Source organism: Macrosteles quadrilineatus, unplaced genomic scaffold, assembly GCF_028750875.1.
Source record: "Macrosteles quadrilineatus isolate MER2022 unplaced genomic scaffold, UCM_ALF_1.0 Scaffold_4__1_contigs__length_99947679, whole genome shotgun sequence".
Classification (NCBI taxonomy): Eukaryota; Metazoa; Arthropoda; class Insecta; order Hemiptera; family Cicadellidae; genus Macrosteles; species Macrosteles quadrilineatus.
Genome location: NW_026542597.1, coordinates 47,198,553 through 47,342,731, shown reverse-complemented (window position 1 = coordinate 47,342,731; position 144,179 = coordinate 47,198,553). Strand labels below are relative to the sequence as shown.

The window sequence follows — 144,179 nt, the reverse complement described above, 5'->3', positions numbered from 1 at the left end:
TTAACAATTTGAAACAAAAAGGTTCTCGCAGGGAAACCCCTTTTGAACATGATAGTATGTCTACAGTATAGGTTTTTTCCATCGTTTTAATGGTCAGACATAGTCAGAGAATAAATATTTTGTTTTCACGTCACGAGAACGTTGAAAACTAAAATACCTGAGATGTTGTACTGAAGCTTGGTAAACCATTTTGGGAACATCGGTTTTTTCCAGCATGATAAGCAACATAAGTGAGGGAAGAATATCAGGAACTGTAATGGTAAGCTCAAAAATTGTATTTTTAATCTCTATAAATTAATTAAATTCAGAATGCTATAATTTAGACAAATGGCCTATTGGATCTGATAATAATTGGCATGTTTAATCTACATCAATAAACAATAATAATGCAATAAAAAATAATAATGCTATAATCAATAATAATGCACTAAACAATAATAATGCAATAAACAATATTAATTTGTTGTAGATAAATACAAGTCCTCGTTGTTGAAGTGAAAAGACGGAAAAATTTAACTAATAATTATTTAGGCATTACATTCTTTTCCTTTTACTTTTTTTATTTTATTTTAAAATCACTAAAATCGCTTGATAAACATCCCAAACTCAACCAAGCAAATTAAAATACCTTTAACACCTTTGTCACTCTACTTTAGGTCGTTTCGACGAGATAATTAGAAAAGTAATTAATCTCTTTGAACCTTCTTTCACAAACAAATTAATAAGGAAAACACATTTTTAAGACTTATCCAATTATTATGGAATAATATTAAGATATATTACTACTTAGATATAATAAATACCAAGTACTGAACATTGTATTTTGCTTAGGGAGTGGGAGAGTTTAGCAGAAAGTTAACCAGTTCAATTATAATTTGAAAGAAATTACTTAAGCCTAGGTAGGTATAAGTTGGATAAGTTTTGGAATGTACTCCACTTATAATAATCTGCAGCGTGTTCATCAGGTAGCCTTTGTGCTCTTTATTTACAAATCGCTGGGTTTGGATTTTATGCAATATGAGAAGTTGTGAATGTTTTTTATTTCGTCGCCAAGTGCGCCAATTCAGATATTTTGATTTGGTTTGTATAAGATATCCTGGAATAATTTCACATCCTTGTGGAACGAAACTGACTTTGTTTGGATGGCGTGGCAGGTGGGGAAATTTTCAGGAGTTTAATTAATAGTTGTTTTTCACTGTTAAAACGTGCAGAGCACTTCATTGTTACAAACGTATTTTAAAGATCAATAAGAGGAAAATATAAATATACAATTTGAAATAATGGCAATTTGCAAAGTAGGAAGAAGATATTTTTTATGTTTTGTCTAGTAACTATTACATTTTTGCTAACCCAGCTAATTGTCTTTTAGTTTGGTGGTGTCTTTATTCGTTTTGGAGTCAACCAAATATTAAATTTAGGCTACAAGTATGAGTTTCCAATCTGTTACCATTATATGATATGATACAGAGTGGCTGGTCATCAGTTTTACTTTTTTTCTTGTGAAATAAACCTCGAAAGTGTAGCATATGGTTGAAAGGATTAATAAATGGCGCAGTTTTATACATATTTTGCTTCCTTCTTGTATACAGGGCGTAGAAAAGTGCAATAGACCAATGATATTTTTTAATTTTTTTTCTTTACTTTAATCTAAATTAAAATCTTTAATTTAAATTCATCTCTAATTTAATCTTTGGAACGATTTACAATGGAGTTTTTATTATTGATCCTCCAAAATCTTCAATGATTCTTATTCAAAATCCAACGTAAAACACGAAAATGACATCATCTACTCAAATCCGTTTTCAGGTAAATGAGAAATCGCTGTATTGTGTTTAAAAACATGGTTGTTCAAGAAAAAATCTATTAATTCTTTAGAAAGCCAATTTTTGGACATGGAACCCCTTAAATGCATTCTTAAACTACTGCCTATATCAAATCCAAGAAAGGCAATAAAAAATTAGCAATTACGATTTATCGTAGATATTAAATTTGAAAATAATAAGAATCATACTATACAATAACTAACAAGCTGCACTTTTGGAGTGTTTTAGAGGCCTATTAAAAAATGATTAATTCATGATTTTGTTGGACTTTCATGATTTTTTTTTGTTTTACGTGTGTATGTGTATTTTAGCTTTAAACTTGGCATAGTTATACGTAATAACAGGGGGAAATAAACTAAATAAAAGAAAAAAGTAATTAGTAATCCACGTAATGGAATAAAATGTTGTATCGGGACAACTTAAAACCAGCTTAGAGAGTTTTTAAAACCAACATCTTAAAACCCACGAAAGACTTTTATGGTTTAATAATTATTTACACTTGGTTTTTATCATCGATTAAGAATTTTTTGTGCAATTTAAAAAGCATAGACACAAAATTGTACTTTACTTAGTGAAAGTAAAACATATAGTTACGATTTCCGTTTCATATTATCGTTTTAATACATTTATTCACTTCACTCCATGACTTACTGTGGATTATTAAAATTGGTCAAGTTACTTGTATTGAAGTGATAAAAATACCAACACAATACAGTAACTGTTTTAAAAGAGTTATCCTTGTAGGCTCTTTTAAAATTTTACTTTTTTCCTCATATAACTTATAATCCTACACCAAATATTTTACATTATTTAGTAAATAATTTTAGTTTTAAAAGTGCCTGAATCCAAAAAACACAAAAAGGTAAAACTCTTGTTTAAATATTTAAGCTTCTGGTAAGTTACTTTGAAACGGTAAAATTTAACTTTGGTGATATAGTAAAAAAACCTGTACCAAAATATTTCTTTATATATAAATCGGGTTGTCTTTTATTACGGTAATCTTTTAATTTTATTAATTCTCTGATGATGCCTATAAGCAGATAACTGTTAGTTTATTTTAATATACCAAATCCGTGCAAACACTTATTTATTCATTGTTTGAGATGTTTAAGTACAATTACAAGAATAGTAATCTTTTCCTTACACCTAGTGTTCTTTATGTTATTTATGTGAATTTAGGGTAGCTGTCATGTGATCAATAAAATGTAGGGTTTTGAAAACTTTTCAGTAATCCCTCAACTACCTAACGTTTAAGTCTAAGCTTAAATGCGTCTCCTTTGACAAATTGTTTGCTTGAGTCTTCCGGTTTATGTAAGATTGTTAGACAGTAAATTAAATTCCAAATACATTATTGTGTCTAAATATTCACTATAAAATATTTAGTTTATTATTTTTTACAAGCTTTCAATAGCCAACCACAACTATCGGTATTATATTATATTTAAATTAATTAATATATAGAAAAAGGTTCACGAAATGTATTACATCAGACATGTGACAAATTAACTCTCCAGACGCTTTGTCGGTCTGAAGGGACAATTTCTTTTAAGTAATAATTAGTACAGTAATAAATCCTTCTTTGCCATCTTCATCTTCTTACGGAGAAAGTTAAGTTGTTTGTTGTAATGCTTATTTTTTTGTAAAATAGAGTAAATTTAGGGCTGGGGTTAAGACTTTTTATGGTCCTATATATTATTATTACAGGGTTTCCAGCAGTATATAAAATAATAATAAATCCGGTAGCGGATTTGCATATGATAAAATGGTAGGTTATATGATACAAACTTTTCTGATAAATGTTTATTTATTTGATTTGCTAAGAATTCAACTAACTAAGAAGAAACTAACCAATTAATAGAAAAAAGGATGTTTAAAATGTAAACATTGAGTTACTTTGGTTAAGAAGGACCAATCAACATTTAATTGTACAAGATATACTTCAAACATTTAAGATCTTAGCCTAACCTCTGATTATAATATAAGTAGCTAATCAGCTATAAAATATAGTAATCCTGCTCTATAGATTATCCCTAACCAGCAAACATGAAAGTTATGTATGCAACTTATCAATGCAACTTATCATGTAGTGGTATATATTACCATTTATAATTTATACTTTTGTGTATTTCTTAAACGGAAACGGTTAAAGAAAATTTTTTTTAGTCTAAACATACATAAACTAGGCATGTGGTCTAGAAATTGAAACTGCAGGGATTGGGTCCTGGAAGTTAAGGCTCTATTACAGGTAATCCTTAGTGACCTATGGCTTTTATTAATTATCTTTTTGGTCCAGAACCCATCTTTATCTGTAGGTTCATATCTAGAAAAAGGTATCGCAGGCGAAGCCAATATAGAACATTTTCGTTGCATTGGAGAATGTCCTATACCAAAAGTGATTTAAAACTAAAAATCTACATTTGAAAATGTAGAAGTATAAGCTAGAAATACCCTCAGGCTCTCATATACCTCGGTGGCGACAGAATCTGGTCACGCGAAAAGCTATATTTAGGACCAGAAATCAACTGATAAGCTGATAAGCCGCGTACAACCGTGTTACGTCGTTCATTTTGTCCGGTTTAATATTCACTGATTATAGCCTAGTTCGCGACGCGATAAGACATTGTTTCCGCATTCAGCTACAACTAAAAACAACTAGCATTGTAGTATTTGTATAATTTTTTTGTTTTTTGTGTGTAGTTTTGTATATTTAAAATGGTAAATAGATTTTAAACGATATACAAAGAATAGTGAGCTTATTTATTGTGTTTGCAAAGGAAAATAGAGGTAAAAACAAATTTGAAATATCATTCTATTTTAGGAACCATGTCTGTAATCTCAGTTTTTAGTGCACACTATATAGCAAATGTATCTATGCATTGTAGACGTTGGTTTGAGTGCCATATTAAGGTAAACTGCTAGTCTTATTGTACAATTAACCTATTTACCATTCAAGATTTTTGTTTTGTTTACACTAATAAATAAAAAGTAATTTTTTCCCTGCAATTGTATTTAGACTGGCAATAACTTTAGGAAGAATGATAAACTACACCAAATAAAAATTACCTCTTCCAGATTGTTTCCAAATTTCTGATGAATATTGTAGGTTCCACAATTGTTGCCACTTATATCAGACCATTTTAGTACGATTTGCTACTGCGAAATCCCTCCTTAGTGCGTCTAAACGTGGCATTTACTTTCACTAATTAGAATTTGTTTTCTAAGGTTTTCAAAGTAATGAAAGACTAAAGTTTTATGGTCGAGGAAAAAACCAAAAATATCTTATATATATATATAGCTTTTTTTAAAGAAGTATTTTTTTCATTTAGTTTAACTACATTTAATTAGGGTAGCCTACAAATGATTTTTTATCAAAAAATACATCATTTTAAATGTATAAATCGATCGTGGTTGTCAAGTCATTTATTCACCATGGCTTAACAAAACTGCGCTGTCCAATATTTAGGTTTGCAACATGTAGTCTTGATATTGAACGACCGAAGGGGCTCTAGTGAATAATGCAAGGACTGGCGGTTCCTTAACTGCAATCTTGTTTGGACATCCTCATTTGTATCTATGTACTTAGCTAAAAGGATAGGTTTACTTGCTGGAGTGTGCTTCCAAGTACAAAAATATCAGGTTTACTCTTTTACCTATAACCTCAATGTACTAAGTTTAGCAGCATGTTAACCAAACTTCACCTGCATAACAGGAACTACTTTAATAGGCCTAATAACTCTATAAAAGCTCCATAGTTAAATAGTATTCCTATACGTGAGAAAATTTGATAGTACATTAGAAGCTAAAACTGTTAAATAAAGTGGTTTATATACCTGTAATGTTGACAATCCAAGTGGTTGTGTAACAACTAGTTTCGGCTCATAATGGAGCCTCCTTCAGATTTTCCCAAGGACATTGTCACGTCTTCCGAAGGTCGTCAAAGTTCATAAATATTTACACAACATAAAAAAACAGTTCAAACACATAACACGCATGACTAGGCCTAGCTTTAGCGACGTCACTGGCGGGAGTTTACGTCTAGACTGCCCTCTAGACCGCAGTTAGTTCTAGGCCTAGTCATGCGTGTAATTTTTTTTTTAATGTTTTTTTATGTTGTGTAAATATTTATGAACTTTGACGACCTTCGGAAGATGTGACAATTTCCTTGGGAAAAATCTGAAGGGGGCTCCATTGTGAGCCAAAACCAGTTGTTACACAACCACTTGTATTGTCAACATTACAGGTATTTAAACCACTTTAATTGTATCTTGACAATCCGGAGGATACCCATTCGAAAAAAATGTTACCTTTGTAACGAAATGTGGAAACTTATTCTATTGATGTTGCGTTACGAATTATCTTCGTAAGGTCTCTCCATGGTAAAATCCCAACCCAAATTTCGTACTGATTCTAGCCGCTCGTCAAGTTTCATGATTATAAACTATTGCCTTTCGGTACAGCATTATATAAAATCTAAGCCCTTATTATAAAACTACGAACCAAGAAAAATATTTAGAATCCTGAAATTTTCATACAAATAAATCTTCTTAGTAACCATATTCATATCAACTGTTCTGTTGTTCAAACAGTTTAAACTTCATTCAAACAATAACACTTTTTCACCAAATCAATTTTGGTACTGCATTTTTTACTTTCCTCATTGGATCAGTACCAGGAATCAGGGAATTTAATTTATGGCAAGGAGACCTTGGGCCAAGGTCATATGACAGGCCGGAGAAAATCCACAATACACAGGTAAAACTTTCCAAATTCTGTGATCTATAGTCAAAGAATGATCAATGTATTATAATACCCCCGCTGCAGCAAACCTGCTGTCAAAGCGAATTTCCATTTACCTGGCTGAATTTCTACTAAAATATTCCCTTAAATTATCAGATTTATTTCCTATTTAAATAACATAAATTTTCATAAGTACTTAGGTTTGCTGCTACAGGGAAGGTATTGAGTTTGTTAGTGTTTGTTATTGAAATGTTGATACCATAGTTTTAAATAAAATTAACTATTATTGGTAAAGTAGTCTAAAGTTACTGTTGTCATCGGATGTTACCAGTGTTATTGTTTTCATAGTTTAGTTCTTGTTCATTGCTGCATTGTTTCTTGAGTTATGTTTAAATTTAGTTTTTCCTATCACTGATGTTGCTTTTGAAATGTTGAATCGTTTTAGATTTAGATTTTCTGATACCATGCATCTTGTTGCCACATGGTCATTATGTATCCACATTGTAAATTGGTGATCTTGCCATTGGAATAAATAAATACAATAAATTAATTTATAAAGGAGGCGTCTTCATAAAAATCACTTGAAACTATTTCTAATCGTCACAATTTCAGCAAAGTAGATCCAAATACATTTTCTAACTCAGATTTAGGTCTTATTTCATGAGAAAATTTGAAAAAAAAAATTCATCTTCGCGAACCTTCTTTCACAAACAGAGAGTATGGAAATTCGCTAAGTCTGCTGGTTCACTGCGGTGGGGGTATTTAAGAACTATCCTGGCCTTTATCAAACCACTGTTTGTTAAAATATTTAATATAGTAAGGTGTGTTAATAGTATCTGATATAATTCTATCAGAAGAAAGTATAGACTATAATTTGGCACTTTTGTAGTAGTGCCATGTTAGCTTGAAACTATTTTATAATAACTACTAAACCAGCATCAGTTAAAATAAAAAGCTAATCTGACAAATCTCCCCTTATAATAGGATTTAAAAATATAGGGTGGAATGGTATTGTCAAATGAATCATGTAAATGCTTCCAAAGGTTGCCTCGATTTGGTGCAAACGCTGTCAACATCACTACGGGGAGCCTCTTCAAAGAATTGTTTTCCTGTGTTCTCTCTCTTGTAAACATTTAAGTATCTGGTACTTTCAAAAGGTAAGAAAAACTTCGGCTATCTGGTAAAACATAAAAGAGCTCAAGTGGTAATGAAATATAAATTTCCTTACTAAAAAAATTGCCTTTTTATTACAATCCATCTGTTAATTGATCGATTAATTTCTTACTTGACACCAAAAACGAGCAATAAGTAATCAATCGTTAATTTGATTTTCATGTACTTAACACGTAAACATACGTTCTGTTTACAAACATTATAAATCCTTTTATATGTTTATCCTGTTTATATATTGTTTTAGATGAGGAAGTGCGTTTACTTGAAGTGTAAGCATCTCGTTTGTGTTTATTTAGAGGTATTGCCATGTAATCTATATAAAGTTACGTTTTTGAACTTGTTATGTAATAACTCAAGTATCATTCAAATTGGCTGCGACTGTGGTATTTTACTTCTAGATAAATAAATATGTCTTAAATAAAAATTAAGTTCTACGCTTTCGCAAACAAATACATTAGCAGGAGTAGCATCGTAATTGGACAATTAAGTAGCATATATGCTTCTATTTCAGTCGCTAGATTTGTAACGATATTGTGTTAATAAATTACTTTTCAAACTATTGATTAAAAAAAGTGTTGATAGGGTAACTACGGGTTTCGGTACTATATGTGTTATTAAATAATAGAGAAAATGAGGTTTTAAATGTATCATGAGACGTGTGACAAATTAACTCCCTTGACAAGCGTCGGGTCTGAAGATACCGTTTCTTTTCAATAATTAGGAAAGCAATAAATCCTACTTTTGGGAGTTCATTGGATTTTATTTTAAGGGCGATGTTAATAGATTTGTGTGCAACTGTTTCATGTAATATTTTATCGTTAGGTGGCATTTATAACTTTGGTTTAGAACTATTTAGAACAGTCTATTATTTTGAGTTTTTTTTTTTAATCATTGGCAAAACAAAGAAATCTCAATCTGATAAAAGGATAAGACAAGGTCCAATTTTAACTCGTTTATCAAGTTACTTAAGACCATATATGTAAAAAAGACTTATGCTTTCTATCATTGACTATATAACACTAGTAGGTTATTTATATTAAAGAGTAAAGAATTCCGTTTTGTTTGAGCAGAACTCGTCCAAACGCAATAATAAACAAAAATAAATACACTAGCAAAAATAGTTGACAGAAAATGTGGACCTTCGGTTCTTTAGTTTAGTTAACAAGAACCAATCAACAACTTACTTTCAACAGGCCGCCTCGAATGTTAAAGACCATGGGCTATATCATGGCTATGAACTGCTGATCAGCTACTATACAAGGGTGTCCAGCTTTAACAAGGATAAATTCCAATAAATGGTTTTATGGATCGAAATGAAGAGAAAATCATGAATGAAAAATTTCCCAAAATCGCCTCGTTAACCAGATATCAGCCATTTTATGTTTTTTACATAACCATTTTAATCTTTATATTGTTTCAACCTATCGTCATGAAACTTAATATGTATTTTAAAGTAGAAAGTTCCCATGCTAGAAAAAATAATTATCTTGGTAGAATTTATAATATCAAAATGGCAGCCATTTTATATATGTTTTAAATTAAGTTACTAACAGATGACTGGTATTATGAAAAATTGTCAAAGACACCTTTATTTAGCATTTATAATGTCCTACCCAACTAAACCAAGTTCAAAAAATCTAGAAAAAATCTGAGATACTGTGTTACAATTTTATGTTGTAAACTAGATAGAAGCCTAGCCAGTCAGATTGCACCTCATTTTCAACTTAAAGCAGTCATAATTCAGCTATTTTTTATTTGATTTTTTGAGCTTGATGCATACTTGCCAAATAAAATTACTCATGTAATCTTTTTCATGATTTATTAATTTAATTAAAAAAAAAAATGAATGGCCGCCGTTTTGAGATTACAAATTGTACTAAGATAATTATTTTTGTGGGTCTCTTCTACTTTAACATAGCATACATAACAAGTTTCATAACGATCGGTTGTAACAATACAAAGATAAGAATGTTTATGTAAAAAACATAAAAGTGCTGATATCTTGTTGCGGAAGCGATTCTGGAAACAGGTTTCATAAAATGTAGTTCGTCTTGTAATAGGGTCGATTGATTTTTTATATTACTTGCATGGAAACAGTTAAACAAGATTTAGTCTGAACATATATAGGATGGCTTCGCTTGGTGTCTAGAGAGTGAATTTTGACTTGTGTCCTGGAAGTTAAGGTTCTTTTCCTGTTAATCCCCAATTGCCTTAATCTCATTGGTTTGGAACCAATATTAATGTTTGAAGCTTATCTGGAAAAGTTCATAGTTATGGCAGGTGAGTATGATCATGCACTAAAAGCCATACTATTTCTTTATATTACTTGAAAATGTTACTAGAGATGTATAAGTATAAGCTAGAAATACCCTCAGGCTCTCATATACCTCAGTGGCGACAGAATCTGGTCACGCGAAAAGCTATATTTAGGACCAGAAATCAACTGATAAGCTGATAAGCCGCGTACAACCGTGTTACGTCGTTCATTTTGTCCGGTTTAATATTCACTGATTATAGCCTAGTTCGCGACGCGATAAGACATTGTTTCCGCATTCAGCTACATCTATTAGAAATCGGCATCGTGCCATTCTTTGTTGTTTAATTGAACAATTTTGTCTACTCAAAATGATTGGGTTTCAAACGCTATACTAAGAATATTTTAAAAGTCTATATCATACAGTGGAAAAATAAGACGAACTATTTAAAAATTGGTTCATCTTAGGGAATCATTTTTCCGCAATCCATAAAAATGTAATATTAGTAGTCCTGACATAAGGTAGAAATGTAAAACAATTGTAAGAAAGGTTATCTTTATTTATTATTTATAAATAACATAGTTGTTAACTTTTTCAACTCCTTTAAGCTTTAGAGAATAGATGCATTGATGAGCTTATCGCAAAAAAAAAAATACAGATTAGGCAAATTTGTGTACATCAAAATTATATTGGCCATGTGTCTGTGCTCCTACGTAAAATGAACAGTAACTCATTACAGGAATGTAAGTTTTCAAAACAACTCAGCAGCTGTAGTAATATAATAAATTGAAAAATATCGTTGGTTGTTTTGACCATAATGTTATCTCAGGTTATGTCAATATGATGTAGATTTCAATGTAAATAAAATTTTGAAATAGGCCACATTTTGTACAATGAAGCTTTATAAAAATGAATACGACAAAATATTTTTTTTTCTGATTTAGATTTTTTTAATACGATAAATGAGTACGATACGGGTAAGTAAATCGGATCATTACCTACGTCACCTGTATATAACTACAGAGTGGAACACCACTTATTGTTGTTTATGAGATCATCAGCACTTATCAGTGACTTATCAGCCCCGTTTATTATTTGATCAGACAATGTTTGCGTGAATCGCAACAAGTGAACCTCACTTGGCAGATTTACTGTCTCGCCTTTATCCAACAGGAACTACTCTAATGGATAGCATAAACGCTTCTTAGTAATGAAGGGTGTAGATAATTAAAGAAGAGTGATTAGGCATTTGAAAATACTGTTTGTGTAGCTTTTTGTTAAATTACAAGTCTTAATCAAATCCCCAATTAAATAGAAACATTACTATACATAGAAAATGTACGATTTTAAAATTGTAGCTTAACTGAAAGAATCTGTAAATGTGGTTGTTTTTTTTTCAATCCCGAACCAGTTTTTAATTTATTTTCATTTTTATCATAGTAAAACTTTAGCTTCAGTAACAAAACGCTTAAGTTTTGAGAGTTATGGTGTTTTGTGAAAAAGATGAAAAATCATAAGATAAAATTAAACACATTGGGTGGAAATAGCGGTTTAAAGATATTATAGACATAAACTATTTCCCTCTTTCGTTAAGCTACTTACAAAAATAAAGAACTCGTTTCTTATACAGTATAGCTTAATGATGATGGTTGATTTAATTATTGGTATGTAGCTATTAACTTAGATGTAGTTTAAAATACCACTTGAGGACCGATTATTTTCAATTTTCAAATACAAATATTAGTTTCCACAGTTGCCATCGTTTGTAAAACTAATAAAAAGTTCAACTGGTTGACAACTATTCGAAAATTGAACCGTTGTCTGTTAGTAATCCTACAAGTTATCTTACTAATATTATAAATGTGAAAGTTTGTGTGTTTGTTTGTTTGTTTGTTTGTGTGTTTGAAGTTCAATCACGCTTTAATTACTGGATGGATTGGACTCAAATTTGGCATGATGATAGCTCACATTCCCGATTAACATATAGGCATATTTTTATCTCAAAAATCCTTTCGGGCTCCGCCCCAGTGGCTCTAGAGTTTCCCATGTTAACCTTATGAGTACTCATATTTAAATGGAATTAAAGAATTTAGTCAGCTGTTTCAACTAAAAAGGATGGTTCTATGATATGCAAAGGCATTAAAAGTTATAAGATTTACCAACAGGATGCAGCACTATTTTTTTTCATTTATGAAAACAGCTTATTTGAACTAAGCAGCAAAAATAAACTGTGATACACAATGATAACTGTCTGTTGTCTGTTTACAGTTATGTTTATGTTTTTAATTTCACGAATAATTTGTGAATCTTTAATAATTTTTTGTTTCTATTGTTTGGGTGAAGTGGTAGAACATTATGGCTATGGTAGATGTGTAATACTATAGTATACCGTAAATTTAAAGAAGCAAATTTTATCATACTTTGTCCTCCCTCATTGCAAACGCTAAGCTTGAGTATAACTGTACTAAGCATTTTATGCTTATATGCCACTTCCGTACGAAGGACGGGTACTCTGCTAGTAAACGAATATATCCTTGGTACTTTTAAGCTTCACAACGCAAGAGATCTGATTTATAAAACTAATCTAGGATAATAATATTTAACGTAAAATAAACACTCCTGTTTCTTAATAATTGGACTTAATTACTTAAGACTGAACCAGAAAACATTCAGAATTAAATGTGCACTATAACTACACCCAGTGAAAGAATTGATATGTTGATCTTTTCAAGCCCTGTAGTTGACTATCATTTTGCTAGGGCTAGTGGTTTGTTTTCCTAATTCTGAGATGATGTGTGGAGTAAAGATACCAATTTAGATATCAAAAACCTATAGTTAGTTTTATACTAAGACAGGTTTAATATTTATAATTGACTAGCTGCTGTACCCGTGCTTCGCAACGGCCAGAAAAATCTGTTTTATAATCATTGGAATAGAGAATATATATCATAAAGTTTTAGATGAAATAATCCTACCACAAATTTGTGTAGAATATATTTAATCTCTTTGGATCAGCTTTCCAAAATTGTGAAATGAGCATTTAGCAGTTCTGATTGCTTACATTGAAATGTCAAAGCAATGGTAAACAAAGATTGTGAATTTTCTCATGCTCCCATGGGGACCAATTAATATTTACTTTTGAAAACCTCACCTCAAAACTTTGGACAAACAAGGGGTGTAGCCCGAGAGGAACTAAGGGAAGTGAATAGGCCTATGCCATTCCTAGATTTTATGTTGACCTTCTTTGTGGTTAATTTTGGCTGTATCGGTTTAGTATTTTAGTCGTGAAACCTGCCCAGACAGACAGACAGATATACAGACACTACCTCAATAAAAAAAACTTTATAGATAGTATAGATAGATTTAAATCGGTGATCTGGAATGGTAACCGTAGGCGAGAAATGCAAATTACTCACAAAATCAATATAAATCTTCCAAACATATTATTTATAGATATAGTATAATTTGTCATCCTTCTTAATTTTGATAAACGTATTCAGTTAAATAGGATAATTTTATAAATTAAACCTTTATTTTCCGAACGTATGTCAATTATATTAGTTTCTAGCTTCTAAAGGTTTTTGGAAACAAACCCACCCTAACATCTGGTTGGTGAATAATGTATAGGCCGGAAAGTACCTCTTACTCTGGCACTTCGGGTGTATAAAACCCTTGTTATAATATACATTGTCCTGTACCAACTAACCGAGCTAGATAAAATGTTTTAAAATGGATAAACATCGTACGTCGAAATATAAAATTAAAAGAAGTGTTTAATTTGTAAAAGGTACAAATATAGAAATATTTCCCCTTAAATTGTAAAACGTAAGTGAATATTTAAGGATCAAAATTTTCACAAAATGCGATAAATTATTATTTTTTATTTAATTCAATCATGAACACCCAGGTAGTTTTGACTTTAAAGTGACTGAATCTAAGTTGACGAGTACAGAGAAACTGCAGATACATTATGATGACCAGACAGATTTAATATTCGAGTAGACGTTTAAATCCAATACCTCACATGTCTTGCCTTTCAGGAGAAGCAAACATAATTTCCTGTCATAGCTGACACAACGTTCGGTTAGCTTTACTTCTTTTTCATCACACATAAATTGTTTCACAACTAACTAATTTGTGATCTGTTTATTTAGTAAAAAATAACTAAATCGCCGAAATCTTCCTTGAAGCGTCTCAACTCCCACCAATGGTCACATAAAGCTCTCTCGTAGTCCTAATTAAATAGATGTTTTATTTCAGCTTTTATAGACATTTTGTTAAAATCAAAAAATAATACACATTAATTATCGTACATCTCTACATCCAATATGTTTCTGTTGTGAACGGTGTTTTGGCTTAATAGAAACGAGTAACCTCCCTCACCACGATGAACAATGTGTTATTGATAAAATTTCTATTGAAATGAAATCTATAAGGTAGGAAGAATCAAGATGCAATGAACACATACAGCTATAATAATAAGCATAATAAGTATGTAAGAGATTATCTGCAACCATTTAGATACTGCATACTGCAACATATTAAGATAGTCCTACGTACCTAGCTATTAGCTTCAATTGTAATACTTACAATGATAATTTTGAGATGTGTCATGTATATTTCAACCAATTATATACTTTGTACGATAGATTTGAGTGTGATGGTGATATATGTTTAATTAAACATAAAGGAGTACTTTTGAACCAATGAATGTGGCGTAGTATCGTCCACAAGTTCAAAGCCAGTGTCGGTTTGCCAATGTGTGTTTGTTGTTGAGCTACACATTGACAGAAGGTATTTGCATGGTAAATGGTAATCAACCAGTCTTTGACTGCTAGTATCAGAGCCTTACTCAAACACTATGACTTAGACAACATAAAATCTTTCTAAAATTCTGTTAAACACTATTAAACAGTTTTACTATTTATAAGAGGGCATTAAATATCATGTTTCATCATAAAATGGTTTATTTATAACTTTTTCGGTTGTGTTTTATCAGCGATTGTAACTCAATATGTCCTGATAGATTTAAATTTGAAATCATTGAATGTTAACAACATTTTACTAGGGAAGCAATAATTTTGTTTTGACTAACAAAATACTTATTAATCTTAGCTTTGATTTACAGTCGATAAAAAAGATACCTCTTTCGTTTTATTGTAATTGAAATTTCTAGAATAAGTCCGTACTACCTGCTCATTGTTATAGATAGAGTATATTTGGTTGGTTTCAGAATGTAAAGTTACTGCAAAAAAATATAAACTAAGAGTTATTTCTTTTATAAATAACTTTTAACGGATAATTATTCTATTCAAATTGAAATTCTAGATTCATTCAAATGTTAAATCATTATAACATCATATCATATTCATCCATTTTAAATGTCTACAAAGTTTAGCTAACACTTTCCAATGATACTATATTATTTAGAATGTTCAATCTAATTTATTACAAAAGTACGAGATTGTACTACTATTTTTTAATTTAAAGTTTTGTATTAATAATCCTTAAGAAACTAGTATTTCAAACGTCTTGCTATTCGTTTTATGTTGCTATTATAAATTGATTTAACTTTTTTTAAATGGACACCGAAACTTAAATCCGTACATTAATTCTGTTAGATATTATTCTGGCAGATTTCTATAACACAAAACTTAAATTCAATGTAAATTTACATTATGGAAGAATTATGAAAATATAACTCCAACTCATCGGAATTTGTTTTCTAAATCCAAAACTTTATAAGCTTACATGAAATTGTGGTCGGATGGATGTAATAGTCTACAATAGCAATAAATACGAGGACTCGTACACAGATTCGCTGTTACATTAGTTCTTATGGTCGAATTAGAACATATATATTTCAGTTACTTAATGCTATGTTGGTTTACTTAGAAAATAGTTTTTTTTTAATTAAATCTATTTAATGGTGTTAATGCAGCCTCACCTGTTGCTGAGCAGCGTGAATTTCCTCAAAGCTAACTACTTCACTGATAACAGCTGCTGATAACGCCTGCGACGCTCTGCTTTTCAGATATGGCAAACTCCATCTCATCTAGGCCTAGGAATTTATTCCTTTTCTAATAGGATTAATTAAAGTAATAGTTTTTTATCGGTAATATATTTTATTTTAAATGTACCAAAATTCGTGGGTTTTCTGTATTGATTTTCAAAATTCACTTACACTTACAGCACTCAGAGTAAATTGGCATCCATATGGGTTAGCTGAAGCAAATTTTCAATTAAAATAGAAACAAGCTTATATACCCGTGATTTGCAACTGGAATAGGATACGAACCAGAACGAAATTTTTACTAATTCATATTATAAATAAAACTTAATTTTACATCTTAGCGTAGTAAAATTCCATTCTTTAAGTTCATACAAGGAGTTTCAATTGCCTAAGGTACCACGCATATCGTACTAGTGCATGTTAACAAATTTTGAAAAACTAAGATTTAATTTATCAAGCTAAGCTAGGACGGGTGGCGTCGTCCTGTAATCCAGCTACTAGGAGGGTACGAACTGTGGATATTTATAGGCTTGCACTGTGAATGCGATACTCCCTGGTGTGGATGTCCACACTAGTGAGTACTACGACTATCCACAGTACTATCCTGAAAATTAGACCAATTTGTATATACCAAGGCAAAAATGTGTTTCAGATTCCACTATAAACTGTAGGTCCCTTAGTTGACATTACCTGTATAGGCTATTAATTAACAGCTGTGTCTGTGTCTAGGAATAAGACGGCCTTAAGTCACTAACAAGACTACAAGATCGCGCCACTCGTCCTACACTCATCTCCATTCATACTTTGCTTAAAACACCTACTTTGTATGGTTGCCATTTCATTGAAAAGTATTAAAAAGTAAAGTAATTAAGTATTGAAGCTTATTGAAAATTTAAGACCTACTCACTTTTAAAATGCTACTATTTGTATTCAATAGATCCTATTTAATCCAACAACTTACCGTATTAAAATTGATCACTTGGTGTTAATGCTTCATAAAAAAGTTGTTTTATCCTCATTTTTCAAGTTTTGTCAACAATCTCTACCTAGCTTATTATATAAATTATAAAGAAAACTATGAGCAGGATTCTAACAACTTTTAGACCTACTGACTTCCTGTAACCAAACATAAACTTCTTACTAAATAACTCACAAATTTCCACAATATAAATAAAGCAACAGAAAAGCCTTTAAAAAAATTCATGTACATAATCAGCTAGTAATAATTGCATTAACCAGCTGTTTTTTTTAACCAATCAAATTTTGTAAACTATAGAAGCATTTAAGGGCAGAGCCCTTGGGAAATTGGCTTGTGGGGCGGAGCCCTTAAGGAATTCGTTCACGCCAACAGTTTTCTGCAAATCGACACACTCTATGCTTCATGTATATATACCATATGTCTATAGTTAAACAAATTAGACTGTATCAATTTAGTAATGGAATATAATAGACTATCTGTTTGCCCGTTCTACGTACGGGAATCTTGTAGTAATGAGCCGACCCCTCGCACCGCCCCCAGACGAACAACTATTGGAAGCATGCCACCCATAGTGACAGTGCGAGTGGCCGCCCCACATCCCTAACAAAAGTGAAAGGCCGTGGGTGAATATTAAAAACAAACAAACAGTTGTCAACAAAGCCTATAATTAATCAAAATCAACAAAAAACAACAATCAACAATGTCAGCCATCCAAAGAATTCTTTTAAAAATCTTTCAAAAAATTTACCCTTCTGAATTACAAAAACTGGTACCAGTAACAATTAGGCCTAACAATGAAATAATTAAAGATGGTAACTGTAAATATACTTTAAACTTTGAAAAAATTAACAATTAAATAAATAACAATACTATAAAAATAAATAACGAAGAATCAATCATATTGCGGGGCCCCTTTCAAATATAAAGTCTTTTAAAATGTTCGTAATTTCAAAGTAGGCTATAACTTGCGTATTGCGTGGCACAACATGTTCCTTGCTGGTGGCAGGCGGTGGTGGTGGATGACGGTGCGTAGCTTAATGATCCCCGGAGAAGCTGGGCCATTGGCAGACCCAGGAGGTGGAAGATGGAGTGTCCCCCCAGGCGACACTCTCCGAGGACAGCAGCAAAACGAAACCTCCCATCCGGGACCTCATCTGACGACTGGCAATCCGTTTAATTACATGTTACAAGAAATTGGTTAGTATGAAGCACAGTAAAAACGTGACTAGATGTTAACTGATATAAAAATAACATTACAAACACAAAACTTGACATGAAACGATGACAGTCGCTGTCCTTCTGCCGAAAATGTGCTCGGAAAAATTGCCCCGGGGTCTGCAGGACTGCTGCCAGACCCAAACCGATTGAGTTCCGGCGCAAAGCCAGTACTCGCACTATACAAAAACACTGAGGCGTGACATTGGTGGGACGCTTGGTGGGCATGTCACGGCTCAACCTCCCCCCCCCAAAGGAGGACTTCCTCTCCAAAAAAAAAGAAAACAACCTCTCCCAATTCTAGAAGATCTCAACACCACAGATCAACTCAAGTGTCTGAAGTGGGGAACGCCAAAAGTCTTTCAACTGGAGGGACTACTCACCCCCAGGGTTTGCACTGGCCAGTGCTGGAAAATTTACTAGGGAAAAATCTTCAGCAGCGCACAAGGGACAGAAGAGGTGATCAAGCTCTCTGGCCCAGTGCACTTCCCACTCAGACACAAGAGTAATGAAAGATGACCTACGGAATTGTTCCCCGGAAAGGCTTCAGATGAGAAATGTGAGCCCTCCGGAAAACTTCTCCAGTCTGCGGATTTCCAAGCCGCACGGAGACAGGAGTCAAAAACTTCAAGATGCGGTGGGGACCTGACCACCGATGAGACAACTTAGCGGCTCTCTTGTCCACGGCCGAACTGACCGGATGAGCCTTACAGAAAACCAAATCCCCCACCAGGAAAGGATTGTCCAACCGACCTCGATTGTGCTTCCTCCGTACCAATTCCCTAGCTCGGATCAAGTTCCTCCTAGCCGCCTGCCAAGTTGCCTTGACATTGGCTGCACCAGGGGGTGGCAGAAGGTCGCCAATTTTCCACACATTTGCCAAAGGATTATTGGGTGGATAGCCCAACAACAGCTCAAAAGGGACCGCCTTGTGACTCTCATGGTGTGCAGTATTGAAAGCAAATTGAATCCAAGGAAGTTCCTGATCCCAGGTGGTCTGCTTGTCAGCATGAAAAGCTATGAGAGCGGATCGAAGATTTCTGTTGAACCTCTCAGCATGTGAAGGCTGTGGATAGTAAGGGGAAGTGGTCACATGGCGGATACCGTGCCCAAAGCACATTCTTTTGAAAAGGTGAGAAACAAACTGAGTTCCGTTGTCGGAAACAATGGTGGCGGGTATCCCAAAGTGTTGGAACAAATGGGTACGAAGTGCCTGCACGGTGAGCTGTGCAGTGGCGTTCCTCAAAGGAAAAAGCCAACAAAACTTGGAGAAGGCATCCACACAAACAAGTAAGAATTTGTTTCCTGACTTGCTACGTGGGAGAGGCCCTACATAGTCTATGAAAACCTTCTCCAAAGGTCTCTCCGCCACCTCAGATGACAACAACCCATACTTGGTATTCTGAGCAGGCTTGCTTAGCGAGCATGTTTGACAAGAACGCACTCGTGCCGCAATGTCCCTGTCCATACCCTTCCAGATAAACATGTCCCTAACCTTCGCAATGGTCTTGTGAATCCCTAAGTGCCCACCCACAGGGGAAGAGTGAAAGTACGCAAAGACCATGGGTACAAGAAGACTAGGCAGCACAACCTTGGGTTTACCCTGCTGTCGGTCTCGACAACAAAGGGCACCCTGGGACAGAAAATACGGGGGGTGGGCTCCCCCATTTTGAAGCTCACCAATGATCTTAGCCAGCTCGGGATCTTTTAGCTGATGTGGGATGAACTCAGAGAAGGCAAGGGGAAACTCCAGGAGCACGGCACACCCAGTGTGCTCCTCCTGATCAGAAGGTTGGTCGTCAGGTGAGTGATACATCCTTGATAAAGTGTCAGCAATCACATTCTGCGTGCCTCGAACATGTTGCACTTGGAATTTAAGGGAAGATATCTGGACCACCCAACGACCAATTTTCCCAAGCTGGCGAGGATGTGCAAGGAGCCACGAGAGCGCTTGGTTGTCGGTTTCCAGCAAAAACTCTTTGTGTTCCAAAAAACGTCTGAACTTATTCACTCCAAACACGACAGCCAAACACTCTAACTCATACACAGAAGAGCTTTTCTTTTCGCAAGGGTTCAAAGTGCGTGAGGCATACGCAATTGGCTGCCTAACACCATCTACCTCTTGAGACAACACAGCCGCAATGGCAACGGAGGAAGCATCGGTTTGCAAAACAAACTTTTGACTGAAATCTGGCATCGCCAAAACTGGAGGTTGCATGATAGCTTCTTTCAGAAGATCAAAAGACATCTGTTGTGCTTCACCCCAAACAAACTTGGCGCCCTTCTTCCGAAGCTCATTGAGAGGAGCCGCCAACTCAGCCACATTGGGGATGAAACGCCGGTAGAAACCCACCATGCCAATGAAACGGGCAATGCCTTTGACATCTCTGGGAGGAGGAAACTCCCTGATAGCCTGGGTTCTAGCCGGATCGATACAGACACCTCGAGAAGATACTAGATGACCTAGGAAAGAAATCTCAGCCTGAGCAAAACTAACTTTCTCGGGATTTACGGTAAGGCCAGCCCTAAGCAACCTATTCATGACTTCCTCAAGATGAACCAGATGGTCTTCAAAGCTCTCACTGTACACCAAAAGATCGTCAAGATAGTTGAACACAAATTTGAACTTGACGTCATGGAAGATGGAGTCAAGAAGTCTAGTGAGGGTCTGGGCCCCCACAGCTAGGCCCATGGGAACACGTGTGAACTGGTACAAGTTCCACGGAACGCAGAAGGCAGTGAGAGGTCGAGATTCAGGTTTCAAAGGAATCTGATGGTAAGCCTGGTTCAAATCAAAGACGGAAAAATACTTGGCCTTACCGAACCAATCAAACGCCGAGTGCAAATCAGGGAGAGGGACAGAGTCAATTTCAATCTGAGCATTCAACTTGCGATAATCTAGAACCATTCGAGACTTGCCATTTGGCTTTGGAACTAGAAAAGCTGGACTTGCGTAACTTGAGCGAGAAGGCTCAATTACCCCATTTTCAAGAAGCTCATTGATGATTCCACGGAGTGTTTCCATTTTGGGTGGAGCAAGCTTGTAAGGATGGGAACGAACTGGACGGGTGTCAGTCAAACGGATTTCGTACTCCAAAAGATTGGTGACTCCAAGCTTTGGCGTTAGCACCTCAGGAAAACGAGAACACAATGTTCTGATTGCTTCAGCCTCGCCAGGAGTCAGATGCCCTAATGGATCAACCTTTGGTTTGCTGGGTGTCTCAGGCTCTACCACAGCTGCACCATCCACAATTTCATCTGCGAAAGGAATGAGCACCCGTCTTGCGAAACGAAAGAAGCACTGGCCTCTGCCTAAATCCAAAATCAGGCCACAATGCTTGATGAAATCCGCTCCCAAAATGACAGGAATGCAAAGGTCCTTGGCTACCCAAAAACTCCACACCCAAGAAAAATGTTCAATCTTGAATTTCAAACGGGCTTCATAGATGATTGGAAGTGGGGATTTCGAGGCAGTCCAGCAGATGTGGGTACTTCGCTCAACTTGCTTGATTAGCCCAGAAGATTTTAGATTTTCAAACAGGGAAAGGGAAATGAGACAACGGGCTGACCCAGAATCCACAAGGGCCTTCTGCACCGTTTTACCTAAGAAGATGTTGAGTCGGGGGCAAGTTGAGCGCGCCGCTTTCACTCCCATGCATGCAAGCTCCCTCATTCCCCGCGACAGAGGCTCCCCAAAACCAGCACTCCCAGAAGGGGCAGTACTCACAGAAACCAAATTCTTACTGACTTTCTCCAAAACAGCTTTCTCACAGGGCGGTTTAGGCAAACTTTCCCCTTGTGAGCTACTCAGGTTTTTGGACAAAGTCGCAAGATTAACCTTCTGACGACACTCTCGTCTCATGTGACCTGTTTGACCACAGCCAAAGCAAACGATAGGATGCCTCTGTCTCTGCGGTGTTTCAGGACCTCGACACACGGATGCTACAGCGGGATGGGGACCAGTCCGGGGAAGATGCCCCGCAACGTGCTCCCTTTGACAATCAGCGTCTTGAACGCTCCGTGAAAGGATGACCAACCTATCCAGGTCTGCAAAAGAAGAAGGCTTTGGAGCAAAAATCAGTCTGGACCGCTCCTCAGGCTTCAACCCCTGCAAGACAATGTCCACCAGTTGGTTTTCAGGGATGCCCAGCCGTAGGACACGCCACACGCCACAAATGTCACCCACATACTGTCTGAGAGTTTCATCAAACTTTTGAGGTCGAAACACTCTCTCAACCTTCAATCTCTCCATGACCCTGAAGGGGACAAAGAGCTCAAGCACTTCACTGTGAAAATTGTCAAAATTTACTCCCCGTTTCAAACAGTCTAACAATTTGTCACCAAGAGGTCTCAGGCAGAGTGGAACCAGCAGTTCCAACACTACTGAGTCCTCCATGCCTGGGAACTCCTTCAGGTGCAACACCTTTCCCAAAAACTCTAACAAAGGTTCCACCTCTAAACCATCAACCGGGCGAATGTCGCTCAAAACCCCAGCAATGGGATTGGGCAGTGGAGCAAACAAACCCATTTTGCTCTCAGTCAGTCGACCTACCTACAAAACACACACAAAAAATTTTTTTTACAACGAACAATTCACAAACTTAACTAACTAAAGGCTCTGGACTGAAATGCCTACAGTCAGATGAGGTCCCAAACAGAAGAAACTGCCCATACACACCGCCTTAGCCACCAAAACAAAAACACGGACTTACACTCACGACATACACACATACATACATACACTAAACAACAACACCTATCATTTGTGTGATGAGGTAAACACACACACACACACACACAGTTTCAATTTTGGGTTTGGCCATGCTTTAGACACTCTTGCTCCCAAAGGATGCAAGTCATTAACCAGATTCCACCCGGTGACTCGGCCAAGGGCGAGCTCCTAATAAAAAACTACAACAACAGTGTGCTTACCCCAACACGACAACCTTTCTTCAAAAAATTCCTAAGACTGCCAGACCAGCATCACCCAAAAATCAAATCCAACCACGGCCCTTCGTGGATAGAGCACAAAAAACCACGCTCTGCTACCATCTGAGCCGACCCCTCGCACCGCCCCCAGACGAACAACTATTGGAAGCATGCCACCCATAGTGACAGTGCGAGTGGCCGCCCCACATCCCTAACAAAAGTGAAAGGCCGTGGGTGAATATTAAAAACAAACAAACAGTTGTCAACAAAGCCTATAATTAATCAAAATCAACAAAAAACAACAATCAACAATGTCAGCCATCCAAAGAATTCTTTTAAAAATCTTTCAAAAAATTTACCCTTCTGAATTACAAAAACTGGTACCAGTAACAATTAGGCCTAACAATGAAATAATTAAAGATGGTAACTGTAAATATACTTTAAACTTTGAAAAAATTAACAATTAAATAAATAACAATACTATAAAAATAAATAACGAAGAATCAATCATATTGCGGGGCCCCTTTCAAATATAAAGTCTTTTAAAATGTTCGTAATTTCAAAGTAGGCTATAACTTGCGTATTGCGTGGCACAACATGTTCCTTGCTGGTGGCAGGCGGTGGTGGTGGATGACGGTGCGTAGCTTAATGATCCCCGGAGAAGCTGGGCCATTGGCAGACCCAGGAGGTGGAAGATGGAGTGTCCCCCCAGGCGACACTCTCCGAGGACAGCAGCAAAACGAAACCTCCCATCCGGGACCTCATCTGACGACTGGCAATCCGTTTAATTACATGTTACAAGAAATTGGTTAGTATGAAGCACAGTAAAAACGTGACTAGATGTTAACTGATATAAAAATAACATTACAAACACAAAACTTGACATGAAACGATGACAGTCGCTGTCCTTCTGCCGAAAATGTGCTCGGAAAAATTGCCCCGGGGTCTGCAGGACTGCTGCCAGACCCAAACCGATTGAGTTCCGGCGCAAAGCCAGTACTCGCACTATACAAAAACACTGAGGCGTGACATTGGTGGGACGCTTGGTGGGCATGTCACGGCTCAGTAAGTTGAAACCTAATATTCAGAACAGGAGTTGGTTTGCATATTTAGTGTGCAATTTTCCAGATATACTGGCAAAACTATTACTGTACAGGAATTAAACCTTCGCAAATACAACATCACACAGTTTCAAAGCCAAAACGAATGCTTCGCAATTAAATGTCACCCGATCGTGTTAGTCCATATTTTATATCTAATGATAAAAGAAATTGCTTTATAGATGTATGAGGCATAGCCCTAAGGTAGGCCTGTAATTGAAAGTAACTTTTCACACTGGTTAAAAGTAGTTAAAATACTACCTCAACCTCACTACTGCACACTTTATTCGGGTTGAAATTTTCATTACCAAAGGTGCTCTTGTCTTTTCCACGAAACACTGAGAAATAAGGACATTAATGCGTTAATAACCAACAGACATACACACACAAATACAGAATTGAATACACATTACGGATTAAGTATTAAGGATTACAACATTAAGGATGTGCTACGCTTTAACCAAAGTAAATTACAAACAAAATACTTATTTGCAAGTTTTTATGGTGTCATCAAATTTTTTTATAATCGTTTTTAGGCCTAATCTAACTGTAAAATTGGTGTAAATCCGTTGGCAAATATATAAATAAGTCAATAAATACATAGTCCACAAAACATTTATACGTTGACAACGACAAGCTTTAAAAATTCATGATGGTTTGCTAAAAAAATCGTTCACTAATGTTTGATCATTTTTATAGCATAAACTAACATTTTGAAGTCCAGACAGAAAACGCTATAATTATACTGTAAGACATCAATTAAATGTAATAAGAAATAAGGTACAGCACTAACGATAACTATAGTTGTTAAAAGTGATGTGTTTGTACGTAAAAATGATTCTTACTGCTACCACCGGTTCTAAGGAAAAGTAGCAGTACCGAAAAAACCAACGTTTACATTTAAGAAAAGAACTATAGTACTTACGACCAATTCAAACTGTCCTTCTAATCAAACTGTATTGTAGGCGTTAATCCGTTGGCAAATATATAAATAAATAAATACACAGGCCACAAAACATGTAACATATAAAGTTAACAACGTAAAGCTTTAAAAACTCACTATGGTTTGCTCAAAAAAACTTTCACATGATGTGGTGCAGTACCAAAGTTATTAATCTCCCTTGGTTTTAATTTTTTTTTAGTTTTCGAAAATCAAAGTTATTTCCCATTAATAGCATTATTTGTAAGCAACATTCAATGTTAACAGTTAGAAGAAACCACCTTTATCCAAACAAAGGTTTCTTGTTTAAAATATTACGTAATTTCTGAACTATAATCGGTACATATATAGCAAACATTCGGAGGAAATGTGACAAAAACACACAAATCTGGGGTTTTGGACGATTGCAGTTTTACTTCCTAAGTAGGAAAAGTACTGATATCGTTGTTGAAATGTTAGTAAGTAGAAACCAAAAGTGACACATTGGATAATCGAGTTTAGCTACATCTGCAAGTTAAACCCTTGTTGCGATCACAGCGAAATCAGAAAGATCTTCCAAGATCGTAGCAACAAACACGATCACCCACTGCAGTTGTGATTTTTTACTTTGTACTTTACACAACTGTTATTGAAGCGCCGTCAATGAGTGGAAACCTTTTTTGTAAGCTATTGATGACGATGATTAAGAACATGTAAGTTTCCCAGCACTAATACAACACTGATTCACGGTATTTTCCCCGGAACTTATCAAAACTCAAGAACAATCGTTGCACTTGCGAATAGTTAAACCGGTTAAGTAAGGCACAACGTTTTTAATTTCACTTGGTTTGGATGTGATAACAAAACTTGATTGAAATGGTTGCGGTATTTGTAAACAACTTTTAATGTAAACATATCAGTGGCAGCTAGATGTGAGAACTAATCCAAACAGCTGATCCTTATTTTATAAAATGTAATAGTAAACGTTGGGAGAAAATTTGACAAAAATCGAAGAAAATTGGGTTTTTGATGGTTCGTTATTTTGTTATCCAAGAAGCGAGGTCATGTTTTTATAGCCAAAGACACTCTCATCAATCCAGTAAATACAGAAAAATGATTAGAACCTTGATCGGTACTCTAGTTTTCTAGGAGTGGTCCGCGTAAAATGACATTTTGGCGTTACAGACGGAACCACAGAATGGACAAACAGACAGACAGAAATTGAGATAAGACTCGTTTCGGCTTTCTTAGGCTATGAAACGTAAAAATAACCAAAAATTGCATGATTCTAAGCAATGTACAGACAAAACTTTAATTTTATTTATATAGATTACATTTTCGGCAGAGTAATCTAGGGTCTAATTTCTATATCCTCCCTTAGTTTTTACACTATGTTAGTTAATACGAGATAAAACATACAATAGTTAATATAAGGTTAGTTGTACTGTTTGGCTTTACTTGGTGACAGCTGCAACATGGGAATTCAATGTATATTTCCATGAAATGTCAATACTTACAGGTTCACTCTCAGTAGTGAGATAGTGCATAGGACCTATAAATGTGACTAAATACACTGTATACTATTGTTTGTTATACCAATGTTGTTATAAGTATACAAAAGGGAAGTTTTTATATTTATTTTATTGTATAAACATCCCTTTGCCACTAACTTAAATTAAAGAAGCTCGCCTTCTATTGTATTAGCTAAGGGACTAATACAAATTTGTAGGCCTACGCTGTGGCAGTACCAGTTTAAAGATGGATCTAGAGGACATTGGAATTTAAATGCCCTCATAGAGTATGTGTCACTTCACTCTATTCAAGACTATACGACTTTTTGCTGTTGTTATTTAAAATAATCCCCAAATTTCCTACTAGAGCACGTGAATGAAAAAAAACTACGTATCAACAAGTATTTCACGGCTAAACATTAAATGATAATTATCTATTTACCTTTTCCTTAGTTTCATTTGTTTTGTCGAATATCACAATAATTTTAATAATATCTTCTCTGTAAGTAAACAAAAGAAGCAGTCTTTACCTATGAAAATATAAATTACATTTTTATTTGCGGTCTTCAAAATTTCACTTCCATACGTGCATTGTTAACTTTGGAAACCGTATAGGTGTATTTTTGTAACGTATGGAAGATGCATTGAGGAAAACCAACTCAATACCGGAGCAACTGTCTTGACCGTTCGTGTAACTGTCAAGTTCGACACGCAATTTAGCCATTTCGTTATTAAACTGTTGACGATACATTCCAATGTGTAGTGTATTATGTATGTTATTAGTTTATTAACATACCACTCCGGGCTTAGCTTTTAAATCAAAAAACGGATGAAAGTTTACATTTTCTTATAGGAAAAAATATTTTAGTCTATAAATAGTTTGACATGACTTATTAGTCTGCGCCATTTTTGTTATTACGTTAGTATTATCTTTATTATTACTTTACTCACTCCAACTGACAGATAACAAAACTAAACTTTTGTCTAGGTTCATTGTAATATAACTGAGAAGTTTATGATAAAATTATTTCTTACATATGAAAAAACTGTATAATAATCAATCGTAAATCACGTTTTAGTTGAAAAATTAAGTAATTATATATGAATACAGAATATAAACAGAATTTAAAAGAATATAAACTGAATTTGTTTTTAGCTTTCCCAGATTAGAGGTTATCTTTCATTCGTCATATACTGCACAGATTTCCCAAACAACTATTGTTCAAGACTAAAATCTGTATTCTTGGTTTGCAATGACAAAAACAAATTTAGGGATATTTTTTTTATTTTATTTTTTACTACTAAGCCTACCCTTTAGCTTGCCGAAAGCTAAACAAATAATACAGTTTTATGTGCTTAAAACAATAACATGTCACCAAACAGTGCTATACCAACACGTTTTACCCATTATGATGTTAGATAATAAAACTAGAAAATAATATTTACTGCATGTCGGTTGGTCAGAATTTGTATATTCACGTGACGTGTATGTTGATACCTTACTTTTCAGGAATACTTTTTGTGTCTTTCAACTTTATTGTAATTCAGTAATATTTTCTGTTTAAATGTTTTAATAATCTCAATATTAACATTTTTTTCAAATTTGTGAACATACGGAGCTGTAAAATGCAGTTAAATGACCCTTTCCCATAGCTTAATCAACTAACTGCCGATTTTGGTGGTAATAATTTACAACCGGACATGCTAGTTCTTAAATATTATGAAAACGTTGACTACGATTTTCAACGTGTGATTTTAATTAATGAGTTTCATATAGTAAAATATGTCAAATATGAATAAAGTACTGATCCTTGAAATGATTATTTATAGTTTCAGAACATGAAGTATTTTATCACTTACCAATGGTTGTTTGTTCTAAAGAAGGTATAACAATGAATATCACCCTTATGCACCGGGTGTATTGAGTTCAGAGAAGGTTTGAGCTTTGGGTTTTATGAGACAACAACGTTATCACTTAAAGTTTACATTTGAGATTTGTAGAACAATCACAATTTGATTTGTTCTGACAAACATTTTTCATGTGAATTTTAATATTTGAAGTTTAAACCAGGTTTAATAATGGACTCAAGAAACAACATTGAAAATGTTCCATTTGTGGTTTGAACTTTATCGTCTTCATAACATGTTTAGCTATACAACCAACCTTCATGGTTGCAAGGAAGCTTACTCCTTACCACAAAGTGTGGAAGAAATAAAGCAATTCTTGATTTTTGTACTTTTTTGTATTTTTACGACGAGTGGATTTTGGTATAACGAACAGTTTGATTATTATATGTATAATATATAATATGATATGTATCGTACAGTACAATGAAAATAACATATTTCGTAATAGCATTTAGTAATAATTGTGTCATAAAATATATGTACATGTCGATGAAACCTAGATGTAACATCAGCTTTTACACGAGTTTTAAAAATAAACGTCTCGCATCTGATATGTAATGGTAACATAGTTGATATCTCAACACTACGGTAGGTAGTGATCGGTCGTACATTGCTGAAGGGCGTCAACAATCGGGTAAGGGTCTAACTAAGGCAAATGAAAGCACCTCAACGGTGGATTGATATGTCTCGTTACTGTCCTGACAGACCAAGCACTACAATATAACATGCTAAACTAGAGAAAGAGAGAAAGAGAGAGTGAGAAAACAGGAAGGGGTCCATAAATAACGCATGACAAACCGAGAGCATACAAAACACAGAAAACGAGAAAGAGAGAAATAATCGTTTTATTCAATAAAGAAACAACACATAAACGGAAAGGACTTGGTGCAACGTGCATCGCTAACAGTGGCAGGACTCTATATATCACAATGACTCAGTGCACTCGTTCGAGTAAAATAGTAGTTTATTAACGTGCTAATAAAATAGTGCTCCAAACATTAACGTACATAGTCTTATATTTATTACATTTTATAAACTTTTTTATAAAAAACATTCACTTAAAAAAAGATTGGTGTATGTGCATCGTGTTAGACTATACTAGTTAAACAGAAAATCGGTGCGCCAAAACAACATACAATGTCGAAGATAAACAAGACCTTAACAGATTGTCTACAAATAAAAGGGGGAGGTGACAATGAAAGCGTGGGTAAAAATTGGGGGGTAACATGGCCGGGGGAGGGGGGGTTCATCATGTCAGGGCTAGCGTACAAACTAAATTAGGCCGAGATAGTTATTTACTCTTCCCAAACAAACCGGTTTTTTTGATGCTCTAAAACAACAAAATATAGACAACAACAGTTCTACGTTAACAGCATCGGGTCTTACAAATACATCTAATACAACTAAACTATCTAGAAAATAAAGATACATCGACAGTAAATGTGGTGGGTACAACCTGAGAAATAAATGCAAACACTTAGGCCCAGTTGAGCTTCACCACGCTATCCTATACACAGCCGGACTAAGCTAGGACTAGTACTGCCATTCGTCTGACAAACCTCAAACTCACTATTTATATACATTAGGCCTGCATATAAACATATACACATTCGCTCAATATTTCATATTCTACCGGGTCTGAAAATTATAAACCTCTGATAGTAGTAACACTTGTAAAACATCATTGTATTGTTATTGCTAGCTTAAACAGTAACTATATTTGATCCGTGTTTTCTTGTGTACTGAAGTCATATTCCCTTCTAAGACGAACAATTTGATTTACAACAATATTTTATGCATATTTTATGGTATTATACCCTGCAAACTTTTAAATTGTAGTAATTTAATGCATATCAAACAAAATTACATGTACCTAGTTAGCGCACATCTCACTTAAAACGTTACTGATAATAATATTTAGACAGCGAAAAAAAGAAATTACAGTAGTAGGCCTACTCTATTAATTAAATTAAAATGTTACAAGCTTTCACAATTCCTTAAAGTTAAAACAAATACACACTAAATGATCAAATGGTAGTACAACAAGTCTTACTAACACAATGTAAATCCAACTCCTCCGTTAGCCACTCGAGGCGACTCTACATTGCAAATAGATCATTAGGTTGCATACAAACCCCCAACAGAAAGCGTGGTGGGGTTTCTACAGAATTATTTTGCATTATTATCAAAATTTTAAAAAGGGGTTGAAGACTGAAGTCGCGGTGGCTCAGGATGTTTACATCTTCCGCGACCTCATTCCATCCCCAAACACCCCCAGGCTTCTGGGGGGGTCCAGCCCCTGGGTACGCAACCAACTGTCTGTTTGTCTAACTTTTAATATACGCGTTATTCGATACAATTTGAACTTTTCCTCTAGGAGGTTGGCAATACCAACATCCAGGTGTACCAACTGCGGTGCCACGTCACTCCGGGCACGCTTGGGGTGCATGCAATATATTTACCATTGATACAATCAATCTAACATACAGCGACGACTGCATGCGACCTACAAATAATGTCTAAGTTACATAAACATAACTTAGATTACTAAACATTTACGTATATTCATATAGTGCGTAGACATAAATAATGTGCTGGTACCTATATATACTACAGTGACACCGTTTGTGATCGCGGCACCTTGTGATGGTCACCGCCAACAATGATTATCTCGAGCAAATCCATCTACAGTGACATTCGAACAAATTGTTAAGCAGTCAAAAATAAAATAAATGCTTAAACCTACAGTCTTTGTTTGCTTTCCTTGATAATTCTCAAATGTCGTACTATATAAACAAATGTGCTATAACATTTTTGTAACAAGTATATTTGATCTATTTTACCAATTCAATTTAACCTAATTACATTGTTTATAGCTAGAAATTTTTGAGTGTTGTATGTTAATTTTGTTCATATTAGTTTGCTAATTGATCCGTTAGTTTATTTTACGTTGCGTCTCATGACACACTTTAACAAGTAATCGTAAATCCATGGTAAACTTACTTACAGTAGACACTTTATTTATTTTAATTTTATGACTTCAGCCAGCTGCTGAGGCTCGTAGCAGAAAGCTGATTATTTTGCATCTTTGAAGGGAAAACATAAGGTGTTATTGCCACTCATTTTTTCATATGTCTTAGTATTAATATTTGAGAAACTATTTTTGAAATCACCTCGTATTTTATTACAAATAGTACCTATTGATAAACAACTGAATTTACATGATAAAATGTCCTTCAGTTATTTATTTAATTTAATAAATATATAATGTTTATTATGTTGCTTGACATTTAACATACAATGTTTTGAGAACTGATTATATACCATTCCCAAATCATTTAAGGTTTTGGTAAGAATTACAATGTCAGATTCCAACGTGATATGTGACTATTGCTTTGATTACTTTTCAATTTATCTCTGCAACGCGTCATCTGCTTCACATACAAGTGACAATGTCATCATTATTGCTTAGTCAGGTAGCTTGTTTTGTGTTGATATATAATTTTGTTTACATGAATGATGTAAACTCACTCATATGGCTTCTCTGTTTACGTGTAAAAAGGTATATTGTAAATAATAATAGTACTACATACTCTACTACAAATCTTGTACACAAAGTTATACTTAAACATTGTTCGAAGAATGGCAGTACTAGGTTTAATTTAAGATTATCATTGATCGGTTTGGTTCTGACGAAAGAGTCGCTTGCTAACGTATGGCCAAATAAAGTAAAACGCGACAAAAATCTAGCACAACTCGGGAGGCTATTTAACAATTATACTACAATATTTCAACAGTCTTACTGGAAATTGAAAATATTCTATATAATCAGTCAATTAAGTAAATAAAACTAAGACTCCTACGAACTTATACCTAAAAATAAATACGTACCTTTTACAACCTAACTAGATATTGTGTTTGAAAATAGTAGGAATTTTCAGTTCCGTGCATTATGTCTTAAATACAAAAAATATATTTCTTTTCCTGTCGTCTCGTTCTAGGGTAGGGCTTAAAGTAGGCCAGAGGCGCCACCCGAGGAATGGTCAATCGCTAAACAACTAAGATAGATACAAATATAGTTATACGTAAGTGTACGGAATGTAGAAACTTACAAGAGAACATCTCAATCTCATGCGTAAAACATATGACACGAAAATAACGACTTTTTGAAACACTCAATATTTTGGAACACCTTAAGCGAACTCAAGTAGATTTTTAGGTGGCGCCTACACTTAGATGATTAAATGGAAGTAAGCCACGGGGAAACACTGTAGGTAGAGTCTCTAGGTCGGAGTTAGCGGCCGCGGGCCCATCGCAGCAACGCGTCTGCTAGGATATCCAAGTGAGCCTTCGTCTGGAACAAGAACGAACAAAAGTTAACATCATACAGATGAAACACTGTAGGTAGAGTCTCTAGGTTCGAGTTAGCGGCCGCGGGCCCATCGCAGCAACGCGTCTGCTAGGATATCCAAGTGAGCCTTCGTCTGGAACAAGAACGAACAAAAGTTAACATCATACAGATGAAACACTGTAGGTAGAGTCTCTAGGTCGGAGTTAGCGGCCGCGGGCCCATCGCAGCAACGCGTCTGCTAGGATATCCAAGTGAGCCTTCGTCTGGAACAAGAATGAACAAAAGTTAACATTACACAAATACAACACTATTTGTAGAGTCTCTAGGTTGGAGTTAGCGGCCACGGGCCCATCGCAGCAACGCGTCTGCTAGGATATCCAAGTGAGCCTTCGTCTGGAACAAGAATGAACAAAAGTTAACATTACACAAATACAACACTATTTGTAGAGTCTCTAGGTTGGAGTTAGCGGCCACGGGCCCATCGCAGCAACGCGTCTGCTAGGATATCCAAGTGAGCCTTCGTCTGGAACAAGAATGAACAAAAGTTAACATTACACAAATACAACACTATTTGTAGAGTCTCTAGGTCGGAGTTAGCGGCCGCGGGCCCATCGCAGCAACGCGTCTGCTAGGATATCCAAGTGAGCCTTCGTCTGGAACAAGAATGAACAAAAGTTAACATTACACAAATACAACACTATATGTAGAGTCTCTAGGTCGGAGTTAGCGGCCGCGGGCCCATCGCAGCAACGCGTCTGCTAGGATATCCAAGTAAGCCTTCGTCTGGAACAAGAATGAACAAAAGTTAACATTACACAAATACAACACTATATGTAGAGTCTCTAGGTCGGAGTTAGCGGCCACGGGCCCATCGCAGCAACGCGTCTGCTAGGATATCCAAGTGAGCCTTCGTATGGAACAAGAATGAACAAAAGTTAACATCATACAGATGAAACACTGTAGGTAGAGTCTCTAGGTCGGAGTTAGCGGCCGCGGGCCCATCGCAGCAACGCGTCTGCTAGGATATCCAAGTGAGCCTTCGTCTGGAACAAGAATGAACAAAAGTTAACATTACACAAATACAACACTATATGTAGAGTCTCTAGGTCGGAGTTAGCGGCCGCGGGCCCATCGCAGCAACGCGTCTGCTAGGATATCCAAGTGAGCCTTCGTCTGGAACAAGAATGAACAAAAGTTAACATCATACAGATGAAACACTGTAGGTAGAGTCTCTAGGTTGGAGTTGGTAGCCGCGGGCCCATCGCAGGAACGCGTCTGCTAGGATATCCAAGTGAGCCTTCGTATGGAACAAGAATGAACAAAAGTTAACATCATACAGATGAAACACTGTAGGTAGAGTCTCTAGGTTGGAGTTGGTAGCCGCGGGCCCATCGCAGCAACGCGTCTGCTAGGATATCCAAGTGAGCCTTCGTCTGGAACAAGAATGAACAAAAGTTAACATTACACAAATACAACACTATATGTAGAGTCTCTAGGTCGGAGTTAGCGGCCGCGGGCCCATCGCAGCAACGCGTCTGCTAGGATATCCAAGTGAGCCTTCGTCTGGAACAAGAATGAACAAAAGTTAACATTACACAGATGAAACACTGTAGGTAGAGTCTCTAGGTTGGAGTTGGTAGCCGCGGGCCCATCGCAGCAACGCGTCTGCTAGGATATCCAAGTAAGCCTTGATCTGGAATAAGAATTAACACACGTAAACAACGTCTTTTGTAAACTTCCGAGTCATTTAGATTGTAAAAACAAAGAAGATGTCGGAATTTAATACAGACAATATATAAATAATGAATATTATTGAGCGGAGCGAGCGAAGCGAGCGAAGCTCTTATACGTCGACTTTTATGCATTTCGTAATACGCAAACTCCTTCTAGACGGCTGAATCAATCGTTTTCAAATTTTGGATGGTGATAAAGATCATATCGGTGAGTGCCAACATCTATATGGCGTTAAAAATAACTCTCAGGAATCCGCCCCACTGGGTCTCAAAGTTTCAATGTAATCCTTATGGAAGCAGTATTTGACACATAAACAAAGAAATATGATCAGCTGTTGACTTTTAAATGCAGTAGATAAATAAATAGCTGATAGCATTATTCCACAGATATTAGAACATAAACGGTGGTATGGATCATAAAATAAACAAATGACGACACTAGCTTGAGGTCCGCGACGTAGGAAGTGTTAAAGTAAGTACTAAAGGTGAGCAGTCTGGAGTGTGCAAACTGTTTATGACGATTAGATTTAGGTATCTGCATTCCAAAAATTATAAGTGAAGGGAGGAAAACGGGTACGCGACGTAGGAAGTAATGAAGGAAGTAGTCAAGGCAAGCTGTCCGGAGTGTGGAAACTGCTTATGACCATTATATTAAGATATTTGCAATCCTATGATGCTATGGGAAGAGAGGGAAACATGTCCACGATGTAGGAAGTGGTGAAGGAGGTAGTCAAGGCATGCTGTCCGGAGTATGGGAACTGTTTATGACGATTAGATGATGATATCTGCAATCATAAAATGCTATGGGAAGGGAGGATAACGGGTCTGCGACGTAGGAAGTGATGAAGGAAGTAGTCAAGGCAAGCTGTCCGGAGTGTGGGAACTGTTTATGACGATTAGATTAAGGTATCTGCAATCATAAAAGTCTACGGAAAGGGAGGGAAACAGGTCCGTGGCGTAGGAAGTGGCGAAGGAAGTAGTAAAGACGAGCAGTCCGGAATGTTGGAACTGCTTATGACGATTACATTAAGGTATCTGCAATCATAAAATGCTATGGAAAGGGAGGAAAACGGGTCCGCGACGTAGGAAGTGATAAAGGAAGTAGTCAAGGCAAGCTGTCCGGGTTGTGGGAACTGCTTAAGACCATTATATTAAGGTATTTGCAATCCTATGATGCTATGGGAAGGGAGGGAAACATGTCCGTCACGTAGGAAGTGGCGATGGAAGTAGTAAAGGCGAGCAGTCCGGAGTGTTGGAACTGTTTATGACGATTAGATTAAGGTATCTGCAATCATAAAATTCTATGGGAAGGGAGGAAAATATGTGCACGATGTAGGAAGTGATGAAGGAAGTAGTCAAAGCAAGCTGTCCGGAGTGTGGGAACTGTTTATGACGATTAGATTAAGGTATCTGCAATCATAAAAGTCTACGGAAAGGGAGGGAAACAGGTCCGTGGTGTAGGAAGTGGCGAAGGAAGTAGTAAAGACGAGCAGTCCGGAATGTTGGAACTGCTTATGACGTTTACATTAAGGTATCTGCAATCATAAAATGCTATGGAAAGGGAGGAAAACGGGTCCGCGACGTAGGAAGTGATGAAGGAAGTAGTCAAGGCAAGCTGTCCGGGTTGTGGGAACTGCTTAAGACCATTATATTAAGGTATTTGCAATCCTATGATGCTATGGGAAGGGAGGGAAACATGTCCGTCACGTAGGAAGTGGCGATGGAAGTAGTAAAGGCGAGCAGTCCGGAGTGTTGGAACTGTTTATGACGATTAGATTAAGGTATCTGCAATCATAAAATTCTATGGGAAGGGAGGAAAACAGGTCCACGATGTAGGAAGTGGTGAAGGAGGTAGTCAAGGCAAGCTGTCCGGAGTGTTGGAACTGTTTATGACGATTAGATTAAGGTATCTGCAATCATATGATGCTATGGGAAGGGAGGGAAACAGGTCCGTCACGTAGAGGAAGTGGTGAAGGAAGTAGTAAAGGCGAGCGTGTTGAGTGTGGGAATGGATTAATGTATCTGCAAAGCTAAAACGCTATGGGAAGAGACTCTAGACTGTAGCTTAAAATAATTTCGAAGCACGAATCGATACAAATTTCGATACATGCAATCGTTTATAATAGAAATTTACAACTGAGTTGACAACAGCTGATTTTTACTCCATAGAGGATAAAAACTATTTTTACTCCATAGAGGATAAAAACATTTTTATTTCCTAAAGAGTAAAATTGCTACTTTAGACCCGCAACGCATACATTAAAAACGACTGGTATTACTGCAGTATGACCAAAACAATATAATATAAACCCTTGACGACTCCGCTCAATTTTGTGGATGCCTCTGCGAACGCCACCCAGTTAATACAGAATTTAATATACAGAATCAAATTTATCATAACAGAGAAAAATTTTAGACAGTTGCTTTTATAGATAATACTGCTGAAGAAATTAAAATGTTATATTCTATGCGCAATTTGTCAAAGGAGACAAAGGTAGTTTGCTATGCGCATATTTAAGGTTCTTCCTCGCATTCCATATATTATTAAAATGTTAAATATAATTCAAACCCTTTTGCAAAGTGTAGGTAAAAGATTAAATGAAATACAAGTTTTTAAAGTTATGAATTAATATGTTTAACGATGAAATATGGTTTGACTTATGGTTTTACTATAAATAAGTCAAATTACCGTTTTGTAGAACATGCACGCCTGCCTGTCCTCGTCCTCCCCGCTGGGACAGTCTATGAATCCGTCGCAGAGGACGTGATCGTCTATACAGCGGTACCTTCCGGTTCTGTCGGGTGTGGGACATGCGAACCTCTCCATGCCGTCCTCTTCCGCCGGCGGGCACTCTGCAACAGACACACAGTCATCAGATGTGTACAAGAATGGTGGATATTGTGTCGAAGAAACTCCCAGCAAGGAGAATCAAGGTAATGTGGTGAAAGAATCCTTGGGAATAGGATGAGAAATGTGAGAAGTTTGGTTCACAAGATTCACAAGCTGTAAATTGTAGCGAGAACTATTTTGTTGGCGTACTTACAACATCAAAGCTTCATACCTAGGCCTACATTGTCCTCTTTAGTAATGCTAAACGAATGACAAACTTTGATAATTGGTCTATTATATGCCTTTGATCTTTCAGCAATATTAGTTGTCACAAAATACCTTGCAAAGGAACATAGGCTCAGTTATAGACCTGTCACAATGAGCCAAGTGCTGATGTTTAATTAAGTACAGTATAACAGTATCATTGACTATACACAGAGTAGACTTCCCTTTCAATGTAAAAATTTGAAACGAAGAAAATAGATTACGTTCAGGACCATTTTACCAGAGGGTACTAGTGTATTAGGTTAAATCATTGACTATTAGATACTGAAGGAGACATCCTATCCATAGGTATGGACCAACTTTCGCCAAATTGTTATTAAAAATTAACGTAACCTAGTTGTGGGAGCCAGACACAGGGTGCGCTAGTGTCTAAAATTCTACGTCCTACCTTTGTTTCCAGCATAATTTATGGGTAATAATAGTAGCTATGGCTTACAATAAGTCGTTCCATCAGTTTAACTTGGTATAAAAGTTCGTGGTATTCGACAGAAATAAGTAATTTACATTAGTATAATATGTCAGTGGCTCACATCAACTTCGACGATTTAACCTAAAAACTGGTGACAACTTTAACATGTGGATGGAATGTCCATAAATCAATTACTAATTAACATCCATGTCAACAGCTGATTGATTTATCACTTGACACAGATTGTCATTAGTTGGTAGACCATCTCAACAAATTGCACCACGTTTTTTCCTTTAAACTTTTATATTGGATGGGAAGTCTACTCTGTGCATACTCAACGACAGTACTTGTTATTCAGGACAGTACTTAATATTCTTAAGTTCGTTGTTGCACTTAAAGAAACCTTCACAAAAGACATGGGGACCTCCATAAAAGGTTGTGGTGTAGTTTGGACGTATATAAATTTGTAGGTTGCATTGGATACAGGATTTATTGAAGCACATTTGTAAATTGAAGCTTCAGTCGCCTACGAGTAGAGTGAGGGTTACATATTATACTATGTTTAAGTACAATAATTACTGTATTATTACATGTCAAAAAACCTGAGGCGAAGTTTTGTGTATACGATCAAGCAAAATGTTTCACATACCACATTCCCATTCCTTTCTGACCATAAGACTTGTTAACTTTTAACTTTTACTTGTCCATAACTCTAAAGACCCAAATTCTTCCATTTTATTTGGTTGTTGTTAAGAGTACTCTTAAAGGTTGTCCAGTCGGGATAGTTTCTTGAAAAGTATTGCAGTTTGCATACAGGTACTTTTACTCCCGTAACTTTCAACATAGGATTAATTCAGATGCTTTCCCATGCTAAGATTACTAAGATTAAGGTTTTAAAACACCCCTCCTCTGTTACACAGAAATTCAGACTTATACCTTCCACAGTGGAGAACTACGTTCACCTTTTTGATTCAGCGCGCATTCCAAGGGGTATGATTATTAAGATTAACCCAATCTAGTTTACATGAAGCAGAAGAACAGCGTAGACCTGCTAAAACAAATTGTTCAGGGATAAATTCAATTACTACCACTCAATGTCACATTGGTCATCGTACGTACAATCCCCAAACGACTAAGATTTCAATCCAAACTCTAAAATAGCCCAAATGAACGTCGAGTTCAGTACGTTTAAGACCTGGACATAACTACCGCTTCTAAGATTTTTGTCCTCAATAAGTTTGTTCATTGTGTATTTAAGAAAGAGTCAAAAACCTCCTTTGCTTTAATCTATCCAATCAGATGGCTTGAATCATTCTCGAAAGAAGGCCCTTTCGTTTTCGATAAGTCTCATAACACGTTATATGACGCTAAGATTGTCTAGCCAAGAAAAATACTCGACTTAGGTTGTTATCCATTCTTTAGTTCCCCATCTACAACCGTATACCTACCTACCCTAGGTTAGTTAACCCAACTACAAACAAATTTAAAATCCCAGCATCAAACCTTTTCCCGCGATATTTCGTTGATGAGTTTTCTAATGTTTGGAATGACTTATTTGCATCTATCCCTATTGAATGCATTGGTAGAACAAGAAATTACAACATTAGGTCCTACACATCAAAGAATTTATCCCATCTATATTTTTACATTTAACAGTGTTTTCATCAAAATTATAGCTTAACTGAAGAAGAAGGGAAGGTATATGTCTCGTAGGGTGTAACGTTCTGGTGGAAGCTATTAAATCTATTTCAATAGTATTATGATAAGAACACGATATTTATTAGGTGTAATGAAAACCATTATGTGATAGATACCATGAAAGCTGGTTAGTTGGTTATCGGAGCTTTTTAGTTGTGTATTTGTTTTTTTATTTTTTCTTTAGTCACTAGTTTCAATTTCGGATAGAAAATGATGAGGTGTGTAGGTGAAGAGTTTATTTTTGTGTCGTGGAGTAAATAATTTAATTTAACATAATTGAAATGTATTGTTGAGTCCGGTAAGATCTACTTTCTATGTTCTGGTTTTATATATTTTATATATTATCTTTTGTATATTTCAACTTTATTTAGAGGATCAGGCACGTGGTTTTTAGGTATTTGTAATGGAGCCAGTATACATCGTCCATCTCTCAACAAGTTTTGAATGTGTCAAAAAAAGAAAGGAGAACGGATATTTTTAATTTGTATGATTGATTTGGTTTACTTTACTTTACTTTTAATTCTATGATGGTAAAATCTTATCGTTCATGTTAAACATTTTGTAATTTTCAACTGTACCGGCTCACCCCTTGCTTTGCTAGATCCGTTCCATGCACAGTTCTGTAGTCTTTGTAAACGGGCAAATGCAAGGTTAAAAGAGGCCGCCAACCTCTAAAACAATTTTTATTAAATTAATTTATTGTCTTGTTGTAATTAAACACAAACACTTTTTTACAAATCCATATTCTTTAAAATCATCATTTGCTTATAGTGAGTGCTGTATGCATAATTAAATGCATAATATGGTATGTTTACCCTTGCGCGTACTCTTAACCTCGCTCAGCTCGAATTTACTTTTCATATTTTTACATTGTATACATATTTATGCCAAGGATAGAAACTTTGAGCGAAGATACAAATAGTTTACAAGCAAGACGGCAATAAAAGATACAGATTCACAAGATCTCTGAGATGTAAATAAATTCAAAGTGACGGATGCATCCCTTGACAGTAAAAAGTTATTGGTTTCCATCCCGGGGCGGCAGAACCACCCTCCCCTGGACCAATCACATAGATTGATCCGGTGCTATATTTCATATCACTCACGGCACTGACCTCTTCACTGCTATCTAAATTTAGTAGGTTATAATTTAATTTACATATCGTCCGAACTAACCGAGATAACACGATCCGTCCACCCTCTCAACAAGTTTTAATATACGTTTTTTTAGGAGAAAGGATATTTGTAGGTTGTATGATAGATTTTTTTTACTAGTACTAGCTTTATCAAAGGCATTTAAGGTGGATAAGGTTTACTTATACTATTAATTTATTAGCTAAATGTTTAAAAAGCATTGCATATGTATAGATGTATTCCTAACTAATAAAACTAAATTTGACCAGGACATTACGATTGAATCAATATTTAATTAGCACGTATTTACATACCTGGTAGTTGATTATTTTCTATACTTTCTTTCCTTAGTGTCTTTTCTTGCCTTTATGGGAGACTTACAGCCAAAACAGTAAAGACCGATTTAGTATATTCTTCTAACTAATCTTAGCTTTGCCAAGAACATATAATTTTGACTTCAATAACATATGCAATTACAATTACTCTTGTGGATGAAAATAGAGAGTGGAAATAGTATATCATTACAAGTAATGGAAGCGTTTCATGTGTGATGCTAAACCGTGTACACAGAAACTCCAAATCCTCTAGTGCGTGGGAGGTTCCTGATAATAACTTTTGGCACAATTTATGAACAATATTTTTCATCAAGACACAAAAACACACACATACAGAATAACAGACCTCAGTAAAATTAAAATTATTAGCCTATTTTATCATTAAACATTCTTGAAATATAAAAATAAAATTTATTGGGTTGTTTCTAACCTGCATAACAAAGTCGAAATTGGAAATGCGATGTTATAAATTTATTATTACAAGTGATATTAGATGAATTTATTTCACTTTCAAGTTGTTTAAACACGTACTATAGTTACCAAGAAGATTCTTTAATGTTCAATGCACATGAAGTATGCTAAAAAAACTGGAAAACTAGGTTATGTCTATTCTTGTTTACATTTTGATTAATGAGCAGTAAAAACAGATGATTTAAATTATCAAAATATATTGTAAGGAAACAATAGTGCGCGTAGTAAGTAAAGAGAACTGATTGAACTGATTGAAAGTAAAGGAAAGTAAAAAGAGCTTAGGAAACCATTATTTTCTTTCATATTAGCTGAGATTAAAAATAGCTTTCGGTACGGAGTGATTAAAATAATAAAGCATAATTTGTGGTGATCAAGAACTTTCATACTTCCCTACCCCTCAAATTATTAAAAATTGTTCAACCGAAAGATCTATTTGACGATGAATGCATTTTGGCAAGGACGTAAATGATCGGTTTCTTAGACAGCCACCAAGAGTCCTAATCCTGAGGTGGAATTAAGTGATTTGTTTTCAAATCCAACCACCTAAGAGGAAAGTGTTGTTCGAGAACAGTTAAGGTGACACAGTTTTCTTTGAGCTAAAAACAGTGTGTGTATTTTGCGAGGTGGTCGATGATGGGCTAGTGGAGGGGAGGATAACAATGAACTCTTTATAAACAGCCAGTCGCTTAGTACGTCTTTTCTTATGTGTCCAAAGACTAACCTGAGAAACTTTAGTACTATTTTCATTTCGTATTGATACCGGGATAAAATTAGGCTGCCCTAAAGAAATTTTTCGTCATACTGCAGCAAAACAGCCGTTTTTATTCATGTCTAAAGTATCATGTTTACTCACTAGGGAGTAAAATCTGCTGTTGTAAACAGTTGTAAATTTTGATTGTAGCAATCACATGGATCGAAATTATATTTCGATTTGATTTATTAGGCAAGGTATCCTTGTCAATATTATAGCGTATCGATGGTGGTCAACATGTGTGTATGTTTACACAATCGTAATAGACGAAATGATCGAATGACTACTAAACGCCTGATTATTTACATGAGCAGAATTTATAACAAGCAGTATTTTCCTTTTCTTCCTTAGTTTGTTAATTAATGATGCAAAATGACGAAAACATATAGTTCGTCACACGGGCAGATGGTGTCTTTTTAACTCTCGCTCATTTTCTGACCTCGGTTTAGCCTCGATCGTAAATCTTGAACTTGGGTCGATAATAGTGACTTTACGCCCTAGTGATGAAATTAACTATATATTTAATGGCTAATTCAGTGGACTTTTTCAGTTAGTTACCAACAATTTCAGAGTATTAATACTGAATTATTCAACAGTAGCCAACAATTATACAATAAGAATATTGATTAATTCAGTGAAACACTCTTGTTTTTTTTGTTATTTTCTTTAGAGTAAAAAATCCGAACCGTTTTTTCCTTATACCGAAAGTTCTACCAAAGCCAGAAACACGTAGGCCTACCTGTAGACTATATAGACACAAAAAAGATGTATCTATATGCACGGCCTATAAAAGTTAGTTCAGGCTAAGAAACAAAATTTGCATACGTACATAATAATTAAAAACATTAAATATATCCTTCACATAAAAGGTATTTAAATATTGTTTACGTTTAGTCTAATTTACTTGGAATTAAAAAGTACATTTTGGGAGCAGTCAAAATATGTAAGTATTTAATTCGCAGATTTAAAGATTTTTAATTCAAACAAACCCTTCTTTTGGATAAAAACCTTATAGATTCTAAAAGCCTGGAGTAGGACTAGTCTTAACCTTTTACTCATTAGACAGACTTAAACTCTTCAAAACCAACACACGTCACTTTAGGAAAAATTTCTGTACAATCCGGTACCAAAACACATCAGGAGAAACGCTTTTGGCTATATGCAATCATCCGACTTCTAAATAACTGCCAAGCAAGCGAGACTTTTAAGAAAACTAATCTTCTTTCCCTTCAAAGTGTCCAATTATCTGAGTTGAAACTTTCTTAAGAAAAGTTTTATATGATTGAGTTGATACTTTTAAATTAAGTTCATTAACCTAATACGTGAATATATTACATTTTTCAAAAATCTTTAGATTAAAGTATAAATCAGCTCAAAAACTATTGACATGTCTGATTAAGTGTATTTTTAATAATTTGTAAGCAACATATTAGTCTGCAGCATATTTTTGAATTTATATGTGTATTTAAATGTAGACCTACTCTAAACCCTCTCTAATATGGCTGTAGACTAATTTCCTCGTAAATGAGGGTGGGTTTGTAAATAAAGTTAGCTGTTAAAAAACTTATGAAATATGTAGTTTACATTATTTTAGTTTTACTATTTACAGTGAGATTTATTACTGCAAGCAGAAAAAATGCTCATTTAAATTTTCTAGATCAATTCGTTTGCACTTCTAATCTAATCGATACGTTATAGATTATTTATATTTGAAACTATTAAATATAGCATACTTTTAATCTGAAATAGTAATGACTTGTAAATTATGTACAACATTTCTAAAACATCACTCACATGCGGGCTCTATCATGCCTGACTAAATAACGATGCCAAAGCAATACATTTTAAGCTATAAAATATGTCAAACGTCAGTTTAATACTTACGATTTGTTGTAAATACTATTTTAAATATGTATAATTTTATCTCAAAATGTTTAGATATATCTACATTATTGTAAGGTTATTTATGGCTTCTATTTATGGATTGCATTTTAAAATAATGCAACAGGTAATACTTTTTCCATAATTAATTGTTATCGGATAGTTTGTATTGTTTATTTTTTTTTATCTTTATCTCTAAATGGATTACAAATTTGTTACTATTTATGGCAACTCATTGTTATATGGAGTATTTACAGTCTGGAAACGAACCCGGGAGGTAAAACCATGCATATTTTCATCTAACAAAATTTGTCGAGGCCATGCATACACTGTCTATCTCTTCTACAGACCCACATTCGAAGCTGAAATTCGGAAACATTCCCCTATCTGTTGACGTAGTTAATACATCTTCCAGCTCATTACAAAGGGTGAAGCGGAGGATGTATTAAGCTAATCTATCATTCAGCTAGCAGCTAAGCACGACATCCTTGTTGGTCGTAGCTTACCTACTGTAGGCAGATGTCCTACCACAGGACCCGGTACCTCAGGCGGGTACAGCCACCGATCTGCAAATCAAAAACCACTTTGGAAAGTCCATTAATGACACATTGTAACGACACGGAACACACAAACACTGGTCGAGATCGAAGGTCTGTGACGAAATGTCTATTGTAAATAATATTATGTCAGTGTAAGCATTATTTGTTTGACGATTTTGACAGCTTGCTTACATATGACAGATGTACTGTATATTCAATAAAAAAAACTAGTTAAAGAAGTAAAGACTCGTTAAGAAATATCAGTTTTGGCAGAATAATAAGATAACTTATCATTTTAACATTTACAGTCATATCAACAGGTTACAAATTCACTCTTGATATAAGTATACTGACTATTTTCATTGTTTGCAGGAATCTATATACAAATCGAGGAATTTCCCTAACTTATATATTTTTAACTGAAAAGCACATCAAGGCATTTTAACTGTTCAAAACATAGAGACAGTAACACTGTTGGAGGGTGGGGTATCATCGAATATACTCTACTTTCGTTTAACCCCCAGTAGGATTGTTATAGGTAGTTAAAATTTTAGATGACTTTTCAATGCGCCTCATTTGAAACAAACGTTATACCCTTTTTGTTTATGATAATTTAAAATGTTTACAAAACGCTTATTCATTATAAACTATAAAGATCGCACAGATTAGCCCAACTAAAAGAGTTCAATCTTAATTTATTGTTTTTTCGTTTTATATTCAAAGATAACACTGGTTTATTGTAAAATTATTAATTTATAAAATTTGATGTCTCTATAAAAGTATTTTTTTAGACGGATTACGAGTCACTGTTATGATAACTTTAACAGAAATACAATTTTAAATAATCGGCTAAAACAATAAAACATAACTATAGAAAAAATCCCCCGTTACATACAAAGTAAGATGCTATAGACTATACGGATTTTAATGCAATAAAATCTTTCATTCCGAATCGAAATATAAACTATTTCAAGCTGGATTATCATTGTTAAGCTAGATGATTGTGCCAAAAGCAGCGCGTTAAACAACAGGAACTTCATCTACAGAGCATTCAAAAGTTTGGACGCTTGCTGGCTTGTCTGAAAACAAATGAGTCGAGATATAAACACTGTCTGGTGTCAAGTAAAACTTGGACGAGTTATGGTACAAGTTGTTGCGAGGTTTGTCGTAGCTTTCAGTGAATATTTGAGTTCAACACAACAGCCGGATAAGTTACTTTACTACTTGACAGATTTCATAAAATGCCTTTAACATCCGGAGAAAAATTATCCTCTATTATTATCCTTTTTATATAACAAAAAAAACACGCCTCTATTATTTTATTTTCAAACTTACATTTAATTAAATACACTGTTTATGACGTGCATTAGTCTATTGCTATTGTACGGATCTTCGTTTTTCGAGGCCCCGGACTCACATCCCACCAATCCTGATGGATTTTAACTATTGTGATTAAGCAGAAACTCTCTAGAGCTAGCTTCAGGTAAAATATAAATACCCCCGCCGCAGCAAACCTGCCGTCTAAGCGAATTTCCATTTGGCCGAATTGATTTTCAATTGATCTATTTAAATAACATTAGGTTTAACGAGTACCTAGGTTTGCTGCTACAAGGAAACTAATAAAGTAGTGTGTTTTTAGTAAAATATTGATAGCTTACTATAAAATAAATAAATTTGCCAAGTTTGATCAAAATATATCCATAAACAAGCAAACTACAACATTTTACAATATTCTCCATAAGAATAACATGGGAATTTTAAATTTATCATTTTTTTAGTTTTCTCCGTAACCAATAACCGTACAAAAACACTTTGATATACTGAATTGTTTGTTTTTTTAAGCTCTTTAAGAAGGTTTAGAGAAAAATTGGGAAATTTTGTGTTTTGAGGGTAAGAAGTGAGAAAAACCAATTTTTACCCCATAAAACCCCCCATTAAACCCTGTTCCCATGGTCCGATCATGCTGGATCGCGAACTCATTCAAGTTTATCCCGCCTTACACCTTCAAACCAAATTTCATCAAAATCGGATAAAAATTACTCAAGTTATCGTGTTCACGGACACATATATATATATATATATATATATATAAATCTATATATATATATACCTATATATATATACATATATAAAAATTTGAACGAATGGTGTTTTTGGCCTCTGGGGACATTAAAATGAAAAAGTAAATCGGTCCCGGGCCTAAGTCTTACCATGAGACCTACGGTAATAGCTACTTCCCTATAGGGAAATTCGCTAAAAGGTTCCTGGTTGGAGCTTAACGTCTTAGAAAGTGAAGGTAACGTAAAGTATTTGACAGATCTAGCTGAGAGGAATAGCTCTTTCGTTTCCATACCGAAACTGACTGAGCTTATCACAGGCTAAAATTATTTATAAACTATTATCCATAAGACTTATTTTACCCTGGTATAAATCAAAATGACAAAAAACGAGCGGAATCAACTTCTTTTTCCGATGCAAAATCTTCATTGTAAAAAGTATGAATGAACGTTAGTCATATAACTTTTACGGTCCGGAAATGAAAAATTGGTTAATTCAGACACTGAGGTGAGAGGGTCAGTAATTGGACTCTGGCAGACTTGGATTATCCCCCGTCCCCTCACCCTTCCCACAAATCCACCACCTCCCCCTTCCCCTCACCCTTCCCACAAATCCACCACCTCCCCCTAACACGAACGCCCAAGGATTAACCGTAAATGAAACACATCATCTCGCTGGCTCAAAATCTTTTAGGATCATTTGCCTTTTTTTCTTCTGACAAAAAATCATCAACTACTAATGTAGCTAGAATATGATTTAAAAACATTAATTAAGCCTATTTTAAATCTTAACAATAAATCTGTAAGATGTACTTCTCATTTTAGTTTTATTCAATCAGGTATGTTCTTCTTCACTACTTATCACCCTATTTATCTTTTTTTGGAGATATAAAATTGACTTAAAAAGCCTATCAGAGGTATGAGAGTACGCATAAAAGTTGATGAATTGTGCCTTATAATAATTATTGCTCTCCGGATCATAAATCAAAGATTTGCTACATATATGAAATATCTTTGTTAATCAAAATATTGACGTATAATGACTCTCGTATACGTATACTTATATGTACCGGAAGTCGAGTCGGTTTTAGCTTCATTAATTAACTGAAGCAATCATTGACAGAATCGCTTGAGATACGTATTTACATTACCACCTACAACCTACACTTCTACTGGTATGTAAAATTGACCTCAACTGGATTTTTATTTTTTAAACATTTTCATGCAAAATAATTTAGATTCTGAATAACGCGAAGGTCCTATTTCCAATAATAGTAAACTCGGCTCCAAAACAGAAACAGACGAGAACGATTTTTTACAAGAGAGCGGAGAAATAGGTTTATGTAGTGCCAAGACATTTGCCTGGAACTGCTGGGCTCCCTCCGGGATCTACTACTTGACTTGAATGAAAACAACCACCCACACAAGACTTGAAACTCTTACAGTCGTCACGCTTTACAAAACTCTTTCCTCTGTCATGTAATACGTCCTTCCTAAACGGGAAACTTAACAGGCGAACTTAAGTCCACCGTACTGTAGTTTGTCGCACAAAATATAAGCGACAAGATATACGTTTGTATAAATAGATTTAAGTATATTCTTTTTGGGAACCTAAACGATTTCAATATAATCCCTCAGAAATATTTCTGCTACATGTCACGTTTTTAAACAGTTTAAAGCATCTAACTTCTTTTACTTTTACAGAAAGTTTTAATGGGTACTTATTGAAAACTTATAAGGAAATTAACTTCTCTTCACACAGTCTGATGTTAAAATTGAAATCGTGACGTGATCGTAAAATGTCATTAGGTGATGAGCCCATTAGGACTCGACATCTCTTAAACCTGTTATAGTATCCTTTTTTTATCACTGCGTCTGGTACGAACATATTAGTGATATACTCCTTTTATCTATGGTGATATGTCCTAATAATACGCTTGCTAATAATTGACGCTTGCTTGTCGTCAATAATATTAACAACCATGGATATATTTAAATATCACAAAGAATCCGAAACGTAAATTTTAATTCGTAATTTTCTAAAGTGTATTTCCCACATTTTTAAACTGTTTGAAAATATTCATAAGCTCAATATCCTACAGAGTAAAAGTAGCGACGCAATTTCCACTTTAGTTAAATTAAAACGCTAAAGTAAAGGTGGATGGGGTGCGGAGCTGCCAACGCTTATGCATTATAAAGGAGGCCTCGTGAGAGTAATTCCATCTAAACTTGCAATGGTTTCATCTCATGGACAATGACACCGGGCTTGAGGCCGTCTTTCTTCGTTAGCGTGAGTCCCTATATCCTGCGAAATGGACTTTCCTTAGTATGACAAACTATGCTTAGAGACTCTTGCAATACCGATATGAAGACGATACTTCAAAATCTGTAATGTTTTTGTTTAAACCATTCATTTATCAAGTTTTGTATTTACATTTAATATACACTGTTATTTTCTTTGCCAATTTTCCAGGAGAACTGTAGTTTAGATGTAAATTAAACGTATATGTTTGACTTGAAATATTACTCACTAGGTTGTAGTGTTTATGTGCTACAGTCGTTTATTAAAATTTTACATTGTTTATGAATGTTTACAAAACATAACCTTTTTATTCAACCGGGAGACAGGTGACCAATAAAAAAGACTTCTGTGGCAATCCAAAAAGCACTTGTTAGAAATCGTTTGGGTACATAAAACATTCACTGTACAGTAAAAGTGGGTCTATCTAATAGAATTATGAAAAAAGTGACGCATTAAAGATTTTTCACTTTTAGTCTGTAAGACAATTTATTTTTTGTTTCCATTTTTCATTGGTAAAAAAGTACTGTACTCAAATTTAAATCGAATCATTTGCTCAACAGAGATACTGTATCATTAAAGATCCACATTCTCTAATGTGACTCATAATGTATATACGGTAATGTATTTCTTATAAAATGTTTAACATCTAAGAATAGTAAATCTGTTACTGTAGTTTGACTAATAATTGACTTCTAGAAATATGGAACATAAATATTCTTGCTGATAAAAATTACAAAATCTCCAAACAGTGTGAAGTCCTCCCTCTTTGACATAATAACCGTTGTAATTCAGGAGGACTTTTATCCGACAAATTACCAATGCTAAAAGGGAAATGATTTGCAGGGATTTGGTAAATCGGATCTGTCGCGAGAAAATGAAATGTGTTGAACTAACACTCGCCCACGAGTAATCCGGTACTTACGCCTGCATACACCCGACGGTCGTAACTCACCCAGCCTCTCGGGGACGTGGAATTGGCACCTCTCCTGGCAAAGTGTAACCAAAGACAAGATTAAAATGGTACAGAACTCATCTATAATCCGTGTATTAGTCTGGTTTAATAAGTAAATCAAGGACTTACAAATTGGTCTTTATATTATTTTTTAGGTATATAAAATAATAGGTTCATATTTACTGTAGTCGAAAGCGTTGTTGGAGAAAATGACATTATTTGGGATGTATTAGTAAATGTGTAAAATTGTGAGGTATCTCGCAATACTTGTGGTACTATTTTAGATTGAGCTAAAACTGGAAATTTCGAATTACCACCGCTATGATACCAAATAATTAGGTTTTTAACCTCCTCAGACCCATAGGAAAACTGAGAATTTTATTTTTGTAATTTTTGTGTATATTTAAAGGAAATAAATAAAGTAAACAAGAAAAAATTTTTTTGGAATTTTTTTTTTATTAGAAATGTACAAAACAGCATGTAACCTATTGGTTACATCGGAACTCGACCAAACTCATTTTTTTACACACGTAAATCTTTAACTTAGGAACCTGGTCATTATAACTCATGAAACAGTTTAAAACAGTTCCTATTAGAATTTAGACATAAGAAAACATTGCAGGTGCTGCATTTAATGCGACATTTAGGACTGTCACATCCTGGGAACCGACATCTAGAAGGCTTCACATCTGGAGGAATTTCCGGTAGATGCTGAACCTTGCTCTTCCGGACAGCATCTGTTGGCAAAGGAGTTTTCCTTCCCGAGGAAGAGGTTAGAGGCTGTGGATCATCCTCAATCTCCTCATCGTCCACTGGTTCTTCAGTTTCTGACGCCAGCAGGTGTTGAGCCACATCAAAACGAAAGTCGAAAAAATCAAACCTGTCTCTTCGAGGAGTTCCAGCTTGTTGATCGGCTCTTCTTCTCTCAATCCACCCAGCTGCCAGAGAGAAATCAATCAGATGGCTAATTAGCCTAGTGGTCCATTTTTTCGTCCTAGCAGCAATTCTATAATAGGATATCATCCTATCTAGAAGGTCGACGCCACCCATGCATTCATTGTATTTCTTTATTATGTAAGGTCTTTCGACTTGTACATACCTTTTTTCCTTCTTGCACCACCGTCGACAAACATCTTTTGGCTCGCAGCCATGTATGCTCGATGTCAATAGCACCGGTTTGTTGTCGAACCATTTGACGATGGCTATTTGTCCATCATCTCGAACTATTTGGCACATATAGCCTCGACCACCTCCCCTCACCTCAGCGTCAGAGTACATTTCTCTGTTTTCTGGCATTCTGTCATTTATAAGTGTGCCAGTACCTTGAAAACCCCTGATGTGAAGTTCATCAAGTAGTTGTATAGAGGTAAAATACCTGTCCATAAAAATTGAAGTACCTTGCGGAAGATTCTTTGACAGCCTTACAATAATTTTACCCCCTATATCTAAACCAGGATAGTTCAGTTCAGTTTCGTGCAAAATACTATCTCCTTTGCCCTCGTATAGGAAAAAATCCAGTGGCAGCCCGTCTGGAGCACATACAACCAAGTTTTTTAGGCCACAGGGGTTAGGTTTTCCTTTTATGTGCTGCCTCATTTGTGTGTGACCCCAGAAAGGCACCATTTGCTCATCCATCGATACCTCGTTGGGTCGAGGGTTCAACAAACAGCTAGCTCTGACACTGTCAATTACTGGAGACACTTTCCAATACTTGTTTCTTGCCTTTTCTTCATCGCTTACGTTAGTGTAATCACGACACCTTATGTGATTTCTTATAAGAAAGTACTTATTTCTCGGCATGGCATCACTAATTTGCGGAATCCTTGTTCGAGAGGCCCAGTACATCTTTATCCTGGGATATTTCAAGTACGACATCATTATTGTGATACCAAAGAACTTCTTCATGTCTGTAGTTGTGATTTGTATTTCTTTACCAGTGGAAGAAATTATATTTTCATTAGTTGCTGTAGCAATTTGACATAGTATATCATCAGGTATGTACTTTTGAAAAAGATCTAATGGCGACGACATGTTATATTCAGGATTATGGCCTCCAAAATAAGGTGCAGGTGGCAAAGGGTAAAAGTTGTTGCTTACCTCCCATTTACCATTAGTTGGCAACGGTTCCATTGCCCTCAACGTTTGTTCACGTGGGTTTGGTCGAATTGACTTACGACGCTCTGCTCTTGGTTTTTTTGTCTTAGTGGGTAGGCCTACCTTAGCCCGTTTCCGACTGGAAACTCTAGATGGTGCTGGGCATCTTTTAGATTTATTCAAATTTTCACCAGAAGGCCCAGGGACTGGCCCTACAGATTGAGTCGGTTGAAAACACAGAGGTGTGTTACCTTCATTGGTTGGTGTTACCTCGGTTGGTGTCAAACCATCAGCTTCGTCAACATGAGGTTGTTCCACGATGACTTCATCAGGTTCGTCAACAGCTTCTTCAAGAAGGTCTTAGTCCTCTTCAATTCCAAGTAAGATATCGATTCTCGGAGGTGCAGAAACTTCAATTGATCTTCCATCATCGTCGTCTGATAGGTCTTCGACGTCTGTTAGCTCGCTAAAGTCGTAGTTGTCGCAAAACTCCTCTAAAACCCCTGTAAAATAAAAATATATTACTAATAGGATAAAAGCATACACATAAACAAACACACACACACACTCACACACACAAAAATCAGACATAACACATGACAAAAATCCATAATAATAATATTACATGTAAAGATGCCCGAAACATAGAGTTCCAACGTAACCAATCGGTTACAACAAACTTTCAGGGCCATTACTGCTGACTAAATAAATATTTATTCTTTGTTTGACAGTTCCTATTTCACAACCATATGTTTAAGATTATTGTAATTTTTGTTGAAAGATTTACACATACTAAAAACAATAATAATAATTTACTTACTTTGAGTAGAACTGGGATAAGCCTGAAACTCGCGATCCGCCATCTTTCATTCTGTAAAATGAACTGAAGATGATGAAATAATGAAATATAAAAATTCCCAGTATGTGCTGCAACCTAGCGGAGACAGCGGGAACTACTTGCAGTCATCTAACTCTAACAGAACATTGTACAGATTTCGCTAAATATTGTAACCTATAGGTTACGTGGGAACTGAGGAGGTTAAAGAAAAGTGATTTTAATTATGTACATAGGTTACGGTATTAAAACTGTGCATGGCTTTTATTCCATCAAGAGGATTTAAAGTAGATCATGGACCTCTGAATAAACCCCATATAAATTCAACACTTTCCGAATCAACACTATGCGGCTATGGCACAACAAAACAAAACAAATTTCAAACAAAATACGTTTCTCCTAAGGGTATGGAGTATAAAAATGTTGGCTTAACTTGACGGATTCACGAAGTTAAATGTTATTCGTAATTCACTCTTAAAAGTAAAAAGAGAACAATGGGGTAGGTTCGGGAGGGGTAGATGAGAGAAGGGGGTAGTGACGTCATTGGGTCGCGATCAATGGGGCTGCAGCGCGCTTGCACAAAACTGTAACTTTCAAAATATTAATTGTTCCATTCAGCGTTCGCCCAAATTCACTTATTGCCACGGTTAAAATAACATGTGATTGCTCAAGGAGCGATTTTATTTTTTTGCGAAAATATTTCAAAGTTTCTTTTATTTTTTTTACTAGAGAGATATATATGATATATGATATGATATATGATATCATATATCATATCTCATATATATATCATATCATATCATATATATCATATCATATATCATAATTATCATATATCATATATTATATGATATGATATATGATATGTTATTTAGTATGAAAAATATTTTAAGAACAACAATTTACATTATGTATAAGCGTGTAGCACTTCAAATATTTCACGTTTATTTAAAAGAAATATGTAAAATTTTATGAATACTTTATTATTGCTATTTAAGAAATACTAGTTGTTATTATCAATAATGCATTATTTTTATGTTTTAGTCTGTTACGTTTGCATGTTTAGAGATGCACTAAGTTATATAAATTGTAATAAAATTAATTCTACTACAGTTACACACTGTTAATAGATATAAAATACCGACACTAGAGTAGCATGACTCTAATCCGGTCACATCGGGATTCGAACCCTGACTGGGTGACAATTTGGCCGATGATTCGATGTCCTTTAAGCATTGTGTAACAGTCCCTTGATAACTTACTATGAACCGTATTAGCTCAAACAAAAAATTATATTATTTATTATCTATTGAAATTGGTGTGTGAGAGTCATAGAGCTTACAACACTTCAGAAAGAAACATCCTTCGCTTTCATTTCCAAATTATCACGATCTGTTAAAACAATTAACAGAAGTGGGTTAAGATGTTATTGTTTAACATCAACTGGTTAAAACTATGTCTGGTCAAAAAGTAACTGTATAAGAAGAAGGCAATTCTACTTTGGATCCAACAATATTGTTAACGTTTCTACAGCGAGAAGTTGTTGTACCCTTAGTATTATTACTTTATAGTAATAAATGAATAAATAAATTATGTAATGAATACTTCAATGATGATCATATTGTTTATAACCCTTTTCGTACGAAAGTTAATTAAATAACAGTCTCAGCTATTAAATACTGCACCGACGACAGACAAGACTATGTTGGGGTTGAGAAGAGGGGGAGCTAGCCTCCCCAGCACACCATAACAAACCCACTCATTGTTTAGTTGACCTAATGATGTATCTCACCTCTAGCGAAACACAATCAGACGGGGATATGTACAATATTTGATTCTTCAAATGCACAAACATCTAGATCATTGTTCTATTTTAACGATTATTTTACATAAAAAATAAGTTAAATAGGAATCATGCAATAAAAAAACTATTTTTCACTAATTAAATGATAAAAAATGAATTTACAATTTATTTGTGTTTAAATGTTTTGCGGAAGTAGTAAAGAGTAATTATATTTACCCCGAAATCGGACGCTAGGGGTTTGATTTATATTTACACTCCAAACAACTTCTGATGTAAACAAAAATAATAATCATGTCCATTAAATCAGCAGTAAGACATTTTTATAGTACTTTGAACCAAACAAATTGAACGGAAAGAGAATCCTCCTTATGTTCTCAGGTACTAAGCCTACCACTACTGCGCTAAAAGTTGTAAGACATCTATGTCAGTCATAGTTATTATCCACATACTATAGAGACTATATTCAATACCAGGTAAGTTTTAACAATTTAATTCCATACGTTTAACTAAATTACGAAATACGCTAAAATTGAATTTCAAACTTAACAAATCAAACCCACGTATTAGCTGTTAAAATATATTTCTCAATTTAAAGGTATAGATGAGGATGGAAAAAAGGTAACAAAAACAAATAAGATAATTGCACATTTTAGCTCTAACTTTACGCCACTTTTTCATAGGATTTTTCTCTTTTTCCCACCGATTTCATCACAAGCTACCCAGTCAATTTTTACTACTGATACATTGACCAAAAGGGAACGGTGAAACATTTAATTAAATAGGAGTTGAGTGGTCAGCGACTGGGGGATTGTGAGGTTGATTGTTGCGGATTAAAATTAGATTTAGTTTCTGGGAGAGTTATGTATGGGAGGAGGGCTTGCCCTCTTGCCCCCACGTAAGAGGTTATGGGAGGGGGCAGTGACGTCAACACATCTGGGACGAAACCTTGTTCAACTTGCGCAGCCCTTACTCTCTGCCGCTATCCCGGGATCTTCACGCCTACACTTACAAACGTAAACATGAGAAATACAGTTTTACCGGTTCCTTAATAGTTTATACACATATAAATAATAAATTACACCATATCCTAAGGTTATATGTATCCTTTCTACTGTCCCGGTTGAATTTCCGACTACAATCCTCTTAAGATGGCGGATGTTTGTAAAACTTGCATTGGTGTATTTTTAGAGTTTAGAAGTAATGTTATTAGTTAAGTGGCTAATAATACTTAAAAACCTTAAATACAATAGGGTTTTATAATTTGACTAGTAACAGTTATAGTGATTTTATGGAACCAAGGCATATCAGTTGGTATTACATTCTAAACAGATATTTAGATAATTGATAGGAGTTTACACGTCACTGATTGATACAAAATTATATTATCAGTTTTTGATAGTTTACACTTAGATAGTCCAAAACATACTCGCATGAAAAATACATATTTGAAAATACATTAAACAGAAAATATTGCAACATTGTAGAAAATATTTGTGTTTATTGAATTTCATCAATCACTAAATTAACAATATTTCAAAAACTAATTGTACAACTAATTAGCCTAAGCCAATCTAAACATGAAAACCTGTACAACCAGCAAAGCATTATTAATCATTAAACAATTAGTTGGTGTGTTAGCAGTGTAGTTGTTGATGTGTGCGTGTGTGATCAACTAAACATATTCCGAGAAGTTGTCAACCGGACACACCCAACAGAGTGTTCCATGAACTACCCTTGTTAATAAAACATCCCTCGCCATACAGGTGATGTCGTGGCTGCGGAGCACGAATATATAATTATTTCCACACGTTACATTCTGTCTACGACCTTTTATAAAACTAATTTAATTGACAAGAGCTGTATTAACATATCAATAATCATACAATTAATTGGTTGATGGGAAATGTTCTGGGGTTACCTCTGATATTGAAATATATTCGATACAATTAGAGTTCATGATGAAAATGAATATAATTGGCTGTGTAACGATCATTAATTCCGGGATGTACAGTAGAGTTCAGAGAATTTCAATCAAGTGGAATTAATAAGTTGATGGTTTACAGTGTAACATGTATGTCAAATTTTCAACAGATTTTGATTCATTGGATTTAATCATAATATAACTGTCAGGGGCGACTATTGTATTTCTTGGAATACTAGATATTTTGACATTTTATGCTTGTGTCACGTTGTTATTAGAAAATATTGTTTGAATGACGATTGAACGTGTTAAGTTATTGGTTTGTACTACTTTCAAAGTTATATGCTTTACTAGGTATTAAGAACTTACTGGTCTCTGAGTATAAACATTAGTTTTTTTTAGATTTAAAAACAAACAAAAATACTTTTTGGATATTTAAATGCTTTAGGTTAAATAAAAATAGTTTATTAGGGAAATTAAATCGTAGGTACATAATACAACATTTCACCAAAATTCTCTTCATTGCCATCAATTGGCCCTTATAATCCAATTTAAAGGCCAATAATCAAATTTTAGCCATGCGGGAATTGACTCCCAAACGGATCAACTTTTGTCGGCACGAATAAACTAGTTACCGTTCGCGGTAACACTAATGGAATATTCAGGGAATGCAGGAATAGAAAACTTCATCAACCTTGAATAGAGACATAAATACGAGCACCAATTGAGCACATTTGTACATCTATTGAGTGAAGTGGCACTTTTTTACCAGAGAAAAATGTTGACGCACCCAGATTTCTAAGTGCGTCAATGTTATTGAGTTAAAAGTAAACTTTGATACGTGTCGTTTAGGCTTATTATATTTCGTCTAAAGTTTTTGTTTCGTATGAATAATAGTAGTTTTCATCACTAGGAGTACTTTTTCTAAATACGATTATGTACCAAAAAGACACGTTCGCTCCGTGCGATGAACAACTATTTTCACCATAATGTGGAAATAACCTTTAATCATTACGAAATTAGACCACATAATTAAGGTTATGATACAAAGTCGTCATCAATGTTTGCATTTCTGTTATTTATAAACATAACTTTAAATATCGTGAGATTAGCGGCGTGTTCATAATGCATTGATACAACTTTGAGGTTAGCGAACCAAAAAAATTAACTTTATTATGTTTTTTCTGTTCCCTGTTTAAAGTTACTCTAACACGATGAATTTGCGGACGTTTTGGTTTACTAAAAACGGCTGCTTTCCGGAGAGTATGATGAAAAAACTATTATGTGCCCAACAAATATTCCTATCATATTTAGGTTAGTATGTTTTGTAGGTAAAATGCATTTTTGAGACAATGGAATAAACAATGTCATTGCATACTTCTAAACTCGGCAAACAAAAACATTTTGCGGTTACACACTGAACTATTATTTATCATTATAAATTATCATTATTTTGTTTTAAGTTCTTTTGCTGTTCACTTACACTATTTTACATGTAAGAATTATTTTAATATCACAACGAAATTCTTCCTGTATTTAAATAAGGGGGGTCAATTTTTAGAAATTAGCTGTATGGCAAAATAATACAAGTGAAGAAACTTCTAGATCGTATCCAATGTAGTGTGGGACTAAAGATTTTAGTATTATAAAGGTGTATTTTATGCGATTTACTAGATACCACTAACAGTTTGGTGGAGAGATGAAACAACCGTTTTCCTCTACATTATTTCAAGGAACTCTACGTCTTGATGTGAGAAACCATACTTACAAAAACCATTTAAAATACCTAACGTATACATCTGAGGGATTTTTATAAATAATATACATTTCTACGTTTGAAATATCAAGGGAATTCGGTTGGAACGAACCGTATAAAGGTTTTACAGTACAAGAATGAGAGTTAACTGACTCGAGCCAACGAGCGTTGTGGTTGTTTGCTAAATTAATGTGTAACATCAAACTTTGCGTTCACCCTAAAGCATGCCATCTGTTATGGGTCTTTGTTTACTACTCTTTCTTAATCCAAGTACAACAGTCCCAGTAATACGATTAAATACGAGTATACAATATGTCTGTGTACTCGGAACCACTATTCTGAAATGTTTCGTAAGCTACTAAATTTTAAAAAGGTTTACCAAATAACATTATGCGTAATAGTAAAAATAAATATGTCAAAATTATCGTATTGCTTTTCATATAGGGAAGACTCTTGGAGGGATGGACCTAGTTTCAGAGTATTTTTATGATACTATATGTTATGCAACTTCAATATTTCTTTAATAAAATTGACTTCATTTCATCTCTTGCAAATATACCTTTGCCAAGCCTAAGTAAGACGCCAACACCGTTACAACCGTCACATCTAAATTTATACTGCAAACCGTTAGGTTATGGTACCAAGTGTTTGGGGAATGTCAGAATTTGAACCCAATCCTTCAGGACAACAGTCCTACACAGTAAGAAGACTAGAGAATTTAGTTGTTTTTTACAGTAACAAAAAAGATAATATAGTTTCCTCCCGTTTAAACCATTTGATGTTTATAGTAGTTCTGCCTCGGGGAGCGAGTTGGTCTCGTGATAGAGCGTGGGACTTCGGTCACCGAGGTTCCGGGTTCAAATCCTACCAATCTCTAATGGATTTTATCTACGTGATGATGCTGCAACCTCCTCTGCATCTAGCCTGAAGTAATGTGGAAAACAAATGTGAGTTGGAACCTAAAGAAAAAAATCAGTCTCTGCCTCAATGAAATGTTACTGGCTGGTGTGTAGAAACTCAGCGGCACGATATTTACCTGTGGGCAAGGTCATAAATGGTAAACATTGCAGGTGTATTGTTACTGTTTCATGGAAAAGTAATAGGAAAGTTATATGCTCGCAATCTACCAATCGCTCAACGCTAGAAGTATAATCGATGTGTTTAATGCCAAGGGTGAGGTCACTTGTGTGCGAACCACAAACAATAAAACTGCTTTCGATTAGTCGCGGGTTTCCATCTGTCAATCGACTTCTTTGAACTTGGCACTTTTTGACAAAGTTATCTTGACAGTTTTCAAATATTGAAGTTAAGCGGTACAGATCAAAGGTTAGACGGTTAATGTTTTGGCATTTGCAATACTCTAAATGGATTTATGCCTCGGCTCAATCATTACCTGAGGGATTCTTACTCGCATTTTTGAGAGTTCGAAATTTTATACGCTCGGTACAACATACTTACTGTAAAAGAACAAAATGTCTATAAGAATAGTGCAATGTTCCCATATAGATTTTTAAGTACTTGAATGCATTATATTACGTTGTTCGATGCATACACCATTATACTTATAGAATCAGTTTAATACTGCGCAGTATAGTACTCAATAATTCGTAAGAAGTATAAAAAACTAAGAACTATCTTGTATTACCATGATAACTACTACCAGACTAATATTACATTTAATAATAATAGCACGTAAATTTTATTCTGATTGAATATTTGCAAAGTAAATATCATTATGGAAAGTATACTCACATAAAAACAGTCAATATGAGTGTTTAAACTCTAAATATACAATTAAGTGGAAAACCAAATAAACAATACATTAAATTACAATTAAAAATTGCCGAATATAACTTATTGTCACATTGTGTAAAAATACTCGTATGTACACATTGAACCCAGAAATAACGTTGTGTTAGCTAAAACTTTCTTCGAAATGTTGTCCTTAACTCCTGACATACTTGCATAACACTTTAATGTTCCCGAGTTAAAAATACAAATGTAAAGCGCCTGAAGCACCCGCTGTGAACCTAAAGTGAGATTTGCTTTCATAATAATTGTGGCAGAAGATTCCCCGGAGAAGCACAATTCGTAATTTATTTGCACGGCGGTGGCCTAAGTGAAACATCGCACCCTGCAGAGATCTATTCCTACCCCTTTGTCTCCTCCCCCCCCCTCAACAATACTTGCTGTACTCTACACCCCCCCAGACTTACATCTAACTTCAACGGTTCGTCTTGCCTATTGTATACAGAAGCTTTTTTTATGACAATAGAGTACTTTTGACAGTGAAAGACCGTTCTAAAGTACTGTATACGAAACGTATTTTCTGTGGAATTGTAATGGATGAACACAGTTACTCTATTCTTTGTAAAATGCTAACAATTCATACCCCGTTTTTATTAACAGGTACCATATTCATACCGTAAGTTTCGAAGTATTCTCAGTATAAGGTCAACATGAAAAACAAGAAGAGTGTAATCCATAGTACTATTCACCTTTTTTTGAGTGAAATTATAAATATGCATTACAATGCATATACAAGAAGCAATTCAAGTACTAGAAAATGGCTTTTACTTAGAAAAACACTGCATTCACTTTCCATATATCAAGTTTACATTTCTTCTTACCTTCAAAGGTGTACGCGAATTTGGGAAGGCTTACGCATCATCACAGTTAAAGAGTGATAAGTTTTGTATAAACATTTAGGTACTTTTAAGGTAGAGTGATCAACCACTTTTGAAAGTAAAAAAAAATTGAATATTCTTTTGCAAGTTAAACTTTAAAGTAGGGAATATTTATTAAAGCAGTTCATCGTAGTTTAAAGTGTTTGAAACCCCTTGCACCAACAACAGGTAGTCCACAACAATCAATCCAGACTTGGGGAGTTTGTTCACGCGAACTCGTCGATATGTCAGTCGCACAGAGGAAATAACCACAAGACAAACCTCCCGTCAGTTGCACAATGTATTTCTGTAGTACCGTCATTCGTACGGACCCGTTTGAATAAATAAAACAGACTCAGCTAATATAAACAGTTCTAGTTGTACGAAATGCAAAATTATAGGTTGATCGTTGTTTGAAACTGAAATAATTTCACTATTTTAGAGTGTTCAATACCTATTTTAGTCATACAGTGTTCAATATATTTTTAGGAATGCTTCAGTTTTTATTAACCTACAGTATATTTGTTCCAATACCAAAATACGAGATATGTCTCTTGGTTTAACTGTCTGTAATATTTATCTTGAAATCCAGCGGAAGTATTTTGATTACTACTGATTTATAATATGACAATACATTTGTATATTCTCGTAGCATTGGTGACGTTTAATAAAAAAAGATGAAATTCTACTTAATGCAATTTCATTAGCAGTTTAACTTCTAAATCAATAGTTGGATTTTTTGGTGCACGTTACCGATTTCAAATTAGATATGTGTAATTTATGATGCCAAAATTGAAACAGTGTATTGTTACCGGAAGCGACTTTAACATACTACAAGATAAATGAGAGTTACTGTGAGGAGGGAGACTAAAAACTGACAGTGGTATTATTTCGAGCAAGTAACGGGAAAGCCTATTTGTTAAGAGTTTTGTTCGATTATTTGCATCACAATGCCTATACATTTTCCAGTATTGTTAACATTTAAATTTTTCACAGAAATATGATTTTAATTGCAAATATACAGGGTGTCCATAAAAAACGTTTCAGGACTTTGGGAAATGAATCCCCATACTAAAAGGAAGAAAAAAGTTTATGGGAAGGTATGTCTGAAAATGCATATTAACCCGGATATCCGCCATTTTGTTTTTTATACAAAAATATTTTTATCTGTGAAGTTTTTTATTCGACGATTATGAAATTTGGTATACATGTTAATACACACAAGACCTATAATAGAAAAAATAATAAAGTTGTTCCGATTGTAAATTTTAAAATGGCGGCCGTTTGAATTTTTCTAACTTAAATAACTCAAAAACGGCTAATTCTATGAAAAAATGTCAAGAATACTTTTTCTTAGCATTTATCGATACCAAGATCAAAAAGATCGAACAAAAGATAACTTAAATATAACGTTTTTTGTGTAAAAATAAGGCAAAAATTAAGGGTTCCCCGACTAACTTTGCCTTATTTTTACACAAAAAACGTTATATTTCAGTTATCTTCTTTCCGATCTTTTTGATCTTGGTATCGATTGATAGGAAATTAAAAATGCTAAAAAAAAGTATTCTTGACATTTTTTCATAGAATTAGCCGTTTTTGAGTTATTTAAGTTAGAAAAATTCAAACGGCCGCCATTTTGATATTTTCAATCGGAACAACTTTTTATTATTTTTCTATTATAGGTCTTGTGTATATTAACATGTATACCAAATTTCATAATCGTCGAATAAAAAACTTCACAGATAAAAATATTTTTGTATAAAAAACAAAATGGCGGATATCTGGGTTAATATGCATTTTCGGACATACCTTCCCATAAACTTTTTTCTTCCTTTTAGTATGGGGATTCATTTCCCAAAGTCCTGAAACGTTTTTTATGGACACCCTGTATATATATATGAAAAGAAATGTTAGTGTGCAATGTGGTTAAATGGAAAAGTCTTTGGACTAAGAGACATGTATTAAGTGAAAATCAACCAGTCGATTGTTGCTTGCCATTTACCAGAGGTTCGGAGACGATTTTTCTTATTCGACTTCAGCTGAAATTGAAAAAAGCTGGTACTTTTTACAAGTATTTTCTCAAAATAATAAAGGTAAAAAGGGTCAAAAGTTCAAGTTCAAATAGGGGTTTCGTTTAGGTCTATACCATGACCATGTAAAAATCATTATTTGATAGTTAAAGATAATTAATGTGTTAAATATACGTTATAATACGTTTTATATTATAAATAAGTTCCTTACATGATGGTACAAACCGGCGCTATCTTTCACTGCATCAGTGACATTCAATGATAGATCTACCTGCGCCAATCTGGTCTTTAGCTTGAACCTGTGGCTTCACCTCGAGGCGGTGTTGATACTATCTTCTCTAACGTTGGATGAATTTCAACATTTTCACTTAACGTAGTTCGTGAAGTGATGTTTATGAAACACTTTCTTATAAAAATTATATAATCACCTGATAAATATTACTTATAACCTTAGCCGCATCTTTTACCTACACTTTTTTATAAGGGTGGAGAGCATTTAAAATGATACATCACACTATATTCTAAGTGGGTTTAATTCATATCGACAGAACACTACAATTAAGGAAACTAATACAAGTTATAACATGTAGAAACAAATGTTAAAAGCCGACTTAACATTTGTCGACAATTGTCGAAAGTCATTCTCTCCTGTCATTTTGCTTTGGAAAATTTCGTTATATCTTTAGATGATTGTGAAAGAGGAAATTAGATAAAAGTGTTTCCCGCTCGCAGCTTCAGGCAGACTTGATGGGAAGGCGACTTGAGAAGCCTAATGACCTTCGCCGATTATCTCTTATCTGGATTCTTATTTTTGTCAAGACCCTATTACTTCGTTTTAATTTATGACCTCAATTTTTGTCAGAAGGTGTCTTTCAATGGTGTTATCTATATCATTTTCTAAAATTCAATGTAGCTTATCACATATTTAATTATAAATTGGGTATTAAATTTGTTTTGTTGCACTAAAGTTTATTCTTTCTTACCTACATTTTAATTTGTATGGTGCAAGAAAAACGCGCATCGCTAGAAACATATTTAATTTAATACTGTTCATCGTATTGCATAAATTAATGCTATGGATAAAATAATTAATACATTATTAATAATTTTTTAATTATTAATATGTTTAATAATCATCCATTTTACATAAATGTATTACTTACGTAAATACATTATATCTAAATCAAATTTGTTATGTGCGCTTTACCTTTATAAAAGCGTTTAATATTTTTTAGTGTAGTTATGGAGAGCAATAGTCTAATATCAGCAATAACCAGCACTTGGTACTACAACGATTCCCATTCACGTAATCAACAAACATTCTATAAACCATAAGAATATAGAATTGTAACTTAAAAACAGTGCACTCAAAGTTTTTTTTTTAAAGATAAGGGGAATTATATTAATTTAAAGTCATTCCAACTTAATTCACCTAAGGTAGAGGAAAAGTTAAAAATGAGCCCCATAAATAGCAGACACAAGCAATTGCAGCTCATTCCTGTAACCATGGCCGAACAAACATAGCCGCAAGGGTCGACATTATGACTACTCTGAATAAAATAACGGGTTATTCTCGTCGTCTGCGTCCTCTGAATTATTGAAACCAGCTATTTCAGTTCAATATGGATTAGTCTGAACTGTACATTAGTTCTATGTTTCCGCCATCATCACAATGTGTACAGTCATCTGATAATTTTCGTAAATTATTCAATTATTAATCAATTGAAACACTGAAGGTTTTCGCTTTTTAGATTCTATTGATTTTCTCCTGGTTTTAAGATAAGATAGTTCTCCCAAATATAAAATTGTCTCCTCACTTTAGATATTCTAAGGAGACATCTTGATGTACAAGATATTATGGACGGTGGGGAAAAGATATTATGTTGTAATAAACATATCAGTCGCGCCCCAGCTGTATACTATGTTTACTTACTGGTAGTGCAACATGATAGTCTTCATGTTATACATAGCTTACTACAGTTTCCAAACTTGTATGAAAAAGCTTTAATTTATGTCTCAGTTGCTTTGTTGTGTACACTTGGGTATTTGTGATTGTAATTGTCTAGAATACAAGTGTATTTGAAACTTACAGCTAGGTTTACAATAGGGTTTAATTACTTTGAAAATATAATATACATAGCAATCGGTTTGTCTTCAATTATTGTAATGCATATAATTGACAATAAACTTGTTTATAATTAAAGGTAATATTACATATGTTCTGTTCGCAAGGTCGGCTAAGCTACTTGTTTTTAATAATTTAATTGTAATTTTCAGTCTTTACAGTCATAAACATACTGATAAAAAACATACTGTCATAGTCATACTGACTTCCCAGGTTGTTTCTGTCTTCAAGTAACAATAACTTCGAATAGCAGTCTTTGGCATACAAAAACAGACAATCGTTCAGGTAAAAACAAAATAAAAACTAAGGAAACAGTTAAAGGAAATTCTTTTATATGAGACAATATTTTATGCATTCATTTATAGCAATTCTAAGCCTTTTAAGAGCAAACTATTTCGGACATTCCAGGATTATCATCTTAGGAAAAAGCAGTAGTACATAAAAAACATTCTTTTACAAACTGATACCAATACAATCTTACAATATACTTGCACATTAGCAGTCAATCCAACATTCGGTTTTGTATGACTATTTATTTAACAAAAATAAATCTACGATATTAAGCCGAAGAAAGGAATAAAATTCCAATTTTAAAAGTTTCAAAATTGTATTTACTACTAGACAGCCAAGGTATGCAATTGTACAGAGACACCATTGTAGCATATAACAAGCAGGTAGTTTTCTCGCCATTGTGGCAATTATTTGCTCCCGGTACAACCACCGTGGTGGACCGCATAAACCAATTATTTCTCCTTCTCTCGCTTCTACTCGTGTAATATCCTGTGACCCACGTGGCAAGGGTCCAGAGCTAGGGCGAATCTCAGTTTTTCGTGTTGAAATATAAAATGGTAAGTTTGGATGGCTTTTTATTACTACCATTTTAAATTTCCTTCATACTTTAATACTTCATTCTGAGTCTCAGATGGTGACCATACGAAGGTAGGTATTTTAAGCCAAGTATGAATGGGATGAGTGTAACATATAATTAGAAATGGGTATTTCGTTACACAACATAAAACTTACGTGCACAATTCAAGCACGAGATATGTTTTTGAGTAATGCTCATTGAGTAAGTGCGTGGTTTAAAAAGTTTTAACTATTAATAATAAAATATTTAAATAAATAAATACGTCGCTTTGGGTAGTCCGTTGGACCATGTGGGTCCAAAATATGAGAAACTTTTCTTTGAGAAACTTTTCTTTCCCAATTCCAAGGTGACCCTTGGAAAGTAAAGCCTCCCACGTGAAGTCCTAAGCTGTATGATCTCATCCCGGACAGAAAGCCTCTCGCAAAGATAGTCGGGCTCACGGAGAGTCAGTACCCTGTGAGTCATGCAGCACGTCAAAAACCGAAGAAAAAAAGAAGAAAAATCGAGAAATATTAAATTAAATTATCATTTTACATAAATTTTTAATAACGTTACAGGTACTAACAACTGTGGAAGCACTGGTGACTGAGACATTTTCACTATCAACCACGAAAAAAAAATTAAATTCGAGTGATTTTATTGAGGTAGCTGTAAAGTAAGTAGTTTATTATCCTTGCCGTACTTCTTCGTTTTATCACAAGACGGACGTAAATGTTTTAAATGCGCTGGGTAAGGTTTCTAGCCAAATTGGTTAGAAGCCTTCCCCGTGGCATTTTTACTTTCCACAAAACGTTGCTAATTAAGTGATCACAATAAAATGTATATGACATCGGACAGGCAATCGGTTGCAAAGTTAACTACTGAAAAGTTGAGAAATGAGATAAATTAATAAAGTACCTATATATACATAGCATTCTAAATAAGTAGTAAATATATCAGCAGCCCTATTTCGTAAAAACCCTAAAACATAGAATTCTAAATATTTCCAAAATGATAAGCGTTTTATATTAAGCAAACACACTGTGATGATGTAATTTTGGCGTCATAAGTACAGTAAAAGTAGTTAACAAATTTTTGCACCCTTAGGCAGATGGTACTTGTAAAGTCGAGAGCCAACGTTCTACTTAGCAAGTGTTGTTAACTGTTTAAGGGGAAAATTTGCAACAACATTTCCATATTTGTTAAAAACTAACTGTCTCGCTGTAATGCAAATCAATGTGACAGTATTTTTGCATATTTTTTACAAAACAAGGGTTGTATTAAATTCAATAAATTTGCATTTGTATGAATAGTAATTGAGAGAAAGATTGATTTTTAGAGAATAAAAAAGTTATCTATGCTTGTTACATTAGTTAAACAAAATGTATTTATTTTATAGCTACTGTACTACATAGAAAGTAAGAAACTAAAAGGGCTATTGAGGGAATCTGATACTAATAGATTTTATAAATACAAGTATTAGTTGGTTTTAATGATGTTTTGTTTTAAATTTGATCTTTTGTTAAATGTTAAATGTTTAAATAGTTACGATGAAGTGAGTTATTATTTGGGTAAAGTAACGATAACCTAGATTACGATACCGAATAATGCACAATTAACAAACATTTACTGAGTACTAACACCCAACAAGTATTGCCTGCTTTTAGTTGAATATTGGTAAACCTTTCTAAAAAAAAAAAAAAAAAAAAACGGTTCAAGTATGCAATCCGGTTTCAGTAAAAACTGTTAAAATAATTTTCTTTTAATCTGGTGTGTAAAGTGTTTGCTATAACTAATATTTGTGGTCTTAGCCATATGAAATTTATCTACTTGTCTGAAAGCTAAGATTCTTTTGATTTTTCTCACGTATAGTTCTTGTTCAAAAATATTTTTGATTGTAACTGTTATAAGTAAAATAGATCCAGTAACTGATTATTTAATAAATTACCACTCGATCTATCATAAAAACCAACGATTTTAAAATACATTTCTCTAACAGTCTAAGCTTTTCTATAAAAAATGTGGATAGCTAGAAACAGACGTTAATGTTTCAAATTTTAAAAGATTCTGTCTTAATCAAGCCCTCAGTTTATATGGGTCTTGTATTATGTGATTATTCGGAATGAGTTATAACATTACGACCCACAAGGAAGCATTCATCTTGTATATTGGCTTCAGTGAAGGTATAATAATCTCAGGTTTACACCTTTATTGCATATTGTAACTTAGCGTTAGGCCGTAATAAACGAAGCCACACCTCGCAGTTATCTTTGATAGGTAACGGCGGTTATAACTACGAGTTTCCCGCATTACTTTAAAAAGCAGAACGCTCTTTGGAGTGATTTTTTATGTCAACACGCTTTTGAACGAACGGCTCTTAAACACTTGTTATTTTGACACATGTTTATTTGTTTCAATTAGTATTTATTAAAAAAGTATGCTTACTATGGCGGTAAGTGGTGTAAAAGGTGTCAGTTTTCTGCAGAAAATCTTATTAAATGACTTTACTTAACCTTAATATTGATTTTACTGAGGTTTTTATCTCCTTAAATATTTAAGTTAGAAATTATCCACTACAAACTACGCATTTTCCATGCTTATTTCACTGAAATGTTTCAGTACTTTACCGTATTCTGTTGTTTATTTATAATCAAAATAGCTATACTACATTATTTAAACCATTTTAATACAATAGTTTAGTTACACACAACATGCACCAAAACGGTCCTTAAACACTGCTGCAATTATTCACGGTAAGTTCCGTTTACTGTGTTAAAAGTCTAGATTGAATAGGGTTTACTGTTATTCAATCATGTTTAAAAAATATATATATCTGATATTTTTTTCATTATTTAAGACTAAACACTTGGGTAAATTGACTGTCCAAAATGTCCGATACGCCCTGTTTAGTAATAGCAGACCGCTCCAAGCAGTTACAGGTAATTAGGTGTATACTAATTGGTCCCGGAGAACAAACTAGTCAACGACCCTCAGTCAATTACAAGGCTTAACAAGACATTTTAATAATCCAACCGAATCCATTCTTGGTTAAAGTATGTCTAAGTACATCTTCCATCTTTCAGTGATTTAGTCCTATAATGATTTAGTGGTTAATCCAACGATACTCCCGCCGCAACAAACTTGAAGACTAAGCGAATTTCCAATCGCTTGATCTGATTTTCACTAAAATTATTTCCCTAAAAATGTCAGATTTATTCGGTTTTTAAATACAATTACGATTCATGAATAATCTGATTTGCTTTTACAGTAGAGTTACTAAATAGTGTTTTAAGTAAAATGTTAATAGGCCTAGATTAAGGTGAAATTAAAAGTTGACAAAATTTGAACAAAATTCTTCCATAAATTAGAAAACTTTAACAGCGTATTTATTTTAAATATAAATAATATAGGCATTTTAAATTTATAATTTTGACGTTTTCTTCGTAACCATTTAACGTACAACAACGCTTTAATGTACTCAATTATTTTGGTTTTATGCTCTGCTAAATGGTGTAAAAATAAATTGCAAAATTGTATGTTTTGGTGTCAAAAAGTAGGAAAACTCCATACCTCATACTCACAGTCCTAGAGACAATGAAATGTTACCGATTGAATGTAGTCATCATCTTTTCAGTGTGTATCTATACCATTTCATTATACTGTGTAAAGGGTTTTAAAAGATGTACTGACTTTGTACACGCATTTTTATTTGTAAGATAGTCCAATCAGAATATTCTTCCTCTTTTGGCACGGACAAGCGAGTCACGAGAAAAAACTAGCATTCGTCTCTTCAATGCATTTCCACATGTGCTTTATCGGTGTGGTATTCGGGTCTAGTATTGTTAATGTGATAACTACGAAATATGTCTCTAACAACTGTGGGCCTATCCCTCGTGCCAAAAAATAAATCACAAATTGACATATTGAGACGATACTATTTAAATAATGTTATTAAAATACCATATTGCCCACACAATAGTAACTAACCTACGATTTATTAAACAATCAATTATATAGACAAACTAGCTGACCCGGCGAACTTCGTATCGCCTAAGTTATAGGTTTTCCCTAAGACAGACCGATGGAAAGAAAGTACCGTTACGTTTAATTTTCAAGATGATCTCGTTCGCATCGCTCAATCACGTCCTGGTTGAAGTTCGTTCGCTACGCTCACTCACCTTTGGGTTGGAGCTCGTTCGCTACGCTCACTCACCTTTAGGTTGGAGCTCGTTCGCTGCGCTCACTTGCCTTCAGGTTAGCTCGTTCGCTACGCTAACTCGCCTCCAGGTTGAAGTTCGTTCGCTACGCTCACTCACCTTTGGGTTGGAGCTCGTTCGCTACGCTCACTCACCTTTTGGTTGCAAATTAGCTGTTGTCATAAATGTAAAAGAAATAATAGTGCTGCACCCTGTTGGTAATCCTTGTAACTTTAATGCTATTGAACATCATAGAACAGAACCAACTTGTTTAATTGAAACAGCTTTTAAGATTCATTAATTCCATTTCTCATAAGGTTAACATGGGAAACTCCAGAGCCACTGGGGTGGAGCCCTTTTAAGAATTTCGAAACGGGAAATAGTTTACGTCCGATTCGCATACCTACAGAATTTACACACCAAATTTCATAACGATCGGTGAAGTCGTTCCGGAGGAGTTTGCAGACAAACACTGTGACACGAGAATTTTATATATTAGATATATTTTAAACTCCCCTAAATGTGATCCAAATTAAAAAGTATGAAGTTTATTCCAGTGTTGTATATAAAACAAATATAAAAGCCAAATATAATTTAAATTCCAAATAACGTTATTTATGTAGCTCCTTAAGTAAATTTAATTAAAACCTTTAATAAAGTTTCTTTAAAGCAATAATTATTTTTATATCCAGAACGATGGTTTATGTTCCAACAAATTACAAGTCCAAAGAAATAATTCAGTTTGAACAATATACTCGTGATACTTTATAGCAAGAACATTATACTTTAAAAGCAAGAAAATTAAAAACCTGTATAAAACTATCGACAACACCAAAATGTGCATGAACAATAACGGTAAATATTTAGTATTTATCTATTAAATGTTCTGTATACATTTCAAGTATGATTGAAAACTGCAAGTCATTACGGCAGTTTTAACCATAATTGTATACTAACTGATACACAGGTTATTTGAAACGGAAATTATTACTGCTTTTACATAATTAAACACATACTCTTCTTATCACTGTAGTTTTTAATTACCCCTTATGTTACGGAATTAAACTTTAATTAAAAACCCATTTGTTTCTCACGTAAACATATCTCCTGAAATTCACTTTTTTCCTGATACATTTTGCAAAAATTTCACTTAAGCTTGCATAAACTTTTAGAGATAATCCTGCAATTTCATTCGCTCCGGGAGTTATAAGCTAACCTTGACGTCATCCGCCGTAATGTACGAGATAAAGTAGAACAAAGGAGAATGTCGGGCCATGACGAAGCTTAATGCCCGTGTAATACATTTACTTCTCCATCACAACACTGCCAGATATTGCCTGCAGAATTACTGCTTGCAAAATTAATAGTTTTATAATTCCCAGTAATCTGGAAAAAGTTCATTTTTGTGATGGTGTGTTTACGTTGTCTAAAAGAAAATTGTGTATATAAGTACACAACGTATCCCAAGATATATCTTTTTACTCGAGACTGAGTCGGTCGTCAGTTTTCAAGCCGTGCACGCGCTCTAAATGTTTTCGTGTATTCGTGTTTTCGTGTGTCCGTCCTGTGCTTATATGTGTATTACGAGTATTTATTCAACCCCTGACGCAATGCAAATGAAGACAATTCGTGTTACATGTGACAAGACTATAGTTTAGTGTACCACTACGCACCTGACGATGGAGTCATCTCCGAAACGGCAGTAGTGGAATATTACCCCTGATTGCGTTGACGGTAAGAACCATAGATATTATTCCTTCTTTTGATATTAAGTATTCAAAAACTGTACAGTATTCAGGATAATTACATCACGTGAAATTAAAAATGAAACTTCAATGATAATTTATTCTTTTATTTATAAATACCTGAACTTATATCGCTATTGGTGATTCCATAAAAGTCTGATGAAGTTATTGGTATAAAATTAAAAGCCCCATGGTTGAGAGTAATTTGTATTTGAAAGAAGTTGCAAAAGATATCCACAGGTAGGCAAGCCACGACAAGTTGCTTCAAGAGTTACTATTCGTGGAAAGTTTGCTGGCGTGATGTCTATAAATACCCCGCAATACTCGGGTTAAGGCACGCTTGTTCGTGAGCTACATCGCCTAATAACTCACAGTATCATTTTCCCCTTACTACTGAGCTATTTCACGTTAATGGCAGTTTAATAGATTGTAATCTCTGTCTAAGAACTATAACTCGTTGAATAACTCCGGGTGTGGTGATAAAGTTTTCAACTACGTAAGTCTTCGCTTCGTACATTTTCAGACTGTCTTTTAAAATTTTGTTATGTTAATATAAATAATCAATATTTTTATTTGTCTACATTGTGCATTAAGTTATGTGTAAAATTTATGTGCAGTTAAACTATAATATGTATTCGTTTACAGGTAGATAGTGATTTTAAAATAATGTATATTGCTTGGTATGAGGTTGCATCATATAAAAAGAAGACCTCCCGATATTTAGAGTATCGACACATGCGTAGAGTGTACTAAATTTCAAAGTAAATTCTTTGGTATCTTATTCTTTTTAACTTTTAAATTTAACTAATGTTTTATTACATAGAACACATTGGCATACATAGTTGAAAGAAATATTGTATAGACTGTATTTTAAGTGTGATAATAATCTGTTAAAAATTGTAACTCAATTAACTATATCCAACCAGGTATTATGATGGCCTTATTTGAAAGGCAGCAAGCTCTTTTCTGAAAAGCGCAGATTCTGGACCTACTTAATTATGTATTGCTGTTGTTTTTTTGTCTAACGGGTATTCAAAATTAAATGTAAAAATACTTATACAAACGCAAAAGACGCCACTCACTGATGAAAAAAATAGTTAATTCAAGTCAAATAAAAATTAAGCATAGGTTAAAAAAGAAAATTATAGTATGTCCTGTCCAATTTGGATTAAAGAACAAGGCATGAACCAAAAAAGAAAAATAAGATTTGTTATCTCAAGAAATCTACCTTTTTACGAAATCGTCTTAAGGAAACAGAATTTAAGATTAGAAATCCTTGAAAGTGGAATGCAAAAGAAGCGGATTGCAAAAGGGAAAAGTCAGGATTTAAGATTCAAGCCTGGGGATTTGCGCCGACCGTTTGAATTTCTGGCGAATCCTTCCATAAGGATGTAACTTCGTTACTTACTATTTTATTCCATTAATACCTACCACTTCTAATAACGCATCATAGTAAATTTATCATAAATCTATCCTTGATAGTGCATTATTCAATTAAATATTATTTAAGTATTGTTACCTGGTTAAGTATTGAAATTTTATAATGTGTCAATTTTGCAAATGCAAATGCTAAAAAGCGATCAGTAAACGTTTCGAATAATTATGTTTAGGCTTCGTATCATTCGAAATGTATAAACTGTGAAACATTTGCACTGACAATTCAGTTTATTTCAACTAAAAAAGTTTATAAATTGGAATAGCAATAATTATATACAGCTAGCATTTAGGTATTGTGATTCACAAACTCTCTTTTGATTATAGAAAATCTTTTCAAAAATTATTATTTGTGAAAAGTTTGATAGTATTATAGTTGGTTTAAAAACCTCCCTCTCATTGATTAGCTTTTATGTACTCCTCAAACAACGCCAAATTACTCAAAGGTGAATTACGTCTAAAACGCAAAATGTTTACAAGAAACCCATAAAAATCCTAACATAAAGGCGTTTTTTCCCTTCCAAAACGCTTCAATATGTTAACAACAATCCAATGGCTACTTCATGTTGGCAGACTACTGTCAAATCTCCCGCCAAAAGTACAGCTTTATTCCCGCTTCGCAATAACGCCGTTCAATGCACTCTAGCTCTTCCGTTACAAGCATCATTGTACACGGAGTCAATAGCTAATGCGTTAACTGCGGAAATATGTTCATATAGCCTCATACTGCTGCCAAATGTACTTCTGGTCCTTTAAATCATCTTAGACTATCTGGACGAGTTGTCGACTCGTATTGTATTGCATTTATACGTCTACCAAAGTAGTACACGATAACGTTTAATTAAGAAACTGGTAAAAAATACAGCAATGGTCATAGTAGAACTACGCGAGACTATGATACATAATTTAGACGAAACATTATGTATTCATTTAAGTTTAACAATGATTCTCGTTATTGATAATGGAAAACATTCCTGAGCAAACAAAATAAAACTATTTGAATTGTGTGCTGAGTCTTATAATATAGCCTATTGTAAACACATTCTGGTGTTTGTGGTAAACGAAGAAATACAATAAAAATAATAATTTGTATAAAACAAATAATTTTGAAAAATCTAATGTACCGGGAGTACGAAAAAAACTAAATTAAGAAAATTTAAAACAATTATAATCCGGTGCTTCACATAAATCGTAAGACATCACCATAGTTTCGGAACGATGGACGAGTCATCTTCAACTAAATGTATTTCACTTATTGGCATTTTAAATAATTTAGGTTTTGTTAGTGTAGAAAAGCACACAAGTGTTGACATTACACAACCAATTTCCACTAAGTAATCCCTATTAGCAAGAAACCTCATCCATCTGGGCGGGTCATTTGTAATAAATGTGTAACATGCGAACGGAAATTGATCCAGTTATACTTTGATTACAAGTCTGTGAATTTATATACAGATTATAAAAATGGAGGATAGCGTGTTTTCTAAAAATAGTTCAAACAAGGTCTCATGCCTCCACTTAGCCGTTTGACGTAATAGGCTACGTGCCGAGGTTAGTTGGACAAGTGACATAAACAGATGATTATACCAATCATTTAGATGGGTGTTCAATTGTTAACTAGTCTATATGACTTGATAGTTTCAATCTGATATGTTTGAAACTTGATATGTAAATTTAAAACAAATTTCTGTACTTTTCTGTTACATAAGATTCGATCATAGTCTTTGCTTGGGTAGGCTCAGTAGGTTCAGCATATTTTAAAATTCATGATCGAAATCTTGATAATATTGAATTGGTTATGGTTAAAATTATTTAGGCACAAAGTTTTTTGAAAGTTGTGTGATATCAAGAAGAAGTTTTCGATGAAGGAATGACTAAATTAACATCAGTGATCAAATATATTGTTTAAAGGTTCATCTGATGGTTTTTATTGATAGAAGTTGAGTATTTTTGTAGAAATCATTTTACAGGAAGAGATTACATTTTTTTACTCTAAAAGATTCACGACATAAGGCAAAAGATTGAAATTTTTGTTTTGAACAGATCTCAAAAATTCTTGTTATCAAGTAAACAAATTAAGCTGTGCGAGAAAATATTGATTAACTTCAATTTTGAAACTAAAAGTTCAGTTGGTAAACAGTTCCAGGTTTACCGAAATAATCATGAAATCTATATTTAGATAATAGCAATGGTGAGTGACGTCAGTTCATTGAGTCTGAGCCACCTCAAGTACCATTAGTAATTCATCAAGGATCTTTGGATGAGTTGGGCAAAATTGGATTTCAACATCTTACCAGTCAAGACCAGACTGTTCCAATTCGAGAAACTGTCCGATAGTAATACAAAAACTAACATGTTTGTTTCTTCATTTTGGGAAATTGTATAATAATGGGAATAGCTACATTACCGTATTACTCACGGTAAGTCGCAGGTTTGGTAAAACTGTACTTTTTCATACACGTTTCCCAAAGGCAATAGTAGTCATTTGTACAACAAGCAGATAACACTATAGGCATTATTATCGTGGGTTGAAAGTTCCTGTCAATTTCAATTACTTAAATTTATACAAAGTTCAAAACCACATATAAAGTTTACCGATAAATACAACAACTGACCATGTATGATCATTGATGGAATAGAAACAGTGGTATTGAAGGTGTATCTTGAATGACAAGCTTTGGAAGGTTTCATCAAAATTTACAGATTCTTAAACAAGTATTGCGTTACTATAATATGTCCTAATAATTTAAAGTAACTCTTAATTGCCAATAAACAATAAAAAGGTTTACCAGTTTATCCGATGAAAGTCTAATTCAGGTTGTAAAACCTGTGCGTAAAGCATTACGTAAAGCGTATGCTAACTGCTCAATTGGAGTTAAGGCAACATCCAGTTTTCCTTGCTTACCATATAGTTAAGTAAACTTAAGTAGCGTATTATTCTTGCTTAACAAGAATGGGATTTAATCATGCTTAGCTATATATAGCCGACATAGCGTGTTATATATTTAGTTTAACCAAGGAAACATACTATCAGAGTGTGTTTACACAGTTTTATCTCTGTTTTAGTAAAACTGAGATCCAAGGGTAAGTCGTAGACTATTATTCAACCTTTCATATAAATCATTATACTACTTTCAATAAAAATTAATAATGTTGGCGTAAATATTTCTCGTGACGTAGAAAATTGAGGAATTATGATTGAACTCTACGTATAATTTTTTAATATTTTTCAGATTGGTATCATATATAATTTTATAAATAATTTGAAGAATTGCTAACACAAAGTTTTAGCACTATTGGACATTACCTATTACAAAATGGGTTTTTATATTGTTTGAAAGCCATGAAAAATATACCAACTACAATTATCAACGCATATTGATATTTTGAGTTAATCAGGTTTAGCAATAATTCAACTTCTGAAAGTGTTAATCTTAAAGAAAATCCTAATCCGACATAAAAAAGGTTTCTTTGATTAAACATTTAATATTAGATCATGATTTATTTTACTGATTTAAATCAAAACAGATTCTAATAAATGGAGTATAACAACTCTTGTGCATGAAGCACAGTAAAGCTTAACTAACTCTTAATCTATAGTTTTAAGAAATATTCTCATTTTGCATCAAATCAATTACATGTTAAAATGGTATTTTTCACATTGTCGTATTCCCTTCAAACTATGTTCATTTGACACGTTCATAAAATATTTCCACCCTATTAATTAAATTAGTTTAACGGACACTAGGCTAGCAAGGTAATCAGTGTAGCCTTAAATTAGTTGAATGTAAAGGGTGGATTATTTTAAAGTCTTCTTGTATTACCTTAGTCAATGGTATTACTTAAAAAACTTATCATGTTTATATTTCAATGTACGTTCATACAAATGTAACAATTTTAGTATTAGTAATTTTAGTTTTTTAACCACGTCAATCGATTGTTATTGCTTCAAAAAAATCACCAAAAGCGTGAAAACACGTAGTGTGTCAAAAATCAAGGTGTAAGAGCAAAGTAAAATGTTTACAATAACTGAAAATAAATGATATACTAATATCCGTTACATACGTAACGTAAGCTGTTTTTACTATTTAATAATTGGAAATTGCATTGCATGTGTCAAGTGTTGATTTGATGTACATTATTAAACATTGCACAAACATCGGACATAAAAAACTCTCACGTGCATCATAAACGTGACAATATTGGTTTCATGTTGTCATATTTCAATTATTACCCTCATTTCTTGCAGTCCGATGTCACTTTTCGTTTTTACTGAATTAATTTCAAACTGCAATGTTCACTAAAATATAGCTAGTCATTTTTCATTACATGAATATGGCTCAAAACATTAAATTACACAATGCAGTCGTATATAGATACTGCACCGTGCTTGCGAAATATATTTATGTTTGCGGGCTTTTGCAAGTATAAGCAAGACGGTCAACTTCATGTTGAAATCCAGGATCTTAAAATTACAAAATGACAACAAGACTATAGTAAATTGTATGACTCCCCACGGCACGGTATACAGCTGAAACGCCCAAAGGCACTCCTATTGCTGACATTGCTCTTATAGGTACTTTCCTGGATATAGATTTCAATAAGATATTGATTTGAAATTAGTTCAAACTTAGGGCTACAAATGCACGTTGAAGCATATCTTTGATTAAATGACGATAAGAAATTATTTCACGCCAAAATTTAAAACCTTTTTTAAGATTTATTTTTGTGGTAAAATGTGAAAACAAAAACCAATCTTTTAAGACATTTTGTTGGGTCAGCACAGAATGAGGATAAATTACTAGGTTTTAACTATAGCTATGTCTCAAGGTTTGGTATTTTACTCAAAGATATTTTGTATCCTATAGATTAATTTGAATACGTCAAATAAAAACATACACACAGTTCAAAAAATTGGTAATTTTTTGTTAATTTAGAAGAAAACTCAAATGTTTCATCAATAAACATTAAAAAATTCCAAATTTATTTCGCCATTAATAATTATGTATGGCTATTGTTTCTACAAAATAAATTATGGATGTATTAATTGTTTTAAAGCTACAATGTACAGTCCGTAGGCTGTTTCTGAGTCAATGCGGGACTAAAATAAGTTTTGATCTCATTTCCTATAAAGAAACACGATAAGGACACAAAGACGGAGTGGTCCTTGAAATCCAATATTCATACAAACCGGGACCAATAGCGGTATTCAGTTGCTGGGGAAATATCAGATTTTGTGACCAAAACATGGCTTCACTTCCTTGATCAAACAAAAAGTTATGATGAACCATAAAATACGTTACTTCTAGATAGTTAATCCAAGCGATTCATCCTAAGATGGAAGCTGAAATAAACTTTTACAAACATTGCTAACAAACGAAATGGTAAAATGTGATTAGTTTTTTTCTTCTTCAAATCAGGGAAACTGTTATATCATGTAATACTAAATTTTAAGGTTCAAAAAGGCCAATAGGGTGTCACAAAAAAGTGTGATGGGCTATACAGGACCTAATTCTACATGCAAAAATAAGTCAAAAATGAAGAATAAATTTGTTTGGATTTCGGCTTAGTTTAGCCGTAATCCGCCATTTTGTTTTTTGGGGAAAATATTTATTATTTCAAAATCCCTTTGAGATATTTTTACGAAACTTGGCAAAATTGTTTACACTATAGTAAGTAACATTTATAAAAAAACCGGAAATTACTTAATACGTTACATAAACTATTACATTACATTTAATACATTTTAATATTAATAATTTCAGTCTAAATTACTAAAATAAACAAAGCTTCTTTATTTATGAACCGATTTTATTCATTTTTGTTTTGTTGGATTTGTCATAATAAATACTAAAACTTTTGTGTCTTACAAAATTTTGATTTAGGTACCGGTTTTCATGAAATTTGGCATTAAACAATTCAAACGGCCGCCATTTTGAAATTTGGAAAGTTAAAATAAAATTTTTTTTTATAAATGTTACTTACTATAGTGTAAACAATTTTGCCAAGTTTCGTAAAAATATCTTAAAGGGATTTTGAAATAATAAATATTTTCCCCAAAAAACAAAATGGCGGATTACGGCTAAAGTAAGCCGAAATCCAAAAAATTTTATTCTTCATTTTTGACTTATTTCTGCATGTAGAATTAAGTCCTGTATAGCCCATCACACTTTTTTGTGACACCCTGTATAATGATTTTTTTTATTTCTACAAGCGCTTTCGAAAACTATACTTTCATCTTCAGGATGTGTTTTATGTGAACTGTAATTAAAGTGTTTCATTTTAAAAAGGTATATTTCACAAACTAAACGATGTTCCTTTCTATAGAGCAGTAAATGTAAACTGAAATATGCAACTATATGGGTATTCTTTGGAAATACATTTCCACATAAAGAACACATAAATATTAGTACAAAAGATATTAGTATTTAATTTTCATTTCTAATCCTCACTGTACTGAAATACTAGATTTGGTTAAATCCCCGATTTACTCATACGTTTTCTCATTCTAGATGCCTTGGCTACACGTAACAATCTCAATGGAGAGGTTTTCACATCGCAGATGTTATTTGTGTGAAGGAGAAGCTCTGCAAAGTGTCTTCTTTCTTTATCGTTTTCTTGACGACATTTATTGTTGAGAGAGGTTGTGAACATAATTATGGTGTCCTGGCAGATTTGTATGAGCACATGTTGCAACAGCAAGGGTTTGTCGCAAAATCTTGATAACACTTTACTGTGTGAAAAATAATCGTATTATCAAACGTTATTGAATGTTCCGTGCCCTTGGTACATTTGAATATTTGATCGAGACTTGTCATCGCACTTACCTAAATAATACTTTCAAATTTTTAAGACAGTTTTATTTTTTGAGGAACGTATTTTAAAGCTGAAATTTGATTTTTGTAGATTGGGTTTGCAAACGATACTTCCTGCAATCAACAAAAATCAGAAATTCGTAACCTTAAATTTATATGTTTGTTTGTAATTTTCTAATTTTACTGTCTGACAACTTGTAGATTACACACATTTGGTGTTTAACCATAAGCTATTCTATGAACATTTTGCACACATTGTTGAAGAATCATCCCACTAATATTATAAATGAGACAGTTTGGATGTATGTATGTTTCGGACAAGTAAACACGAAAAATACTGGTCGGATTGGGCTGAAATTTGGCATGTTGATAGCTCACATTCCCGATTAACATATAGGCATATTCTTATCTCAAAAATCCTTTTGGGCTCCGCCCCAGTGGCTCTGCAGTTCCTCATGTTAACCTTATGAGTATTCATATATAAAGGGAATTAAAGAATTTAGCCAGCTGTTTCAAAAGAGTTGGTTCTATGATATGCAAAAGCATTAAAAGTTTATAAGATTTACCAACATGGTGCAGCACTATTATTTTTTTCATTATTTATAAAAACAGCTAATTTGAACTAAGCAGCAACAAAAAACTGTGATACACAATGAGAACTGTCAAAGTAGGATTGTTTACAGTTGTTATGTTTATGTTTTTAATTTCATGAATAATTTATGATATTTTGCGAATTTTTAATAATCTATCTTTCTCTATTGTGTAGGTGAAGTAGTAGAACATTATGGCTATGGTAGATGTGTAATACTATCGCATACCGTAAATTTGAGGAAGCAAATTTTCTCAAACCGTGTTTTCTCACATCACAAACGCATAGTTCGAGTATAACTGCAATAAGCATTTTATACTTATTTTCTAACCCCGTACGAAGGACGGTTACTCTGCTAGTTTTTTTTTTATAAATGAAAAAGAATTGTTAAGTACATTAACGTCTTACGGTAACTTGTTTATGTGAGATTAATTGTGGAAAACTAATAACTTTTTCAAAATGTCTTCATAAATAAATAGTATAACACTATATTTTGCTTGGTTCTAATATGGATAGAGATTGGCTCTGCCGGTAGCGCGCTGGATATCAAAGGCATGTCGGCGGAATTCGGAACGTGTTGTCTATTACTAAAATTTTTCAGTAGAGTTCACCACGGAGTTCACCAATTGTAGTATTCCGGTTCACCTCTCTCTTTTCTGCAAACCTTTCATTGATGGGCCTGGAGCATATGTAGACGGGCAAATTTGAGATTAAAAGAAGCCGATAGCCTTTTTAATGAAAACCTCAATGAATTTTGTCTTTATTTTCCTTTATGGAACTATTCTTAGAGTTAATTAAAACAAACGAAATTGAAATTAAACATTTCATATTTGCATTGCAATTTGATGTAGATATACATTTCCTTCGATTATAAACTTATTTGAACATAAACTAGATGAAGCATCTAAAAATGTGCACGTTGTTTGCACTGGATTTATTTTTTATTTATTTTTGAATCCCCCAAGCACAAAATTAGGTGGATGTTAGCAAGCGAGGAACAATAGTTTAACGGCTATACCAAGGTCGGTAGCACAATATTACTCGTATTTTATTTACACTCAGGGTTCAATACATGCGATATTTTATCTGCGTGCGGTCAATAATAAAGGTTCAGATCAGTTTGCCCACAAATTGCCGAGTAATGGTATTTGATCCATGTTTCAAACACTAATTGTTTGTCTTTCAATATTTGTTTTGCCCGAATCACCTCTTTTGTAGCATATTGATAAACAAATAAAGTATTGTCTATAGTATGTCTTTTAATAAATTTTCATCACAAACTTTATTTAAAACTTAACATGTCGTACATTTTCCTCACGTATAAAGATTCAGTTAACCACCCCCTCCCCCCCACGCCCCAAAGTAACCAGTATGATTTATATTAGGTATTTTATATTTTGCATACATTGCATGTAACAAGACTTTTCAATAATTTACAATTTTACCATCGTTTTTATGCACATGCCTTGTCAACGTCTTATTATAGTCCTAGATGTTGTATTGGTAGAGATTGTATTGATAGGGACGTTATTTGATTTTTTATAGTTAAGAATAACATAAAAACGAAACGTTGTTACATACAATATTGAAATAATAAATATTTTATATTATTTACTTATATACGAATCTTCCTGTACATGTTAAAATAAGACGTTTTCAATAAAATAAAATAAATTGGAATATAGTGCTGTTAATAAAAACACCTTTTTGCAGCACTATTGACTGTATCGCTACATAAAAAGATATTTGCAAAGTATTACGTAGTATTTATCCATTCACAAGTAATCAACATGGAAAGCTGTACTTAAACTTTGGTGTAATTGCAAGGATAATATGAGGTGAGAGTGTTTTGTGGAGTAACAATTCTACAACATGTCGGAATCATCTCCTCATCATCTACACAAATGATATTTTAGAGGTGCGTCTCTTTTTTGTAACATATTTCGTTTATCATACAACATTTACCAATAACTTGGCATTATATTGTAAATATTGCTGTATACGTTTTTATATTGGTATTATAAACTATCCTACACGTTATTTAATACATTAAATAAATAAGTTTACTATCAATACTGAATAAGATTTGTTAAATATAGTGTACGAAAATATTAGCAATCCTTATGAACTTCTAACAAACGTTGAGGAATTTGGTGTTGGTTTCGTGTTTAATTATCGTACAGTTTAATGCCATCCCTGTTTAGAATACCATAGGTCATTTCGATGGTTTATTTCATAGTTTTAAAATTATCACTGGTAGCTAGGAGAACTCCACGAGGTGCTTAGTATTTATTACAGACTAAAAGGAAGTAATTAAATTACAAATCAAATTTTAAGACCTATCTCAAAATTATGTTTGACAGTAAGTGCTCCAAGTTTATGTGCATTGAACAAAGCGAGATGTAAAAAGAAGTTTTGTATAGTTTACAGAATGGGCGTTTTGGAGCCAGATCCAAACATCCAAAAATATCATTTGATTAAAGCAGGCGGAAAACAGTATCTCTCGGACGAAAGCCTTGGAAAGTCCTGTAAAACAGTATGGTGGGGCAAAAACAAATTAATTGCCCATAATTTTTAAGACAATTTTAAAACATGCAATTTTATGTTCATTGAATTGTACCTCTTAGAGTGAAAAATCCGTTTGATTTCGAACACATTAAATATTCAATAATAAATTAATGTCTCAAAACAGACATTTTCCTAAAATGTCAGAGCTTGCAGTTATGGTAACGAGATTGGGTAAGGGACGATTTAAACTGTAGTCAGACAAACTGAATAAAATATGACGGGATGGTGAGTGAAGCCTTGCTGGCCTGCTTGGCTGCCTTTGATCATGAATTACGTTCGGTTTTATATGTTTTATTTTCAGCTGTAATACACTTATACTTTAATGCTCCATGTGCCCTTCAATTAACTTTAATCGAAGAGGTATCTTTTAAACCACTTCGTTAGCTTGTAGATGATAATTTTAACTCATATATTTTGTGTAGGGGTCTACGAGTTTAATTTGTCAATCTAGGTATTTATTTATGTACTTATGGGGTTTCAAAAGAGTAATTAAAATAATAACTACTTTAACTATTTGAGTTAAACTTTTTGAAAAAGGGCTATATAGAAACAAACTCAAACATTTCTTAGAAAGACTGATCGTAAATAGTTAGACGATAAAAAAGTGTATGGTTTCATTGTTTATTTATTTTAGCGAATTTCCCTATGGGGAAGTAGCTATAACTGTAGGTGGCACGGTGAGACCTAGGCCTGGGAGCGATTTACTTTTTCATTTTGATGTTCCCAGAGGCCAAAAACACCATTCGTTCAAAGTTTTCGGGAGGTTTTATGGGGCAAAATTGGTTTTTCTCATTTTGACCCTCAAAACACAAAACTTTCCAATTTATTTTTAGACCTTTTTAAGAGCTTAAAAACAAATAATTGAGTATATCAAAGTGTATCAGTACAATTATTGGTAATGGAGAAAATTCAAAAAATTGTAAATTTATTATGGAGAATATTGTAAAATGTTGTAGTTTGCTTGTTTATGGATATATTTTGATCAAACTTGGCAAATTTATTTAATTTATACTAAGCTGTTAATATTTTACAAAAAAAAAAACATCCACGTTATTAGTTGCCTTGTAGCAGCAACCCTGGGTAGGCGTTAAACCTAGTGCTATTTAAATAGATTCAATTGAAAATCAATTCAGACAAATGGAAATTCACTTAGTCGGCAGGTTTGCTGTGGCGGGGGTATTTTTATAGTTTATGATGGATTTTAAACCCATACAAGTAAAGGTTTTGTTTGAAATTATAAAGGGGGTTTTATAAAAGCAGTTTCCATGTCGACTAACCTCACATGGTGGTTGACCCATTGACCTTACCATGAAGACTGCAGTAATACCTAATTGTCTAAAAGTAAGAATAAACGTAGGTTAACAGGTCAGGAGGCGTCAGAAAATGTTTACAATTAATCTACATAGAGATATATTTTAGCGAAAATATCTAGTAATCAATATAAATTAATTTAGATGGATTAGCTAGCATTTTCCTCGTTTGAATTGTCTATTGTTAACAATAAATACTCGTTGAATACCTATTACAGGTAAACCTCATAGCGATGAGATGGATCCAGATTATGTTGTTGAATGTATAGCTTGGGTGTCAGGCACGTAATCCTACACGCTTCGTTCAATTAAAGGATTTGTCTAACAATACAAACAACTGTGAATAATACATTTTCAAACTTTGAATCTTGTTTTACGTGCAATTAAAAGGCTTTCAAAATACATTGCTTATGGACAATCGGTGTAATTTAGTTTTAATTGAACTATGTAGTACATTAACAACTTTAATATTGTATTGGACATGGCTGTATACTGTATAGCACCCGTTATAATATTCAATTTGACTTGAATACACTTCTCAGGTCTTCATTCTGTCCAGTTAATCTATTAAAGTTTTTTTTTCACATAAATTAAACAGGTTAGGTGTTATTTCAAGTGTAAAATACGAGAAGTTTGTAAACAAATTAGAGTAATGTTTATGTTTAGCACCAAATATTATTTTAGGTTTGTGGTAATATTGAATGTTTTACCAATAGAGGAATTTATCACGATTGATTCTGCAAGGTGGACTCCCGAGATATTTTGTAATTGATTACAAAGTTTAACTTTATTTTATTGATTACAATCATCAACTACTCGCTTTGATTGATGATATTTCCCTAAATTTTTCTAAAAAATGTTAAAGAAAAGTAGTATTTTTACAGCTAGATTGATGTACCTAATGTATGTGTAGCTAATTTATGTACCTATAGCAGTGTAAGTAGGCGACAGTTTAATTTTAAACAAATCAGCAAGACCGATCTGTGATAACATATAGGCTACAAATTATTATATGTACTTATTATTCATTTTCATTTATTTTAGTTCATTCGGTACAACCGCTATTATATTTATTTATCATGTAATTAACGTAAATGTTATTTGTTGGCATTTAGAGAAGATTACAAGGTACTCAAATGGAAATTCGCGCAAAACCACAGACTTATGGAAATGTTTCGATTAGTTTTTTTGTATTTGGGGCTATTGTTATAACACAGTTTTTCGTTACACCATAAACCTTAAAAATTCAAATTACTGAACTTCTTGTTCTTAAATTATTGTGGACGGACTCATCAGTTTTGATGTTTATTTGTTTTCACGTCCAGTGCCTTTGGATGACTGAAATCTGTCATCGCATGCTGATTGGTTCCTGGAATCTGGAACCCAATTTCAGCTGTCTCTAGTAGACATTTCCGAATTTCGATATGACTAATCAAAGTCAATTTAAACTTAATTGAGGTATAATTAATAATATACATAGTCTCTGTGAAATCTTGAAAAGTAGGGCACTCTTGACATTGTGGATTGCTAAATTCTTCCACTGTCACACAGAGTTTGTAAAAGCGAGTCGAACGCTCGTACTGCCCAGTGAATGCTGGAATCTCGTAATGAACACGTTCCACGCAAATCACATTTACTGTTGTCTCATGGTGGTCTTCGGACCTATCCATGACTGAAGAGACTAAAATAAAGTCGAAACAACAGAGCACACTTCTAATCCTGAAAGATGGATTAGTCGTATTGGACATAGCGCAGGCTCAATCAAATTTCGAATCTACAAACCACACACGAACATGGATCGTACACACCCGAGACGGTACGTGTGACAATCTCAATGCTCGGAGAGGTTGAGATTTTGGTTTTGTAATTTGAAAGAACATTCAAAAGAATGTAATTGAAAATTGGCAAGGGATTCGTCCCATTTACCTTCAAAAAGATTAACCTGTAATGAAGCGCTTGTCTTATCCCCTCACAATAACGCGTAACCGGGTTTTAGACGTAGGGCAGATGCTGATCTTAATTGCAGCTATCAACCACGAAAGCTATATGCTGTGGGAACCCTCACGATCGCCGGATAGGCAGATGCCGCCCACACGAATTGTGTAGAAGAGCCTAAACGTGCTACTGTTTGATGATATCAGTGATTCTAAATTGCAGTCTGATTGATAAGACTGACCAGCTCCGCTGGATTTGCAACTACATCACCTGTCACAATCACTTTAACCAATTAATGTCCAATACGCTATGTCCAATACGACTAATCCATCTTTCAGGATTAGAAGTGTGCTCTGTTGTTTCGACTTTATTTTAGTCTCTTCAGTCATGGATAGGTCCGAAGACCACCATGAGACAACAGTAAATGTGATTTGCGTGGAACGTGTTCATTACGAGATTCCAGCATTCACTGGGCAGTACGAGCGTTCGACTCGCTTTTACAAACTCTGTGTGACAGTGGAAGAATTTAGCAATCCACAATGTCAAGAGTGCCCTACTTTTCAAGATTTCACAGAGACTATGTATATTATTAATTATACCTCAATTAAGTTTAAAATGACTTTGATTAGTCATATCGAAATTCGGAAATGTCTACTAGAGACAGCTGAAATTGGGTTCCAGATTCCAGGAACCAATCAGCATGCGATGACAGATTTCAGTCATCCAAAGGCACTGGACGTGAAAACAAATAAACATCAAAACTTACTGAACTTAGTAGTAGATGATAACTACTTTTTTATGTCGTCGTGAAACAACATTTATTATTTGTATGAATAAAATCGTAAATGAATTCTAGGTGTACAAAGATCTCGGAAGAATAAGTTAATCTTTTTTTCTAAAACAACACATCGACACAAAACTTGCTGACGAACGCTCTGGGAAGTTTTGTTTAATAACGATGCCTGGAGGTGCTGATCTGATAATTGGATCCAACACTCTGGATTAGGTTCAGCAACACCTCAGCTTCCGGCGAATGTACTCGCGGTGGATTATTGTATAATATAGATACTAACAAACCCTCAATACAAATACCATTGTCTACTCCTTTAATCTATGATGCAACATGACACTGTGTCAGTTAAATTTACATTGTTTTGAAATATCACTTGGACTAAATTCATCATACCGCTCTTATAATTTATTTTCGTTTAGGAAACATATTTCTGTCATTTTCTACAAGTTAGGAGGGGCTCTGCCCACCGGGTTCTAAAATATTTACATCGTTGAAAAGTTTCTGTCATTGGCATGATTCGAGTTCCGAGAACAGAAGACGGGTACTCTAATTGCTACACCTGCCACACAATTTTGACGGGTTATAATAGAATTTCTAACATATAAAATATACTTTTATAAAGGTTTTGTAACCACATTACATGCGTTTAAATCATTCACGGGGTTTTAAAGGGACATACTTTTTTTAATACTTTTTAATACTTTTCAATGAAATGGCGACCATAAAAAGTATGTATTTTGAGCCAAGTATGAATGGAGATGAGTGTAGGATGAGTGGCGTGATCTTGTAGTCTTGTTATTCCTTAGCTGTTAGTTATACAGCTAATAGCAACCAAGGGACCCACAGTTTATAGTGGAATCCGAACCACATTTTTGCCTTGGTATTATCTAATTGGTCTAATAATAAGGATAGTGCTGCGGATAGTCGTAGTACTACACTAGTGCGGACGTTAATCCACACCAGCGATTATCGTATCCACAGTGCATGCCTATAAATATAACAAAAACATTACAAACCCTGGCCTATCTAACGTTGACGGAAAAGCAACATTAGCCGATCTTCAGCAACTGCAATGCTGCTTTGAGTCAGGTTGCCGATTAGCCCCGACTCCTACTGGATTATTTTTTTCCATATTGGTTCATTGAATAAACGTTTCACTTACTTGTAAAAGTTATTAATTTGTTGAGAAAATAGACCAAAAGAAACGAAGTAGTGATGGACACAGCAGTCTATTAAATAGTTGTTAAACAATAACAGCAGTCGTTAAAAAATAATCATTAAATTAATAAACCGGTTTGATGACTAATATTATAAAAATATTAAATCCATAATACCAATATTGCTAAATGAAAATCTGTCATAGGGCAACTGTATATTAACTGATAACGAATTCTGTACTGCTAATATAAATATTGTATAAAACATTAAATGGTAAAATACAGTTAATAGTTATTAGAAAAATCAACTGAGAGTTTCTGTAACTTGTATAAAAGAAAGGCAAGACAAATTGATATTTCTTTAACAATATTAGAGATGACCTTTAATTCTAAAGATAACATTTTAATTGAATGTAATCAAAACTTGGATATTATTTTAAGTCTGGGTTGACAAGTTATTGTAAGGTATTGACAAGCGTTCGCAGAACTGTCAATATTCATTTATAGAACCATCAGCAACGGTGACAAGCGTTAAAAATTTTCTTTTGATATGACTCTTTTATACTTAACTAACCTGCAGAATACTCTCTTGAACTCGCCCTTTTTGCTTTGCCCTTTTCTCGAATATACGGATCTTTTGAACTGTGAATGAGTTATTGTCCTTCTATTAGTTGTTGCATGCTCTACACTTGATACGCATGTATCAAGTTTGGTGAATACTATAATATAGTTTAGAGCTTATGAAAGTAATATATAGTTTATGAAATATAACAGTTCTTATTAGTTCTACCAAATAAAATTGCCAACAAAACACTATTAATGAAAAAATATATATTTCATGTTTATTCTTTATCAAAAGATCACTTTTGTAAAAATACCAATATATTTTCGCTATTTTGTAAAAATGCTAAAATTTGACAGCATTTTTTAGTTGAGCAAGGTTTACGAAAATTGGCATGAGCAAGGTTCGACCAGTAATCCAAGATCAGGTGTTTAGAAGCCAAACATTCATAGTTGAAGTGTCGAAGGTACAATAAGCCTGTTAGACTTTAAAAACTATCTTTACATAGACACACTTCCTACTCCCTTTCTTTTATAAAGTACATACAAATTGTTTAGAGGGAATTATTTTAATTAATCAATAACCATAATACATTGGGTGTTTACAAAAACTTAAAGTGTGGTGTGCAAACCAATGTTAACAATTCATCAATATTCATAAGCTGAGAGATTGTGTATCTCAGTACAGCTATAAGGTGAAGTACCAAAATGGATAGGCTACGTAGCCGATGTTATTGTCTATTGTTCAACACAACACCCTAGGGTATGGTAACAGCGTAGTGCTGTTATACTGCATTAAATATAGCCTATAAACCGACTACACGCCCCGCACCCCGCGCCACGCGCCACCAGTGACGTAATATTCCGTTTATTTGTTATAGAGGTTGTAAATACGCATTTTACTGATTTCGAAATGGATTTGTTGCTTGTGTTTGGACTTTGGTCAGGTTTTTATGATTCCACTTCCTTAATCCTTATTTCATTCCTATTTTTTTTTTTAAATTTTATCATATTTCGATATCGCATTTTATTTATTGTTCGGTCATGTCAAGCACTAAACAATATATAGGTAAACAAAGTAGGTCTATATCATTATGATGAAGACATATTTGATTGGTTGTTGAATAGTTTTTGTATTGATAAAAATGTCAACGACATTCTGTTTATACTACTAGTTTTCAGTTTTTGTTTCACCTGCCTCATAAACGCTTTGAATTATAAATACCAGTAACGTATCTATGAACTTGTACCTACATGTTTCTTAATAACACAAGATTTTCTAACAAAAAGAACCTGTATTGGCACGTAAGGCAAATGCAACATACCAAATTATACTGTATTAAAGTTGTTAACCGATTTTTTTTTACAAACCATTATTTTTGGTACAGGTCATTGTGTTTTAAACTGCAGTATCATTTTTTTATATTTTACGATAAACAGGAAAGAAGATCTGGTTTAGCGATACATCACTTGAATAATTCAGAATAGGAAAACTTGTGGCAAAATGCGAGGGAAAACTAAACATACCCGCCAAATTGAAGAGGAGCCAAACACGGCGGGTTGTCTCCTGCGGAAGTCACTGTTTGGAGGATCTACCGTGCCTGCACAGCTGATTACAGCTTAGCAATTAATTATAGTTTTTATATAATTAAGTGTATTCAATCAGTCACTAATTGGAAGAGATATTTTTTTCTTGGACCTCGAAATAGAAGTTATATTTTAAATAATATAAATAAATAACACTAATCATTAATTAACCTTTCTTGACATTTTTTAGTATTACACACTAGATTTTTCCTACCACCATAATTAGCTTATCTATACTTATAAAAGGCAATGCCCTCACTGACTCACTGACTCACTCACTCATCACTATAGTCGGGACCACGTAAGTTTGCAGTTGGTGGCAGCCAATCACAAGACAAGGCTCGTGCGACGTTGCCACATCGCCAATGGCAACACAAATTAAAATATACAAAGCAATATTTTCAAATCAGTTGGTACTATTAGATTTGGCAACACCGAACCATTCTCATTGGTTCATTCAAAACCATATGGTAAATAGGCTCCTCCCTCAACTTATGTGGTCCCGTTTTTAATTCTCAAACTTCCCATTTACCTAGGAGGCTGAAATTCGGTTCACTGATTCTTTAGGCATTAAATAGGAAAACTAAGTTGTTTGCAACCAAAAGGTGAGTGAGCGTAGCGAACGAACTTCAACCTGGAGGCAAGTTAGCGTAGCGAACGAGCTAACCTGAAGGCAAGTGAGCGCAGCGAACGAGCTCCAACCCAAAGGTGAGTGAGCGTAGCGAACGAACTTCAACCAGTACGTGATTGAGCCTTGTGAACGAAAATCACGAAAATCTAATAACACGATCACGATCTTTTTTTTTATCTTGGTAATTAAGAAGTAAAACGGGGCAAAGCCCACGGGTACAGCTAGTAATAACTAAGGGTTAACTTTTTAGAAGTACAGTATATAGATTTCAATTTAGGTCATTTAGCTTATTTCGGTTATATAATTTGATTACGGGGTTAACTAACGTACCGGATCCGCGAATGTCGTTGGTGTAGAAACGTCAACCGTGAAATCAGCTGATTTAGCAAGCGGGAATGATCCATTCCCGCTCTAGAGCGGCAATGAGCTATTTTGCACACTGTTTACCCGTAGAGCAAAGTGATCATTTCCATATTGTGTCCTACACTCATTCGAATGAAAAATATCGATATATAGATTATTCGATAGATCGAATCATTCGGTTAGTTATGTTATGATAACCTAACTAACCAAACTTGATATATCAAATGAAATAATCGATATATTGATCGATATTTTCATTCGAATGGGTGTAGGGCGTAAACTTAAGTGCGGCTCATTGTTTTATAAAATAAGCTTGTTTAACTTAACCGTAACAGAAAATTAATGGAATTGTATTGAGGAACATGTGTACTATCCTTGGATATTGTATAAAACATTCTACTCTCGAATTTATTCATTCTAACTGGGAAACTTCAGTATAAAGTTTAATCAAACGTCCAATAAATTTGAGAATTTACCTAGAAACACTTTATAGAATAAGTTAAGCTAAATTAGCATGCAAAGTCTATTATTTTAAACAACATGATTTAGATAATAATTTCCACATCAAAATAAACTATTGACGTAACGCAGGAAAGGTGAAAACCGTTTTCAAACTGCTCTGGACCCTTAACAGTTTTTCCGCCATTTATCTTAACAATAAACAAAACATTAGAGAAAAGTGAAAGCACGATTGTGCCAATTTGAGAGAGCGCCAAAATAACCAGATGTCCAGCGTTTCCACTGTCCCTTCCCGCGATAATAGACGCACGCAGTGTAAAGGCATCTTGCCCTGTGACAAATGTACATACAATCCTCTGTGGCTGCCACGAAGTTGTCACGTCCAGTGACAAATTTCGTTTTAAACGTTGAAAACTAGTTACGCTTGTTTATTTCTTACGTGACGTATGAGGTTTGGCATAAAGGTGGGAAGGTGGATCAATTTGACAATGCATTAGTTAGGGTTTTTATCAAAATTATATAATAATGTTAATTTATTGTCAACCAGTGCATTAAATGTTATAAAAACTGCTAGTGGATTAAATGTAAATAGATTTATTGTAGATACATAATATAAGCTTCAAAGTAGTATTTTGTACAAAAAAGGTCCACGATAAAATTTCTATTTTTGTGTTGCTACAAACATTTTTTGTTATAACTGAATAAAAAGAAACGGTGTCGATTGGTTAGAAGAGAATAAGTATTAAATAAGTCTACTTAAACTAATAACTAATAAAATAAGTGGCTTTCGTAGTAGATGAATAAAATGACAACTAAAACCTTAAAGAATTTCCTTGTTGTATTATAAACTAATTTCATTTCAATCATACTATTTCATACTTTTTATTCTTTCGGCTTTGTTTTCATGTCTATCGCTTTAGGAATGTAAACGTAACGTGAATTAATATGAAAGAAGTCAAACAAGAATTATAGTCCAAGGGTACCTAACCAACTAACTTCTGAATCATGTTAAACTCCTTCATAAAACATCCACAATTTGATGTTCTTAATGGAGCAATACAAAATAATAAAATAATCATACCTATTTTACGAAAATATACAAAAACAAATATTCACTTAGACCTCAACTCTCCCTCTCTCTGGAACAGTGACTGTATTTTAATACGTTCCAGGGGATTAATTCGTTGAATCCTTATTGAGACGGAAGGATCGCTAGTCTCATGAGTAAAATCAATTAATCTTCACATCACCGGAAAACTTCGTTACTTGCTTCATTGATGTTTCCTCTTCTCTTACTTGTTGCTTTGAGCTCCTCAAAATGTATTCGTAAATGCAGAATTAATAGCAAATAAAATCTAGTAAATTATTTATAATCGTGTTTAGATTTATTTTTAGCGTTTCAACTTTAAAAACGTGCAACACACAAATACTGTATTGCTTGTAACATGAAACTGTATTGATACTTGATAATGCGTATCGTTTGAGTATATAAAAAATGTATTATCAGTAAAAAACATGTAAGTTGTAATTTAAAAGGAGCTATTGTTTTTACATGTATTCGTGATGAAACTACAACCTTATAATATTAATTTATTGTGAACCAGCTTGACGTAACGTATGTAGTTATTTAACAAATGTCTAATATAACTTCTCTTTAAAAATTAGGATAGAAAAAGTTGGATCTAAAATTTACAATGAAAAGTAGTATAATTGTAGGGAAACACTTTTTGAGTTTATAATATAAATAAACTGTTGAAGGAATGGCAAAATAACAAAAATAGTATTTAAACATATGTATTCAACTTTGTGGCTCTATATCTGCTACACATGTCACATACGTAAATCATCTCAACGCGATGAATGTGTTCCCCTGTGGTAAGCCAAATTTGCACGCGAAACTATACCAACCAATTACATTACTGACATACACAAGTTAACCAATACATCGTGCAACTCAACCTTTAACAACGCGTTGAAAGTTTGGTTCTTGATATAAATTGAAACGCAAATAATGCTCATTAAATGTTCAAATAATATTCCTTGTTTGATTTCAAACTATTAAAACGTTACATTTATTTCCATGACGTCAGCAACTGTGACTTATAAAAGCCGAAGCGTTTGCCAAAACTGAGTTTGTGGTATATGAGTACTGTCGTAATTTGATTAGTAACGCTGGTGTTAAATCTGTTGACTTTCCCAGCAAGTCTTCGTAAAGCTGAGCAAACTTTACGTAAAACATTCAACTTACATTAAGCTAAAGTTTAATAAAAGAGCCATTAAATATGTACGTTTTACCAATAGATAATTTCGTAAAATTCCTTTTGAGACTTGGATTTTCAACGTGATTGTAAGTTTGTATGGCGATATATTTTTAATATTATCATGAATACCAATTATGGATGGATATCTTTTGAGTAAATTATATGTATGAGTTGCTTAAAGGCATTTTAGTAAATATAATTCTTTATAAAACGGTAATTTACTATGGAATTCGTTGACATACGAACTCCAGAAGGGCGATTGCGGTATGATCAAAAAGTCGTACAAGTTGGAATGTATCATCAAATCTTAAAAATTCGTTATTTTACTGATACGCTTTAAATTATTACCACTATTACTTTGACCATCTACATTATAGAGATGTAAAATGCTATCTATTTTCAAACATTATTCGTTCAAAGAGAAATAGATATATTTTGAAATTGTTGTAAAGGAATAAATAATCTGTAAATTCTTAATTATTTAATACCCCCGTCGCAGCAAACCTGCATACTAAGCGAATTTCCATTCACCAGGCTCGATTTCTACTAAAATATTCCCTATAAATTTTCAGATTTATTTCCTATTTAAATAACATTAATTTTAGTGAGTAGTTAGGTTTGCTGCTACGGGAAAGATGTTGAGGTGTGTTTTTCCAATTGAAATATTGATAGCTTAGTGTGAAATAAGCCAAATTGCCAAATTTGATTGAAATATATCCATAAACAAGCAAACTAGAACAGTTTATTTATTCTCCATAAGCATAACATGGGAGTTTTAACTTTACAATTTCTTTAATTTTCTCCGTAGTCAATGAACATTCAAACAAACTTCAATATACTAAATTATTTGTTTTTTTAAGCTCTTCAAAATGGTCTAGAGAGAAATTTAGAAATTTAAAGTTTTTAGGGTCAAAAATGAGAAAAACCCATTTTTACCCATAAAACCCCCCATAAACCCCTGATCCCATGGTCCGATTATGCTGGTTTGCGAACTCGTTCGAATAAATGTAGGTTTACACGTTTGTACCAAATTTCATCAAAATCGGATCAATTTTGCTCGAGTTATCGCGCTAACGGACATATATATATATATATATATATATATATATATATATATATATATATATATATATATATATATATTACTAAGCAAATCAAAATACCACAGTACCCTAAAAACATTTTATTTTATATTACTTACATGTTTCGGACATTAATGCCATGATCACAGTATAGTATATAACCTATTAGTTTCTTTTATTTACAAACATTATTAGATATTTCTTATTAAAGAACAGGTGATAATTTTTATGTTAAGGGAAGGAGGAGTTTTCTTTAAGATGTATAATTTCATTGAATATTACGTTTTGATTTTGAATTTGTGTCAAGTTTAGTAAATTGTCTTTGTCATTAATATGATGAGTATAAATATAAAAGTCTTCTTTTGTATTCATTTTTTCACCTTTATTTTCAACATCCAGAATGTGCATATTTTTATTCATTTCTGAGTATGTATGGTCGGTCTGAAGTATATGTTCGGCGTATGAGGATTTTTGTGTTGTCATATTGTTTGATCTGATTGCCTGTATATGCTCTTTGTACCTGACTTCAAATGTTCGACCTGTTTGACCAATATAGTATTTTTCACAGTTGTTACATGATAATTTGTAAATTCCTGATTTCTTATATAAATTTGGTGGGTTGGGTCTCGGATTTGTTCTTTTTTGAATGATGTTAAAAGCGTTATTCCTTGTTTTATAACTTAGTTTAAATTTTGAGTTCGGTAATGTCTTTCTTAAGGTTTTGTTTAAGGATGAGCTGAATGGAATACATATAAATTCTTTCTTTACGTTTTCTTGTTCTTCTACTTTCATTCTTTTTGTTTTTTCATTTTTTATTAATTTTTCAATCATTTTTTCTTTGTATCCGAAACATGTATTTATTTATGTCCGAATGCATTAATGTCCGAAACATGTAAGTAATATAAAATAAAATGTTTTTAGGGTACTGTGGTATTTTGATTTGCTTAGTAACATTTAAAGTAGCCCTCATTGATGTATACAATAACAAAATATATATATATATATATGAATTTGAACGGATGGTGTTTTTGGCCTCTGGGGACCTCAAAACGAAAAAGTAAATCGGTCCCGGGTCTAGGTCTTACCATGAGACCTACGGTAATAGCTTATTCCCTATATGGGAAATTCGCTAAAACGTGGTTTTGGGTTATTAATGTATTATTTTTCAACAGGCTTGACGTCTGTTTGCTACAGTGTACACACTGGAACTTACATTAAAAAGATAACCATGCTGAAAACAGTGCTCTAGAAAAAAATTTACAGTAATAAAAAAGACTACGGAAAACAAGTTGTATGGCGTTAATCCGTAGGTGACACTACTTAGTGATGCATAAACACGGTGTATTCAATCTACAAAAAAAAAACAGTTTTATATATACCTTTTGTTTATTATACATTTTTCGAAGTAAATCTTTCAACTAAAATCAAATATGCACAATAACTCAATACAAGTTTTATAAACAACTGTCTTTTAATTATTATAAGCGTAAGTAGAGCATATAACGAGTCTAGAGTTTGGGAGGGTAAACAACAAAAGATAACTTAAGATGTTTTCTACAGGTTTAGACAGTATTTATTCAAGAACAAGGAATGGTAATTCGTTTGTTGGGATCGCTTTCAAAAGCACAATTTGCATAATAAACACCAATGAAGTCTCGAGGTACCAGCGCCTTCTCTCAAGCATCTTGGTATTCCTTGATCCTCCCTTGAGAACAAGGAACCTTTGATGGTTAAAAGGTATCTTACCCTATACAAGATGGTAAATATTGTAAACTGTAATAATAATGTCTTTAACCAAACCATTTAATCGGCTTGATTTATTTGTTCATATAGATGCTTAGATTTAGCGTTTTCTGGTGAACAAACATTTCTTTATAAATCAAAACTGATTATTTAGAATTTTATTTTGTGGTATGATAGTGACAACTTGTTTGTGATATGTATATTGTATAGAGATATATTGCATTTCTTAGTCAGTAAATTATATAAGCACTTAATGTCAAGTTTAGTAAAGATAGGTTATTTCCCAATAAGAAATTGTATGTTAAAGCAAATATTTCGTTGCAGTATATACTGCATAAGATGAATCAATGAAAATATTACATAATAATGTAACCATCCATTAACATTATCTTAGCTCTGGCTAGCTTATAGCACCATGAGGATTGTTGTAGATATATGGTACAACACTTCGCCTAGGTTGTTCGCCGATTAAGCTGTCGATAAAACAATTACGTTATTCGTAAGTTTAAAACATGTATGAAATTAGAATCTATGGCATTTTATTACATGTTGCTTAGTATAGATTATACTATTAGAACTACGCACTAATAACATCACAATAGATTGAAAGACTTAAAAAAGGCAATCCTATATCAGTTATTATAAACCATAGTATAGATAGGGTGAGAACGCCAGTGCATAACCCTTTAAGCTTGAGTTTCCACTTAAATAGGCTATTAAGCCACTGTGTAAAGTTAGTTTAAACGTATTCGCCTGTACTTCCTAGACTGTTTTACGTTCAAACAGAACGTTGTGTAATAAAATTTATTGCATAAATCATTGCAGCAGGTGAAAATATATGGATTAAATATATACATATACATACATTAAAAATATTTATACATAAAAAATACATACATTAAAATATTTATACATAAAAAATACATACATGAGTATGTAGAACTAATTCCCAAACTCTATTGTTTCGTCATATTCATGAAACTAAATGGCATCACGATGTTTTAAACTCAGAGAGGAAGAGATACACAAATCACATTTCAAACAATCCAGAGAAGGTCTTGGCGTTTTTATTAACTTTTCTCTACAAACAATGTAATACGCGAAATGTTCATTTTCATGTTCCTCGCATGTTTACGCACAAATAATGCTGTTTTCAGACTGTAATAAAAGATAGTTTTGGGTAAAACATCCTACTGTATATTTACTTGTTGTGGATAAATACCATTCTCTATTTTAATTAACGGTGGCTTTAAGTAATTAATAATAATATTCCATGTAATTATTATATATTACAGTTTTGTTCAAGATTTAAAAAAATAATTAATATATTTGACATGCCATGGAGAAGAAAAATATTAAATTTGTTAGTCGATACAAGGTCACTAGCGAAAGTAAGTGTAGTATACTTATTTTCCCTTCCACGACTTGTAATTATATACATCTTTTAACAATAATTATTTTTCGAAATCCTAAAGAAACCTTAATAGTTTAGGCAATCATTTGTATCGAAAAGAAACCATAAAATTAGTTCCTTTTAATTCAGATTTTTTTTACTTAAAAATGTGTATCCAGGAATAACAGTTTTATTCTGCCACTAATTTACTACTGACACTATTGTAGCAAGTTCACTATATCTCACTCATGAACGTTTACTAAATATTGAATATTTGTTATGAAACTGAATGATTAGGTAAATATGTTTAAGACCCGCGTGATACGGATGATTGAGGGTTGTGGTGAAGCAAGGTCACAAGCTGCCTGTTGCCTTTCCCAGGTTATTGACTTTTCCCCCGCCATGCCCGGCTAAAAATACTTTATACTCATAAACCCCATAATCTTTGTAATGTATCAATTATAATCGCGCATTTGTTATTGCATACAACTCGACTGTTCCGTGAGCTTCGGGGAAAATACCTTATATAAAAGTTACGACCAGTAAAATGAGCAAAAGGCTACAAAGTGATTTTTCCTAGCGAAAAGGAATGGTATTTCATACTTGATATTCCATAGTTAATAATTCACACGGTTTATGATTTAAAAGTACATAAGTTAGTAATTGAAATGGTACTTTTTACGTATTAGGCTAAAACCACTCTTGATGTATCTTAGTAACTCGTTAGTAAATCCCAAAGATGTATTCTTCAATATTACCTTTTTAGGCAAGCGCTATTGAAACCTATACATATGCGCATTCGTTGAAATACACCTTATAAATCTTAACTTAAATTCACTAATACATTAGTTATAAATAAAGTTGCTCTTTAATAATATCTCACCAGAGGGGGCTGCCCTCTTTTGTGTTACAGAGACATGGACTCACAATTCCTAGTGGGGTCCGATCCACCTAGTTAAGAAATTTTAACATTGGTTATCGGTTAGATTGATCTTTAGAAGTGAAGTTCCCAATTCCAATTAATAGAAAAGTCGTGTCAAATTGAATCTCACTGTATTTATTATCGGTTTACTTTATGATTTGTACCTACACCCTTAAATCTCGGAGGCTTAAATCAAATGAGAATTCAGCAAACCATTTACATAGCAAAAAGTTAAGTGTGTGGTAGCACTTTTTGTCAAAGCCATTCCGTTTCCAAGTGTATGCAAATGTAAACTATATCCTCCACTACAAGCCTACCAAGTAGCAAATTAACAATTACATAGTTTGAGCTTGATGACATGATGACAGTGTGTAGTTCAACTGGTTAAGGTTGATTGTAACTACCTCTACAATGATTGCAATGGAAGCACAATTGCTTATGTAGTGTTAATTATTCTGATTTTGGGCCCTGCATGTCTAAGAAGGTTTTCTGATAGTTTTCCAAATAGTGGCAATTTTTTTAACTTGAACATTAGTTAGAGCTGCCTTATATTGTGATACAAAACCGCTACACGAAATAAACTATAAAAATATTTTCACTTAACCTTGAAGAGATAATGTTTTGCAACGATAGTGTTACCTTTAATATCTTCTAACAGGGAGAAACAATATATTGCGATATTGGTTTCGTTCACTGACATTAAATCTTTTAACACTACAGCTATACTTTTTATTCATTTAAGATATTTAAAGGCATCAGTTTTAAGCGTCGCATTCAGTAATGGCGGCCCTCGATTAGATGAGGTGAGGATTGGTATATGAGTAGAGATTGTAATTTTACTGTGAAGTTTCAGCTTGTACGATTTGGCCAAGTCCAGTGGTAAAAGCGCTAAAATTCCGTCCTGGAACCTTGCATTTATTCCACCAATCCATCAGTAAAACTTAAGCCGAAGCTTTGATACATATCACAAACTCATAACCCTGCTGGTGGTTTTTAAGTTGTTAGTCCACCACCCACCACCCTGCACTATTACTTTCTAGGTAAGAAAAAAGATGAATTTCTCAAAATGTTTTTTCATTGTCTTCACCTGTAAAAGTTTTGTGTACACAAATGCTTCACTTCTAGGGAAAGCGGTCCATACCCACATGTCTTGTGGGTGTGCCGAGAATCAAACCCACCCTTCTTGTATCGAGTCACTAGTCCATGATGCTAAACACTAAGCTAGCAACACCGCCCTGTATTACATACTGAGGGAACCGTCTCCACCCAAATAAATACCAAATTATGTTGTATACTCAAAAGCAAAACTATTAAATTTTATAATCACTGTTTTAGTAAAACTAAAGCCAACAAATTATTAAAATATAAAAAATAATTATATTATGTATACTTAACCGCGCAAATAAGCTACGCGTTAAAACCACGATTTAATCGTTGAATATTTTTTAGTCACGTGATTTTCTGAGGTAACCGTCTACGTCTTACCTAGCTGTAGCGGCGGGCGCCAACACGTTGTTTACAGCAAGTTAGTCGATCGATCGGAGTCTGTGGTCCACTGATAAAATCTTGCTCACACCGCCGCGCCGCGCCAGATCACTTCTGATTACTTTGTTATAAGACTTCTATCTGATTCAGAATCACGTTGTGTTTAAACCTTGTGCACCTGGTTTGTAGATTATATTAGATTTTTTGGCAATTTGGCAAGGCAAATAGTAGATATAGAAATCAATTTCCTTGTAACGTGTTGTACAGTGGATTTTGACCGATATGACTCTTATATTCAGGCAATACGAAGGGCGTTGCATTATAAATGATTATCAAATTAAAAGTATTTTGGAGGGCGTCATTTTTCACTATATAATAATTATTTTATAGTTATTTTTTAGGTATGGACGATTTATTTAATATGTCAGGACTATGTCGGCATACAAAAATCTTTTGTGGGCAATGCAATTGTCAACTGGTGTAGTAGGTCTCTAGAAAACTGTTCACTAACATGCCGGGTGTCTCCAAAAATCTAAATCGATCCATACCATACCATATCCCAATAGTACTTTATGGTTCAGAAACCTAGGCCCTGACCATGGAACCGAAAACCCTTATTGCTGGGGAACCAGTGTGTGTGAATCGACCAATCTCACTTTAAAGCTTTTCAAATCGACAAAATCGCTATTTTATTGTAAAATTATCGGATCTAAAATGCATATCGAATAAGCCTATAATCAGATGAAAAAATAGGTGGTCACGTGATTGTTTACATGATGATTTCCCCTATTATAACTGCCACAATTTATCTCTATGCGTGTAAACTAGCTGTTTTGAATTATATCCAGTTTTAATCGACTACTTGATTCCCGTACGTAGGACGGGCCAACAGCTAGTATTTACTGAAAATAAAACAAAATAGTGACGTTTTGAATACTTAAAATTCTTTACTAATAGAATATTGTAAAAACTAACATTGAAAACCATGGTATTCTTTGTTGACGGTTCTATTCTTAGCATCTCCGTTGCGGTCGATACAGTATCAACAGGCACGGCGGCGGTCCTTGCTTTATATTCGGGCCTTGTTTGTAACTCAGACTAAAATAGCTCATTGCATGAATAATATACTATAGAAACTTCGACTGTTTCATCATAATTTGTTAAGAGTATAGCTCTTAAATATTGCATAAGCAGTATGTTTATGACATGGTGGTGTATTGTGTGTAAATATGCGTGTTGGTTTCAGTGATGAATTATAACCTTACAATACTGATGAAGTATATGCATTAAAGTGAAGTTGTTTTTTTTTTATTTGTACAAATCATATTCTCGATTAGAATCATAATAAGGAACCAAATCACAATCATATTCTGTAGACCACTTCTTTAAAAATATTTTTACCCATTTATCAAAATGCTATCAATTGAAGTCAGTAATTCCAATACATTAATAATCCTTCCTCAACAGCTGTTAAAACTATCAACTTAAAAATACACTTCTACCTTAAAAATTTAAACATCCACTATACAAGCGAGTAAAGTAAATACGAGAATTAATTAGAAAGCCAATATCTTTGGCTGTTCCCCGCCATCAGAGTTTGGTGGCTTGGTATTTAATTACTTGTCTCAACATTGATAGAACCGTCTCGTCTAGACTGCGTCTATTGCTGCTTAAATAGAACATTTCAATTACAAACTTAATTTTCAAACCTAACATTCCAAATTATATAACTACCTACTGCTAACATTTAAAGTTTCTCTGTGTGTTTTAGAATTATTGTTGTTGTTGGTATTAATTTAATTCTTACCACATTTTAAGATGTTATACATAATATGGTATAAGCAAAATAAAATATAACCTTAACCAGATCTTAAAACAAAGTTGTTGCCGTGAAGTAAAGGAAAAATACTACAAAATAACAGAAAAAATGGAAAATAAATCTCTTTTAAGAGAATGAATAAAAGGTTAGCGACCTTTTAATGCGGGGTGGGTTTATAATTGGCTGTTGCATGTTTTAAATGTGTTTCAAAGAGACGAGTCAGATGTCATAGGGTATATTTTTGGTGTATTTCTATTTAGATAATAACCCTACGAACAAAAACAACTATCAACGAAATAATGTTAATTAATTACGCCACTGCCCACTTATTATTATTACGTACTGGTGCTAAACGATTTGAATGTAATTATAATCCAACTAAAATAAATATTTGTTCTAGTCATATTATTTAGGTTTTAGAACATCATCGCCAACATGTGTTTCTAAACACACGCACCGCACACACACACACGCACAACACTTGTTTATTCTTCTTATAAAGTGTTACATTTGTGTAGTTCCAAAAATACCTGAATCTGACGATAGTGTTCGAACATAGGAACATGGCACGAACAGTAATATTGGTTTTTAATCTACCAAGACTGCCTGAGTAGTCTAACATTATCTCCAACAGTCAAAGTGCTAAAAACCCATATTTAAATGTATAGAATATTTCTTCTCAAACGCATTGACCATTCTACTTAAGGAATATTTGTGTAGTTCTAAGCTGTATTTGTAAACATTTATACTTCTCCACACGAGCTGAACTGTAAGCCAAGATTGTTCAGCCGGAAACTATAGAAAGGATGTGAAGTGTTCCATCTTTGATGTATCCTAGCCCTTCCTTTATCGATCCTGCAACGATGTCCTGGTTTTAGCAATTCCTCTAGTAGGGAAGTAGACTTTATCGTAGTCTTTGTGATAAACCCCTGGTTTGTGATCAAGGTTATGTACGATTTTAGATCTGTAGAAGGAAACACTGTTCGTATACGTTTTTATTTGGAGTCTATGTCATCCCTCGATTTTCATTGTATTTTTGTTTTACAACATTTTTGTTTATCATATGTAGCAAATTTAGTTAATCAGTTTACCTACAAGTCTGATTCGATCATGAATAAAGTGTTTATGAGGGGAGTTGTAATTTTTTTGTTACTTTTGGAAACTACATTATTTATCATGTTCTATGTATGCAAAGAAATGCAGTTATTTATCAAGTATTGTGATATTTGTATTAGGCCTGGACTTAAGTGGCTTTATTATATGAACCAGAGAAAAGTAATAAATGCGCTTTGAGGTTAATTTCTTAAGTTAAAACATTTGTTCGATTTAATCAAATATGGATGATTTGACAGTTCTAATGTAAGTTTGGGGATAGTAAGAACTCAAAACTGCGTCGAGCCGATGTAAACAACGTCTAGACTCCACAATACAAACGGAAATCGATACGGTTGTAAAATTTGACTCTTTCCCGAGCGATGTGGCTTGTGTGAAACCATAGGAAACGTTACATTTTACAATGAACGGTTTTACAATTTGACATTATCCTTAAATATGTTTAACATGTTACTCAGCTTAGCAATCCCATAAATCCCTTAAATATACTTATTTTGTGTTCAATCTTTTACCTTATCTTCACTTTTAATTAGTCTGTAAGTGAAATTTTCCTAAGAGGAGGAAGCTATTTTAATCCATGTTTAGTCGCTGTATGTAATATTGTAACGGTATTTGTGATTATGCTGTTCATTATACGTGGTACATTAATGCTAACTCTACGATCCATTACTTTTGGCTCAAAGTGATAGTGAGCGGGACTTATATCCTTGAGTTCCGGGTTCGAATCCCGCTCATCACAATTGACTTTTAGTTCCGTGTACAGTGTAGTTGCTAGTGGTTCAGCTGAAGGTCTACGTATATAAGGTAACTAAGAAACTGATTTGAGTAATTTGAAAGTTCATCGTTCTGTAGATCTTCAAAATTAAAGTAGTTCATTAAAACAATTATTATAACAGTATTACATTATCATGTGGAACTAGATGAAAAATATGTTATTTAATGTAGCACGATATAGATAGAAAGATAAAATATTGTTTTCTTCCACCTCGGTCCTTTATTGCTAAGAACGCGTTTTGACATTTAAACCCAATGAGACGTGGAGTTGAGAATGGCCCAATGATCGAAACGTGTTCTTAAAAAAAATGTCATGTAAAACTTCAGGAAATCAATCAATAAAACATATTTTAAATAAGAATGAATTCACTAAAAATGTCTGTGTTTAAAGTTATTTTATAATTTTTATCAAAAAATTATTAAATAAATAGCTTTAAAGAGGTAAATTTGTAACTAAACTATAACATATTCATTTAACTTAGACTCTCAAAATTTTTTACTGAAATAAATCATGATGAATCGGAGTTTTCAATTGGAGAAATTCTAAAGCCTCCGAAGGACAGTCTTACGCACTTTCTTATTTTAGCAAAATTGAATTAACGAATCCATTTATTCATTACTTGGAATATTGAGAGCTCTATCAATTCTCCTTTAAAATTCAATTTTGCTTTAGCTGTGCTGATACAATTATTGTTAGAGAGGTATACTTTACTTTACCTATGATTTCCTGTCAATCATTCGTAGTGATAATTATTTAATTGTATTAGTGAAAGGGTAGAACGTTGTCATTTGAAATTTTGTTGTATATAATGGTAAGTACGTGACTAGGTATTTAAAGTTAAATAACAAGGTGTTTTATTATCAAAATTGATTTTTAAGGAGTTTAAAATTTTCTGTTATATATTTATAACGACAAAAAAGCTACTAATTTACAGTTGCACTTGTATTATGTTATTAAGATTGTAGATGTGTAAACTACTGTATCTTTTATGCTATAGAGATATATAGAGTGCGTGGAGGCTAACCAGGGATTATGCGTTGGTTTATCCAGTTACGCAAGAGCAACAGTCGGGTTTAGAGATTAAATCAATGCAAACTAAGGCTTCTTGCACCGCGTTCCGATATTTCGTTTACTAGCAAACACCTGCCACATCCTTATTTTGTGGAGAGGTAATTATGAAATAGTGGCATAAATATTTATTAAATTTAGGAAGCAGTTAGCTAAGCAGTCTTTGATCACTATTTGCATGGTGGTATTTGCATCATAGCGAGCTGCAAAGTTTATCTACTTTTATAATTTTTCAATTCAGTTTCCAAATACATGATCGATATCTAATGTTTCAGGATTGATAAGTAGTGTATCGATTAAACTTTAACTATTTAAAAGGTGTAATGGATTGCAAATAGAAGAAATATTTGACCATGACATTTTTCACAAAGAGTATTCTTGTATTTAATAACAAATTATATCGCAACTGAAACCTTTAAAGAGGTCAAATTAATGTTTCGATTGCACCTTAAGTGCGGTTTAATTCCTTCTAGTTAAACATTGAGGAGAAGAGCTGTCGTTTTAAGTGTTACTCTACACTTTTAAATTATAAACGCTTTTACGTTTAAGAGTTTCCATGAATAAAATCTAAATTAAAAGTAATAAGATGATTTATTTTTCCACTATCTATTTTATAGATTGAATTTCATGCAAATATAATTTATGGGATTTGTTAAAATTTAACCCCTGAGGTATATTTTCAACTTGTGTAAATACATTTTAGAGACGTGTTTGCTTGTTTGTTTTTTTTAACTTTTACGACGGAGAATTATAAAAAAACCAATTTAATTTGAGTAAATTAATTTAAAGCTCAGAGGAAGAAAGGGCGATGGTAAGTTCTTACTTAGACATACAAATGTCTTTAGTTTCACGTTCAATATTTCTGCGATCTACTAATGGGGAAACCGCTCTTCAAATTGAAACCAATCTACTTCCAGAAATAACTTCACCTCTACATCAAGTAAAGAAACTAAATCAGCACCTTTGGAAATTGTAACCTATCTACTTGGATGTTATGAAAGATTACTGTTTTTATGTGGACTGAGAACTGAAATTAAAATTTATTCATAATGGATTGATTTATTGACATAAAATAAGGTTACTAATCTGTCGTCAATCAATTCAATTATTGTCGTAGATGACTAAAGTTTCTGCGTTAAAACCCCATTTTCAAATATTTCTCTGGTAGTCTGGTTTTGTCCTTGGCCGGCCTCGTGCGCTTGTATATAATTTTGTAAACGTCTCATCATGTATGAAGAACAACGGCAAATGCAAAAGGATATTATAGACGGCTGACGACTGAAGAGAAAGATTCGAAACTGGGGGTTTAACCCCAAAATTATAATAATCTAAGACAAATATAGGATTGATTGACGACAGGTTAGTAATCTTATTTTATGCAATAGCTATTTGATATAAAAACTGCCAAAAGCAGATCAAATTTAAATTAATGTTGAAAATAGTACATTCACGTTTCTTGAATCATTTCCGATAAATTATTATTACCAACATTGAGTATAAACTCAATGTTACCAATAAACATAACAGATAAGTCCTGAAAAACGAATTTAATTTTAAGGCAACTAACAGTTGGAACAATGTGCCCTAAATCCCCCAATTACACTGAAAGATTATACAAATTACATATATTACACTCACTTCCTATTGGGTTTACGCCTAGCGTATGCATTTCAGTATAGAGACGTTTAGTTATGTTTTTTGATCAACTTTAATGAACTCTCTATGGCAAAAAACATTATCCACTCAATGGAAAAGCTGTTTGAAAGTGTAAGAACGAAAACAATACAAATCGTAACAGTTCCTCCTGACCAGAAGACGGATCTGGCATAACTGTAACACTGGTGTGACCGAAAGTTATGTACACAAACTTAGCTTCTAGAGTTTAAATTGCTTTGTTAACTTAGTTTAGGTATATGTAGTTCTAAATGAACACACCCACTGATAGACTTAATAGCAATGGGTCTGCTGAAGACAACTTTGGTATGAATTTGCACAAGGTGTTACCTGTACCTTATCTTTATCAGGTACTAACTTCAAACTATTTTAAACAAGTAAAACGATCAAATTATAAATCATTGCTTGTCCTCTGGTATTTTTTGTAGTTTCCCATCACATCCTGCGTCGCTAAAAGCTCGATGCTTCGTTTATAAATCACATCAGAATAGCTTATGAGGGTCGTGGCATTTTCGCATGTTTTAGTTCATTGGTCGTCGGCAGGATTAGTCCCCAGATACTTGAGAACCAAGAGCTTGCGCTCTATTGTACAAGGTATTTAAAGCAGACAGTAAATCGCACGAATGAAAACGTCTGGCATCAAACGTAGCTATTCTCCATTAAAAGTGGGCTTCAGATTTCATAGGAAAAGCATCGGCAGTGCCAGTTACATTAATGCTGAGACGCACGTTCTATATTTGTTACACTATCAGAGATGGTTATATTGATCGCAGTCATGACGATGTAATATAAGCGTTACATAACGCTCGTTATCATTAAGTGAAACGTGAAAAGACTTGACGTGGTAGGAACATTCCAGAGCGTCTGTTAGCATCCCTTATTGCTATTTACTCTGTCCAAACGCTAATCGCCCTGCGAACATCCTCGGAATCCAGACGGCTTGTCTACTTGAGCCACTACGATGTTAATAGAAATCACATATTTAGTTAAAATCCTTACGTTTATTAAAAGTAATTGTGGAACACCATTTAAACCTCGTGTATTGGTATGGGCATTTTTCATGTTATTCGTAAGAGTTGTAGAGGTCTACTAAGTATTCTAACTCTCGTTATGAAATCATCCAATCTCGACCTTTCGTTAGGAAGAGTTTCACGTATCGGTAGGGGTAGGAAAATTATAAATAGCATCGAGTCCTAACTACCCCCGAAGTATTGAACCTGCAAGCTTTCAGAGTTGAAGGTTAACACCACATAAATTCAAATTTGATATCATAAGTGCGGTATTTTGCGTCTACACAGTAAAACGTACACAAGTATCCTGTTGAGAACACTATGACCACTTGGCTACCCAGTCAATACAATTGTTTGCAGCTGGATGTATGTTGTTACAGTATGGTGATTTCCATCAGACTCACCTAATATTGTTTACTGATTGAAATGACTGCGTGAATTAGGTAGAATAACAACAATATACAGTAAAATCATGTTTGGAATAATAAATTTTAAACTAATGACCAAACTAAAAACTTTGAACCCAATAAGCTATCAAATGTCATTTTGGCTATAACATGTTATGATAATTGGCTAGATCTTTTAAAGAGTAGATGTTTTCTACAAAAGAATTACCTATACATAAAAATCTAATTACCCAACTTATCAAACTAATAATTTGTTACTTCATCAGCAACCCAGATTATTACAAGTATTCCGAGTAAATGTTTCAATTTGCGATTTGCTCCGGTTTGACACTTTATCAAGGTAAGCTGTCAACAGCAGATGTAGCAAACCAGACTTCATCGACTGTCAACCACCACCTTTGAAGGAAGGCTTGCCTTTAGCTGCTTCATGCATGTTGTTAGTGTAACTCGAACCAATTTGGTTTTGAACGGTGTCGTTGTCAAGTAGTTTTACGGACTATAAAACGATACTAGAAAAGGTCGTTAAAATGTTTTGCTCGACATTTTTTATAAACTCTTGTATCAAAGCAGTTTTTTGTGTGCCACTGTCAGTCTAGGTCTATGTAAAGGTTTTGAAACATGAAAGTCTTTAAAATATTAAAATAGATTGACGTTATGTTTTTAGTATTAATACATGTTTTTAGTATACGTTTAGCCTGCTAACAATACACTTTTGATTGATATGTTGACCATCCAACTAGCCCTTCGAATATGTTATGTGATGCAATAGGCTTCATAACCACCCTCTGTAGTCCAAATGTCATTATCAAAATGCTAGTTTCGTGTAAACAGTTTATTTAATTTTCATGTTTGGCGTATGGAAATATAATATTAGGATATAATATATTGGAGCCGTATAGGAGATTGCTTCATTGTTGGGTGCGTAGTATAAACTTAACTTAAGTCTTGGTTAACTTAACACGAAAAAGTGTACTACTAAATACCCGAAAGTGAAATAATCTCCGAAACGGCCATAGTACATTATCACCTTTTATTACGAAGGAAGAAAGGATTGAATATATTTTCCAATATATTCACGTGTTCTACCTAACTCTATATTAATCAAGTTTTGACGTGTTGGCTGTGCTCGGCTCGGTTAGAATTTTGATGATGTCACTTTTTACTACATTGGCCTGTGTGATGTGGAAGCCTATTTCGTCTTAAAGGAGTCAACGGGCTGTAAACGTATAGGCAACATATTAATATAATATAGTAGAATCAACAACAAATACTAAAAAAAGTAAGCAAGTTTATTTTATAATTTATTGATTCTGGTTACCACGAAATGGAAAAATTAAGTATACATTTACATGGACTTTTCTCACTACGACTTGTTTAATTGGGTCCAATCCTGTCAAATCCCAGCTATGATAATCTCGTTCTATTGTGTAACTATATTTCCGTTGCATTACGACCAATATTAGCTTTCACAAACTTTCCTACAAGGGCAAACTGTAAAGGTAATTGATTTTATTTGTATCGTATTTCAGGATTGTAGTTAGAAGTTTAACAATGTCGATTACTAGGTGTAATCAAAAAGCCAATCACGGACCTTATTTTGGTGTAATTGTATGTACTAGTCCAATCGGACTAGTACTGGTATTTATACTGGTATTGTATAAATACCAGTCCAATCGGTTTATGTGACTAAGATTGAATGTGCTTATAAACTGCCTATTTGATGTAAAATCAAACTGTATACAATTCTAGGTATTTGTAAAAAAGAATAATAACTGAAATACTGTATCACGATTTTAGTTAGTTGTAAAATGGCAAACCTCAGTCCTATTCTACCTTGTTTTACAACTAAAATCATGGTACAGTATTTCAGTTGTTTTGTATTCTTTTTTTTTTGAACTGGTGTAGTTTGATAGGAAAATTTCAATTATATACAGTATAAAATAGTACTTGAATTTTTTTTTAATTAGTAGTGTATTAGTAGGTAATTTCTTTGTAATATAAGTTTTGAAAGTTAAAATTTCTGCCGCTTTGAATTTTTTGATTGAAAATGGATATTTGTTTTCATTTTCACATGGGTCAATTCTACCATAACCTATGTTAACAGTTCCATTAAGATCGGTTAAAACAATCTATAAATAAAAAGGTTTATGTGAAAAATACAAAATTGGTGGATATCCAATATATATATATATATATATTGGTTTAGTGAAGCGATTTTGGGAAAAAATGTTATTCTAGATATTCATCTTATATTTTTATCTATACTCCGGTTCTGCATAGCCGATACGGATTTTTGTGACACCCTGTATATGTAAGAGCAATCAGAAGTCTCGATAACACTATGAAATACATAACAAAACTAGAGTAAAAAAACTATAACTGTAACTTGTGACTATTCATTTTCTTTTTGTTAAACCGTAGGTTACATTAATATGCTACATAATAAAGATTATTCACGGTCTTAAGTTTCAAACACATGAATCAAAACGCATAGAAGGTCAGAACAACCTTATAGAAGCTCAGAAGTTATTATTAATGATAGAGTAAGAAAAAAATGAGTGTTTACCGAAAACTAAGCTAAATTTAGTTATTGATATTATAATTAGTTAATAATGTAATACACCAATAATCTGATGAATGTTGTATTATTTTTTGTTAAAGTTTTCAATAGTAGGTCGAAATAAAATAATTGTTTACGTGCCAGGAATCCACGTGAATTCCAACTATTTGTTTTGCACAAGTTAAACAAGATATCATTTTTAACTGAAATCTTCCCCTTAGCAAAACACAGACTGTTAACAGAATGTTTTAAATTAAATGTGTTTAAATTAACAGAGTATGCAGAAAAAAGCAATAAAAATACAAATATAATTTAAGCAGATTTTGCTGAGTCAGTTAAGCCACAACCATTGAAATCAACGACTAACACACAATAATAAAACGATAAACTCAACCTTTGCTCTTCACCTCAACAAAGCGCAAAAGGCAACTTTACATTTAAGGTCCTAATCCTAAAGTCAGTAGGCATAAAGAATACAATTTTCCCGCCTACTTATTTCTTCCTTGCGTTGTTTTACGAGGCGGAAATCTTATATTCTATCTACTTCCGTTGCTGAATTTTACATTACATCGTCCAATATGAGAGGTTTTGTGCAAACTGCAGCATTTTTGGCCAACTAATTACTGTCGTGTTGAATATTTTGATAGAATATTCAACGCGGTCTATTATTATACAAAGCCAATTAACACTTGAGAGCTTTACCAACTAAATCATAACTAGAGTGTAGCAAAACAAAGACTTAATTAATATACGGCACTGCGCAACACATTTCTAATTCTCTTGATTAGAGTCACACAGCACTACATGAATATTAAAACAATGCTGCTATAAGCCTATAATATATGGCTTGAATATCATATGAATGAACGTAAACATTTTCTAATGATAAATTTTAGAGCATGCATGTTTTACCTTCGGGATATTACAAGCGTTTATTGAAAATGTGATTTTACAACGGTATAGTCTTTTTTTACCCTTTGATATTTTAAGATTTCTTAGTTAACTGCGATTTCAATGTAGGAATAATATTGTGCTCATTTTGACGTCCAATTGTTGGTTTTCAGTAGCTCAAATGTTAAATTTAAGATGGAACCAACAAAACACCTGTAGTAGAAGTTAATATAAATATATTCGTTCTTATGTAAGCTAGTTAATACTATCATAAAATGCAACATTATAATAAGTGTCTAATTTAAAAATCCTATAGACTTTTAAAAACAACTAAAAAAGGTAATGGATTGTTATAAATATTTGTTAAATTGTTTATTCTTATCTCATAAATAAATTATCATCCAGCCTATCACATCTGATTTAAAAGATATAATACAAGTTAAATTTGAATCAAGATTTCAACCATCCACGGATTTTATGGATTGCTGAGTAACATGTAAATTAGATATGAAATTCCTAACAGAAAAATTGGTTATTTGGTCGAAAAAATTTAAACTCATCGCGTTTGATAACAATGCAACTTTTACACCTTTAGAAGTTATGATTGTACAGCGACAAACCTGACCATAGAAGGCGTGTTTTACAACCATAATGTGAAAACAAGGGCAGTCGAGAAAATGGAAAATAGAAAATAAAAGAAGCTAGGTCATGGAACTGGACTGTTGCCAGCAAGGGAGGTACAACTCACCAATCTGTGGGACATCGTATGGCCTATCTCGTGCGTGGGGGCCTGCGAGCAAAGAAGAAAAAGTCATGTTAACTTATTTCACACTTAAAATAGTAACAATTATGACTTAACGTATTCTTAAATATTTGTGTGTTTTTAATGTTTTAATGTCAACGAGTGAAATGATAATAACAACTTCATATTTTTGTTTATGGACAATTTAGGCGTTTCACTTGATGTAATAGTTTGCAAATGTTTCCACATTATTTTGATTTGTCATAGCCAGACGCCATAATTAAATTTATTATGAAGAAAATTGTCCAAAATCAATCATGCATTTCAATCATCCATTTTACAATTCTGTCAAATAAATTGATTTCACATTGTGATCCTTTGATGATCAAATATGTATAATGTAAGTGTTATATGGTATAGCGACTAAATAAATAGTTAAGATAAAGATTTACTCCTAAATCAAAACTATCGTATAGAATATAGGTATATAACACTTTGAATGTAAATTTTGTTCTCTATCTTACAAGTATGCTTGGAAATTAAGCATTTTAAACTTAGTTTGGTTAAAATATTAGGCTAAATATTAAATGTCCACGCTGTGATTTCAGAGATTTTTTTTATATTTTCAGTAAAATGCAAGTCTGTAACAAAAAAAAAAAAAAACAATTTCTTTAGTAATTTTCAAAGCCACAGGCGACACACTATATCAACTAACACTCTGTCTAAAATTGACACGTACAAAGTTACCCATTTATATTTTAATATTCCTACGTTTTAATATATCAGCAGAGCAGAAAACGATGTGTGGTATAGTTTAGTTGTTTATTCAAAATATATAAGATATAAGTTACACTATTCTCTGTGCAATGGTTTTTATACTGTCAATAATATTCTACAATAGACATTGGTACTTTGACTATTTTAATAGATTTTCTTTTTGTACATAGGCACAAACAAAAGTTACTGCATATCGTAAACTGTTAATCTTTTAAGTACATTGTCATAATCAGTTTTGAAACTACTAGAATTAAAAAAATATTTAAAATTGAGCGTATCTTTGACGAATACTTTTAATGTAAAATGACAAGTCGAGTATTATCCAAAGTTTGCATTTGACACAATTTAGAAAACAACGTCAATTTTTTTAAAAGTAAAATATGAAAAGCCTATGATTAGTTAGTTTATCACGATTCCGCATTTATTTTATTTCACAAGTCAAGGATGGCTTCTAATCTTATTTTCTTGCCATATTTTTATTGAATTGTATCTTGTTTACTTATCAGAACAAATATATCCTCAATATAGGCCTACAACACAAATAATCGGCCGACGTTTTGTGTCAGCTGTTACATAATTATAGTCAAAGATAATACTTATTATTAAACATTAGCTTCGCATCAGTAACTTATATGATTCGACCGTAACATCAATTAAAACACGTAACTGAATCACAACTGCCCAAAATAATAGCACGCGAAAGTATTTTCCAATTAGATTAAATGAACTAAATGAAACAAAAAACCCACAGCGAAAAATCACAAGCCCAAGGGTGTCAAAAATATATGGTTGCACCATCGGCCGGATGATGAAACCAATGTGTTTATAGCATGAAGCCTGTTTCTGCCGTCCAATCACCTAAATGTGCCTGCCACACTCGGTACATCTGATATCATACAAAGTGGTCATATTAACTCTAAAGGTTTGCTCTTTCTGCCAAACAAACATTCACTCTTACTTTGCGATCAATAGACATGGCGTTTGGAAATTCCGGGGCACATTTTGATTGTAGGTTTTTAAACTGAGTAAAATATATTGTTTTATTATACATTTGAAATATAATTTGTATGTTATTTCAAAACCCGGTAGTAGTATTTTTAATGTGTGTTTGATTATTTTATAGAACGCCATATTGCAATTTGGCCAAAAAGATTTTAAAGAAACTAAAATTTCCTCTCAAATTTTAATTTATAACTGCGTCGTTTTTAAGTTTGCGTTTTTATAACTGTGATATGATAATAAACTCAAAATAATCTATTTACTTCTAATATTTCGTTTTCTATTGTGGACTACACAGAGAAAAACAGAGTGAAAGTTTGTCACCTAACGTTTCCAAACACTTAGAATACGACTACTCATAAACCTATCGGTCGCGCTTACACAACATATAACAACCCTCACATTGAAACAACAATATCCAATAAACCGATGACACGCCAATAATTGAGTTCAAACCATGTCACAACGAATGTTAACGAACATCTCAACACAACGTCAAACATCAACTCGCAACGATAGTTTCGGATACTTACCAATAAAATAAATTAAAACTAAACCGCACCGAGTTACTTTCGTACCAAATTGGATAACATCAAAGGTTAAGTTAATTAGCATAAATATTCTAGGAAACATTATAGCATTCGTGAAAAAAATAATTTATTTAATGAGTTTAGAAGAATGAACTTACTGAGGTAAATACAAAATAACGTATGTGATAGTTGAAGGTTTGTATGAGAGTGTGTATGTGTGTGTGCCACGCACTGCAAGGTGATACTAACCCATTTGATGCATCTCGTATTGTACGTTGCCACGGCGAGAGCGAGTGTACAGCCGGGCGAGTCGCCCCCCGCCCTCCGTCGACCGCTTCCTCCAGGGAGATCTCCGCCGCCGGAGGTCCAAGGCCGGGTCGGGACTGGCCGCTCCCGCGGGCGCGGGTGGAGGCGGCAATCCTGAGGACAGGACAAGCCACTGTTCCGCCGAAGAGTGCTGTGGACGGTTGTGGAGTAACAAGGAGCCGTCGGTCAAAGTAAGAAGTGCGACTAGTGTTAGCGCCACGGCTCCGTACTTCCAGGCTGCACTCATCGCTCACTAGAAGAAGTCAGTGCTAATACTACATGAGGAACGCATGGGCGCCTAGCCTCCGTCTCCCCAGCGGTCCATGTCCTACTGAGCGGCAGGCACCCACGCCGATGCGCGCGCACCAAACACCCCACAACCCCTCAATGAAACTGACCCACTTGTAATACTGATTTATATTGTTATATGGCATTTTATAGTGTGGGTCGAGTATGGGCTTGGTTCTGTAAAGGAGTTGCCAAAAGTATAAAAGACCTAGAATAAGCATAATAATGGAGCGACACATGATTTTATTTTGTATTTTATGGTAAGTGTGAGCAAAAAGCTGTTTTGTAAATGTGGTCTAAGCAGTATGAGTAATGGTAATTTCATCAAAGTGCTTCTTATATATTTATTTTTAAAACGTTAAGCGCTGATTTTAGGATGCTGATGAAGACTTGTAGACGCGTCTGGATGGGCCAGCTGTTGCCAATGTCTACTAAAAATCATAGTTGGATGCGCGTAAAATAAGGTTTTTTGTTTTTTGAGGATATTTAATTAATAACAGCATATAATTTTTTTTTATCATAACATAATATTTTTGTTATGGTCCTACCTTGAACAAACGGACAAATGTTTGCCTTATTTGCACAAGAGGACAAGTTTTTTATAAATAGAAGGAACATGGTCCGTCCGAGAACGAAACCTTAGGGCACACCTCTTGTGACTGAGGCCTCAGAAAAATGATGATGGCTTAGAAGACCTGTATGATGCATTTTTTAGCAGTAGACCATGGTCAATTAAGTAAAAAACACGAGTTAAAATTGATAGTTGATAGTTCTCTTTATGTTCTGTCGACATATCAAAATGGTGGTTAGTTATGGTAATGTCAACCGGTGTAGAAGGTAGGTAGCCTATTTAATATTGGTCTCTAGAAAAACTGTTAAAGTCCAAATGGCTGTCAGAAGAAACTAAAATCAATTTATACAGTGTCATTACCATCCCACTGCAATGTTCAGGATCTTTGGCACTGAAAGTGCATGGAATGCATTGATGGATGGAAAGTGGATGGATGGACGGAAGTTTAGATAATGTAGGTTGACGGCTAAGAAAGAACTTATAGACAAATTCTTTATTTAACATTCCCTGAGTTGGAACATAGGCCCACTCTTCCCCCATGGCAAAACATCAATTGCACAAACACAAACAATAGGTTTACAGAGTTGTGGGCTATAAAGATCTACTATTTCTTCTAATTAAGTAAAAAAACTAACTGTATAATAATACAGAAATGAATAAACATTCAACTAACACTTACAAATCAAAACTATTACATTGATAACTAAAGAGTTTAATCACGCAAAACTACTGTCACGCAAAAATGAGGACATATATTTTTTATATTTGGTTTATAAGTGAAGATAAACTCAAAATAGCCTTACGTAATGATTATACAGTACTCCCTTAATATCTTTGTAATTGACTACTCGATTTCCGTACGTAAGTCGAGCCAACAGCTCATATTTTTTAAAGCCAGAAAATATATAGAGCTTATTATGTAATTTATTATGTTATATGAGGTACCTATAATATAATGAAAATTTATCATGACAACCATTAAGTTGTTATTGTGAACAGCATTCAGAACATGAAGACCATTTAGAAACACTACAGAAAACACCAATAAAATGTGATCCACCGTAGTAAATTGTTTTCAGGTAGCGCTTTCGTATGAGCAAAGGAATAAAATGGACTTAATGGGCTACCGTAAAGCTTTCATGGTCAACAAACTTGGACAAATACTTCTGGATGTAGAATCCACTTCAAAACGCCCTATAAAACGATAAACCCTCGGTAAATATCGTATCTATTTCAATACAATCTGACCTCAATAATAATTTACATGCATTTAACTACCATTATTTTACGTCATTTTACCAATGCTATTTTTCATAAAATTATCTACCGCAACGACGAACTCCCGATTGCCAGATAAACGACTGCAAACTACATAAAAAATGTCTGGGTTACCAGTTTTCCTTTGGTAACAAAACTGAGCCCAGAAATCTGAGAGAATAATCAGGAATACCGTCCTCAACATATGAGTGTAGAGCATTCATTGAAAGCTGGTGACTATACAGACATCACAACTCTAAACAAGATAATATTACTCAATAAAATACAGAAACTTTTCTAATCCATTATTTTTACATATAAACACTCAGTTATTTTGTTAAGCCATTGATAAACACTTTTGTGAACTTTGTAGGATGAACTTGGAGGATGTAAATATAGGCTATAACCTGAGTGAGCGGTTCGTAAATCAATTCAAGTTCACAATACTTTGATAAGTTAATGCATCAATGTTGAAACTACCTACCGGAAACTATTTGTTTACTTTACATCCATACAATATTACAATACCTAACACATCTTATATGTCAGGAGTTTGATTAGAACGTGCCTACTAGAGCTATGCTATCAACCAGTTGAACGATGCGTATAAAGATTTCTCGTCGTTGTGATACCAACATCCACTCCAATCACCCATGTTCTCCGTCATTTGTGAGTGAGCTGGTCTAGTGGTAGAGCGTATGGCTTCGGTCCTCAAAATCCCACGTTTAAATTCAGCCAATCACCAATGGACTATACACGTGATAATGCCACAACTCTCTGAGCCTAGCCTAAGTCCTGGGTATGATGGTCCCGGGCTAGAATCTAACATCCATCCCAACTTTCACCTTTTTATATGAAGTTAGAACATCATAAATGACTCGTCATAATATTGATTAAGTGTTGTAACTACACTGGTTACCAATTGCCATCAACAGTGAAAAGGTTCCATAGTTTTTCCACTTATTGTGAGCGAAAGTGAAAGTGTAATGCTTTGTTGTAAGTCAAGGGAATGTACAGAGTCTATGTTACGACTGTACAAGTTTTAGTGAGATGGACGAGTGGCCTTTGTACACTAGCCACTAGCCACTCGTTATTTCACACCCACTCTCAGTGGCAAAGCAAGCAAGAGAGTGCAGTTCAGTGTAAGGCCGCCTAATCTTACATTACTCTACACATAACACAACTCTAAATGTTACACAGGATGATATATACACAAGACATGTTGTCGTAATTACACGGGGAAAGGTCAACGTTTAATGTTGACATTAGAAAAAAAATTAGTTTAGAAAAGTTCATAAAACGAAAAGTGCTTACGAAAGTCATTGACAATAATAATTAAGCACTAACATGTCTCGTTAAGTTGAATAAATGGTCCACCACCATTGGTCAATAAGTACCAGTTTAAAGTTAAAATATTAGGCCTAGGTAAATAAAAATGTTAATATTTTGTCCATGCCAAATACTAAGCGTTCATTAATATACGTCATTTTTGAATTTATTAAATCAAAAACATATTACATTGATGGTGTGAATCAGTAACTACAGAAACCGTTTACTAGCCGATATAGCCTAAACATTTTATTTCGTTAAAAGAAAATTTAACAAACTTCTGTGGTTAGTTGATTAAAAATAATTTGACTGAAGTAAAACCAAAAACTAAATGGTAAACTACTTCTATAGAAACTGGTTCTATGAAAAACGCAGTGCCGAAAAATAACATTTGTAAAATTGATTATTGAACAACAAATAGACACAAGTAATAGTGACAGGCACTTTACAGTATGTTCATGTCAAGGAAGAAACTTTCTTCGTCCATCTTCAAAGGTTGAATTATATTTTTTATACAGAATCTAATAGCATATATTAATTTATGATTTTTTTTCATTTTCTTCTGTAATTAATTATCTACTGTACACAATATTTTAAACAAAATTGAAAACGTATGTATAACTATTTTGATTCTAGAGGTCGTATGGTGTTCGAATACTCGACTAAAAATCTGTAATGACAGACTTCTCTATTTTCCCCCCACGCTAAAATAAAACATGTGATTGCAAATTATTCAATTGTTTTCTGTTTATATTTAGTCATCAGCATAGCAATCCATAAGGCCCATGTAATTTTTTATTCATTTTCAATTAATTTTTATGATTATTTTTTAGTTTATTATAATAAAGGGATTCTGCACACACAGGAACATCTTTCTAACGGTATGCGTAGATTTTCTCTGCGACGCACGCGAGCTGAGAAAAGGGTTTTCAAGAAACATGCTTGCCTATTAATATATACTGTAATATGATTATTGGTTAAAAGTACAGAGTTATCGGGTTTGTGTCTTAATATGAAGACACTCGGGATATATAGCCAACATCCCTCTAAAAATCAAAAAGGTTTTTTTGGATTTCTAACAAAACCCATTTAATTAACGACACGTTTCAACATAGTATTTATTGTCTATTAGCGCATTCTTATAAGACGAGCAGATAAAATAGTTTTCGTAGAAGGAAATCTTGAGTTGAAAGAACAAAGTAGTTTCACATAATCTTCGTTGATCTAAACAAGTTCAGTATTTGGTAAAGCAGTTAGTATTATCTTAATTTATTACCTTTATAGTTAGTAAGAAGTAAACTGGTTGTGTCAAATCGATGTATCCTAGCTTTACCACTTAGAACAAAGATGATTAATCAATGTATGTCCTACGTGTAAAAGAAATACCTAAAAAGCGAATTATTAGTAAATTTATTATAGTTTCCTCATATCTTGTAAATAGAGACAGTCCTACACAAAGACTTCATTCATAAATAAAAGTATTGGGATTCCCTACCACGTTCACGTAGTAATTCCATATTGCACGTGAGAGTAGGAGAAAACGAAGATTAAAAACGTGATATATCATCTCTATACATGTAAATATATTTTTGGCATTGTCAAACGTGATGTATGCGTGGTAGATTCAAACACACTAGTTTCATTAAAAACATCTTTATTGAAATAAATGAACGTTTAACAATGCCAAAAAACTATTAAGCCATACTTGAGTAAAAATAGTAGACATCAAGCTTTTTGTCAAGACAACTATTGAGGTTCTATTTTATTTTATTTTTTTAATTAACCTTTACACGTAATTGAACGCTTACAATTTAAAAAAATTCTAAATTAGGTATCTAATAAAATTTACGGAGAATCAAAATCCAAAATCAGAAAACATAGATGAAAACCCGATTACTTTTCAACATCCAAAAAAAGAAATATCCAAACAATAGAAAAATATCCCAACATTACGAATCGCCGAACATGTTTAACTCGGAATTTAATTGGAACATTGAAAATATTACAACCTATTCCACAAAGAATTTAACCGATTTGAAAAAAAAAATCTTTAAAAACATGAAAAAAAAAATTTCAAAGTAAAAAATGAAGAGCAATAATCTTTTTTAAACATATATGTAGAACTTCATTATTTAAAATAATTTAACAAGCTGAAAATGGTTCTGTATCTTTTGAATTTTATGACGATACGAATTCTATTGAACTCTATGAACAATTTGTTGGACATAACTTGCTCAGTAAAAATGTAAAATACATTATAACACGAGTTAATATAAAACTAAATACATAATGTACACTGTACTTCAGTCAATTATTATATGACATAAATTAGATCATCCAGAAAGTTTATGTTCAAATATATACAATTTTAGTTATGTACTTTGATTTTATGATAACATATCTTAGCTTCTGGTGTTGCCAAGAAAATGAATACATATTAGTGGCGTTTACGGATTATACATAACCGTAAACTGATCTCCATAACCAAGCTAAGATCATAACGTCAGTTTATGAAGAACTACTACGTCAGTGAAGATATCAACCATTTTGTAAGCGACACCTACTACTTGTTGCTAATGGTAGCGAATCGAACACATTCACCCATCACAATAACAATACTTACTCTCTACTCGTGTGACTGGTATTATACCAAACCTGTGAAATACTTTCAGATGTTTTTGTTCTTTCCCCCCTTTTGTATGAGAAAGACAAACGATGTCATTTGTGACGTGGTTGAATGGTGCATAATCGTAAAATGATCTCCATAACCAACTAAAAGCGTCATAACCTGAGTTTACGACCAACTCCTACGTGAGCCTACTAATATTCGTGTAAATGAAAGAAAAAGCATACTATGCCTTAAAAATTACAATAAAATAACAAATAAAAAATATTTTAATATTTTAATAAAAAATACAGTTCGTGCAATTGTTAAAACATCAATTAATAGTTGAAAGAATTTTTATCATTTTAATTTGCTCATATTCTGTGATACTCCATTTATACTTACTAACTACTCCGGCCATGCTTTGCTATTCATATTCGATATACGATTCGATGTAAAAAGTATCAATGTAAACTCATAAAGTAATTAACAGTAAATACAGTTTTTAAATTATTCGAATCTTGTACATTTGAATGTAAAATATTTAGTTTGCAAGTTTTAACTTGTGTACAACAGTAAAGTACTCATCAAGGTTGATTTCCAATTAAGATATACATGACTTGATTTAAATACAGTACTGGGTGCCCAGAACTATTTTATAAAATTATAACATTATATTTCATTTAGAGATGTTGAAAAGTTTTTGGCCGTATTAAATCTATACCTATAAAATGCAAAGCCCTCACTGACTGACTGACTGACTCATTCATCCTGAAGTCTCATACTTCCCATTTCCCTAGAAGGCAGAAACTTGGTACACTGATTCTTTAGGTATTAAAGAGGAAAACTAATTAGTTTTAGTTCTGATATAACATTCGGCACTCCGCCCTAGTCGCTCAGGAGTTTCCCATGTTAATCTTATGATATTTCATATTTAAAAGGAATTAATTAATCTTACTAGCTATTTTAATTAAACAAGTTGGTTCTATGATGTTCAATAGTATTATAAAGTAACAAGGTTTACCAACAAGGTGGAGCTATTTTAAATTTTTCTTTAGCCTAAATTTGTTATAACAGCTAATTTAAACAAAGCAGCAACAAAATGAGAACTGTGAGAGAAAGAGCTGTGATGAGAACTGTCAAATACTAAATTGTAGTGGTATTGTGCAATCCCAATTCACGTTATTTTTTCCCATTTTTAAATAAAAAATAATGTGTTTGTTTCCCCCCCCCCCCCCAAAAAATGTCTGTGAAATAAAAAAGCGTGTCAATAGTTTTAGTGCATTACTCATCAAGTCAATGACTAGGATCTTTGACGAAGGAACTAATATTATAGATATGAATGTTTGTAGTAATTCAATTACTTAAATCTACTTGTCCGAGTGAGCAGATTTTTTTCCATGAATAGAACCAATACAACCACTCACTTAATGGAGATAGTCATATTTTACTTTAGCACTCTTCTAGGTTTCTGCACTGGCAGCTTATTAAGTCCAATGTTATTCTTCGAAGTAAACATAAAAGGTCACTTGAAATTTTACCGAACCCGGTAGGGCCTACTGTAATCAATCATTTTAGTAATACTTATGAAGTCAAACGGGGCGAAGCCCGCGGTTAACAGCTAGTGCGTAGTGTTGAACAAAGTACAACCTCGTTCTTTTGATTTTCATTCAAAATATTTATAAAAATATAGTTTGTATTAAGTCAGTCCTCTATACATGTATTAATACATTCCGGTATGTTCTTTTTTTGTGATGGCATTTTCAATAAGCAAATTTGGAGGTATATTTAGAGTTTTCATCAAAACCCATATTCAGCCTCTGGACAACAACATATCAGGTAAATAAACTATAATATAATGTTTGTTTATAAATTAACATATGTTTGAATTATTTTAAAATTAATAGGTTGATAATTAATTTAAAATAATTCAAACATATGTTAATTTATAAACCAACATTATAACTTATTAGTTATTTACCTGATATGTTGTTACCATAGGCTGAAGATGGGCTTTAATGAAAACTCGAAATATACCTCCACATTTTTTTAGTAAATTGTGTATAATTTAAGTATTAATAATTAAAATTGTTTAAAACAACTCTCTTATGCTAAAATTCGAGTATTTTAAAATTGTGTTCAGTAAAACTGACTGCTTTAACCATATAAGTTAGTATGTTGATATTAACTTATATAAAAACATATAGCAATGTTTCAGCACTTTTATACATTTATTATTTTATTGTTATTCTAATTTTTCCAAAGAAAACATTATGGAAACGAGTGTTAGGACTTAAATTAAATTTCAGGCTTAAAAGCAATACAAATCTTGAACCCAAACAGTCTAAAAGACAAACAACCCTGACGTTTGAAACAGTCAAAACTACTTCGCTCTGAATTGGATCTGTCGGAGAATATTTACCGTTTACTACCCAATACGCACATTGTAAGTAACTCTTTCACTTTTAGTTTTGTTACCAGCACACGTAATATTAAATCTTTGTAACCTTCAAACATGTTAAGCTCAGTTTAAGATAAAATGTATGTTTACTATTATTAAATTATATTACATTACTAGTCCTGAAAATAGGTGTTTACCGGACGAATGTGGTCGTTCCCGTGCGAGACGAAGTCGAGTGCGGGATTACCACACGAGTCCGGGAAACACATTTTGGACGAGTGATGTACCACTTTCACGGGTTTTCGCCATACTACTCTAAATTAACTTAACAATAAAAATTCTGTACAAATCCTTATATTCCCACCGACCAAAGGACTAACAATCACTACTCATAACCTTTAAAAGAGGTTATGTTTTTGTTTATAACCACTCATTGTCAAATATAATCAGCTGGTTGGTGTCCAAAACTCATTATATTACAGTAGTGCGTAATGATATCCCATTCGATTAGGCTGGCGGAAAACAGCTGTTTTCTGGACTAAAACCTTCCTTGGGAAAGGGGGGGGGATTGGTTGAAACAGTGTAGTGTGGCGTAATAGTATATTACGTTACTACGATATACTACTACCGCTACTACTAATGTTTTTGTTTATTACCACTCATTGCCAAATAGAGAATAATCTGCTGTTTAGGTAAAAATCATTACAGTAGTACAGTAGTACGTAATGAAACTCATTTGATTAAGTGGGCGACAAACAGCTGTTTTCTGGACTAAATCTTTGCGTGGAATATTCTTCAAAATAGTGTAGTGTGGCGTAAAAAATATCACAGAGAGTGTGCACTATATTGGTATAGCTTCACGGCTATAAGTTTCACTTTCACATAACTTTCACGGTTAAATTCAGTTTAATATTTTAAAAGCTAGCCACTTTTACTTAAAATTTACTAAAACAGAGAAGTGAAATTGTTAGGTATGAACCATATAAAATACATTAAAACGAATTACGTTGTAACTTAATTATTGGATATCAAAGGCTGATTGGTTGCCAAGTTGAAGGTCAGGTACAAAAATAACGTATAAGGGTTTTCTTAAAACGTAGTTGTAGTATTATGATTCGATTTGCTTAAACGCTTACAAAACTATCATAATCTTTTTAATGAATATTTATTCAATCTCGCTTGGTTAAATATTGTCATATTTCTTTAAATGTTAAGAAACTCGTTGCATTATTGATACTTTGACAAATTTTTAATTGTCAAAGATTGAAGGTTTAGAATTAGTTTCTTGGACCAAAAACAATTACAACAAATAATTATTGCGTTCTGATAGTTATGTTTTAAGTTTTCCTACATAAGTTATATTTCTACTTTGTAGCTACATTTATTTCAGCTGCGAACATCGACGTATGCCAAATTAGAACCAAAGCTCATATAAACGCATTGTTTGCACTGACTGCATCAGCTTTGGTACGTACGAACATTCAAAATTGGTTAGTGTTTACCCTTCACCAGTCTGACGAGTTGATGATTCTCTTACTCTACGCTGAACTTCGGCGAGTTTCACGTCTTTTTTTATTGTTGGTTCTAAAGACGAAAGTTTTATTTTAAAAGATAATATTTTGTTGTTTGTTCTATAGATTTTTATCCCTACTCGATGTATGTTTGCGTAATTTATGTGGCTGTGTGATATCTACAGCATTTGACAGCCTCGTCATAATAGGTTAACTACTTCTGTAATCCCTACCAAGTTATGTCGGAGTTATGTCGGCTCAAGTGACATCCTATTTACCGGAAACTTTTGATCAGTACGTCGCTTTAACCGGACTGGATCTGCAGCGATTGGGTTGTACTAAAACGACTTATCGTCGTAGGATAGATTTTAGACTAGTGATTTTAGACGTGTCCAACTATTGAAGCTCTCCCAAATATATGTGAAATATTTGCGATAAATTACGAGTTTTAGGCGACGTTGGTTTAACGAGAACCCCCGATATACGAACTAGCCTTTTCCCAAGAAATCCGGAAAAAAGAGAGGGTATACTGTACACTATAGGCCATGTAACCCGTTTATACCCATAGTCAGTTGTACCATTTTCCAGGAGGTAGTTAAGGCAGTGCAGAGTTTGGAAGATCACACTGGTCACTGGTCCTCCTCATCATTCTTGACATTAAGAACGCGTTCAACTCCGCCAGGTGGAGCGATATGCTGTGGGCGCTCAAGCATACGTTCCGGTTCCTCTCTTGCGAATGATCCAGTCCTATCTCTCGAACCATATACCCATAGTCTTTTTATCTCTCTTTTTATAACTATAGTCAGTAGTAGTGGTGAGACATTCGTGTGGAGAAACATGACCTAACAATGGGATTGATATACACACACTGGAGGCTATGTAATATAGTTATACAATAGTCAGTTGTCATATACACACACTAGAGGCCCTGTAACATGTTTATACCCATAGTCAGTTGTAGTAGTGAGCCATTCATGTAGTGAACCTCGCCTAACAAGGGGATCGTTATACACACACTAGAGGCCCTGTAACATGTTTATACTGTACCCATAGTAAGTTGTAGTAGTGAGTCATTCACGTAGTGGAACTCGCCTAACAAGGGGATCGTTATACACACACTAGAGGCCCTGTAACATGTTTATACCCATAGTCAGTTGTAGTAGTGAGCCATTCATGTAGTGAACCTCACCTAACAAGGGGATATATATACTATACATACACTAGAGGCCCTGTAACATGTTTATACCCATAGTAAGTTGTAGTAGTGAGCCATTCATGTAGTGGAACTCGCCTAACAAGGGGATCGTTATACACACACTAGAGGCCCTGTAACATGTTTATACCCATAGTCAGTTGTAGTAGTGAGTCATTCACGTAGTGGAACTCGCCTAACAAGGGGATCGTTATACACACACTAGAGGCCCTGTAACATGTTTATACCCATAGTCAGTTGAAGTAGTGAGCCATTCATGTAGTGAACCTCACCTAACAAGGGGATCGTTATACACACACTAGAGGCCCTGTAACATGTTTATACCCATAGTCACTTGAAGTAGTGAGCCATTCATGTAGTGAACCTCACCTAACAAGGGGATAGATATACATACACTAGAGACCCTGTAACATGTTTATACCCATAGACAGTTGTAGAGGTGAGCCATTCACGTAGTGAACCTCACCTAACAAGGGGATAGATATACATACACTAGAGGCCCTGTAACATGTTTATACCCATAGACAGTTGTAGAGGTGAGCCATTCACGTAGTGAACCTCACCTAACAAGGGGATAGATATACTATACATACACTAGAGGCCCTGTAACATGTTTATACCCATAGTCAGTTGTAGTAGTGAGCCATTCATGTAGTGAACCTCACCTAACAAAGGGATTGATATACACACACTAGAGGCCCTGTAACATGTTTATACCCATAGTCAGTTGAAGTAGTGAGCCATTCATGTAGTGAACCTCACCTAACAAGGGGATTGATATACACACACTAGAGGCCCTGTAACATGTTTATACCCATAGTCAGTTGTAGTAGTGAGCCATTCATGTAGTGGACCTCACCTAACAAGGGGATTGATATACACACACTAGAGGCCCTGTAACATGTTTATACCCATAGTCAGTTGTAGTAGTGAGCCATTCATGTAGTGAACCTCACCTAACAAGGGGATAGATATACATACACTAGAGGCCCTGTAACATGTTTATACCCATAGTCAGTTGTAGTAGTGAGCCATTCATGTGTTCCATTGAGTTCAGGTAGCTCTGTGACGTCAGCCAGGTGATATTGATCTTCCCTCCCTCGCCCCTCCTAACCATACTCCCTTCCTCTCTTTTCCACTAACTCCACAATATTTATTATTACTTAGATTATATATCAGACTTAGCCTCCATTTCAATTCTTATAAATCCTCTGTAGACTTTAATAAATAATTGATAAATTTGAATATTTCTTATGTCGTTTAAGGTCTCCATTAATTTCAGTTTAACTACTACATAAAAGTCTTTTTGTATTAATTACTACATACATTAAAAAATATGGTGATAAAATTACCAAATTGTGTCAAAACTGTTTAACAGTTTTACATAAAACTGCGTGTATTTGTGACTAAAGCCGAGACAAGAAAATTCATCATGAAAAGGAGTCTAAAATGCATGGTTTCTTTTGGCCTGTCGGTATAGTTTACAAGCGATGAAAATATTGAAAAAAGAGTCAATTAAATTATTTTTGAACTTTTTCTTATCATCGGTCTGAGCTTGGTTAATCACATATACCGATTACAGATGAAATCGTATAATCTCATAGTGTACTAAAGTCAGTGATGTTAAACCTACACTTTTTTATGTTTTCCTTTACATGTGGCTGGTCATAATGTCTAAAATGGGTTTAACGGTAGAAGAGGTTCATAAGATTCAATGGGAAAACTCTTGTTAAGTAGATTAACGTAAACATGGACGATATTTCAGAGCGCGAGCGTCACAGTGTTCTTCATTGTATCTCGACGCGTGCTTGACCTCGGTCACATTCAACAGGTAAACTTGTATCATACAGTAAACGGGCCAGAATATTTAACTATCATATACATATTGTATCTATTATTTTGTCTTAAACATCTGACCATTTTTTTCTAATCAATTTTAAAACGATTCTGGTATTGTGTTTTAAATATTGAAATTTGGTATTGCGGTTTTAAGAAGTGGTAATCTGTAAATTATTGTTAACATTCATTTGCTATGTACCTATTAAACTTATATGATTCCACTATATTAAATTTACTGTATTAAGTATTTCCATAAATAGTGAATAATTATAACCTAGTATACAAAGAAGTCCATAATTTCATAATTATGCCTGAAAATGTATAAACAAAGGCTGAGCAAAAATTGTACAATATGATTAATAAAGATTCAACTAATGACCAAAAAGATATTTTTATGTAATAATTTGTATTATTAATGTTGATTTGTTTGAATTCAAAGATATTCATAGAATGAATCGTGCGTTTTGCCATTTTACCACAATGTAGTGTGGAAACTTAATTTAGATGGTTAAGAAAAGGCATGTGAATGGGTTTTCACTTCTCAGAACACTTCAAAATTAATGAGTATTACATAAATAATAATCCACTTTGAAAAGGTCTTGTTGTAATCATCTTAGCAAAGCATATTTTATTTATTTGTTATCTCCCAATGATTTATTGGACAGCAAGGTGTGATGTTTCGATGTGAAGATATGTTTGAGGAAACTTTAACATTTATGAGCCAAGTTTCTGGACCGGCAACTTGGTTTTCTACTTCGATTTTTCTTTCTCCTAATCCTTACCATTTTTGTTCTCTAGTTTGTTTGTCCATGTACACTCTTTTTGGCTGTATCTAATATCCGAAGAACCCTAATACTGTATAGTATTTTGACTTATATTAGTAAGTTTGAGACAATTAACATAGTAATTTTTGTATATCCGATTTACATTAATAAAACGCCTCAACACGAATTTCAATTTGAAGAAATTTAATTCATCCTTTCAATTTTATTATATGAATCAAATAAAATTAGCATATTTTTTACTGCCTTATATCTAACGCTTATATGTATAAATAATTTTAATTTTTTTAAGAACCACAATAATATCTTTATCATACATAAAAATACTTTTGTAATCGATTTAATTTCAAATAAACTTTTTTATGGAGTTAGTAAACTTTTAAAGTGTTCTTTGTTGCTTCATTATGGCTATGGAGTTAACTTCCAGAATTTAAACAAAAACCTGGATGACATAAGGAGGATGGTCGTTATTTCATTGATTTAAACTATTACCTCCCACAGTATTGAAATAATCCTAAATAGACCTTAACAAATCTTCCTAATGAAAACATAATAGCATATTTTGTGAATAAACCAAATAAGAATGGATATTGGCTATCATACGCTCTGTAATAATGTTCCTATCGAAGAGAAAACGTGTTATAATAATACCATTTCAATGGAACCGTTCCATACTTGACTGACTAATTGAAAGCTTTCCCCACAGGCCTTGATAATTAGTCTTCAATCCTAGACATTATTGTATACAAAGCTGCGGGATCTTTCTGTATACGAATGGACTTGTACTCATGACAAGGCGAACTGTTAATGGCAACTACTTATTAAATTAAGGCCATTAGCCACGTTTTAAGACATGATGAAAAGTAATGCTTTTCATATTCACTCTAAAATGTTAAGTCGACACTATTATTATAATTTTGAACATACAGTAAACTTAAAGCCTCGAGAAAAAAGAATGTTATAGTACCGGCTCTATAGTACTCTATAATTACGCAATATACAAGACAACAATTTCATGAATAGACATTTTCCCTCAAAGTAATTTTTTTGTACAGCAAAACCGTGAAACACTGATAAAATGGCAGGCATGAAAGGTTCAAATTTGTTTTTAAGAGAGTCTTCATATTCTTCATTTTTACAACATGCCTTTACTGAATTGCCGAGATGACTTGAAAACTGCAACGGTATCTTTCTATTTCACATTTGCAGCTTTTGTTAACCAATAGTTTTGTTCAAAAATAATCAATTCATTAAATGGATCTGTATAGAAACGACTTTTTATGTATTTTCTTACATATTTCGGGGTTATAAAAACTAATTTTAAATTTTTTTCACGCATACGAAATATTATTCTGACAGTACATATTTTCATCCACAATATATTTCATACCTAAGTTTATAAAAATTCCCATAACACCCATACTAAAAGTATTGCTTTTTAGAAATATTTTCAAAGTTCGTTGATTTATAAAGTTTGGCGGAATTCTGAACCCCACTACACTGTACAGATAACAGCCAAAGTAGTCTTCACAAAACCAAAGTAGTTTGAGAAATATTCTAGCTAGACATTCGACGTGGAAAGGTATAAAATTATTCGTTTTAAATATCAAATATTCATTAAGAATAATCCAGAACCAAAATTGTAAGTACTATTGTGTAAAACTACAAATACAGCTAACACTTAGCTAAGGTTATTAAAGGATTGTAATAATAAATTAGAGTTATCCAAAACGCAGATTAATACATTCTTTACTTTATGTAAAAGCATGTAGTCTTAAATAAATGGGTCTTGGTGTGGCAAAGTAGAGCAATTTCCGATATTCTGCAAAGGATGTGGCCCATAAATAATATTCCATGCTCAGAAACTTACAGGATATATTACTTTTTGGATCGAGTGGGTGTTAACTATGGAAATATAGCTTAATACGTTTGATATGACCTAGAAAGTCGTATCCAATTTGTATTAGCATTGATGTTTCTTTTATTATTTTCCTTATGAAATGCATTACTCCATTCTACTTTAGATTTACTAATTCGTTGATCAAAACATAGTTAACTAATAATTCACGTTTTCACACACTTGAAGGCTAAATATTTGTTAGTCAACACTATACGTTAAAGGAAGTGTTAATGAATGGCGAATCTAGTAAGGTGTCGAGTATTGATTAAAGACAATCCGTTGGTCCTACTACTGTATGATGAAATGAAACTTGTTCCTACAGTCTCCTGATAAAGTAGGCTTCCTTGCACTGATTATAGCACAGCAAGTTACTAATTGATGCATTTACTTACTTTCGCCACACTCTTTTTGCTTTCGCCGCACTCTTTTTTTGTCGCACTCCAGTATTCCAACCAAACAACACAAAACAGGTACAAAATAATGCAATATTATCAATAAGCTACTAAACTAAACAAAAAATGGTCAATAACTAATTTCATATAAGCTTAAACTCAAAAAATGTAAATAGCATAGCATTAAGGGTATTGTTATTTCAACCAACTTTAAAACTTTAAACTTAAACATTCGTATTTCTTTTATTTTTAAAATTATCAACTAAAAAATATGTTTTCCCAAAGTAAAACGCACTATTTTTGTTAAACATTATGTGTTGCAAGGTCTCAAGAGATACGAACGGCACTACAAAATATCAACATTCGCTTTGTATAGGGAAAACGTGTTTTTAATTTATTCGAGTGTTATTTATGTATACAGTTTTAGCTTTTTGTACATTGTAACAAACAGTTTTTCTTAGATATATTTTTATGTGTGTTTAGATGCCTAATAATCTAAGAAAGGCAAAATAGATGTTTTATAAAATTTCTCAAAAAATATACTAAGAGATTACAAAAATACAAGTTGATATTTTTTGCATAGTTTTCGTGTAAACGAGTCAACCAAAGTGCATAGGCGACTGACTTTCACACAGACAAACGACAACGCATAAGTGATCAACAGAAAGACATTATATGTTTACTCTGGATTTCCGAGTAATGATAGACGTTGCCGGTCATTGCACTGATTTACACTTCACGATTTAAACTTAACCAGTTAAAATAAAAGAAAAGCTGGAAAACCCTATCCTTTATAACAGTTGGGAATCTACTAATTTCTTTTGGTATCATGTATTGTCATAAATAACACTTAAGGTATACTCGTAAAACATTGCGTCTCCAACATTACATATCATTATAAGAATAAGAATAAGAATAAGAATATATTTATTTCCAAAATTACAATCGTGGCTGTAAAGCAAAGTACAAAGGAAAAAAATCCCCACAAAGACTGTACATCTGCGTGTGGGGAGAGTCTTCTCCGTCGCTCACCACTTCACAGACAAGATAACAAAATAAACAAATAATTACTTAAATAAAAAGAAGTATTTTTTTGCCATATTGTTGGCAAAAAAAGACTGAACATGAACAATATTTGAAGTACTTGAATGAGGGTGCCAGTACTGAAGTAGTTTGGTATTATTAGCCTAATTTAGTTTTAGAATTGTCATCGACTTTCATTATGCCTTGTACTGGGATCTGATGAGCTCTTCGGCAGCATCATCGCTCAGACCGAGAAGCCAGCGCCCGATCTTTCTGCTGAAAACCGTGACACTGTCTCCCTCCCATTCTCTTATCTGTATGGGGAGATTAGTGCGTATAATGTGGGCTAGATAGTGAGGGGTAAGAAGCTATGCTTTATTGTTCAATTTGGGAACGGAGATGCCTATGTGTGTTCTAGATCTAGTGTCATAAGAATGTAGCGAATCGGAGAAAATTTTGCTTTTATTATTTTTTGAAAAGGTTATAACTGTTTTTAGGAATAGTTTCCTGATGTTAAGGACTGGAAAATTTTGAAAAAGTAGGTAGGTGGGGTATCTTTGGTCTTTTTTTAGTATGTGTTTAATTATGGATTTCTGGGTAACAGCAAGAGGAGCCAAGACAGAGGCAGACGCAGCCCCCCACGCAAGTATTAGGTATCGTAATTTATTTTTTGGAGTATGAGAGAAATTCAAAATAAGAAAATAGATAGTTTTATAATTTGTTACACAAATCTTATAGTGTCCCAAAATACAATTTCAATACCTGATATGACTATTACAATTATTACGTTACCATACCTATTTCATTTATGACATCAACGTAATGGAATTGAATAAACCTCCGAGTTGGATTTTTTCTAATATTCAACTTTATTTTTGTTCTTTGGCTAACGTTTGCATAGTATATCTGTGAGATATATTTTTTATGGTGATAAGACATGTATTAACTTGATAAATAATTTATAACTGTTCAATAATGGAGTATAACCGTATTTAGAGCATATAACAAATAAATAAATAGACTAAAATTAATTAAAAAGTATTCTCAGAAATCAGAATAAGAAGATCTTTATTGTTTCATATTTATTTACAAGCTTATACGAGTAACTTAAGAACAACTTAGATTAACTAACTCGCACACTTATTTACCTATGAAACAATTCATCCCTAGGTCAAAGACCTGTTTGGGATGTTCTATTACGTATATACACATATAAAAACAGCTTAAAAGATGGGATTACCGACATCAATAAATGTTACACTCTAAACATTCTATATACAATATTTTAGTTGAACAATAGTGTTTGCCCCTGAGTGTGTAATTTTCATGTCACTTTGCATTTGTCAGTAAACTCGATTTAGCGCTAGGCGATGACAGGTGAGGTGTATCACGTAATTGACTTTATCATGTCACAAATGTCATTGCAAGTCAAATGTACTGTGTACGTTGGTAGAACTGAAAGACAGACGTCAAAGGTAGCTTTACACTTATGATGTTGTTGCCTTTAAGTAAAGTGGCTGGACAATCGTATTTTGTAGAACATATTTCAATACTAGCAGTGTAGTGCATATAGCACATCTACGGAGAAAGAATATTCGTCCTGAAAGAGAAGATTTGTTAAAATTACAATTTAAAAAATCATATAATTTAAGCATAATTTTGTAATACAATACATTAAAATAGCAGTCTTCAATCCTCCTCAATAATTTAAATTATTTGATTTGTACCCATTTTATTTTGAAAGGTTGCTTGACTATTGGTCAAAGAGAATAGGGTAACACCAAAATCAACCCCCAAAAGTTTTAAGCGGATTATCACGGTAGCATGCATACTATAACCTTTACTTGATGGATTACATGTTTATATCACAAGTTGTTGTTCCTCCATTATTATGGATGGCGGTTATTTTCATTATACGGTAGGCCTATTATAATAAAATTACTCTATGATAAGTTGAAGATTGAATGGAACTTTGTTGGTGTGTAGCAAAGATTATTTTATACAAACATAATTCTAAATGACTACTTATTAAAAAGGCATTTCTATTTTAGTGGTGTACAGTCAAAAATGTTGATAAGTAAAACAATTAATTACAACTGGTACTGTTACATATACATCGACTATTGTTGAGTTATTACTTTGTATCTAGTCTTAGTACTTGGTAGTATACAGAATACAGGCTGGTTGGAATGTACAAAACTCGGTACACTTGAATGTTTCTTTATTGCACTTGTTGCTATTGTTGATGCACTTTACGGTCTATTTTTTCCTTCTCTTTGCAGAGGTATATGCACTGGGCATTGGTATGTATTAAGTACTTAAGTAATCACGTGCAGAGTGTGTAGTACAGGGTGATGCAATTAAAGTGCCACAATCTCATCTGTAATATGATAAATATTGCAACAATAAATAAAGTGCCATGGGGTCATGAATACTGTGCATTTGCTATTAAACTGTTTCTACTAAACTGTTATCGTGAATAGGGATTCTTTTACAAAAACGCTGAGATTTTTAGAACACAGTTTTCAACAATAATTAGCATAGTTCCAGGTAGAAAAACTACAAGTAAATGGATCAATATGTATTTAAAATACAGCTTCAACCAAAAAACAAGTAGATGTAAGCAGTATATTAAAGAGGAAAGAGTGCGAGTCGCAGGATTTTGAAGTTTAAAGAGGTCCACCAATCTCTTGATTTCGAACAGACTTGGGATGAATTTCGTCCATTACGCTCTTCGCTTCCACCCCTACAAAATAAAAACTGCGCAAGAACTTAGACTACGTGAGAAGAGTAACTGTCTTTTTATTAAATATTGGAAATCAAAAATCAAGTACCTAATAATGATGGCTCATGAAGCGCAGTGTTATCTTCCTGGCCACGTCAACAAACACAATGTGCGGTAATACGGAGTAATAAAGAGCTTAATCCCTAAAGTGACATTGTAGCATGCAGTTAGGGAAAACAGAAAGAATTTTGGACTGTAATTTTTTACAGTAATTGAAACACTGTACCTACACTTCATTCCATTTTTTGGAGTGTTTGGAAGTCGATGCAGGATAGCCTTACTTCCAGCCGGATAAAACAGCCGATCCGTCGACAATATCATTTAGAAATTGTGTTTGGAGGTTGTTTTACCTCAAGATTCGGAGACATGCCTTGGTAAGCTTATACCGGATATACTTATCTGTGATTTTTTTCAAAGATGCTATTTCAAGATCAAGGTTTTACTATCGATGTATAAATACTACATATTTTTTATGTAGTACTGTAGTTATATCGATGGGTTTTACTAAGCTATCCTATAGAATTTTTTAAGCAGAAGCAAAGAACGACTTAGGAAATTAGAACGATTCTTGAAGATATACTGGAAAGAGTATTCGATGGATTTTTTAAGCTCGAAGAATGTCAAATAGAACATAGACATAACTTCAATGTTTTTTTTTTAATAAATGAAATAAATTGTTCTATTAAGCTAAAATTGAATAAATAATCGTTAATAGTTGCTCTATATCTGTTTATTAAGTTAAAAGTAATAAATGTGTACTCTTTATAAATTAGGGTGTTCTCATTGCCTCCTCACCCGGTGCATTGTATTTGAGGAGTCGGTTGTGTTTGTGCATTTTCATTGTGTTAGAGTTTGGTGTTTTATTACGTAATTTTAGGGGTTTTCTAAGGTCGCGGCCAATCATGTTACCATCTAATGTCAACTTTTAGTGAAGACCATATTTGTCAAGTGTTAGCATAATGACAAAATATTAACATAGATAGTTCCATAATTGATCCCGATAGGATTCGAATGAACAACCTTAAGATTTGAATTTGACCTCTAATACTTCTCGGCTACCCAACAAACAATGTTCAGACTCTTTAAGCTTAACAAAAGATTTTTAGTCAACCAGTACAACTTAGTATGCATTTATTAAGATACTTTCAAAAACTAGCATCAGCACCGATTTTAAGCTAGTGATTGCCAATACTTTGAACACCTTTAAATCTTAAATACTACTCGTTCAACAAACCATCATGCGTAATTAAAAGTAAAATACACTATACTAGAGCTCGCCCCGTGGTCGAAAACTCGACCAAAAAATATAACGTATAGACTTCTATATTTCCACTCAACACTCTAAATTGTGATTGGAATTTGTTTTTGCAAAAGTTTTTTAGTATATAAGAGTAAGTATAAGTAAGTAACGCTTTCAAAATACGAACATTAAGTCTTCGTTGCTTTCAAGGAAGTCGATAATATTTGCTCAATGAAAGGCGCCCACACTGACATGGTTGGATATCGTCCAAAAACTTACAACCATTGATTTGGACTTCATCACAGCTAGTACCAGTTATGAGCGTTGTTGACCATTTAAACTGATGGTAGGCCTAATGTATGGATACCTGAGAAAATGTTTCTCCTTAATAAATATTTGTTAGCTATACAACGCCATTGGTAGACTTGAACATTATTATGTACAAAAGTTAATTTCAAACATGTTACGATTTTAGGGAATATAAGTGACGAAATATAATGATGAATTCTATGATGCATCACATTGGTTTACAAAAATATAAAGAAATATGTATCTTAATAACTTTTAATCATTTCTAACCGTTTTTTTTTATTAAAAGTGTTCTTTTTCAGTTTAAGTTTATTTCACGATTGTATTTTTAAGTTAATTTTAACATATTTTAGTAAGACAGTCAACAAATACTCGTGGATTTATGTTTTATTATTGCATTCAAATAGAGTCAACCCCACAGATGTGTAAGGGTGTAACCGGGGAAGGTTCTGCAGCATGAATTATCTGATTTGAAATTCTTTAGGGAACTAGGTCAATTTTATTAAGATTTAGCTTCACCTATCCGAGTTGTTCTCGTAGCCTAGTTCGTCGAATCATAACTTACCGAGAGTGTTATGATTTGTTCATACAAAAATGTGCTGAAATATTTCAGTAACTTCTAAAACTGTAAAAAATGTGTTTTTCTTAATATTACACACTACCTATATCACAAAGATGTTCTTATTCTCTTCTATATACCCTCCCATCCGTTTGATATCCGATGATATTCTACGAACGTGTAAATTGCACTTGGCTTTTATAGTTTTGAGTATACCCCACACAAAAATATTTTTTTTTCTATTTATTCATTGAAATATTTTTAATACGCGTGAGTAGCTAACTCTTGCATTATAATATTTAAGAGATAATTGGTTTATTTTAAACATTCTATCAGGTACATTTTTTTTTTTAATTTTACAGTTTTTAAAAAAATTTTAATATAGATTAGTTACTGTAATAGTGTTTTTTTTGTTCAAGGTAACAAAGTGTATCACCAAACAAATGTTAGTATTTTTACTAATATGAGTAGTTGCTTTAATATGCTAGTGATTTTATCTTTTGTCAGTGGAACAAAAAGTACTGTAAACTGATAAAACTAAACATAGTGGGTGCATATCGTAAGGTGTCCACTTTTGATTTCAGACAAAACATTGATACCACAGGGAATATCATCAACATCTTAAATTCGTAGGAATCTTATTTGATAGAAAACAGGCTAAAATTATTTGCTAAATAATGAAGATGGCCCAACTTATAACTCCAAATTACTAAAACTATTAAATCAAGAACAACATTGTAATACATCTAAAATTCTAAAGATATTTTTATAAGATTATTTTTCAAGTATATTTTTTCAAAATTCTCATCTGTAACGTTATTTAAAATTAATTTATTTTTAAATAAATATTTAATTTTTGCATTAGATTTAAACACAGCTTGAAGAAAACATTGTTTTGGAAAACGCTTGTGAAAAAAAAAACTGTTACATATTAGCCTTTTTGAACATTAAAATTTAGTATTACATTACATTTGAACCTAATGTTTGTAAAATTCGCAATTTGAGCTGGGTCCCTTCGTATGTTATATGTTGTTAATAAAAACAATTTAAAGGAATCAGAATATGATTGTTTTTATTGGTTTTAAAATGACGTCTCTTAGTGTAAAAAAATTGCACTATTTTGAATCTCCTCTATAAAAAAAATGGAGATATCAATACTTTGATTAAAATTTGGCATCCATTTTGAGCAACACTTAAGTTTTGTATGCAGTATTACTATATTATCAAACAACAAGAAGTTTTTCATAAATTCTAAAATAGCTAAAATATAGTTAACATATCCAAATGTCTGATTAGCAATATATTTCAAACTGCATATTATTTCTATTGTTTGACAATTCCAAGTGACTTTTAAATTCATACCTTTTAAAATTGAATAAACATATGATTTACTTATATTAAATGTTTGTTAATTGTTTTTGCTGTACCTTTGGACATTGATTGCTACACATGTTGTTTAAACAAATAATGCGATTTAGGTCAATCATAATTTTGGTTGATAAATCAAAAAAAGACTCGGAGTAGCTTTTAAATTAAAACATTATCCGTATCTCTTAGCGTTAAATAAAACATATTACACAATTAAAAACAGTAACTAAAAGTGTTAGTATTTATTTATTTATTGTTAGTTTTTAATGTATAACATTAAAAGGATCATAGAATTCTTAACACTTAAATAATACCATGCCAAATCAATTATATGCTGCTTGCCATTGTATGATATGCAATTTCAAATTGTTAAGATTTGACTTTATAGGTCAATTTAAACAAATATTTTTTTTATATTTTTACATTTGTGATAATATTGCATATGAAAAAATCGTAGCTCTTAAGGAATGCTAAATGGTAATCCAAGTAAAATTTCTACATTTTTAAGAGTTCAAGGTATTCAAAATAGTACAAAATATTTTTTCTCATATGAGCCGCCATTATAAACCTAGTAAAATGTTTCCAATTCTAATTCCACCTTTTATTAACGAAAACTTCCATATTATTATGTATAATTTATGAATTTCTGTCTTTGACAATTGTGCGATTTGAAATAGCAAACCTCTGGTATCAGTACATTCTTTATTTTAAAAAACGGTCAAAATTTTTTAAGCTGTTCCTTGGATTTAGTTAGGTACCTAAGGACCACATCGTGGTTTGTCCGAAATCAATAATGGACACCTTAAGAGTTTCACTCTGTATATTTTGAGAAAATATTAAAAAGTAGTACTGTGACTAGCTGTCTACTTAATATCTACTTTAATAATTGTCCGAATAGTGACTCATTGTAAACGAGTTTATATAGACCCCAATTTCCCGCTAATTCCTGGCAAATGTGCGTAGTTGTGGGATTTAGTAGTGAGTTAACTTGTGTGACAACCATAAAAAAAATGATTGAAAAGAATGTATTCTCTTATTTAAATTTTACATTTATTTCTTAGGCCCAAACATCGACCAGTTAGAAAAATTAAAAACAATATTGAGTGTATGTATAATATATTTATATTTTAAATTGTGGAATGACTCTAAATTTGATCACTTGCAGTGCTAGTAATTAAGCCACAAAATACAACAATTTAACAGAAGCGCATCTTTAACATGTGTTCCGTAATTGAAGTGTAGATAAGAACGACGTTCTTCGTGAAACATAATATTTTAATATCATTCAGCCTTGTATTATAAATATTGATTCATAATACATAACATTTAAAACTTATGAAAATATAATCCCAATCGGTTATTTATTAGATAAAATAAACATAATGTAAATGTATTTAAACGGGATTTAAACGGATTTAAATGTATTTTTAATCACATCTTAATCAAACGGTGCAATATATGTTTGCTATATTTGAAGCATTGAAATAGAATTTCTACTCGGGGAAAACGAGATCAGCAAAAGGCAGGCTGCTCAATTGACTTTTGAAACGCAAGTTACAAGTCTAAATATAACAGTTGTATGATGTGAATTTCTTACTACATTTTAGTGAATCCTTACTTAGCAACATTGCACATGTTAGTGAGTGGATACAAAATAGTCTCAGTATAGGCACCGTAGGCCGGTTATTTCCTACTATTTCAATATCAATAGTTTATAGGCTGGATCTTCATAATAAACATCGTACCCCTACTACAGCAGACTTACAGACTAAGGAAATTTTCATTTGCATAATTCATAATTTTAATTGCACTAGGGCCTAAAATATTTGCTTAAAAAAGCCAGATTTATTTCCTGTCCTAATTGTTTGTAAACTGAAAAGAAGACGTTGTTTTTTTTTAAAGCCATTAATTTTCTTATAAAAAATAATTTATAATACAAGCATGTTTATAGTATACAGCATTTGTCTCGCAAACCTCGTGATGGTCGTCTCGAAGAGGTTTTACTCAGGGGGGCCGTTTATCTATATTACTGTTTCCTTCTACCTGGGACACTTGTTTCCTAAAAACTCTTCTTACTTTCTAGCTGCCTTCCTAAATCACAATAAAGCTGCCAAATAGTTGTGTGGCAGCAATATTTCCTAATACTAGAAATATTCTAGACAAATTATTAATGTTTGGACTTTAATTGAAACTCTCCTTTCGCAATATATTTACGCACGCATATTTATCTTGCTAGATGCACATCGCCCAACCCTGATGGAAATCACATACAAGTCGTGTAAATCGTGCCCATGGAATTGAAACTCAAAACTGATATGGTAACACTCTACACAAAAAGACCAAAACATCACAGCTTGGAAACATTTAACAACAAAAGGTAAAGATTAAGTTAGATATACATGTAGCCTTCGTCTGTTTATTGCACCGAATATATATTTTTTATTAACTGAAAACAATATTAAGTGAAGAAAGAAGTTGGATAAAATAGACTACTTTAAGAGTTTATTTTACAATTTGTATTCAATTTTAACAGTGACATAATAAGTTATGATAATTGTCTATTGTTGTACTGTGTAATTGTTTCACTCCCTTATCACCTGTTGTTTAGCGATCATATTAATACTATGATTATTTAGCATGTCATGAAACTACATCATGCTATTCAAATACGCATGATTCATACTTATTCATTATTTATATTATTAAAGATTTTATATGTTTAAAAAAACTATTTAAACATATTCAAGTAGCTTCGTTTAAGTGGCTATTACGCTATTTTGAATTTCCATTAACCATGAAACACTAAATTACCGGTACGGGTAAATAAATCATTAAAGCCCGTTAATTAGAGGTCCGGATTTTAAAAGTAAGGACTAATTCAGTTCCTGTGATCCCAACACTTTGTCTCGTAAGAAGAATCGTGTGTTAGGGGAAAGGTCCAGCACACGTGATTCGTCTTCTCAATCGCACTTAATCCTCCCGCCTACAATCAGTGTAAGACTGTAGGCACGACATTGATAAACCTGTTGAAACAAGCTAGAAACTAAATTACCTCCAGATATGCTACGTCTGTACATATTGCTTTTGTTGTTCGTTTTGCAGTTATTTGCATTCATTTTTTAAGCTTCATTAGTAGTATGGTAGTATTGTCTGATTCTAAAGATACCATAACAATGATATCATACTATTTACTATTTTTTGTGACTTCTACTATTTATTTTTTGATAATTAATTTACTTCAAATCATTACTGCCAATTAGGACAACCGGTATGTACACCACTGCTTTCACCTAAAAAAATCAAGACACATTAACCTTACATAAACGGACAAGAACGTTAGCATGTACGTAACCGGTCAATAAATAGACATGTGTAATAAATGCGTCAATTTTTTCAATAGAACGAAGAAAGTAATTTGTTTATAATGCTTCAACTGTTGGAGACGATTAAATATTTTCGTCTTTGTTTTGATAAAAACCACCGGAAAAGGTATAAAAAAAGATTGAACCAGGATCATAAAAAAAATTTCACTTGCAGTAAAAAAAATGATCATGTACACGGTATTAACAAAAGATAGGTCGAGAAGTAGTTATTACTTAACATTTCAATACTTACAATTTTACACGAAAATAACGTATGTTTAACTACTAAAAAGTGTGTTTTACTAAATAATAGCGAGTTTTTATTGGCAAAGCTAATGTTAAAATAAATCGTAAGATACAACACAGCAGTGTATCTGTTGAATGGAGCATTAAACCTATCTTCAGCTGAAAGTAATAAACCAACACTCCTCAAAAGGAAGTCTTTATTGAAAACTTCTTTATTGCTACCTTTTATATTTCTATTGTTACCTGATGTTTTGTTCATGATTTATCTTACCATAATGTCGTAGTTACTCGGAATCTCTTCTCAATTGTTTTCAATTGTTCAATATGTTTTTATTTACATTCAGCTTTTCTGATAAGAATATAGTATTACGAGTGTGATCTTGGTTCAAACTTAGCTGTGTTTTTAATCCATACAAAGGCATCAAGATATGGCTATCTAAAACAATGTATACATTATAAAATAATACTTATATAATCATTGTTCTAAGGAGTTTTAAATTTGTTTAGTATTTTTTTGTAAAAAGGTATAATCTTATTCGTGTCACATCTGATTTTACTCATATTTACCTTAAAATACACATTTATTTAAGTTTGCCTACATCGCGTAAATCTAATATGATGTCTCCTAAAAAACCTATAGTTTATCGTGTCTATTTCACTTTTTCTTGTAGTGCAATTATTATCAAAAATTGAGTGTTCTTCACATGGTTATAAGTTAGAATAATCATTGAGTCATCAAATTTCATAAGATTGGTTTTAAGGGATTTTTTAAAAATTAACTATAACTATCTTAAATGATTATTGATGCAATTGTTATTCTATTTTACTCCGTAAAACCGAAGTAATGATCAATAAAGCATTATAGAATCCAACCAAAAACACCAGGTATTGATAAATAAAGTTTTACAATAACTCGACATGCTTTAAAAGTAAGTTAGTTGTTATCAAGTTTTTGGTAGAGAATATATCAATCGTCAAACATGTAATGAAAGCCTTTTTAAGCTGTTTTTTACTATTCCTTTATTAGTTGTTTTTATGACTGTGTTAAAAGATTTAATAAATATAGCCTTTACCAACATTTAGACTGTACAAAATACAGGATATAACAGTCCCTGAAAAATTTAATGTACA

At 33.4% G+C, this 144,179-nt stretch overlaps 1 protein-coding gene across 2 annotated transcripts; it reads right to left on the bottom strand.

Moving 5' to 3' along the window:
- Positions 1–34,386: 34,386 nt before the first annotated feature.
- LOC128993612 (uncharacterized) lies at positions 34,387–116,394 on the bottom strand. 2 transcript variants are annotated; one of them, XM_054417609.1, is made up of 5 exons: positions 116,012–116,394; positions 113,463–113,504; positions 44,947–45,006; positions 37,336–37,499; positions 34,387–34,476 (listed from the first exon to the last, which is right to left on the bottom strand). In XM_054417609.1, the coding sequence occupies exons 1-5, from the start codon at positions 116,313–116,315 to the stop codon at positions 34,417–34,419; spliced, it is 630 nt and encodes a 209-aa protein (XP_054273584.1). In that variant the 5' UTR covers positions 116,316–116,394; the 3' UTR covers positions 34,387–34,416. The 2 variants fall into 2 exon arrangements, with proteins under 2 accessions (XP_054273584.1, XP_054273585.1); XM_054417610.1 differs by lacking the exon at positions 44,947–45,006.
- Positions 116,395–144,179: the final 27,785 nt, after the last annotated feature.

Bases quoted from the DNA above. Each gene is read 5' to 3' on its own strand.
- LOC128993612 (XM_054417609.1), bottom strand. From the start codon at position 116,315: ATGAGTGCAGCCTGGAAGTACGGAGCCGTGGCGCTAACACTAGTCGCA. The intron at 45,007-113,462 runs GTGAGTTGTACC...TTTGATTTGCAG, and splicing joins ATACGATGTCCCACAGATTG to ATCGGTGGCTGTACCCGCCT. The intron at 34,477-37,335 runs GTAATTTGACTT...TTCTTGTTCCAG, and splicing joins CGTGCATGTTCTACAAAACG to ACGAAGGCTCACTTGGATAT.